The sequence below is a fragment of the Lampetra fluviatilis genome, chromosome 30 (assembly GCF_964198595.1).
Source record: "Lampetra fluviatilis chromosome 30, kcLamFluv1.1, whole genome shotgun sequence".
Taxonomy (NCBI): domain Eukaryota; kingdom Metazoa; phylum Chordata; class Hyperoartia; order Petromyzontiformes; family Petromyzontidae; genus Lampetra; species Lampetra fluviatilis.
In genome coordinates, this window is record NC_136304.1 from 5,291,727 (window position 1) to 5,427,602 (window position 135,876).

Consider the following 135,876-nt stretch of genomic DNA (forward strand, 5'->3'; position numbering starts at 1 on the left):
AAACGCGTATGTCAGTTGGGTTCTTTGTTTTCTTTTAGAACACGCGACCGTTAAGCCGTTAAATTACCCCGCCCGCCCAGGCACATTATCCATGGCGATCACCCCACACACACCCCACCCCTGACAATATAAATGCCCCCCCCCCAACACACACAGCTCTTTTCCGACCCCCCCCCCATGCATCACGCCTGACACTCGACACCACGCCTCGCCACGTGTCTCCAGCCCCTCCCATGCAATGATGATTCGATGACTCGCGTCCCTGGCTCAAATCTCTTTTTGCCGCACCTCCGATTAGCACGGCTGGCTACGTACGCTGCGAAATAAGTTCAACGTACATAATAATATAACCACAATCAACAGATTCTGTACCCGCCCAGCCACCACTACCGTGTCCAATCACCAGCCCAACCGTCACCACCACCACTTCATCCAACCAGCCCAACCACCTCTTCCAGCCATCATCCCAACCACCAGCTCAACCGCTAACATTTCTCTAACCACTAACACAAACACCACCAGCAGCAACACCTCCCATCAACACCTGAACCATTGCTGCTAACCACGTCCCGAACATCAGACACCCTAATCACTGCCAACCCTTCACCGTTATTGTCCCCAACCACCTCCAACTACACTAATTCCAACGATTACTCCCAATTCATTCACCACGACCCAACACCACACACACCACCACCATCCTTAATCCGTAACCAAAACAATGATGCCCCGTCTAGCCTTAACAAACTATTGGGGGAAGTGCTGCTAACGAGCACATATGAAGACCGACACGGCACAAGAGGGGATGAGTGGCTAGCACCACGCCTGACCGCCTTTATCTCCCCCGTGGCGATATTTACACGACCTCACCAGGTACTCATTTAAGGCTTATTCGACCTATGAAAGGCCCAGCACGGGTTCAGACAATCGTCACTAATATTGGCCGAACTTTGGGCCGCCGGATTTTCGCGCAGCGTGCTGACCACTACACCATCAATCCCCATAAACCATTAGCCACCGCCACCAATCAAGATTATCACAAAACACCACCAACTTCAAACAACCCCACTGCCAGCTACAACTACCAACGACAAGCTCCCTCCCCACCTACATCCACCACTCATCCCCCAAACCACAACTTTCGACCACAACTTTCAACCACCACCTGTCCTTAAATTCCCTCTGTATCTCACTGGGGACCCGGGCACGTGGCACTCCCGGGAGAGGCCTTGGCCATCTGCCACATACGCCCCCCCCTCCTATCTCTTTCTCTTTCCCTCTGTGTCCCTCTGTCTCTGTATTTCTCATCGTCTCTAACCTAATTGCCACTGTCTTTCTCTCCCTCTCTTATCTCACCTCATTTTCCTTATCTCCTTCTTAGATGTCTTTGTGTCTGTCTGTCTGTTCTTACAAATATATCGTCCTCCATTCGATGTCTTTCTTTTTCTGTAGATCTCTTCGTCTCTGTATATTTTCAGAGCGTTATCTCTGCGTTTCTCTGTATATATCTCTTATGTCACATGTCTCTCTTCGCGTCTCTCTTTGTCTTTTTGTTTCTTTCTCTATCTTCTCTCCCTTGTTTCTGTGTCGGTCTGTGTGTGTTTCTTCTTGTGCCCCTGTGTCTGCGTGTGTCTTGCTCTCTGAATATATGTCGCTCTCCGTAGCTATAACCTCTCAATAACATCGGTAACATACAAAGGTAGTGCTTACTTTGACATTATGAGCACCGCAATAGACATCAGCGTCGTTTTCGGACACAGTTACACAGCAAACGGAATGGAAAGGGGGTACAAAGGGGGGGGGGGGCACTAATATGGTGGAAGGGGGGCTTAAACAAAACTGGGCTTGGGCAGGATGATGGCTGGTGGTCGAGACTAAGGACGAAACGGAAGCCAAAGGATGGAACGTACCCGAGGCATGACCACCGTGGAGATGGAACGATTAAATCAGGACCTATATTGATTGTCGCATCGCAAGACAGTGAGAGATGGCGACAGCTTGGAGAGACATTCATCCAGCAGTGGGTAGGTGTTGAAAATGCCCTTATTCGACCCTTTTTAAGGGGGTGGAATCACCTGCATGTACTCGACCTCCACTGGTGATATTGACCCTCATCGGAAGGACGTTTGTGACAACAGCTGTCATTGGTTCTGCCATTCCACGAGCCGTTGTCGCGCATTGTCGGGTTCTGCTTAATGAATGACAGTGACTTGACCTTGCCAATGTGGCACCCTGACCTCTGCGCGTCCAGACGCCTTCTCGTGGCCTCCTGCTATCGCACACAGTAACCTCTGCTCGCGCACAATACACGGCTGCCCCACACACTCATTCACCCACACACTCATCCACACACTCATCCATCCACCCGCTCATCCATCCACCCGCTCATCCACCCACTCATCCATCCACCCGCTCATCCACCCACTCATCCACCCACTCATCCATCCACCCGCTCACCCACCCATACACTCACCCACCCGCTCACCCACTAACTCATCTGCCCTCCCACCGCCCCTTGTATGCGTGGACGTTCTCCTCTGGTACTCCGGTATCCTCCAGGATGCACTCGCCCAACCGCTCACCCATTGACCCGCTCACCCACTCACCCGCTCACCCGCTCACCCACTCACCCGCTCACCCACTCACCTGCTCACCTGCTCACCCACCTACCCCTCGCCCAAGACAAAGATCTCCCTATAGCCTCAACAAACTGTTGGGGCAAGTGCTGTTAACGAGCACCTATGAAAGCCGGAATGGTACACGAGGGGGTGGGTGGCCAGCACCACGCCCGATCGCCTTTGTCTCCCTAGTGGCGATGTTTACACACCGCACCAGGTACTTATTTGTGGCCGAGTCGACCAAGGGGAAGCCCATGACCGGTTCAAATGATCGTCACTGGTGTTGGCCGTGAGCGGGAATCGAACTCCGGTCGTCGGGTTTGTAGCGCAGCACGCTAACCCCCCCCCCCCCACTCCCCCACCTACACAACAACCGCCTTTTGCTACTAAGCGGCGGTGATATCACCATGGCGCTTGTGCCAGGCTAGGTGCACCACCTACACACCCACTCGCACACGCACCTACTCACCCACCAGCCTACCGCAGCTTCACGTGACACCTCCTTGTATGCGTGGCCTCCGGTTTCCACTCCTTGTGTGCAAGACGCTGCTTCCAGTTGCAAATGGAATTTTCACACATCCCAGTTTATGACCCTCCCGAAAAATGATTGAGACCAGGTGACGTTGACGTCGATAAGTAGATTAAATTATCATTACAGTATTAACATATACTGCAGAGAATGTCACCATACAGCAATGCATACAGACCGCATCAAAGTAGAATTTTATCAAAAGGTACATTTATTGTATTGCAAGCAAATTCTGACAAAAAAATTAATAAACCTTCATCTAACGCAGATTCAAACAGTATCAACAACTTGGAGCATTACATACAAGAGCATAAACATGATCAAGTTCACGCTTTTCAGTTCATATCAAAGCCTGAGATGTGTTTTTTCAAAGGAAGATGATGATGATAACGAATCGCATCGACTGAAACATAGCTTTAGAAATCAGCGTTAGAAGAAACGAATACACGATAGATAGAACGAACAAACGGAAAGAACGAACGAAATAATACAGAACCCATGTCGGAACCGAGCAAGTTATAGACGTCGTCTGGAACTGCGTGAGGCCGTGGGAGTGTCTGCGTCGGCGTCGTGAAGTGGCTCCGGGCGCTGGTAAAACCCGGTCTGGAACTCAGCACAAACCCCCCGCACCACCGAACGATTTCCGCAAAACCTCCCGAACGGCTAAGCTCGGCTCCGAACCAAAGAGCAGCTTCGGGCAGCTTTGGACAATATGCGGCGCTGTTTGCGCATCGCTCGCAAACTTCTGCTGCTGCAGCTGATGCTGCTGCTGTTGCTGCTGTTGCTGCTGCCGAGGTCGCTGTCCCTGGCGATGGTCCTGTCGCTGTCCTTGATGCTGCTGCTGCGCACGCTGCACTTGATGGTGCTGCTGCTGCGCACGCTGCACTTGATGCTGCTGCTGCTGCGCACGCTGCACTTGATGGTGCTGCTAGTGCTGCTGCTGACCACGCTATACTTGATGGTGCTGCGGACGCTGCTGTCCTTGGTGCTGAAAGTCGCCGTGCAGGGCGGCCAAATGCTTAAGCAGCGAGTCGCGTTTGCTGAAAGTTCTGCCGCATCGCGGGCACTCCAGGGCGAGCCCTCGCCGCCGGTTCTCCTTCACCTCGACCTCGTCGTTGCCGAGACGCGGTCTGTGCCACCGGCGGTGAGAGGCCAAGTTTGCCGAGCAGCTGAAGCTCTTGTCGCATTCGGGGCACGTGTAGAGCACACGGACGATGCGCGAGCACCCGTGCCGAGCGAGCGCCGATGGGTCCTCGTACGACAGCCCGCACAGCTGGCACACGAAGCTTCCCACCGAGGCCGTGGGCTCGACTCGGCACCAGGGTGGTTCCGTGGTGATCACGAGACCCAACACGGGTGAGGACAGCGCGTCCTCCACCAATTTGGGCTTCTTCGTCTTCTGATTATTGGGCGCGCTGTCGCCCTGGCACTTGTTCACCGGCCTCATCCTCTTATTCTCGAATTTCTTCGCAGAGATCTCCTTCAATGCCGGCACAGGCGGCAGGGTAAGAGAGCTGATCTGTGACGTCGAGTCGAGGTCGCCAGCCGATATGTTCCGCTGGCCACCACCGCCACCACCATCGTCGTCGTCATAATCGTCTTCTCCGGCCACGTTGCTCCGTGGAAGAGGTACGGCGGGGGAGAGATCCACCACGGACAAAAAGGGGGTACATGCAGGAATGTCCCCACGCGCACGGTATGCGTGGACTGCTCTTGCTGCTGTTCCTGTTATTTCTAATTCTGCTGCTGTTGCTGCTTCTAATGCTGTTACTTCTGACGCTCTTGCTACTGCTGCTGCCTCCGCTCGAGGAGTTTCTCCTTGCTCTGAATGATGGAACCCGCACAATTCCCATCTGTGCGCCGGCGCCACCGCGCGCTCTTTTCGCCGCTTCACCAAGAAGCCGCGAGGCATCGCAGCTGCCTCCTCTTGCCAAGTTGCAAACGCGAGCTCTGGGGAGACGGAACGAGGTGCCCAACAACTGCAACGGCCGAACGGAGGAGTGGCGGGGGGCGTGGCAGGCAGGTTGGGGGCGGAGTCATCAAGTCGATCAGACACTATCTCGACTATTCTTTGGGACTTTCGGTAAAGTCACGTAGAGAGGTTAAAAGAAAATTACCAAAAAAAAATATTTTTGTTATTTTATTTTAACCTATCTACGTGACTTTACCGAGAGACCCAAAGAAATATGAATTCCTGCAGTCATGAAAGCTTTAAGTCAAGACTACCTCGTACCTTACCCGATACCCGGCTACCCTTACCCGGCTGGGTACGGGTACCCGTTTGCGACCCTGGTGCGTCCGGGTACGGGTAAGGAATCAAAACCCGTTTGCGACCTCTGCTGCAGCCCCGGAGCCGCATGCGGCTCCTTAAGGATTGCCTCGTGACTCGTTATTTATTCATTGAGCGAATTCGAAAAAAAATGGCTCTTCTTATTATTATTTTGCTTTTGCCGACCCGTGCTCGAGCAAAAACCATTGAACCGACTCGCCAACGAACCACGAGCCCTCCTCTCAACTCGAGGCAGCTATTCAACGGAACACGAGCTCTTTCCCGAGCCTTGAGTCGTCTTGTCGGGTCAGACAGTGCCGGATTATCCTAGTAGCAAAAGTAGCATATGCTACGGGCCCCGCACGTTCAAGGGCCCCGTGCTAAATGCTTTCAAGCTATCAATTTCGATCTTGATTTGAAGCTTCTATGTCAGCAGTTATCCTGCTGTATCTGTTCCACCTGTTGCTTGTGTTGCGATCGAAACGTCGTGATTTATTTTATTTCATACCTACGTGACTTTACCGAAAAAATCAAAGAGTACTATCACTTTCGGTTCAGTGATTCTGCACTTGCTCTATTACGAGAGTAATATACTGCCTTCAACTTTTATTAACGATTGGGTGTTTAAGGTTAGCGATTTGTCGTATTATCTGGCTGTATAGCAAATGAAAAAATACAATTACTTTATACTCTTTGGTTTTTTCGGTAAAGTCACGTAGGTAAAAAATTAAAATAAATTAACTCACGCCGTTTCGGAAGCAACACAAGCCTCCGTCATCAGTGTAACTTCCCTTCGGCGGTTAATTTATTTAAAAATGTTACCTTCGTGACTTTACCGAAAAAAACAAAGAGTATGAATCCTTGCAGTCACGAAAACTTCAAATCTAAAACAATTACTTTACTATGCAAGTAAAACATTATAATATGTACGTGTTTTTTTAGAGCCCCTTTGTAACACGTCACAGGCCCTGCACTAGCTTCATCCGGCACTGGGGTCAGACACCAGTGCTTTCCCTTTGTCAGTGGCGAATCCAGCCCCAATGAGCCACCCATCAACGAGTAGCAGCTCCACTTCTTACCCTCGCCGATTAGCCTGCAGCCATGTCCTAGGTCAGCGGTGGGGAACCTTTTTTTCTGCCAAGGGCCATTTTGGATATTTACAACATCATTCGCGGGCCATACAAAATTATCAACTTCAAAATGAGCCTGTTATATTTGGTCAAACATTTAATTAACTCACTACTATTGTGATGGCTGGAACTGCTTCTCTTTGGCGAGGCGTGTGATGTTAGCCGGTATTGATGATGTTGCTGCTACTCGCAACTGCTTTTCCAGGTTTGCTCCTCGATTTATTGATTTTCGAGTCCCGCCTGCGGTTGCCTTGGCAGGGCCACACCAAATGATTTCGCTGGGACTTATACGGCCCGCGGGCCGGACGTTCTCCACCCCTGTCCTAGGTGAAAGCACGGCAAACCCGCGGCTCCGCAGCCGCATCCCGCTGTTGAAGGACTGTTTCATGACAGTTATTTACGAATGACCGCATGCATTGTGGCTCTTGAAATATCGAGGGGATTGTTACGGAATTAGAAAAAAAAATTTCGTTACTTTGGTTGCCGCCCTCTGTCCTAGATGTCACGTTCGACTGCACTTGGACCCACGATTTACATGACCACCGTGTGAATCGTCGCCCTCACGGTGATTGATTACAGGGGTGCACCGATGCATCGGTTCATCGATGGATTATTGAGATCACTCAGCACGCGTCCAATCACGTGTGCATTACTATTGATTAGCGCGCATCATATCACAATACTTAGACATACGATCGATTCCTGATTCGAATCACGACCCTGAATCGTAATAATTGAATCTTTACAACTCCCATTTGATGGATGGTGACAATGAAGAACAGGTGATGATGATGACGATGATTGAGGGCGGGTGATGATGATGATGATGGGTGGTTGATATTGCTGATGAATATGATGGAGAACTAATGATGATGTTAGACGGGTGCTGATACTATAAACGTGATAATGGAGAACGGGTGACGATAAACCGTTGATGAAGAATGTCCATTGTATTTAGGAAACTCTCACTGACGAGTCCGCTTCAGAAGGGTCTTTCCTCGGCTACTGGATCTGTGCCATTAACACCACCCCCACGTTATGATCACGGTCACCCATCCCAGGTCTCTCTTACAAAGAGGGGGGCCACGAATACCCCCACCCTCCACCCACTGACCAGAGGTCGCAAACGGGTTTTGATTCCTTACCCGTACCCGGCCGCACCAGGGTCGCAAACGGGTACCCGTACCCGGCCGTACCCGTACCCTACCCGTACCCGGCCGGGTACGGGTAGGGTACGGCCGGGTACGGGTAGGGTACAGGTATCGGGTACCTGATTGCGACCTCTGGGATGAAGCCATGTTGCAGGCGTGGGTGGGTTGATTCTAGGAACTTGAATTGTGAGAAGAGACAAGACGTTGGGAAATGAGTGACAAACAGTTACTCACCAGTGACTCACGGTCTAACCGTACCCGGCCGCACCAGGGTCGCAAACGGGTATCCGTACCCGGCCGAGTACGGGTAGCCGGGTATCGGGTAGGGTACGGGTATCGGGTACCCGGTTGCGACCTCTGCCACTGACTGGCCAATTACCTGGCTAAGATCCCGTTTATCGCTAGAGGGCGGTGTTCACCAGAGAGTAGGGACAGGGATGCATAATACAGATTGTTGGGGTGTTTTTTTAGGAACAGGTATGACCGAAAGGATTAATGACCTTCCTAAACCGATTTTTATTCCACCAGGTAAGGCTCACTGAGCTATACAGATCTTTTTCAAAGGCGACCTGGCCACAAATGATAGCTCAACGAAGTGGCTCATCATGTGTAAATGTGTAGCGGCCAAATACTCGAAACGCGTGTTTCTCTGTCTCTCTCCACGGGGAAAGAGAGAACATGCAACTCCAAATATACAGGCGACAGGGTCAGGATCGAACCCACGACCTCCTTCATGCCTCCTGCATGCCTCCTCCATGCCAGGGGAGGGAGTTAACATATTTCCACCGCGGCGCCCATTAATATCGACACGTCCATTGAACCATGAGTTTAAGTGTGTTGTTATCGATTCTAGCAATCTGTATTCCATTTCGTTTTATAGGTACGACCAATATTACGGCGTATGATTCGATTATTTCGGAGTAGGTAGTGTAGGTCTCATGTAAAACATAAATATTGTAACCCTACAACACCCGACAGAGCCAATTAAATCAAATTGTCACGTGGGCAAATGTCAATTGATTTGGATTTTCGGCAAACCGGAGGAATGTTGAAAAGGAAGCACATTTTTGGACAAAATTGTAAAAATGTATGTTCAATTTCATACGTTTAGGGACAATGATCGGAATGAGCGAAACAACGTGGCACGCAGTAGAGACGAGAGGTCGAGACAGAGAGTGCAGGACACAGTACACACGAGACAGCCACTGCAGACATTATTCCACCAACACTCCACAAACCACCACCACCAGCCCCCACCGCCAATTCCGGGCTCAGCTGCAGCGCGTTCGCCACTTGTTCCAGGGAAGGGTTTACACGGTTCGAATGCAGCGGCCGCCCTGGTTATTACTGCGGGCTTAATATTAACCGTGAGAAAAAACCCACATTACAACGCGCCGTCTGCTTTTGGCTTCACAGGGGACGTTACAGATCTCCGTGACATCCTTCGCAAGCGGTAGGCCACCTTGTGCCTGCGTCAACGGGGCAAATTTGCCAAATTTGAAAGAACAACAAAAAATACACAGCGAATGACTCAACGCACACTGATCGCCCCCTACACTGCGAGCAGAAGCAAACTTGGCAAGACCCTCCTAAGCCAGAGCCACGCGACTCGACGAGACAGACTTTGCCTTCGGTTAAAACCAGCGTACGCTGTCACAACAACAACAACAACAGTAAGACGACAACATCTTGGAGGGGAGGCCGGGTGCGTACAAATGCACCGTCGCAGTGGATTCATTATAATTTTATGGTGATGTCATGCCCGGTTCGGAGGGGAGTGGACGGCGATCGCGTCGAGGAAGCGCCGACCCGACCAATGGAGCAGTCGGGGCATTCTGAACGTGGCGAGCGTCACGGCCAATAGTGGAGGCTGGAAACGCCCTGCCGGCCCCATCAGCTGTTCGCTGGGTTGCTGTTGGATGCCCCCCCCCCCCGTGCATTTTTTTGTGCGTTAAATTTGCTGTATACAACGCCGCCGGCAGGCACGCATAGCCTGTAAGACAGCCAGCCAGCCAGCAACAGCACACATCATAGTGGGGTAGCGGCAGGCAGATCGGCAGAACATATACAGATCCGTAGCCTGTACAACAGCACACACACACATAGTCAGCCAGCAACAGCACACATAGCGGATAGCCGTAGCCTGTACAATACACACACACAGTCGGTACAGCGCGCACAAGCTATACAAGAAGAAACACAGCATATAGAATAGACGCAACCTGTACAAAATACAGTACACACACAACAACCATCGCAACATACACACGGTAGATATGAGACGTAACATATACAATACACAGGTCATACCAAATGTAGCTTCAGTTCATTAGACGTTGCAGCATTGATACATGTGTATTACATGCCTACAGGCACACACACACACACAGGTACACGTAACTTGCTGTGCGAGTGTAATATTACATTCACGTGTCAAAGTGTGACTTTGACAAGAGAGACTGGTAGGCTGTGGATATTAATTATTAATGAATGAACAGTCGGTGGTTAAAGGGTTGTGCGTACCCGGAATGTTGGTGTGACTCTACCGCAGCGGTGACAGGTAGGTGGGGAGCTCTAAGAGTGTACCACACAGCCACACACATTACACACAATCAACACAGACACCATCACACATACATCACACACACTCAACACACACACACTCAACACACACACACTCAACACACTCACTCACTCAATACACACTCAGCACACACACACTCAACACAGACACTCATCATCACACATACATCACACACACTCAACACACACTCACTCAACACACACACACTCACCATCACACATTACACACACTCAACACACACACTCAACACACTCACTCAACATACTCACTCAACACACACCACACAGCCATACACAACACACACACTCAACACAGACACTCACCATCACACACAACACACACACTCAACACAGACACTAACCATCACACACACTCAACACACACACTCACCATCACACACACGCAACACACACACTCAACATCACACACTCAATACACACATACTTCACACACATACAACACACACTCAACACAGACAACACACACACTCAACACACTCACTCACTCAACACACACACTCAACACACACACTCACCATCACACACTCACCATCACACACACACACTCACCATCACACACACACTCACCACACACACACTCACCACACACTCACCACACACTCACCACACACACTCAACACACACACTCAACACACATACTCAACACACACACTCAACACAGACACTCACCATCACACACACTCAACACAGACAACAAACACACTCAAAACACACACACTCGACACACACATCACACACACTCAACACACACAGACAACACAAAAAACCACTCAATACACATCATACACTCAATGCACACACACAACAGACACCACACACTCAATGCACACACTCAACACACTCAACACAAAGAACACAAAAATACTCAGTATAGTACACACCACACACTCAACACACTAAACACACATCAAACCCTCAACACACATACTACACTTAACACAGAGAACACAACACACACACGCGAACACACATAACACACTTAACGGCCACACTCAAACACAGATAACACAAACACACTCAATATACATCTCACAATAAAACACACAGACACAACACATATACACACATTCTAGATTTGAAGCTTTCGTGACTGCAAGGATTCATACTCTTAGTTTTTTCGGTAAAGTCACTTAGGTAAAAATTTAAATTTAAATTAATAAAAATAAAATAATAAAAAATCACGACGTTTCGGAGGCAACACAAGTCTCCGTCATCAGGTGGGACCGTCACAGCCAGCTGTGACGGTCCCACCTGATTTTTTTATTTTTATTAATTTTAATTTCATTTTTTACCTACGTGACTTTACCGAAAAAACTAAGAGTACATATACACAAACTCAACACACACACACAACACGTACACACAAATTCGACAAACACACAACACACAGAGGGACGGGCCTGGGACGTCGTGGGAGGTGCAAGACACAGAGACCTCCTCCTCCTCTCACTCCTCCTCCCAGAAATTAAGTTGACAAAGAGAAATCCAGACTCGCAGACGGACACCGAGAAGCACAGAAAGACAAACCACCAAGACCCTGGTCGGATACACACTGACAGACACAGGAGGCACTTAAGACACTGGCAACCAGAAACAGACGCACAGACACACACAAAGGCAAGCGGACACCGACAGAGACCCACACAGATAGATACATTACATATACAGAGACACAAAGACAGACGGACACGCACAGGCACCCATACACAACGATACACGCAGACATACAACGACAGGCAACACGGGCAAACAGGGCAAAAGCGGCACCAGCAACGATGCCAGGAGCCAGAGATCGATCTGCGGTCCCCTCTAAAGCGGACGTGTCTGCAGCTCCACAGCAGGAGCGGGCGGTGATGGAGGAGGAGGAGGTGGTCGTGGTGGTGGAGGAGGTGGTGGCAACTCGTCGACCTGGCCCAGCCGAGGAAGGAATGAGCGCTTCTGGGGACGAGGATGACAACAGTAGGGAGGGAGTGGGTGGCGGGTCCCTCTTCTACGTGAACAGGAGCGGCATCCCTCTGGACAAGAGCACGTGGGAGCGCATGTGGAGCCACGTGGGCCGGGTCCATCCCGGAGGCAAGGAGATGGTTCGGAGCATACGGCAGTGCACAGAGCTACCCAAGGTGTGTTGAGGTGGGGGGGGGGTCACCTGGGTGCGTGTAGGGGAGCGGTAGTGTAGCGGTTAGCGCGCTGCACGCTCACGGCCAACAACAGTGACGATTATTTGAACCCGTCTTGGGCCTCGCCTAGGTCGACTCGGCCTCAAATGAGCACCTGGGTGGTGTGTAAATATCGCCTCTGGGGAGACAAAGGCGGCCGGGCGTGGTATTGGCCATCAAACTTTTTGTGTGCTGTGCCGTCCTTCATAGGTGTTCGCTCACAGCACTTTCCCTAAGAGTCTGTTAAATGCTACGTGGGGAACGTTTGGTGAGGGGTGAGTGACACTCAGAGGTCGCAGCTGGAATAGCGAGATTGGTGATGTGTGGATGGGTGGATGGGTGAAGGAGGTGATCAGGTGGGTGGGTGGGTGAGTGAGATGGAGAGGTCGATGATGTGGGTGATTGAGGGGCTTTGTTGGGTGGTCGGTTATGGGGTTGGTGGTGATTGGGTGGGTGGTGGTGGCAGAATTTGTGACGTTGATGGAGTTGGTGGTGCGGATGGAATGGATTTGTTTGTGAGACACAGTGACGGTGTTTTGTTGCGGATAGCGATTAAGGAGGTTTCGATGATGGGACACACATTCAGAGAAGGATCGCAGAGCCTGTCAGTGACATGTTGATTGAGTTGATCTTGTGATGATGGGGTCGGTGTTTGGAGGTGTCAGTGATGGGGCAGTTGGGTCAGTGATGTACTGAGGAGCTTGTAAGTGGTTTGAGGCGTTAATCGAGTTGGCTACTAGGTAAGGCCCACCCACTGGCCACAAATGCTTGCTCAATAAAGTGGCTTATTACGTGAAAATGTATAGCAGCCAAATATGATAAATGCATGTTGAGTCTAAATGTGGAGGGAAAAACCGGAGGACCCGGAGAAAAATTCCACGCAACCACGGGGAGAACATGCAAACTCCAAATATACAACAGGCGTCAGGGTCGGAATTGAACCCACGACGTCGTTCATACCAGGCGAGGTAGTTAACATCTCACCGCCATGGCACGAGGTAATGTGATGGTGCGATCAGCGACATATTGATAGTCTATAGTAATTCCTTTGATGGTTTTTGTCATTTAAATTATGCCGAATTTCCACGTGGTAATGGATCAATCTAATTAAGCTAATTGTGAGAGTGACAGGGCTGATGCAACGTTCATCGTTGATGCTTTGAGTTTTGTAAACCAGGGGCGCGGTCGGTCATCATTGATTTACGAATGCCAGTTGCATGTTGATCATTGTTCAAAGAGGCTCATTACGGGACTCTTGAGTTTCAAAGTCATGGTGGCCAAGTGACTTAGAAGTCAGAGCACTGAACCTTCACCGTGTGAGACCCTGGGTGCAAATCCAAGTTTCATTCACCCGTGATTAATCCGGGCTCTCAAGTGTATCGAGCCGATGGTCCCAGCCTGATCGGCAATGACTGCACAGGAAATACCAGAATCTGAATCTTTATTTAGACTGGAGAAATCCGATGAGCTTCGGAGCTGTTTTTCACAGATGTCCACTATGGGCTGGTCAGAAAGTGGCAATACGCCCCCCACATTGCAATAAATTTGGTTCTGTACTTCATAAAGCGATTAAAGTCCATCTCTTGAGAATTAAATGTATCAGATCGACTGTCGTGCGGCGAGCGTTAATCTGTGTGGAGGAGCAAGGTGGGAAAGTGGTGCCCCATCACGTCTGGCCCTGAGGTCACTCGAGATCTCAGAGGTGGCTCTGTGATGGCTGCTTCTGGGGGCCTTTCGCTCGTAAGTTACAAAGGGTGACGAGGAACTATCCTCGTCGCCCTTTGTGACTTTCGCAGTCATTCGGGGGTGATGTCAAAGTTGATAGCTACAAGTTTTAACGAATCTAATTATTGCCTAGGTATATGAAATGCTTGGGTAATATTATTTGCGTTTTTGGAGTTTTGTTGTGGTCATTATTCAAACGGCCATTTTGGTCATGGCACCTCGTAATTCCACGATTGCAGGTTGTACGTTTCAGACGCTGTAAAGATCGGGGTCAAGTTTTTTTGTATTTGAAAAGGTGAGAGCTTTAGAGGCCAGGAATAGTCTCTTTTGCAAGAGTGACCCGGGGCATTAGCCTGTCCGTAGGGGGCAACGATTGCCACGGTGTACGATCCCAACGGAGTAATTTGTGGGTAATACTCATGCGTGCAACCGTGAAGTGGCCTTGACTGTAACTGTGATAGTTAATTTTGATTAGACCACCGTTCTTGTGACGGGAGACATTCTCTTAAAACACATGGTTGTCGGACGCACGCATACGAACTGACGCTTTCATCCATGCTGGGTCGACGACGATGCATGTAATTTTGTGTCCGTGTCAACTGCATGCCATAAATAAGCCATATTTTCTAAACCTACAATTACCTTTCAAATGTGATGCCCCGTACGTATCATTAGGGTGACTTCGAAATGGTGACTGCAAGATTGCCGGATTGTGTGGGACGTGTCCTGCTGTGTTGTCCCATCTATTATTAAGAAGCAATTGCGCAGAACCGGCCAATTAAGGGTGGCACATTAGTTGGGGATGCTGCTGCTGCTGCCGCCGCCGCATTGGCAATGGTACACAGGCACAGTTAACAACAAGAACAACAAAAGCTCAACATCTTCGTCAATAGCCCTGCAATGCAAAACTTCGGGCAACGGCCCTTCTCGTTTTATGTTCTAAGATTAACAATGAACCACATTGCCTGCAACGTCACCGATTATATGTATGTATACTCTCTGGTTCTTTCGGTGTTGTCACGTAGATAGAAAAAATAACAAAAGAAAACACGACGTTTTGGTGTGCAACACAAGCGTCCGTCTTCAACTTCAACTGAAGACCGACTTTACCGAAAGAACCAGAGAGTGTTGATTCCTGCAGTCACGAAAGCTTCAAATCAAGACCACAGTGCAGGTAGTCCCCGACTTACGATGGTCCGACTTACGATATTTCGATCTTACGATGGCGATATCGATACGACAAAATTGTTAAACATTTTACATTTCACGCGGCAGGCAAACGCAGCAGCGTACGAGGTGCGATGCTGTACGTTGGGACGCTGCCGGGATGTACTGTACGCATATAGTTTATACAGTACGGTACTGTAAATTGCTCTGTTTTGCTAAATTATCACCATTCTTTAGGACTCCTGGGTAGGCTAGGCCATTTTCGACTAACGATATTTTCGACTTACGATGGGGTCGTCGTAACGAATCTCCATCGTAAGTCGGGGACTACCTACATATGTGTTTACTTTCAAGGTAGCGTTATTGACTAATGTATCGTGTGTTTTTATTTATTTCGTTCGGACGGCAGGTAAGCGCAGTGGTAAACGCTCGTGCCTCACAGCAAAACGTCCCGGGGTTCATTTTCCGACTTCCGCGTGCAGTTTGTATGATGCCCCGTCTTCTGCGTGGCTTTCCTCTGAGTCCTCTGGGTCATAGCTAAAAACAAGATCGTTACAATGTTATTGGATATTGGCCAAACATTGCAACGCTGTGAAATTACCTGCAAGTTTCAAGTTGACTTTGTTTAACCAGGTGGTGAGAACGCGTAAGGAGACGAGGGTAAGGAGTCTGAGTTGCAAGCGTGACCTCGGTCACCATAATGACCAAAGCAAAACGCAACGACAACATAGTGTGGCATTCAAGGGAACATAAATCAATTGGGAGTACACACAACAGCAGCAGCAGCAGCAACATCGCCGCCTCCTGTGGGAAAAAAAACCTGGCAGGATCCTCCTGAAAAGGAGCCTTGAGGCTCGGTGAGGCCTTCCTGGCAAAGCGAGCGCAAATCACAACCATGAAGCAAGAGCTCATGATTGAGGGACCCTGCAAATGGCCATGTTTCCAATAACAATGCTAAACTAGAGCAGGGTGTTTGTACTTTGAGCCTTTCCTTCGAACACTACTTGCCAGTGCAATGCCTGAGAGATTGTGAAGCTGTGTGTCTGTGTGTGTGTGTCTGTGTGTGTATGTGTGTTTTCTATTGTACCTGGTGCGGTGTTTAAACATTGCCAGGAGAGAGCTTAAGGCGGGCCGGCGTGGTGCTGGAGACCCACCCCCTCGTGTGCTGTGCCGGCCTTCATAGGTGCTCGCTAACAGCACTTGCCCTAACAGTCTGTTAAGGTTACACGGGAGATCTTTGTCTTTGTCTTTGTTTGCTATAGTGTGGGGAACGGTAGTGTAGCAGGTTAGCGTGCTGTGCTACGAACCCGCCTCCCCTAGGTCGACTCAGCCTCAAATGAGTACCTGGTGCGGTGTGTAAACATCAGCACTGGGGAGACAAAGGCGGCCGGGCGTGGTGCTCGCCACACCTCCCACACACCACGAGCCAATTTCATCGCCCCGTATTAAAATCAGCCCTGGCCTCTCCCCAACTTTTCCGACTCACAATGACCAGCATGCAGAGGTCGCAAACGGGTTTTGATTCCTTACCCGTACCTGTACCCGGCCGCACTAGGGTCGCACCCTACCCGTACCCTACCCGTACCCGGCCGGGTACGGGTAGGGTACGGGTATCGGGTACCCGATTGCGACCTCTGGGATGAAGCCATGTTGCAGGCGCGGGTGGGTTGATTCTAGGAACTTGAATTGTGAGAAGAGACAAGACGTTGGGAAATGAGTGACAAACAGTTACTCACCAGTGACTCACGGCCTACCCGTACCCGTACCCGGCCGCACCAGGGTCGCAAACGGGTACCCGTACCCGTACCCAGCTGGGTACGGGTAGCCGGGTATCGGGTAGGGTACGGGTATCGGGTACCCGGTTGCGACCTCTGCCAGCATGGTGAAGTATGGTCCCACACAAGGCCCCATCACTGACGTGGTGTGGGCGATGCCTCCATGCAGCAGCGGATCGACAGACGGCGGTGCGGCTGAGTGGAGGAGGTTGACTGGAGGCTTTTTTGGATGATCCACTGCTGGATGAGGGCCTCCCCACGCTATGCGGGTCTTGTGGGCTATTCGGACATACTTCACCACACTGGTCAGTGTGCACCAGTGAAGGCTGAGAACATAGACTCACAGTACAGCAGTGGACGTTTCTGCAGTGCCCCTCTGTTGCCCACCGCATGGCACGCACACTGCATCCATGCTGGTACCTCGCAGCGGCGTACGTTGGATGCCACGCTGGGGTTTTCTCGCTTTAATCTTCGCCCAAAATTTCACCTTGTGTGAGACAAAATAGAGCACGCACTCGGATCTCTCGGAGACCTATGGCGACCCTTGCTGTTAGAGATGCCCCCCCCCCCACCCCCGCAAGTTGATATCATACGTGCATTGAATCAAGAATCGAACCACCGATATTATCGATCCATACACGTAGGTAATCGGTTCGCGCGACCACTGCAGTCACTGGAGGTGATACGTCCACCCACCATATTCGAAAGCTGGGTATAAAATAAAAACTATCATCGATTGTTGATATGTGGAATGATATCTGAGCCGGACCTGGGGCCTCCCTCCCCTTCGTCAACGTGGTGAAGTATGGTCAAGCCAGCCCCCACCCCCCGTGGCCAGCCCAGTGTGGGATTTAGTTTGTCGTCCTTCCTCCGCACCTCCGATTGGCACGGCTGGCTATGTACGGTGCGACAGAAGTTCAACGTACAGCACGTACGTACAGCACGTACGTACAGCACGTACGTACAGCACGTACGTAGAGCTACCTCTGAGATCCCTTCAAGCGACCTCTGGTCGGGCTGAGGCGTATTTCACGGTGTGACACACATCGGCGGCGGGCACACTTTATGCCCAGTGCAAATAAAATGTTCAACGTAATCCCTCTCGAGATGAGGTCAGCGCTCAGCCAGACAGCTTGTTTTGTTTTGGGCCCCTAGGGCCAAGACAAATCTGGATTTCCGCGCCTGGCTGAGCTGACCTGCGGAGAGTGACGGCGGTGGTGTTGTGAGGCTCAGGGTTCCCGAGTCCCTTCAAGGCATTCGGACAAACGGGCGAAATAATCACAGCGGTGCACGTACGTCTTTGTGTGTGTGTGTGGGGAGCGGTAGTGTAGAGGTTAGCACGCTGCGCTATGAATCCAGCGACCCCGGTTCGATTCCCGCTCACGACCAACATCGGTGACGATTATCTAAACTGGTCCTGGGCCTCCTCCTGGGTCGACTCAGCCTCAAATGTGTACCTGGTGCGGTGTGTAAACATCGCCACTAGGGAGACAAAGGCGGTCGGGTGAGGTGCTGGCCACCCACCCACCCCCTCGTGTACCGTTCCGGCCTTCATAGGTGCTCGCTAACAGCACTTGCCCCTACAGTCTGTTGAGGCTATACGGGGGATCTTTGCCTTTGTATGTGTGTACGTTTAACTTATTTCGCGCCGTACGCAGCCAACCGTGCTCATCAGAGATGCGGGACCCCTTTCCAATGGAGAGCATGTTGGTACGCTTTTGCCAAAAATGTATAATGCATAGAGGGACGCTAGCCAACAAAATATGAATTGGACTCGTGATATTCATCATCATCACCAGCCTTGATCTATCCACTGCTGGATAAAGGCCTCCCCATGGCATTGCTGTGGTCTCGCAAGACAGTCGAGAAAGTGTCGTCTATTTTTCCTTCTTCCCCCGGCACCTTGCTAATTAAGTGGTCGAAGGTGATTACACTCAGGATGGTCTAGTAACAATGGATAGATAAGTAAGTAAGTAACGGTAACTGATCCGTATTTAAACAATTCGAGTCTTTATTAAACAACTTTGGGGGCAAGAGCAACACACGATCATTTCGGTAACCAAAGACGCTTCTCGATTGCCAACTGACATGGTCTCTCGACTGATAATTGTTTTTTTACCCTTTTATCTGGCAACAAAACTGACACCTTTTTTACAAGGAGTCATGTTTGCATAGACCACAATACCTGCAGTCGGAATGCAAACAAAAAACATAACTCTGATAATGTATGCACTGTCCTTGAAGTTGATTGGTCCACACCCGAGACAGCTTTTCCTAGAGCCTAGTCTCACATGGGTTGGACCAGATGACGCCAAAAGGCGCACAACTCAAAGACAATGCACCATCAGAGTATGAGAGCTCGGGGTAAGCATTTACACCATTGGAACCTCATTTGCCAGTAAAAAATATGATAATTGGTTTTTACCCTTCTATCTGGCAACAAAACTGACACCTTTTTTTACAAGGTCTCTCGACTGTCAACAACCCATCTAGCACCTGCACAGGAGGTACATTCCATCGCTGCGTTTCCGCGGTGAATGTCCCCTCAGTGCATGTTCTGTCGTTTGGTTGCTACTCTGTTGTTCGTCTTGACCATCAGCCATCATCTCATCTCATGACGTGTCCTGCCCAAGCGCACAGTCAATGCGATGTCTCCAAAATGCAGTGTCTGACCCACACTCTCCTCTACCTGTTTGTATGTTGAATTTCTTTCGCCAACCGCGCTAATCGTAGGTGCGGGGGAAGGACAACAAACTAAACCCAAAAATCAGTTCTAAAGAAATGAGTTTTCAATCTAGATTTAAACATGCAGAGCTCCAGTGGCTGCCAAAAAAGATTCTCAGTGTAGTCCCACGCGTAGGCTTTTCCATCCTTCTGCTTTCACGCTAAAAACAATTAAGCGGTGCCAAAAACAGTGGGACCTATGGTGATATAAACTGGAGCACGACAATAAGGAATGACTATAGTAGTAGGTTTTAACCCTTTTAAACTGGTACAAAACTGACACCTTTATTCAAGGAATCATGTTACCCTTTTAAACTGGTACAAAACTAACAACTTTATTCAAGGAATCATGTTTCCTTGAATAAAGGTGTCAGTTTTGTACCAGTTTAAAAGGGTAAAAACCTACTACTATATTTTGCCACTGGTAAAAGAGATCTCATAGTGAAGGAATGACTAGTCTGGGCACTAAGACGCAAGGACGACGTCACTACCCATCCTTGGGCGAGGATAGAGTGGGGGGGGGGTAGCGATTGTGGGGGGGATGCGGTGGGGAGGGTCAGAGTTGAGTTAGGGGCGGGCGCTGTGAATCGATGGGGGGGGGGGGCACGTGTGGATAATGCTTAGGAGCACGACAGACTCAGAATCCAAGGACACAATTATCCTGCAACAACCGTTTGCTAAATTCTGCAGCTGACCGCGCACTAATGCCATCCTCAAGCGCATCTTGCTGCCGCCGCTGCTGCCGCCGCCGCCACCGCCGGTTTAAAATAAAACCGGAAAATGTATTAATGGGAAGAAAAACAACCGGGCATTGTGTGTTTTTTTTAATAAATATATATTCGCAGTCGCTCAGCAGAGGCCCCCGCAGTTGGTAATATAAATTGTCGGCGATCGCAAGTTGGTCTTTGGCCAAGTCCTGTCAGTGGATCGCACGATTGCCAAGTGTCGCGATGTGGCGTGTGTGTGGTGAAGCGTGGTCCGTGTGTGCTAGCCGAGAGCCAGGACGAGCTCCGTGGGGAGGGGGTGGCATGGGTACATGGCGGAGACACCGAGACACCGAGTCTCGGTGTTCTTTTTAAACGTGCGCTTTGTAAATATTTGCTTCATAATTTTTTAATAACGATAACGTCACAAATCGGGCACTTCTTCAGGGGCTGTTCTGCATTGATGACGATGACGATGAATATGACTTTTTTATAATTATAAATAATATTGGAGTTGACGATGACAAATATTTTTTTGCATGACTGTAAGTGATATAATCCTTTGCTGGTAAAGATTGTAATTATTCCATTTGATTCAGGAAGGCCTCAACTCGCCTGAAGACACTTTTCTCAGCAGTGTCCCACTACATTGAGATGATTGTCCAATTCCACGCATATGTGGAGGGGGTGGCCCTCAAGAGGTGTGCAGAGATAGGTTCGTAAACGAACTTGCTGAACTATCGTCTTTTTTGAAAATGTCGAAAATCTCACCATGATCCACCAATCCTTGCCTCCAGAGTGTTGGATTGCAGGTGCGTGCCTGGCTATTTTTTGAAGATATGAGAGGCCGCAAAAAAATAACATAAATTGTAGCTTTGGTGAATCAATTAACGTAAAATGTATGCAATTATACCGTACAAAGATGATACGACAAATATTGCAAGTCTACTCCCGTACTAAACCACATGTCTTGCATTGACAGGCTCCCATCAATAAGAGGGAGTGCTCTTACCAATAACATCTGGTACAACAACAGCATTTGTTTAGAAAAGCTGATCAGACCCAGAATCTAGAGTTCACTTGCTTTAGACCAATGCTGCTGCTGCTTAACATTAGCTAGGGCAGGGGTCGGCAACCTACGGCTCCGGAGCCGCATGCGGCTCTTTACGGGCTGCTTCTTGACGATATGTACGTATGTACAGTATGTACTCAGATGCATTGCGGCTCTTGAAATACTGAATTCTGTACCGAATTGGAAAGAAATGGCTCTTCTTGTTATTTTGGTTGCCGACCCCTGAGCTAGGGGAAGTGTTAATACCGCGCTACAATAAAATTATATTGTTACATGGAGATACTGAATGGAGGTGAATTGATTTCATTACGACTGACCCAGATTGCCAGATGCGTCCCATTCCTCAGCTGGTTAACCCTTTCCCGTTCCGAGACATCTGCAAGTTGCAGGGTGGGGTGTCCCGTTCACCGCTGACTCTTGGAACGCGCAAGCTGTTAGCGTTACATTTTATTTAGAGGCATAGCGCCGCCGTATTTAAAGACATTGTGCTCACCGCAGAGAACTGTAGCGACACGACCGCACTCTATGATAGATGGTGCCAAACTGTGCCACACAACCCTCCTACATGGCCTTTGACTTCCGATTCCGGAAGAAAACCCGATTATGCAAACGTACGTCATCGGAATGGGAAAGGGTTTATAACGCAGCCCATCATCCACTGCTGGATGAAGATCTCCCTAAGCACGGGAAATGAGTTGCGGGCTGGTGTGATACAAGTTGCCCTTCAACACAACCAGAAGAGAAGATGAAACTAAACCAAGATAGTTAACATAAAGCATCAAGGGCAGCAGTGCGGCTTGATTATCAAATATCTGGTTCGTAGCTCCTTTGCAGGAGGCTACCTGGCCACACATGATGGCTCGTCGAAGTGGCTTGTAACACGTGTGGAGAAACATTTTTCTGAATAGCCAAATAAACGAAACGCATGTTTTGAAATGTGCAGACCAAACCCGGAGAAGCCGGAGAAAAAATTCACGCGACCACCACGGGGAGAAAACACAAACTCCAAATATACAACAGGCGTCGTCCGGGTCTGGATCGAACCCACGAGTTCCTGCGTACCAGCCAAAAATAATCATTTAATATTCTAACAATTATAACACATGTTGCTGAATATAATTCGCAGACAGTTACGAGTGCAGCTAAAAGTGTGTGTGTGTGTGTGTGCTTGTCATCTCGGTCAGTCGACCCGTGGCACCTGGGTCTGCCCCGTGACCTCCTGCCAGCGGGCGTTCGACACTTCACGTGGCCTCAAGGTGCACTTGGCCTGGCACAAGCGTCGTGGTGACGTCACCGCCACTTAGTGGCGAATGGCGGTTGTTGTTGGTGTTGTTGTTGTTTAAAAAACAATTCTCGTTGCTGCTGCTGACGTCGCCGCCGCACTGGAGCGTGTGCGTCGTCAATCGCACCGCGGCCCACCGCCTCGCTGCCGCTAATTCAGTAAGCACCACGGACAGCGATCGGCACGCCTCGCGTTCCCAGCGGTCGTCCGCGCCCTTCAAGCGCCGAGTTCGTTAACCCGAGCTCCGTGCGCCGGCTGCAATCAATGCTGATGCTGATGTTATTTCTGGTCAAGGCGACCTTGATTGTGCATCCGTCCGCTCTTATGATAATGGACCTCTTTTTTGTTAACCGAATCCCCGCTCCCGAGATTCCTCGCTCGCATATATAAATGAGAGCACATCACCCCCCACCCAGTCCTCCAATCGCTCCACTGGCTCCCGATCCAATCACCCTTCAACTCCAACATCACCCATCGTGCCTTCACGACTGTCCACCTCTCCCCTCTCACTCCACGCAGCCTCATGTCTCTTCCCTCTCATATTCCTTTCCTCCCTTCAATCCACTCTTCTACATCTCCCCTTTCACATCATTACATTTCCCTCCACATACTCTCCTACTTCTCATCTCACTCTACTCCCTTCCACATGCTCTCTTTTACAGTCAACCTCCTCCACTCAATGTGATGTTGCTCCTCTGCTGCTGTTTCTACAACCTATAACTCCTTCTGGTCCTCTGCACTGTTGACTTCATTGCTGTTCCAGTCTAGGCTTAGTGCCTCCCTGTTCTCCTCTGCCTATGACTGATCAGTTTCCATCTGTCCAAACCCTCCTTTCCATGACCTCCACTTCACCTTCAATTAAAAAGATGTTTTTTTTTACATAAAATATTTCACCCTGAATACATCCTTGAGATGGAGCATCTTATTTGCAAGGATGTCTATTGTGTGACACATACAAAGCGAACACACAATTACATTAAGGATGCCCTCCTCGTCCCCCCACATTCTCATACATCGCACGCTTTCCTGCACGCACAGCAGCTTCAAATGCGATCACGTTAAGCCGCTTTATAAATTCAAATTGTGCGTACAGTTTCACACAGGGTGATACAATTACAGATGACCCACCGAAATAATTTGGACAACTACAGAGAGGGCAACAACAGTGCATGCATTCCAGTATGTGGAACTTCTTTCGCACCGTGCGTAGCCAACCGTAGCTAATCGGAGGTGTGCGTGTGTTCGAGCCTTCTTCATCAATCTCGGGCGCATGCGTGCTCTGTCTTCGCACACTCTCCCTCTGCAAGACGGGCAAGCCGTCGCTCTCGCAGAATTTGGTTTGCCGGTTTCGGATGAAAGCGAGAGTGGGCCCAGCGGCAGGGCGCTCGTTGCAGAGGTTCATGGTTCGGTCCAGCGGTCACGTTGGTCAATACTGCGGCGTATAATAACCGTCTGCTTCACGAGGGATGTTGAAGATCCCCTGACGTTAGTCGCAAGAGTATGCCATTGTGTGCCAGCGTCAGGGTCCATTCAATTAGGATTATACACACAGCAGCAATCATCGCCCCCCCCCCCCCCCCCGACTGGCATACCAATGCCCCAGGTCACTCTTGAAACTTCGACTTATCCTGATCTCTTGACTTCCTACATGGTTAGATAAAAAAAAATTAACTGAAAACTTGAAACGGAAAACGAAGTTCACGTTTAGCGAAGGAGACTCCCCCCTCACTTGATGCAGCAAATCTGGCTGTGACGGTCCCACCTAATGACGGAGACTTGTGTTGCCTCCGAAACGTCGTGATTTTATTGTTTTATTTTTATTAATTTTAATTTAATTTTTTACCTACGTGACTTTACCGAAAGAACTAAGAGTACGAAGGAGACTCGCCCGAGGGAACGCCCAACGCGTAGACGGAGCGGTGAGACGTGCTCACGTGGATCGTGCGGTCACGGCGCCGTGGGGGATGGCGACGGCTTGGGGGGGGAGGTCTTCATCCAGCAGTGGATGAGAACATGGCCTTTGCGGTCTCTTCCACGGTATTAATTTGTGCGTTCGCCCTCTTGCCACGCAGGTGCCCGTGCCTTCCCTGCCAACGCTGCTGCCCGCCGTGGCGATGCTGGACCGCCTTAAAGCCATACAGAAGTACATGATGGACCTCCAGTATCCTATATCGACTTGCATCTCCAGCTAACTGCCCGCTCTATCCTTCAATCCAACACTCCCCGTAAATGATGAGACTAGAGGGAATGCCTTCCTGCTGTCCGTGAGCGCGCCCCGGCGCATTGTTATTGCTTTCGTTTGTCCGAGCGTTGATTATCTCGGTGGCTGATCGTCCATCCTTAAAAAAGAAATCAAGATAATTTTTTACACTCTTTCGTCCGAGGCTCAGTGACTCGGTCCCCACATGACGGAAACCACGTCGGAAAGTAACGCGATTTACTCCCAAGAAGCGAGAAAAGCAAACGACGCCCTCGAGATGGAGCGCTGAAATCCGTGGGACTGTCGGGGATGGTGATAGTAGTTCAGGGCGGCATTCGTTTAGCAGTGGATTGACCATGTCCGATGATGATGCAGCTTCCTTGAAGGCGATTAAGATGACTTTAGAGTTGCTCTTTCTGTGCAAAGAAATACACATATGGGGGAAGTAACGCTTTGCTATGAGAGAACCCGTCTCAATAGCGATTGCATTGTCATTGACTGTTAAATGGGACAAGATGTCTTAATATTCAACAACAACTGAAAACCATTGTCCGTTAATTGAATTGTCCATTGTCCTGCCAGACGTGAGCGGAAGCCGGCATGTGCGGCGGTTATTTCATTTTCTTTCTGATGTCGTTTCCCTGCGAGGTAAAATCTTGTCTAGGATGTGAGAACAAAGAAGCTCGAGACGCCGTTTCAGTTTGCCAAGGAAACCCGCTTAACGTCCGCCGCTCTCAGATACAACCACACGGGAACGCAGTTCTTTGAAATCAGGAAAAATCGACCCATCGCCGGGTAAGTAATCTGTTCCTCCTCCTCGCCCGCTCGCTCGCCGCCAGACCTGGCTAACGATCATCGTCAATGCACTCAGCTCCAGAGGCGTCTCCCCGGCAAGGGTGGTGGACTGCCCCTGTTACTCCCCCCTCTCCATCTCCCCCCTCCCCACCCTACCGCACGATTGTTGTATGCCATGGGCCATTTTTGAGATAAAAAAAAATTAAATCCAGTCATTCACAATCCTTCAGTGGATAAAGTCCTCCACATATCATGTTGGTCATGAGGATTTTTTGTTGTACCTGTGCTTCACAGTGGGAGGGCAGGGAACAGTACGGACAGAAGGACCAATTCTGATATCACTTCCCACTGATGTTCTCCATAGCCAGGGTCAAACTTGGGTGGTCCAAGTTCGTAGCGCGGCGCGGCAACCGATGCGCCAACCCGTCCCGCCCCAAATGTTTTGCGGAGAAAGCTTAAATGATACTTTCTTCGTCGTTGTTTCTCGAAACGAGTGAACTCTATATTACGGCGGAAACAATTTTACGAGATGTGCATCTGGGTTTGCCACCGCTCTAAAGTTCGAGAGCGGTGCTCAGCCGACCAAAGCCAACGCGGCGGCAGCTGTTTTCATTCGCTCGCTGGAATGTTTAAGAAAAGGCGAACTGCATTCTTTACATCAAAAGCAGCCCCAAGTTCTGACCCAACTGGCAAAGCACCCTGTGTAGGCCGAGTGTGAAAATGCTTCACCACTGCCGTCATTGACAAACAAGAAACACCGCCGCCCGCAACCCGCTCTGGATGGGCGCCTGCCGCGAATGGTGGCTCATCCACTCGGCTTGCCTTGATTAACGGGCTCATCGATTGACATGGATTTTTACGTTCGCGTGACGAATTGTGCATCGGACAAATGTATTTATGAGAATTGTTTGCTTATTTACCATCCGGGGACGAGTGGCAGTGTGGTGGGTCAGGACAGTTCGTTATGAACTCGGCGACCTGAACTTGATTCGCAGCCACGGCTAACGTTGGTGGAACGTCGTGCCTAAGAACGTGCGGTACAAGCCGGAATATACAGCAGTGATATCTGAACCGGTCCTAGCTTCCTCACCCTCTCACCTCTCTGCCCCCCAAACCCCACCGTTCTCTTCACCAAACCACACTAAGTATTTGATTAAGTATGGTCAACAAACACGCAAGACTGACATAGCATGGGGAGTTTTTAATTCAGCAGTGGATTGACAAAGGGGCTGTGAATTAATCCAGCCAGGTGCATGTGTGCCCCCCCCCACCTGCTGCCCCCCTCCCCCCGCTGCGTGCAGGCTAATGGACCTGGCACGGGACATGGTGCGGGAGGCGCTGCCCATTAAGTGCTTGGAGGCTGTCATCCTCGCAATGTATCCTGCCTTGGTCGCTCACTCGGGCTACGCGTGCATGCACCGGGGAGCGAGCGCGCGTGTAACCTGTGTGCCAGCATAGGCACGAACGCGTGTACCGACATATACGAGCGGAGTGGTTGCGGCGATTAGCACGCGGTGCTGTGAATCCAGAATCAGAATCTTTATTTGGACTGGAGGAACCTGACAAGCTATGAAGCTCTTTTTCACAGATGTCCAGTAGGAGATGGGTGAGAAACCACCGACAACGACAAAACAATACAAAAACTGATTGGAGTGCAAATCCGTCGACTTGTGTTTGATGTCCAGCTATGGTTAACCATCAGTGGCGAACCATTCCTGGACTCTTCCCCGTCACCATCTGGCACCGACACTTTACCCCACCGCACGCGACCTTGCCCATCACGGATTTTTTTTTTTATTTTGGTTTCTAGAAATGCTGCAAACCCTGAGGATTACAACCCGAATACACACCTCGACCAATGTGTCGGCTCAAAGGGGAATTCAGATCCACGCGAATCCAACGCAGCACCGAGTCGCATTCCATCTGACGCCACCACCATGGTTGAAATTCTGTGCAGGTTTGGGCTTGAGTGTCGCCTTAGACCCCTTGCTGCATGAGTAGCCGAGCCGTCGGCCCCCTGCTCCCAGCATTCCCCCCACCCCCTGCCAGGATTAACCGCAATCCGAGATGCGTGCATCATGGCAGGTGCTGCCAAAATGCGGCGCCCCCCCCCTCCATCCCCATCGCAGGCCCCTTAGCGTCTAAAACTATGGACAACAGGAGGTAGCCGCGTGGCTCGGGGGTCGGGACGCTTAGCTGGCTACATGGAAAGCCGAGGTTTGCATCTGGAATTCAGCTCCCATGCGAATCGGGGTTGTCGTGCGTAGCGAGTTGGTGGTCTCGGTCCATTCACCGGCGCCTACTTGGTCCACTCCGTGTCGCAGACGACGACGAGCAGCCCCAATGCCTCTGATCGTCGCGATCTTGTGCCACATCCTCCAGTCACTGATGTGCATAAATATGTATTTAATTAAATTTAGCTTTTTCACTTAATTTGGAAAATTTCCAGTAAGTATTGTAAATAATTTCGGTTCGACCGCCATACCACGAGCGTTTTCTCTGCAGCAGAGCAGGCTGGTTTGGTGCAGCATCCCTGGTGTAGATGAGACGTCACTGATTGGGAACTCCGAAGTGGCTCTGTGATGTCATCGCGCGCGGGTTGCGCGCTCTCTAAAAAAGGGCCCAAACATCTCAATGCAGGACATTTCAGGTTTTCTTGAAATAAACACATGGGGCATTGTTATTATCATCGCTATCGTCGTGAACCATTGTCGTCATCCCTTGCTGTCCCAGACACGCTGGGGGGAAGCGTCAATGCGAGTGATGAAAAGCCTCTGGCCGAGATTGAGCGTCGCACTCTGCGCGTCGGGCATCGCTCGAATCCCATGGCCCACGGCCAGCGCCAGCATCATCCAGTGCCCCCCCCGTCGTCGGTCTACCGCTCACGTTAATTGTGCATCGTTCTTTTTCTTTTCTCCCTCGCTCCCCGTCGCGTGGACAGAATCTCGGGTCACGTTCCTTGCCAATGTCGAGTGTTTTGCAGAAAAGATGTAATTGGTGAGAGTGCAAGCGTTTCGCAGACGTCATTACGATTTATTTTTCCTTCCCACAAGTCCTACGCATGCCATCTCTGTTCCGGTTTTGCCCATCCTGGGTCTCTTCAGCAGCGTCCGGCTCACTCAACAATTACTGCCGCTCTAGCAGATGTTCTCCCGGTGTTACGGATGACAGCACTCCCGCTAAATGATAAAGCCCTGGTGAAGTTAAAAAATAATATGTTGTAAAAAACAATTGTATTAATATTACCATGTTTATCTTTCTTCGGGATGCTGCCGTGGTTGTAATGGTTATCACACGGGACTTGCAATCCGGAGATCTCCGGTTCCACTCAATCTCCCGGCGTGGCAGTTGAAACAATGGGGGAATTTTTCTTAAATACCCCCCCGCCCACCCCGCCGCTGTCCACCAAGCAGTGAAAATGGGCTCGCCACAGTTAGTCAATCAGCAGGGGCACGTGTGACACGGTGGAGTGTGGGTACTCCCCACCTCTTCCAAAGTATCCGTGCAGCGTGGAGGAGTAGACCAAATACCCTGTTGAGGGGGCTCCCTCTCGTGAAGCACTTTGCGCCAGCAGTGGCGTGAGCAAGCAGTTGCAGGTCTGCACCTTTACCCTGCATTACGATTTAAAATGCATACGTAACGGGGTTTTATTTTTTTAAACAGTTTTTTTTGTTGTTGTGTCACTCCGTACAAAATAGGGAGGCTCTTCCCTCTTATCGGATGGGGCATCCTTCCGCTAAGGATTTCCGTATCGCGGAGGGCCTCTCCCCGCCGCGGCTGACCCCTGCTGCCGGCTTCAAGGTCGACGCGTCTCCGAGCGCGGCCCGTTGACGAGCCGACGTTTAGTCAATTCCCATTGGTGACGAGTAGCGCCCCCGGGCTCCTCACGCCCCCCCCCCATCCTCTCCCTTTATCTCCCCTCCACTCCCCGGGAGCCGCATTGTTAACGGGTGGACACGCGAGCCCAAGACAGCGGCGGGTTCGCTCGCCGCGATCCCTCCGGCTTGAGGGGCGGCCGCTGCGCCGGTTGGCGAGCGGTCGCTAAGCAGCGGCGTGCTCGCCCCCACTGCACTGTTCACGGCGATTAGATCCCAGCGCCAGGTGGATTACCGCATTGCGGGAGCGCCGCATTGCAGCAGTGGTGACGGCTTGTGGGGGAGGAAAGCCTTTCATCCAGCAGTCGATTGGCCATAGCTGATTATTTAAATCCAGGCGTGGGGGCAATGCGATGGCTTTATTCATTAATAGCAACTTGTGCTCGTGCATCATCTTTTGTATTGTTTGTTGTGGATATCGCTTGCCGACTCGCCGCGACTGGACGTGTGCGATAAAGAGCTTCATAGCTCATCGGAATCCTTCCAGGATAAATAATGATTCAGATTCTTTGGCCGATCGTTACTGACCCAGACGGCAGAGCCACCTGTCACAATGGGGAGGGCCCTGCGAAAGCCACATTGTCGGATTTTATGACGGCTCTTCCACCGGTCGGTCTTACGACACCCCTCGGAGAATGCTTCCTTTTACTGAAGAGCTGCAATTATCCACGTCTCTCTGTCAATCAAGTTGGTTTTGATCAACAAATATAAAAAAAAACACGTTCGTCAATAACACTGGCCCTTTTTCACGGCACAACGGTCACAATTGAATTACATGAAAAGAAAAGAAACGTTTATTTGTGTTGTGCTGCCGTTGCTGACAGCAGTTTCCCATTTGCGGACACTGAGAATCAAAAAACACCTCGACAGTTAAATATAAATGTACAATTTAATTTACTCAACTAGTCAAATGACCGAATGTTACTGCTAATCTGCATAGCGGTGTGTTCCACACTGGTGGAGCATCATCACTACCATCATCTCCTCTAATAACCCTTTCACAGCCGTAGTTATTTATATAACAATATGTGCGGCTATCATTACACTTAATGTTACATTGCCATACGATATTTATTGTGCCTTGTTGCACTCTCGTAAGCCATCACACTTCATGCCAAAACGAATAAGGAATTTACAGAGTGCTATTAGGGTTAGGATTTTCCTGTGATCAAATCGAGCTGAATGGGCCATATCTCATCAGATTTAATACGCGAAGCAGTGCTGAGCCGCGATATTTCTCCGTTCTATAATAAGTTGTAAATTCTGCTTCGCTTCGCTTGCATAACGAGGCCTCTGGACAACGGCTAACGGATTCACAAACCGCTGTAAGGTGTCCCCTTCCAAGACGTCTGGCCATCATGGAAGAGTAGGCCAAAAGTGCTCTCAAGAGGTGTTCTCTGGATATCCTGCCAGTGGATGGCCTTCCGACAGAAGTGGTGTGAGCGAGCAATTTCAGGGCTTCTCCTTTATAAACATACGTTTAAATTATTTGGCTGCTATAACTTCCACGTGTTGATAAGCCACTTCTTTGAGCTATCATTTGTGGCCAGGTTGCTTCTGAAAATAATTATTTGGCTGCTATAACTTCCACGTGTTGATAAGCCACTTCTTTGAGCTATCATTTGTGGCCAGGTTGCTTCTGAAAAATAATTATTTGGCTGCTATAACGTCCACGTGTTGATAAGCAACTTCGTTGAGCTATCATTTGTGGCCAGGTTGCTTCTGAAACAGAAGCAAATAACTCGATGGGCTTTACCTGGGTTTGGTTTTATTTGTATATCTTTTTAGTGATTTGCTTATTTTTCCAAACGTTTGCACTCCTGTTGTAGATTTGTATTGTTTGTTGTTGTAACGTTCTGACCTGCCCCTACTGGACATCTGTGACAAAGAGCTTTATAGCTCATCGGATTCCTCCAGTGTGAACAAATATTCTGATTCTAATTAACGTTCACCTATCCGCAGCCCCCACGCCCCTTTGCCTTGACAGCGCTCGTGTCTGCAGGGTCTGCTTATTCAGATTAGAAAAATAGAAATATGCGCGCGTGTGTTTTTGTTCGGGTCGGAAGAAGTTTACGTTAATTTTGGATCGGGTGACGCCTGTCTGCCCGCCCGCTCACCCGTTCGCTCGCCCGCCTGCCCACCCGCTCGCTCGCCCACCCGCCCGCCCGCTCTCATGACGACGTTGCCGCGCATTTGCCGTCTCGGCATCACCGAGAAAAGCTCCCTTGACGGACGCCGCCGCCGCCGCCGCCACCACCACCACGTCCTCCCCCTCCGCCGTTCAGCTACCTGACCAACGGGCTGCCCGGCGTGGAGCGCTTCCCGCTTAGCTTCCGCACGCGTTTCGGCGGCTCGGCGTTCCGCCACGTGGTGCTCGGCGTGTGCGTGGGCGGCCGCTACGGTGCGCTGGGCCTGAGCCGCCGGCCCGAGCTAATGTTCAAGGCGGCGACGCACGCGGGCCTCGCGCCGCTCGTCGCCGACTTCCGGCAGGCGTACTCCGGCTACCGGCACGCCGTCACGCGGCTCAAAGTGGGGCTCTACGTGCCGCACGACCCGCGCAGCTTCCAGCAGGTGGGGGCCCGCTGCCAGAGGCCGACTGGGCGATCGGGAAGACGCGTTGACGTGAACGTTCAGCGAATGTTTGTTCCTCAACATGATAAAGGTTTTTGTTTTTTGGGTTAGAGCGCGTAAATGTAAACGTGGCGTTCACCAGCCACCACCTGACGCAGCCAATTTGTTACGTTTTGTCGCGTAAACAAAACGTGTCAATTAGTTACCACTTGAGCACCGCGGTGATTTGGAGAGGAAACCCACAACATTTACAATTTGTTTACGTGACAAACCTCCCTAATTGGGTGTGTCGGGTGGTGGTGGGGTAAAGACACATTTATATTTCCGCGATCTAATCCCCAAAAACGTTTTTTTTATATATATAATAATATTTGTCGCGAAAGCCCTCCTACATGTTGATCCTCCCCGCCCCGATAATTCGATCATCCTACAGATACGTATTCTAAACGTGTGGTAGGTTTTCACAGCCTGTATGCTGATTTGCAATCTAGTTTTGAGTTAGGCCGCAGTCCCGCGACAATCTGGCCAAAGTTGTGTCGCGAGACCCTCCACCGCCCAACGCAGGAGTGCGACCCCGCGTTAGAGAACGCAATTGGAAGTGGACATCACGCGACTACTTCTGAGATACCTTAAGGTATTTTTATTTTAGCATCGTTATAAAAGGGTGGAGGAGTTGGGGGGCTGGGGGGAGGGCTAGGCGGGGGGGCGGAGGGGGTTGCGTCTACGCACGGACGCTGCTAAAGCGATGTCGTGGTCGTGCGCAGGTGGAGTGGAGGCACCTGGTCGTGGACGTCAGTCGCCTGAGCAGCGAGGAGCTCCGCAGGGACCTGGACAAGCACGCGCGCGACATGAAGGTGCCGCGTGACGCTCCGGGCCTCGCTATAAATAATTACGAAAAAGAATAAAGCAATTTGTAACGCGCACAAATTTAGTGAAACGGACAACACGCCGTTGTTTGATCGTGAAGTTGGGAGGTAAGAATGATAGCCAACATGGTGATGTTGGCTATCAACAACAGGGCAACTCCTATGACTAATTGGGCATGGGACGCAAGCGTAGGATTGATCACCCTGTCGCTGGCCGCCTTTGGGGAGGGTGTATAGTGTGAAAGGCCGAAACACCCTAGGAACCAAAGGTTCACTACTGACGATGCGCTCCCCAAATTTCACCAGGCTCACTGTTCATGAACTCTTGGAAGTGCTTGCACAAAGGATAGTAACATCTCATCCTGTGTTCTTGGAATCACTCGTTCATTCGTTTGTCTTCATTGGGCCGTTCAGGTGCTGAAGGGCGTAACGCTGCCCGTGTCGCCCGGCAAGGAGCGGAGGAAGAGCGTCGCGTCCACCTCGTCCACCTCGTCCCCGCACAGGGCACCCTGTGGCAGCCCGCAGCGCCGGGCGAGCAGGGTGGAGAAACTGTGAGCATCCCCGCCCCCCCCCTCGTCGCCTGCCCGCCCGCTCATCACCACACTCGCCTGCTCGCTCACTCATACACTCACTCACTCACTTTCTCGCTCACTCATCCACCTAATCACTCTCCCACTCATCCACTCAATCACTCTCCCACTCACCCACCCGATCGCTCGCTCACCAGCTCAGCCGTTTATCCGCTCACCGGCTCACTCTTGTCATTTGTTTATCTGTCCATCTGCTCACCCACTATTCCGATCATCCACTCACTCGCTCATCCACATGCTTACCCATGCACTCGTTTACCTACTTATCTGCTCACTTACTCACTCCCCTACTTGCTCCTTCACTCGCTCACCCATTCAGTTTCTCACTCGGTCACCAATTAGCTCACTCACCTGCTCAACGCACTCACCTGTCTGCCTACCCCCCCCTGTCCTCACTTACCTGCTAACGCACTAACTCGCTCACTTTCTACCTCACTCATCCACATAGTTTCTCATCTAATCTCGTGCCCACTCGCTTGTTTCCTGACTTGCTGCTTACTCCCTAACATTCCCATCTCATCTCTCACTTTCCGCATATACTGTTGGGGCAAGCACTTATGAAGGCCGGTACGGCACATGAGGGGGTATGTTGGCCAGCACTACGCCCGACTGTCATGGTCTCCCCAGTGGCAATGTTTTTACACACCGCACCAGGTTCTCATTTGAGGCTGAGTCTACCTAGGGAAGGCCCAAGGACCAGTTCAGATAATCATCACTGGTGTTGGCCGTCAGCTGGAATCAGGTCGCCGGGTACATAGCACAGCGCCCTAACCGATGCACTAACCCCCATCCGCCCACTGTCTCACTCACAGATCCACCTACTTACTCTATCCACTCCTGCTCACTCAGTGGGGCACTTAACAACGCAAAACGAGTGACTTGACGGACCTGGGACCCAGAGCCGGTTTCACTCGCCACCAAATTTGTCGACGGCCATGAATCGAACCGAGATGGCCAGCTTCATAGCGCAACCAGCGCTAACTGCTGCGCTGCCATTCCAATTATCGCCAACGTTTAATGGACTCATTGGCAACATTTAAAATCCGTTTTCTCCTTTGCTTTATCTCCCCCAGGCCCCTGGCAGCTGAGAAGAAGCCCGAGCCGAACTTCCTGATGGAGGAAGGCTACAAGATTCGCGTGTGAATCGCGTGCGGGCGAGGACGGCTTGCAGGATTGCAGGATTGCACTTTACGATATATTTCTTCCCAAAAAGTGCTTTCTCGAGACCATAGGAGTATTTGCGAGCCGCGTGTGCGATTACGCTTACTACCTTATTTTATCCGGGCCAACATCTCGCTTTCACGGGCCAAGTGTTTTTTAAAGGCAGTGGATGTTGGTGTTCGACGCGTTTTTTTTTTGTTTTTAAACAAGGTGCTTATTTTATCCGACAGATGCTTCACGTCGTTCGGGCGCAACGATCAACATTTTAGGCAAGGAAAAACGTTTTAAACTCCTCAAATGCGTGCCTGAGCGCCAACACTCTGACAAACGCCGGTAGCGGTGTTGGAACGGACAAGGGTGGCTTTGCTCGGTCCTAAAATGTCAAACTTTTATCAGCGATCAATCAACGTGGCGTTCCGGGGTTTTTTCTTTTTAGAATTTTTTTACTTTCGTAACAGAAAAAAATCAGTGTCGCGCAAAGGCACTGACTGACGGATGGAAATTGTGTTTAGAGTGGCACCGCCAGTGAGGGCACAGGGTAACAAAATTTTAATTAACGCCAGATGAATTCGAGCACCGTCGGGTGGCCCGTGGTAGTGCCAGGCTCAGTGCTGTTGGGCCACGGTCGACGTCAGTCACTCATCCCGACAGGTGAGGTGGTAGCTATGAGCAGCAAGTGGCTCGCAGTTTGGAAGGTTGCGAGTTCGATTCCCAGTCGGGGGGTTGACTCAAGCACCCCTTTTTTTTAAAAAATCATGGTTGGTAGAACGAGTGCCGCTACGTGGCAATCGAGGGCAGTTATCCTAAGGATGGACTCGACCCCTGCCGTAGCAATGTGGAATTTACTGCACCGACTCGCGGCCATGAACAGAAGAGGAGCATCATCCCATGCCCGTACGAGCGTGGGAAACCATCGCAACTTTTGAATACAAATTTTTGCGACGTGGGATTACCTTTTTGAAAGTGGTAATTAAATTATCGTGGAATGCACAACCACTGGAAACGTCTTAAATCACGAGCAGAGATGCCAGAGAAACGTTGCCTCCAACAATCGGCGCGCGGCGCCACGGAGCGGACATGCGGCCGGGGGATTTCGGCGCAGAAGAGCCGATGGTGATTTTGACGCATTGTTCTAAAAACGTCAGGCTAGGGCAGAAGACGTCGCTAGAAGGGGGAGTCGGTCTGGCCGCCGGTTCAGATTAAGGGGATGGAGCGCCCGCCAAGTGAGGAAACATTCGCTGCAGAGATGGGAGCGATTAAAAAGGTCGTGTGCAGGTGCAAGGTGGATTGTTACTGTCTCAGTCCCATGATGTAACAATCATCTTGGAGAGGCCTTCATCCAGCTGCAGATTGGTCGTGGGGAATGATGACAAGGATGATGGAGCACTACGTTTTCAAGGGACAAATCATAATAGTGTAATCCTTGCGATGGATTTGTACCATGCCTCCCTCCTGCACACCACTTTCCACCGCTTCCCGCTGAGAGGGCCACATCTTTGAGATCGAATGGGACACCGAGGGCTCAATGTTATCCGAGGGAGGCCCGCGACCCGAAGCTCGTATCGTCTTGGGGAGCTTCTCCTTTGTATGTTCAGTTCTCTCCCCTCACTGTTTTACCAAACCATTGTATGCCCACTGGCAAACGCCTCATTATTCACCTTGGTTCCTTCAGTTGCGGTTGTTAAACGAGTGGTAAAGCTAAATCAAAATTAAAACAAACGACTCCATTTTGATTTCGGTTCACAACTGGTCATGATACTCACATTGCTGCTTTGGCTTTTGATGACCCCCCACCCCCATTCCCAGTAGGATGTATCATGGTGCTAGGGTTACTACATTTCAGCCATTATAAAGCGATCTTTTTAGATTTTTGGGGCGGGCCCCTCCAAGAACTGAGGCCCAGGCCTGCAGGCCCTGGAGCCTTTCGCGTCCCCCGCGTGAATTTGCGCTCTGCCTGAGCGGAGATTTTTTTTTTTGTTGAACCCTGGATGACGATCTTGCCGAGCGGTGCGCCGAACCACCTTTGGGAATTTTGCCGAACGGTGCGCCGGGAGCAGTCGACTCGAGGCGACGCGAGACTGGACAAGTGTGTGTTGGCACATTGACCCCAGACGGCCGCACCTGGGCTCGGACGCAGCAACTTAACGAGAAAGGTCAAAGCTTCACCCGCTTAGGTCCCGTCACTCGGCGGTGCTTGAACGGTGGGCGGGCGCGCGCTTCGGTGTGGACGGCACGTCCAAGGAGTCCAATGACGCCATTGGCCGGAGCAGACTGCCACGAGCAACTTGCAGAGATGGGCAGCATTGAAATTACATGTAATCTAGATAAACAATGTCATTACATTTGTAATCTATAATTGCATTTAAAGCATGCTCCTCGAAGCAATCGGTAATTTGTATCAAAATGTACATGCAATTGAAATAAATGTAATTACATTTGTAACTGGTATCTAAATTACACACCTCAAGAGTAATCGGTAATTTGTATTTTGCCCATCTCTGCACTGGCGAATCGAACAAATATGAGCACTCGTCATAACTCCTGAGAGAGCTGTGTTCAGCTAGAACTGAGCTGCCCCTTAGCTGTGTGTCTTTCATTCTCTTAACAAAATAAAACTCGTAAAATAAAAAAATTATTTAACAATTCACTTTAAGTACTGCGGTGTCAAGACCAAAGGAACATTTCAAAACCCACGATGCACGGCTCCTCGTTGCCGTCTGGAATTTTTTATCGACCGTTCCTTTGACGAATAAATTTGTGAAATGTTTTTTCGTGAGGGAAAAAGTTTACACTTTGTTTTTTTATAATGTTTCTTGATTATTCTCTTGGTTGTTTCCTTTTCCAATAAAAATGAAAGCGACGGTAAACGAGATTTCAAGAGTGCTGGCTGCTTTACCTCAAAACGTATTTTCAGGTTGTGCCATCGGTGACGTGCCCAAGGTAAAGGAATTTACATTCGGAGCTCAGGATGGTCGAGGGTGGTGTCACCACCCTGTGTTGGAACTGCTTTTGAGGTCACTTCAGTAAACATCTTGACCCATAATAAGAGGGCACACCTTTTATATGACCTGTACAGTGTTATTCGATCTTGATTTGAAGTTTTCGTGACTGCAGGAATCCATACTCTCTGGTTCTTTCGGTAAAGTCACGTTTGTAGAAAATAAATAATAAATCTGTGATTTTTTTTTTTTCACGTAGGTAGAAAATAAATATTAAATCAGTGATATATTATACATTTTTCTACCTACGTGACTTTACCAAAAGAACCAAAGAGTAAAGTATTATTCGTTTGTCAAACTAAAAATGTGTTAATTTTCTAGAGTTTGAAGGAGCCAAATCAAGTGAACACAATTTACGATCATTTTTTCGTACAGTCATTGGTGACCAGGATGAGGCCATCGCCTCGCTGCACTTGAGCACGGTGTTTAATGACGGGCAGTCGGAAATCACGATTCCAACCCCGGATCTCGGCAGATGCCAGCGTTGGCAGTGACGCACAAGCACAAATAGCAAACAAAACAACACTTTGGGCGCCACGATGCTGAGATATTTACTACCTCGCCTGGTCCTGGGTTCAATCCAGACCCTGACGCCGATATACTGGGAGTTTGTGTGTTCTCCCCATGTGGTCGTGTGGATTTTTCTCCGGGTCCTCCGGCTTTTCCCTCCACATTTAGAAACAACGTGCGTTTAGTGTATTTGGCTGCTAACATTTCCCACCCGATAACCCACTTTCGTTATGCTGTTATTTACGGCCAGGTCGCTTGCGAAAAAGAGCTATTTAGTTCGGTGAGCGTTACCTGGTCAACAACACTTCCCAAGAGAGCAACACATATATAACAGGTGACGTTTCGGGCAATCGCCCTTCTTTATGGCAGAGGGATCGCGGCGCTCAGCCACCTCTAAAGCCGTGTCGTAGAGAAGACATCAGCTCAGGGGGTTGCGGAAATCGGTCCGATGTGGTCCCAATATTTCATTTGTCTCGTACGGTCGCACCGAGGCTATGGATCGCGGCTCCGCTTACCTAATCACATCATTGCGCTCACGGCCTCGAACATTTTTCGATTTAAAGCTTTCGTGACTGCAGGGATTCATCTTCTTGGTTCTTTCGGTAAAGTCACGTAGAAGGGAAATAATAAAATAATAAAAATAAAACATCATAAAATAATTCTCATGACGTTTCGGCCACAACGCAAGCAGCCGTCCTCATGTGAAGAACAGGGCTGTCGGAAAGACAGCGTCTGAATGGGCACCACCATGCTTGGCAGCGTATATTTAAGTTGGGTCGAACATTTAAACCGCGTTTTAGATGCGTTGTTCTTTTACACTTTTGTTGAAAACAGATCTCAAGGTGGTTGTCAAGGGGCCCCCCAAACTCGTACCTTTGGCCACGGGGGGGGTGGGGAGCAAGGCACCTCCCCTGCCCCCACGCGAGTCACACGACTCCGCGTTGTGTTTATCTGACGGCGCGATCGAGAACCTCCGAACTGACGGCACTGATGACTCGGCGCTTCGTGCCGTAGCGATCCGCGTCTGGCCCCGTGCCACCCCCTCCCACCCGACTTACCGCTAATGGGATGCGTCTGCTGAGCGAGCGCCAAAGTGGTGAGCCTCAACAATGGGGCGCGTGCGTGCGGCATCAATGAGACATGCAGGAGACGGGGGGGGGATATTAATCGTGGCGGCACCCCCATTCCCCCTCGGGGCTGCAGGCAGACAGACAGCCGCGCTTTCCAAGAATCGCTCTTCTGGGCCACAAAGCGGCTCATTTATTGCGTGGCGTCGGATGCTGGCATTTTCTGCCCCCGCGTTTTAAACAAAAAAAGAAGCAAATTGAAGTGCAACTTCGTTCGGCGTTTCCACATTTTTATTTTTTGTCAAGTCCATCGGCGTGTTGGGTTTCGAGACCGATAATATCGGGATGCATTTGTACGTATGGTCTGTTGAACTTCTTTCGCGCACCGTAAGTTGCCAACCGTGTTGATCGGAGGTGCGGGATTTGTATAATGGCTCTTAAGTATCCTTCCTAAAAATATATATTTGTGTTGGATTTGGCCACAACTTAGAGCTCGAGATGGCGGTAAGTACAGAGCTGCAGGATTCTCCACGAGGGTCGCCGGGCGACTGCAGTATAACGTGACTCGATGCCACAGCCGTCGCGAGAAGTATACTGAATGTGGTGTGCCGGGTGCAGGAACATGTTGCGGGTCTCCGACCAGGATATTATCCCTGGTTGAAATGAAACCCATCGGCTTTTATTCCAAAAAAATTTGGAGCAGGCAAAAAACAAATTGGGCGTGAAAAGCAAATCTCTCAACAATGCATGGGATTGCGATCGATAGAGGTCGCAGTGTAGTGGGGTAAAGTGTGGGTACTCTCACTTCTTACAAGACGTCTGGCCAGTGTGGAAGCGTAGGCCAATATCGCCTCGAGAGGGGGCTCTGTTGAGTCGAGAGCTCCCTCTCTTGAGCTCCCTCGAGTGGAGTGGCGTGAGCAAGGCAGTTGCGGATCTGCGCTTTCACCGTTACGCACCGCACGTTTATTGCCCACGTTAAACACGCGGTGTGTCACAGTGGACAATTAACGCATCAGGTGCAACCAAATGCCACGTGTTGCCACCTCGGCTATCAATTAATTAGGGCGCTCCGGTGGTGTCCTTGGGACACAAGCCACGACTGTTAAAGATCGGATTACACTCTCCTGAATTATTTAGTGGCGTGCGTGTGTGGGTGTGCGCGTGTCGGCATGCTGCTGGCCACCCACCCCCTCGTGTGCCCTGCCGGGCTTCATAGGTGCTCGCTAACGGCACTTGTCCCAACAGTTTGTCCAGGCCATAAGGGGAGGGGGTCTTTGTATTTGTGTGTGTGGGGGTAGTGGTAGTGTAGCGGTTAGCGCACTGCGATACGAACCTGGCCCACCTTAGTTCAATTCCCTGCGACGGCTGAAGCGTGAACCGATCCTGTCGCCACGGCATCCACCCTCGGTCGACTCAGCCTCTCAAATAAGAACCCGGTGCAAGGTGTAAACATCAGCCAGCGTTAGAAGAGACAAAGGCGGCTGGGCGTTTTTTGCTGTCAACAGCGCGTTCTCGTGCGTCATCCCGGCTTCGATAGGTGACAGCTCATAACACGTGCCCTCCCTCCCTCCGGATCGGTCTGTAAGGCCATACGGGGGGATCTTTGTCTCTGTGTGCCGAGGAGTGCCTGTATCGTTCGTTACCTTGGCTGCCCGGCAGGGCAGATACTTGAGGAGTGCCCTTACCGTGGGGTATGATAGAGACCCGAGCGCAATTGTTCGTCCTATAATTACACCCGCTGACGTGGATTTCAGACGCAGAGCAGGTAAGGTGAAGAGTATATCGGTATTTATTTATTCCTTATGCGGGTATCTTCACTCTTAACTATGTGCAGACTCAGTATAGGTACAGACAACCACGTGTAGCACTCGATAGCCATTCAGTAGAGCACTGGGTGACCATTCATTCTAGATTTGAAGCTTTCGTGACTGCAAGAATTCATACTCTTAGGTTTTTTCGGTAAAGTCACCATTCATTGTGTGAATGATAGAGGGCAACTGTCGAACTGTTGTGGGTTCTCGCGGTTGTGTGCTGTGTTTTCGGTCTTGTACCGCGTGTTATTCAGCGTGATGATGTCCGACGTTTCGCAACCACGCGCTGGGAACTTCCGAATAACGGAATATTCAAATCGCGCAATGGGGAAACTCCGAGCACATGCGGCGTAACGTCGGACATCCTGTCGAACCACACACGTGTGTTTGTGTGAACAGGACCCGATGGATCAAGGACTGAGCGGGGAGGCAGACGAAACGGAAAGTGACCAGGTCGGTGTCTGCGACCTGCAGCGTGTTGAGTGGGAGCGGTGGCGCAGCGGTTAGCGCACTGCGCGATGCGCACTGTATGTATGTGTGTTGAACTTCTTTCGCACCGTACGTAGCCAACCACGCTCATCGGAGGCGCGGATGTGTGGTTGTAAGCCTTTGTGTTCCATGCTGAGATGAATTTCGTTACCGTGACATTGACCGCGTGTTGTAACGGGATGTGTGTCGTGTTTGAAATTAGAACTGATGATGGTTGGTCTTCATAAGTGCTCGCTAACAGCACTTGCCCCAACAGTCTGTTAATGCTATACGGGGGATCTCTGTCTTTGTATATGCATGCTTATATATGTGGATTAATGTGTCTTCATATTTGTATACATGCGGAGTGGAGGAGCGATGGCGCAGTGGTTAGCGTACTGCACTCCAAACCAACGCCATCCAAGTTCGAATCCCGGCCACGGCTAACATCAGTAGCAAGGTGGTGTCAGATCTCGGGTCCTGCGCCTCCCTATCAGCTTCAAACGATTACCCGGTGCGATGTGTAAACACCACGTGGGGAGACAGAGGTTGCCGGGCGCGGTACCAACACCAAAACCGCTCGTGGGTCGTTCAGACCTTTAATTGGTGTTCGTTCACAATACCTCGACACTGGGGGGAGGGGGGAGGGGGAACGGGTGGGCGATCTTTGTCTCTGAACAAGAACACACCCAGGTGTGTGACCAGGTATGTGATAAGGAGTTTGTTGAGCTGTGGAACCAGGTGTGTGTGTGTGTGTGGTGAGGTGCATGACCGGTCCCTGGGCCTCCCCTAGGTCGACTCAGCCTCAAATGAGTACCTGGTGCGGTGTGTAAACATCGCCACTAGGGAGACGAAGGCGGCCGGGCGTGGTGTTGGCCGCCCACCCCCTTGTGTGCCGTGCCGGCCTTTATAGGTGCTCGTTAACGGCACTTGCCCCTACAGTCTGTTAAGGCTATACGGGGGATCTTTGTCTTTGGTGAGGTGCATGACCAGTTGTTCCACCGCAATGTGCAACCCACCCGCCCAGGTGCGCGAGCAGACACGTGACCAGCCGCCCGACCACGTGCGCGAAAAGAAGTCTACAGGTACGCGGACACGTGGCGCGATCACCACACAACTGCCTCTGCGGTCGGATGGTAGAGACGAGTGACGGAATGGCAGCGGGAGTTGGGGGAAACATCTAGTGCGGAGCTAGGAGTGATGAGATCGTGGAGGGCTTCACCCAGCAGTGGATAGATCATGTCTGATGTTGACGCTCAAGTATGATGATTGATTATTATACGTTTCGTTTGTAACGGAGGTGACACGTGACGTAAGGTGACCAAATAAATATGCAATGTTTCCTTCACATATAACCCGTCTCTGCACGTGAAGAATAAACGTGTTTCTTACGCAATACATCGGCCGCACGGCCTCCCGTTCTGGGAGTGCATCCTTTCAGCAGCATTTATTCAAGACGGGCAAAACTCTGGACCCGGTTTCAACGCGCAGTGTCTCATCAGCAGCGTCAGGCTTGCTTGAAGCAACGGGGGTGAACTGCTAATCTTACATGCAAATGAACCTCCCTTTACGATATGGGTCCTATTTTAACGCAAAACTCTTTCATACATAATCACACGGTTATAAAATGCATGATACAATACAAGGTGGTGTATATTATGCTTGTTTATCTTGACATAGTAAAAAAAACGGTGACAAAATAGAACGATTAGATGCATGTACGTTGGACTTCTTTCGCACCGTACGTAGCCAACCAATCCGTGCAAGCCCCTGTTATTATTAGCTGACAGGGGCGTGCAAGGATTGAGGAATGAGTGACCGCGATCGAGGGTGCCACACTTCGGAATCACGAAGCGTTAGGGATGGGGGGGTGCAGGGGCGAGGGGAGGGGAAGAGGAGGCGAATGGGCAATCGGGAATAGGTGAGGCTTTATTTTGTATTTGATACTCGCCACAACGACGCCAATTATGATGACGATTTTGTTCTTAATACTCACCAGAACAACGCGAGTGATGATGCTGACGACGACGATGTTGTTCTTAATACTCTCCAGAACGCGAATGATGATGATTTGTTCTTCATATTCACCACAAAAACGCGAACGATGACAACGATTTACACCATTGGAACCTCATTTGCCAGTAAAAAATATGATAATTGTTTTTTTACCCTTCTATCTGGCAACAAAACTGACACCTTTCTTTACAAGGAGTCATGTTTACATAGACCACAATACCTGCAGTCATAATCGCGTCATCTGGTCCAACCCATGTGAGACTAGGCTCTAAGGAAAGCTGTCTCGGGTGTGGACCAATCAACTTCAAGGACAGTGCACATTATCAGAGTTGTGTTTTTTGTTTGCATTATGACTGCAGGTATTGTGGTCTATGTAAACATGACTCCTTGTAAAAAAGGTGTCAGTTTTGTTGCCAGATAGAAGGGTAAAAAAACAATTATCGATGACAACGATGTTGAGCTTGCGATGAAAGGCGGTGCGCTGGTGCAGAGGCCGGGCCGGCGGCGGTGCGCGAGTACCGGCGGGCGTGCGGCCGCCTCGGCGTCGTGCCCTGCTCGCCCCTGCTCCGGGCCCTCACCTCCTCCACCGTGTCCATGAACCACCGTGGCCTCGGGCCCCAGGAGGCGAGGGCCCTCTCCTGCGCGCTGGTGGTGAGAGTTTTCCTGGCCACGCAATCCCCACAGGTGTGGCCAACGCCGATGCTGCTGGATAATATTGGTGTGGAGCAGTGTTCTTCATCGCAAGGCCTCAGGCCCACTGGCTGCCCCTGGTGGCCTTTAGTGCGGCCCTTGACAATACACAATTGTGAAAACACCCTCCCATCATCGTGCTGTCAAACCCTCAATTGTTTCAAATGTGTGGCGGCCCTCACGCTGATGATATCTTATCGGCGAAAGTGGCCCACCCTCTGAAAATCAGTGAAGAACACTGGTCTGGAGAATGCGAAAGCGAATAGGCAGGTAGACTAAAACTGCAGGACAACCCGTTGCTTTGCAATGGAAAAATACAGACAGCTGTCATTTTTATTTTCTGTGAGTCTGTAGGTCGTTGTGTGAGTCTGTGGGTCTCTGCGAATCTATGGGTCCAGATGATGTATGTATGCATGTTGAACTTCTTTCACATCGTACGTAGCCAACCGTGCTAATGATGAGATGCTGTGAGGGCAGGTCTTGAAGGTTGTGAGTCTATCGTACAGCAGGGATCTGGCGGAGGGTATAAAGCATAGGGAGTGAGCTCTAGCGATGTTGACATCCAAATGGTTCTGGCCATGATGACTTTTTGATCTTGGAGATGCTGATATTCGGCTCCACCTGTGCGCGTGTGTGGCAGGCAGACCAACAGGTGCGTCACCTGCAGCTCAGAGACAACTTCCTGACGGGGGAGGCAGCGAGACACCTGGCCGACATGCTCACCAAGAACTGCTGCATCGAAGTCTTGGTGAGGAGCGTACAGCCCCTTTGTCGATCTACTGCTGAATGAGGGCCTCCCCACGGCTATGAATCTGTCTGTCTGTGTCACCTGCAGGACCTGGCAGACAATCGTCTGGAGGCTGCGGGTGCAGAAGCCATGGCTCAGATGCTGGGAGACACCACCAGCCTGCGGGTCATCAACCTGTCCGGTCCGAAACACCAACTCACCTCCACCCCTCCACCTCTCCACCTCTCCACCTCTCCACCCCTCCACCCCTCCACCTCTCCACCCCTCCACCCATCCACCCCTCGACACCTCCACCTATCCACACCTCCACCCCTCCACCCATCCACCCATCCACCCCTCCATCCCTCCACCTCTCCACCTCTCCACCCCTCTATCCCTCCACCCCTCCATACCCCCAAACCTCCACCCCTCCACAACTCCACCCCTCCATGTTCCACCCGCACACCTCCCCCCTCCACTCTGCTCCTCCCCCCTCCTCCACCCACCTTTCACTGAAAAAAATGTTGACTGGTGTCTGGAGTAGAGAGTGTGTGCAGAGAAGTAGAGCGAGATGAGAGGGCAGAGGTAGGAGAGTGTGTGGAGGGGAGTAGAGTGAGATGAGAGGGGAGAGGTAGGAGAGTGTGTGGAGGGGAGTAGAGTGAGATGAGAGGGCAGAGGTAGGGCAGTGCGTGGAGGGGAGTAGAGACGAGATGAGTCGATCACGGGATCAGATTATTACCATCAATGTTTTTCCTCTTTTTTAATCCTTTATATTAAGTTCGCTTGCTTGCTTGCGTGCGTGCTTGCTTGCTTACGACCGTGCAAATCTTTCGGTCGTTTTTTAACCCACTTCCCGTGATCCAATCGAGCTGACATTTTCCACACAGACTCGTTGTGCGAGACAATTAAAAACTTTGTTTTTACGGGTTAATTTTTTCTCCTTCAGGAAACCACTTTAAGGACAACGACGCGAAGTGTCTTGCCGACGCGATGGCCGTGAGTATGCCGAGCACACCCAGGGCATGCGAGCCGCGTTTTCTAACGCGCCTCTAGCATCGCGCTCCGCGGGAAGAGAATCACTTGGTTTCGCCGACGGCAGTTGAACGTTCGTGTGTAAGTGTTTAGCGTGAGATGTAGAGCCACGTAGAGCTTGAGGCTGAGCCCTCCCTGTGAGTTAATCCAATCGACCTAAAACGACAGTTGAGATTATTTGCGCCGTAACCATAGACTTCGCTACATTTGCACCAAATGTCAGCCGTTCTAGAACATCGTGAGAATTTGCACCAGTCCCGCGGTCATGGCCTTCTATGCAGTGTTACATCGGGTGGACAGAAACATCTACATATCCTTGTGTTTTAGATATCATCGCTTATAGTGGTAAGAGGTATAGGCAATGGCGGAGCCAGGATTTTCAGGTAGGGGGGCAACCCCTCCTGCAATGAAAAATGCTAGGAGTTGTTAGTAAGTAAGGACTTGTCCCTTGCTTTTCATTCGACGCGTGTGCGGCGATGGCGCAGCCATCGATCGAGGGTCGAATTCGAACCGTGCGTGATCGGCATCGCGCTCACTGAAGGTGTTTGCCTTTAGGAAAGTCGTGTACTGTATACGCAACTGCGCACAATTCTGTGAGTCACTTATAACTGCTTTGACGTTACTTATTGCCAATTATGGACTCAAGATTATTGTCTTGTCATCTCATAGAGTTCCTGGCACGTGATAATATGCTACACAATGGCAGTGGGGGTCGCAAAGTGCCGATTTATTACTAATAAACCCCAATGATCCGATCGAAATTAGGGATTTCAATCGGATCATTGGGGGGGGCACGTGCCACCCCCCCCCCCACTGGCTCCGTTAGTGGGTATAGGTACTTCTCACCTATCCTCTACAACACGGACATTGTTCCATACTCAAACCTACACCATACATCTGTTAAAAAGGGGTGACTGCGAAAAGATAGTTATTCTCACAATCCCTGATAAGGCCGTATCCCTGATTATCACAATTTATTTTGGACCATTTTATCTTTTCAGTCTTCTTCTTTTTGATGCCAATTTGAATTTGCAATGCTGTGTGTGTGAGTGTGCTTGTATATCGACACCAGTGACGATTATTTGAACCGGTCTTGGGCTTCCCCTAGGTCGGCTCAGCCTCAAATGAGTACCTGGTGCAGTGTGTAAACATCGCTACTAGGGAGACAAAGGCGACCGAGCGTGGTGCTGGCCACCCACTGCCTCGTGTGCCGTGCCGGCCTTCATAGGTGCTAGTCGCTTAACAGCACTTGCTCCTACACTCTGTTAAGGCTATACAGGGGCTCTTTGTCTCTGTATGTTGAGGTTATTAAGCCACTCGGCACCCTATGTGGAGGCTTGGTGGATGTCGCGGTGATACTGCTCGTGATTCGGCGGTGCAGGGGGACAGTGTGGCATTACGTGCTGGACATCTGTGAAAAAGAGCTTCATAGCTTATCGGATTCCTCCAGCATAAATACAAATGATCGATTCTGATCATGTGATCCACGATCTGGATCTGGTGACCGCAGCAGCCACATTGTGGACCGTCCTTCATTTGATGCAGGAGGTGACGCACGGTTGCCATGGCCGATTCTTCTGCAGCAGTTTTACGGCTGACCATTGTTTCCTGTGTGTGGCGTGCCTTTGGCTTTTGTCTAACGCGGTCCACTTCAAACACTTGTAACTGGCCGTGTTCCAAGTCCGGTGACACTGGATCTGCACGCGGTGCTGACTGACGCCGTGCTCCTCACATTCCTTCCCCTTCAGTCCAATCACAGCGTCAAGGAGCTGGACCTAAGCCACAACGAGTTCAGTGAGATGGGAGGAGAACACCTGGGCCAGTTGTTGGGTAAGTGTCTCTTACAGCCAAGTTAGCTGGCAAAGGGCCTTTGAAAAGATGATGATGATGATGATTGAATTGCAGATTTATTGTGTACGTATTTTGAACTTCATTCGCATTATAAGTAGCCAACAGTGCTCATCGGAGGTGCTGATGATGATGATGCACCATTTCCCCTGGGAAGCCACGTGGGCTGCACGTGCCCATCTGGTAGAGAAAGTGCAGATGATGAATCCACTGCCGGCGCATCCTAGACAATGAGGTCCCGTTTGGCTCTATGGGCCTCTGTAAATTTGTGCATTTCTATGCCACAATTGGCATCTATGCCACTCTATGGGTCTCTCTGTGTAAGTATATTTGTGAGTCTGTAGATCGCGATGTGAGTCGATGGGACTCTGCTGAAGAAGGAAGCCGCTGCCAGCGTATTTCAGTTTATCGATAAATCCACCTCAAGTTGAAAGTTTATTTTGCTTAACCAGGATAGTCTCCGGATTAACATCAATGACAAAAATACATTGAATAAAGTACTGCAATGAAGCAAATAGAAATCAAAGGAGACCAGCATACGCCCCCCCCCCCCCCATATGTACTCTAAACATGCTCCTCAGCGTTTGCCTTCACTTGATGCCATTTTTTCGTGCAGCGCACAACGAGACCCTGGAGGAGTTGGAGCTCAGCTGGAATCACCTGCGGCTCAAGGGCGCGGTGGCTCTGTGTGCCGGCCTGCGCGTGAGGCCCTCCAGCAGCGCTGTCCCCCGTGCAACGCCCCCCGCCCCCCCCCCTCTCGACACACTTATTAAACGTGCTCTGCGCCGACCACCGTAGTGTTGAGTTAGACAACTGCACGCGTTCTTGGCAGCGACGTAGTAACTGCATTAGCAGCTCAGGGGGTTGGTGCGGCGATCGGTCAAGTGGGGCCCAAAATATTTCATTGGTCTCGCACGTTCGTACCCAGGCTCTCGCCTAATCGCATCTTTACGCTCACGGTCTCGAACATTTAATGCTGTCGGGGCCCTCCGTCTTCGCAAGATGCAGCCGCTACGGCTCCGTAGTACCCCTTTGCAATATTACGTTACCGCTCTAATTAAATTAAAATAATACGTGGTACGTAAATGAAAGCACTTTCCTAAAAAAAATATTAAAATCGCGTTAAAAAATTATTTTTAAATCACGTTAAAAAACTTTTTATTTAAATCGCGTTTAAAAATTTTTATTTTGTCTCATGGTGGTTGTCAAGGGGGCCCCAACTCGTAGCTTTGCCCACCAGGGAGGGGGAGGGGGGCGAGCAAACCCCCCTGCCCCCACGCTGGTCACGCTACCACGTGTCGTGTTTATCTAACGGGCCAATCGAGAACCTGCGCCTGGAAGCTACAGCGGCACTGCGCGATGACTCGGTGCCACATTCCATAACGATCTGAGGCTGGCCCCGTTCCACCCACCACCCCTCGCTAGTGGGATGCGTCTGCTGAGCGGGTGCCAAAGTGGTGAGCCTCAACAATGGGGCGTCTGCCCCCACCTCCGTTTCGCTACTGATCCTCGGTGCACTGGGCCTGCATCGATGTGCTGCCAATATGGGGCACGACCAGTCCTTCCGACCATATCTGACCGCCAAAATTTCCGTTCCTTTTCCAACCAAATCTGACCACAGATCGTCGCGTGTTTCGTGAGGATCGCAGTTCTCGATCCATTGGACATCTGTGAAAAGAGCTTCACAGATCAATGGATTTTTCCAGGATAAATAAAGATTCTGATTTCGAGGCATGTTATGGGATTGCTCTTCAACAGCGATAACAACACTGGCGGTGCTGCTGAGGCAGTGATACATTTGGCCACGTTTAATTCAGGGGACACTTTAATCAGTTTGCTGTGTCAGGTGGAGGAGGGGTTAACGACACACATTTTATTCACACGACGATCTAACCCAAAATAAATCAATTATGAATCGTAACATTTTTTGGTCTGTGAAAAGCCTACGCGTATTTTTTTTTTAAAACTTTAGTTGAAAAAGTGTTTAAAAAAAAACGTGGCTCCATCAAGTCTTCTTGCAGGGGCCACGCGCCTCCTCGATTGGTTCAACGCAGCCCCCTCTACCCCTCTCCTCTGCTCAGCGCCTGCCCAGGTGAACTGCGTGCTCATGCGCCTCCATGTGTCTTTGTGTAGGGGAGTAGTGGGTGACGTCACGTCACGCTCGCCTCGGAGAGAGTGGCGTCGCAGAGCGTGCCGCCGTCAGGCGGACCTTGGGGGACGGTGACGTCATGCCCCCGGGGGAGGGGGGGGGGTATTTAAAGGGCGACCCGGGATGTAACCGGGGTTCGTAGGGGGTAGGAGTGGGGACTCGGGGTAGGTGATCCTCACACGAGGCTAGGGGAGGCTACTCCGCCCGACAGACCGAGGTTGGGGTAGTCCCGGCCCGGGGCAGGGAGGAGAGCCGAGTTAGCCGGAGTTGTAGGGATCACAGTCCCCTGTCCCCTGGGGAGTTATAGGCTAGGGGGTGGTTTTGTTTCGGCGTAAGCCCTCAATAAACTCGGCGTGAGCCCCTAACGGAACCTGCCTCGGAGGCGTACATTGCGCCGCAACGTTTGTGAACGACCTCGGGAATGAGGGCGGCCCTCGCCGTGGCCTTTGCTGGGGGCCATGCGTCTCAATTGTCTCGACGCGGCTCCCTCTACCCCCCTCCTCCCCCTTGCGCTCGGTGCCCGCCCAGGTGAACTACGCGCTCACCCACCTCCACCTGTCCGTGAACGGTCTGGGGAACGAGGGCGCCCTCGCCATGGCCGAGGCTCTCAAGTTCAACGGGGCCCTGCTTCATCTCGACCTGCGCAACAACCGCATCGGCAACACCGGCATGGAGGCCCTGGCACGTGGCCTGCTCGCCAACGACAGCCTCCGGGTGCTGCAGGTAGTAGGCCAGCAGTGGAAAATCCCTGGCAGGGGAGGAGGGGGTTTCCCAACAAGGGGGCGGTGGGTTCTCGTAAAAAAATATATTTTGTTTTGTGTGGTCCGGCCATCACGGTTCGTTTGTTACTCCGAGTTTAGCAATTGAGTAATTTGTAAATAACAATTTGCAGCCCTTTGTCAGTTCACTGCAAGATGAAGTTCCCTTGGACCGAACCTCATCACACCGGTCATGGTGGGCTGGTGAAGGGGGAGGTTCAGTTCGTGAAAGAGCTTCCTAGCACGTAGCGAAACGGCCGGACATTGTGCCGAACAACGCGCGGCACAACCCAAAAACACAACGAAGAGCTGTCAATAACGACGGCGATGATGATGATGATGCAACCCATGATAGCTCAGAAGATTCCATAAATTGATCAGGTTTTGGCTGGGTTCAGCTTGAGCGTGTTTTTGCATGCGTGTCTCTCAGCTCTGCTTCAACATCTTCACTGTGGAGGGAGCCCTCGTCCTGATCAAAGCAGTCAAGGTCAACGAGCACTCTGCGCTGGAGAGGTTTGACATGTCTGTGAGTACCATCACTTATTATTAAAAATAATATCATCGCTACACCACCACCCCTCCACCCTTTCACGCCTCCACCCCTCTGAATGCGATCGCTTCTCAAGATGCCATCACAGAATCAGTGGGACCGTTTATATTTTATGGAGAGGCAGCGTCGGTTGAATGCGCAAAGAATATGTGGAAGGTCTCGAGGTTGGACTTGAACGGTGGCAGGGATACGACAGCACAGACGACTGAGTGACGGGAATTCCAGACGACGGTAGCAAGCAGAGAAGAGTGAGCTAATCTTGTGGATTTTCCGCACGAGGTCAGGGTCGCCATATTCTTGGGTCTTTCGGTAAAGTCACGTAGATAGGTTCAAAGAAAATAACAAAAAAAATAACAAAAAACTACGACGTTTCGATCGCAACACAAGCGGTTGTCTTCAGGAAAAGGGGGGTTAGCTTCCAAGGCAAACTGTTTATCAGGGTTTGAAATGGGCGTAGCCCAAATGTCAGCAGCCAATGATAATGTAAGTGGTGGGCAGCCAACCCGACGGTGGTTGGTTTTCCACCAATCAAAGGGCTGCCAGGTGAAATTAGCACGTTAAAGAAAGATCAGCACGTTAATGGGAGATCGCAGAGCCCCAAGGGGTCAGACCGAAGTGACTGTGAAAGCGCAAGTTTGAAATGGGCGTAAAGCACAACTAACATCGGAAAGTGGTAGGATAGGAGCATCATAACCAATATTGACTTAATCTGGTTGATAACGTCCTTCCAATGATTGCTCAGTTTGTACCCATCTTCTCGGTTGAAATTGTGTCTGTGTCTATATATCTGGATGGCTTCATGAACGAATCTCTGTTGATAGCCAGTGGGCTTGCAAAGTACCTTCGTCTTAGAGAAATCAATTTCGTGTGAGCCCACCGCATTAAAACAATGATCAGCCACGGCCGAGGTATTGTTCCTACCGTGTTTCAGATCTGCCTTGTGTTCACGAACACGGTCCGAGACATGTCGCTTAGTTTCCCCAATGTAACTACTGCCGCAGACACAGCTGAGTTTGTAGACGCCGGGGTATTGCATGTCAGGGATCACATCCTTCACAGATGGGATCAGATCACGAATTTTATGTACTGTGTTAAATCGAACCTGTATCTTGTGCAGACGGTGCGTGTGAACCAGGCGTTCCTGCACACCGTGTCGGCAATCCGGCGCACGCAGGGCCTCACGGTTCTGCATTCGGGGGTCGGGGGGCCTCTGGCGAGAAAACCCAAACCCCGGACGGACCCCATGAAGCTCATTCAGGCACGACGGGGCGCACACACACGGTTCCCCTCACGTCGCCAGCTTTACATCGTGGTCACCGTCATCGTCAGCAGCCGTGATCGAACAACGGATAATCCCAGCTCTAGATATTATTACTGTAATATAAATCATTGATCAAGGGCTCATCAATTTGAGAGATGAAGCAAAAGGAGATGGAAGTTCACCTGCTGATGCTTATCATCTAAGTGTTAAAATATCGCAACCCTTAATCTATTGCTGGATGAAGTCCTCCCTTAAGTTGTTACCGTCTCACGCGGTATTGTGATTCAACGGCCCATCTGGCTTCTGCGTACGAACTGATTTCATCGCTGTATCTCCTCTCAAGTGCTTTACCTGCCTTGGCTGCTGCTCTGCTCGTCGTCTTTACCACCGATCATCATTCCTTCCATTTGCATGGCTTTCCCCAAGCTTACTTAAGTGAATACGATGTCTCTGATCCATATGTTCTCAGTTCCATGTGCTCCTATTCCGTTGTCTCAGTGTAAATTCAAGCACGCACCTCTCCTTGCTTTGTTGCGCACTTTTCATCTTCTGTTCCATTAGATTTACAGCAGCATTGCAGGCTGCAATGACAGTTACATTGTGGTTGCGATTCGTTACTTAATTGGGAAGGACCACAACGTAATATCGCCGCCTACCACCAGACTAATACCCACGTGCAGCCTGGTACTGCATACACCTTTTGCCACACAGAGACAGCTGCCACTGGGGGGTCCCCCTTGGCTTGACTGCAGCAGGGTATTGGAATGGTTGAAATAAGATGCGACGTTAAGGCGCTTTGGGTACGCCATCTAAATCCTGATAATTGGTTCTTTACCCTTCTATCTGGCAACAAAACTGACACCTTTTTTTTTTGTGTCAGTTTTGTCAGTTTTGTTGCCAGATAGAAGGGTAAAGAACCAATTATCATATTTTTACTGGCAAATGAGGTTCCCATAGTGTACATCTAAATCCTGTTCCGTAATTACAAATTGGGACGATTACTGCTGTAACAGACCCCACGCCCCCCAGGTCTATCCCAAACTCGCAGAGTGAAGTCCGTCCCCTTGCCGCAATGACTTGCAGGATTACCTGGTGGAGCACAAACTGCGGCTCTGGGATTTCTTTCGCTCCGCCGACAAGGAGGGCACCATGAAGATTTCCAGCGACGACTTCCGCAGAGCCGTGCAGGTGTGCGTGAGCGTGCGTGAGCGTGCCCTGCCACTACCTTGGAGAGACGATGCCGAATACCAGAATTTAAGTACAGTATATACAATACAAAGTCGCATATCTGTCACATATAATATATTCAGCGATATAATATATATACTGGACCATATATATAGTCACGTAGAAGGGAAGTAATAAAATAATAAAAATAAAACATAATAAAATAATTATTACGTTTCGGCCACAACGCAAGCAGCCGTCCTCAGGTGAAAACCAGGTCTGTCGAGGCAACAGAGTCTGAATGAAACAGCACCATGCTTGGAGAATTATTTTATTATGTTTTATTTTTATTATTTTATTACTTCCCTTCTACGTGACTTTACCGAAAGAACCAAGAAGATGAATCCCTGCAGTCACGAAAGCTTTAAATCGAAACATATATATAGTGTATAGTACATTCGTTAAAACGAATTGCCTTTCTGGCCATACTTTGGCAGCTCCTGCCACACAGTGCACACCCTAACCCTATTCTGGCCATGTCACACCGCCCACACCCACATCAGTGTTTGTGCGTGGTCTATTATATATATGTATATATTATAAATGTTCACAAAGCTGTCTGTTTTGTGTGCAGCAATGTACAGGTATTCCACCGTGCATAAAACAAGTGTTGTAGTTTTCATAACAAAATACTTGGATGAAACAACCATAAACATCTATTGTTTAAAAAAAAAAGGTGACCACGGGGTTGACCTCTGACCTTGCAGCACCTGAGCATCCCCCTGGACAAGCACCATCTGGACGAGCTCATGCTGAAGCTGGAGAGGGACAAGGATGGCCGCATCGACTACAGGTGAGACCCGCGGCTTCCACCAAACGCGTGGAGAGACACGCGCGTGCCGCTGCAAATGCCCCGACGAAGAATTAACCACCAGTGGTTTTTTGGAGGCCGAATGTGAAATGCCAGATTAAGTCTCCCCCTTCCCCCCCCCACCTTTGTCCTTTCAGAGGCCCGGCGCAGACATGCCCCACCTGCACAACCTCCCCTCCCACTTTACGACCTCAAAAATTCGCATCTTCTCCAACGGCTATTTTTATTGCCATGGTTCCACCGTTTCCTGGGCGAGTTCCAAGCAAAGATTTCTCAATCTCATGGCAAGACTCCATCAAGGGCAGTTGATATACAATGAACATAATAACCCTGTCCTGACTTTTGGGCCACCCCATATATAGCTGTTAAGAAAAGCACAAACATTTTTCAGCATTTATAATGTAAAAATAAATGTTCTATTGCATCCAGCAGTTTAAGCTTAAGTCAACTGGCAGGTTACATGTGGTGGGGTAAAGTGTGGGGGGCTCCCACCTCTTCCATGACGTCGGTACTGTGAGGAAGAGTAGGCATACATTTATAATAACGGGATTCTCTAGAGATCCTATGAGTAGATGCCCTTCCGCCAACAATGGCATGAGCAGGAGCCGCACATTTGCCTGTGAACTTTTACAATTTGAAAAAGCAACTTTTTAGTGCAATCTTTATACACGTGCATCCACTGTTGTGACACCCATGGTCCCCCCCCCCCCCTCCACCACCGGTCCCTTCAGAAGCCTCGTGGACACTCGTAAGAAGCTGGTGCACGACACGCGCACACTCATCCGGAAGGAGGAGCGGCAGCAACGCAGCGAGCGCCAGCGCACCGACCGCGTGCTGCACACATTCCGCACCACCGTGGGCGTCCTTACTCCCGTCGGCTCGGCCTTCATGGGCTCCGACTCGTCCCAGTCGCAGCACGGCCACGCTGACACAGTCTCCCGCCGCTCAACGCCGGATGGAAAATTCTCCCGAGCCACGTCCGGCGTTTCTGCAAAATCGGTCTCCGCCGGGCGGTCGGCCGGGGCGACGAGCAGTGCCATCGTCAACCGCAAGGGAGGTCCAGTAGCGGTGACTGTCAAACAAAAGGTGCCCTCTACCGAGAAGCCAAGCCACCGCGCGATGCTACCGGCACAGCCGGCTGCGGCGGCGCTTAAAACCACCGAAGACAGAGACTGTTCAATCCCACGCTCGGCCCACTTGTCGGTCGGCAGCCAGAAAACCTCGGCTGGGACCGACACGGGCACAGCCGGAACGGCGACGCCGCGGTCGAGGAAGAGCGGCTCGACGTCGGCGCGCTCGGTCACGTTCAGCGACGCGACGGCCGCGAGCGAGCAGCCCGGGTCGCGCTGCTCTCCCTCCTGGCCGCTGCTCGGGCCCACACCGCCGGCCTCCGCCAAAGCGGCAGCTTCTCAGCTGCCAAGGGCCCTCACGCGGTCCCAGACGCCAGGGCGGAACCCACCGTGATGACTGCGGTCGTGGCCGAAGCTTGAGCAGACAACTGCGCGTCATTACGGCGTAGGCGCATTAATCATTCTCGTCCCTCGTGCGTTGCTTTTCTTTGAAAGCTGCCGTGTTGAAAATGGGTGTGCGGCGTGCATTGACAAAAGCTCAAATGTACGTGTATGTATGTTACACTTCTTTCGCGCCGCACGTAGCCAAGCGTGCTAATCAGAGGTGCGGGAATGAAATGGAGTTTGTGAAACCACCTTACTTGACGTTTATTTATAAGTTATGAGCCCGTTGCAGTGGCCAGTAAATGGGCTTACAATGAAATTTTTACTATTTGAAGATTGGAGCGTGTTAACCATCATGTGCGTGTTTTCCCACGTGATAGCAAACTATCATTGATTGAATTGGACAAAGTTTCCAATGCAAGATCCTCCTGAAAAATTATTGAGTCTCAACGAGGCACCAGGCAAGTAAACCATTCGCCTCACTTGATTGGATGAAATTCGCCAAGTTGGGGTCATGACGTTCAAGAACTCTCATTTTCCGTTACAGTGAGTGTAAAAATATTGGGTGCTGGTTTTACGTGAAACAATTGCGTACAATATATAAAATCAACAGTATAGCCTTAATGCATGGATCAACACGTTACAAAACTGTTTAATTGTATTTTGTGATTTTGCCGTGAAAAAAAGAGCCATACATAAGCAAACCTTATTACGTCTTTTATTTAAGCAGCGCAAAACAAAATTAGTTATTTCAAAAAATGTAGGTAAAGCAAAACATTTTCAGTAATTTCACTATTCGGTAATCCAGCTTACAAACACTGAAAATCCTAAATTAATTTACTAGGGTTTGGTGGTTTGTGCAATTAACACATATTTACCGTATATAAACAAACAAAAAGCCTATGACCAAATCACCAGGACTCCAACCAAACTCGTCAGATCTCAAACTAAGCAGGGTTGATCCTGGATAATGCAGAGTGGAGTGCAGCAGAATTAATTGCGGTTTTGTATTTGTACTCTCCCACACACACGCTGCCCGTCTTCTCCAACCCGCACCGACCAACGCGGTGAAATTTTAGTCAAATAGCCTCCACGGAGTGCGCAGGATCTCATCCAGTAGTGCGATTGAAAACAAAAAGGGATGTACGTATACACATACAAAATCGGGCAAAAAGTGCACTTTTCAGTTCGTGTTCAACGTCCCGATTCCACACCGCATCCATGACCACAGCGCAGAGCGACTGCTTGTGACCTCGCCTCCAGGTGACGCCTTTCCCGGGGAGCTCGGTTCACTGGACTCGCACTTGGCCCCGCCACCATACCACACGTCCACCATGCCAGCGTCGATGCCGATCTCTCCGCGAGCGCCGCCTGCGGCTACTCCTTAGTAAAGATGCGGCTTGAGATGTCATCGAGAATCCAGTCAATCCCCATGAGGAGGTTCTCTCCCGTTACCGCACTGCAGCCCAGGATGCACCAGTGGTGGGTCTTTATGGCCTCCAAATCCAGCGCCTAGCAGACAGATAACACTGGTCAACACACTTTTTCTGGCATAAGGTATTCCAACGGTTTTAATGTAATTTTGGGGTGCCGATTCCAAATCTGGCATCAGTTTTTGTCTATCACATGAGGTTTTTGAGATATCAAATATTGCATTTTCAATCAAAACTGCAGAAGAAGAATATTAAATAAATGTGGATATCTACATAAAATGATATTATAAACACACTATCCTAAAAATACTGCACCATATTTTAACACTAAAGCAGTCACTGACTCGCAACAACTTGCAATCATAAGTGACAGTTAATTTCGGGTAAAATCAATAAAAATAGGGTATGCCGATACAATAAAATGAGATGTGATAGAGCAAATCTGAGATCAGATTTGGAATCAGCACCCTGAAATTAGTCTAAAACGGTTGCAAAAGTCCAGGCCAGAAAAAAAATGTATTTTTTTTGTTGACCAGTGTAATCATTGGGACGCGTTAAATTTGTAAACCGCTGCGAATGAGAAAAAACACATTTGTAGAGGCGGTAGAAGTAGGTGGGTGGTTCAGGCGATCGGAGCATTGAGCCACTACTCCTGAGCTCCTCTGTAAGAATTTGGGTTATCACCTGTGGTTCAACTAGATTCGTACGTGTTCTGAGTTGGTGTGCTTATCCCCGTCACCAATTTTATTTTACACAAGAAAACCATGATAGCACAACTGGTATAAAGATGAGAAAAGGACCAAAAAAGCCTTAAAGCCGAGAAAAATTTTTGTAGAAATAAATTAACAGTATAGTCATAAAATACATATGTTAAGATAACTTAATTCTTGGTTCTTTTGGTCAAGTCACGTAGAAGGGAAATAATACAATAATAAAAATAAAACATAATTAAATAAAATTCTCACAACGTTTCGGCCACAGCGCAAGCAGCCGTCCGTCCTCAGGTGAAGAAACAGAGCTGTTGGAAAGACAGCGTCCTGACAGCTGTTACTTCACCTGAGGATGCCTGCTTGCGTTGTGGCTGAAACGTCGTGAGAATATAATTTTATGTTTATTATGTAATTATTTCCCTTTTACATGACTTTACCGAAAGAACCAAGAATATTAATCCTTGAAGTCACGAAAGCTTTAAATCGAAAGATAACTTAACTTAACGTTAAGCACGTTAAGATAACTGAACGTGCTTTAGACACCTTGGAATAATACACAGCAATTTTGCAGAGTCCAAACCAAAGTCAAGATTAATTATCAAGAGACTTAGATTTGGCCTTGGAACTTTATTTCACCTCTTTGATATTGTCCGCCGTAAGGGCACCAGCAAGGTCTTGCTTGTTGGCAAACACGAGCAGCGTCGCCCCCGTCAGTCGCTGCCAACAAAAGTCAAAACCACACAACTGTTAGATGCCTCCCCTGCACACGAGTGTAATCAAGAGGGCGGTAAGTGAGACGGAAATAATTAGGTGTCGAGCGAGCATGTGGGCAAGTGTGTGGAAGTGTGTTCACAAGTGTGTTCACAAGTGTGTTCACGAGTGTGTGGACACGAGTGTGTGGATGAGCTTGTGGGGGAGCTTGTGGGTGAGCTTGTGGGTGAGCTTGTGGGTGAGCTTGTGGGTGAGCTTGTGGGTGAGTGTGGGGTCCAGTGTGTGGACGAGTGTGTGGGTGAGTGTGTGGACGAGCGTGTGGTTGAGTGCGTGGGTGAGTGGATGAACTTGTGGGTGAGCTTGTGTGTGAGTGTGTGGACGAGCGTGTGGGTGAGTGTGTGGACGAGCATGTGAGTGAGCATGCAGATCGACCACCTCCTCCTGCAGCAGCGAGGCGAGCTCCTTCCCACAGTCCTCGAGGCGGCGCCGGTCAGCGCTGTCCACCACCCACACGAGGCCATCCGTGCTCTCAAAGTAGTTCCTCCAGTAGGAGCGTAGTGACTTCTGCCCGCCCACATCCCAGATGTTCAACTTGAACCTGCGAACCCGAGATGTGGGTTTGAGTGAAAGCATCGCTAATTATGATTTTTGGCAGGTATCACAACTTACACAAATATGTCAGTCCACTGCTGGATGACGACATCCCCATGGTTGTGAGGATGAGTTACATATGACCATGCTTTACCATGCTGGTTACTGCGTATTGGTGAAGACAAGAAGCATAGACGTGGTGCAATACAGCAATAGATTGTTTTGCATTGCCCTCCTTCTGACAAAGTATACCCGCAGATGCTCAAAAACCTGTTTTATGCATGGTGGGCGCATAGCCATGCACCATCCAAGCTCAAATCTGCTTAGTTTCCATATGGTCGTTTCGGCGATGAGCTACATCTATTTATAAAACAAATTATGAGCAGACTATCTGCTTCATATACCTGTCTCTACACATATACAGTAAAGTTAATGTTTACACAACCCATTGGCCCAGCATTTTTCTGGAAAGTATATAATTTCAACAGCATTGATTCAGTACAAGCAAACTCTGAACTGCTTTGACATTGTCTGATCAGCAGTTAGGGTTGCTTGAAACAATGCTGGTGAACTGCCAGATGTTATAGACAAGGACTCAGTTTTTATAGACAATGAGACGAATCGTCTGCTTATCTATATTGCTATTAATATCCTGAACGATGCTAATGAAGATTCCATTACAATGCTGGGTTAATTATGTAGGTGGTGAGCTGTATTGATGATGGGTGATCGCTTTGCAGACGAGTAGGTCGTACCCTCGGTGCTCCAGTGTTTTGATGTTGAAGCCCAGAGTCGGGGAGATGGTGTCAATGTCCTCGCCGTTGAACTTTTTCAGAATTGTGGTCTTACCCGCATTGTCCAGACCCCTGCACTGATGTCAAGGATTGTGTCTGTGACAGTGAAAACTCTCAAAGTTGCAAATCAAGTCAGCCATCAAAATCGATGTTTACCCTTGAATCGGGTCAGATTATAAATACAGTCATACCTCGGTATACGACCGCTTTGGAGTACGTCGAATTTGGTAAACGTCGTGTTTTTACGAGCAAAAATGTCTTGGGATACGACGTCTTGCTTGGGATACGACACGCTTGCTATAACTTGTATGGGTCGGGATGAGTCACCACGTACCCGCGTATACCCCGTTCACGACTGAAACAAAGTGCCGCTCCTCAGTATGCCTGTGCAGTAGATCTTGTTCAGTGCACAACCCTTGCTATAACTGTCTGTGAATTTTCACGTGTTTTTTCGTCATTTTAACTCCTCTCAGCAAGGTAAAGTGATGTTAAATTTTATTCTAATTTATTTATGCATTTATTTTAATTTATGTATGCATTTTAGTAATTAGTGTCTAAATTATTTGATACAACCCCATTAATGTATAATATGCCATATAAAATATCATTTCTTATACTCTGGAACGGATTATTTCCTTTCCCTTTATTTCTTATGGGCAAAAATTCGTTTGGTATACGTCATTTTCGGTATAAGTCCTACCTTCTGGAACGAATTAACGACGTATACCGAGGTACCACTGTACTGTCGTACAAATAACACAGAAAAACAAGGCAGCAGTAGAATATTCACAATCACTGACAAGGGAGCGATTACACGCCGAACACGTGTTACAGCCCTCTTGTTAACTCACTGCCGGATGAGAGCTTCCCCACGCTGTGTCGTTCATGGGGGTTGTTGGCCCATAGTTCACGCTGGCCAGTGCAGGTGAAAACGGTGAGAGCAGCATAATCATTGGAAGAGCACCGCTGTACGAGAGATTTTGCTATACCGCACCTCAGTTGCCCTCTGCCGTTCACCGCCTAGCCCCGGGGAGTCACTTGCCGTGTCATTTTCGAACGTGGCAAATTTCCTCCGACGCAGTCACGCACGCACACCGGCTGGCCTACTCTTTGCTTATGAGGTAATGAGATATTTAGACGGCGTGTAGTGTTACCGTGCTTATTAGATGCAGCAGTGTTATTTATCAGGGCGGCCGCGGGATTGCGACTGTTGAACCTCCGAAAACTAAGAGGCGAACGAGCTACCGCTAGGCCACGTCAACGCCCTACTTCTCCACCTACCACCCCCCATCAATCAGCGTGAGCTATGCGGTCAATCGATCGACACGACGTGGGTGAGAGGCCTTCGTCCTGCGGTGTGATTGACAAAGGGCGGCACACGTTACATGCACCTGAATATCGTTCCAGATGAACGCTGGCGAACAGAGTGAAGAAGCAAAGCCTCCCCCGCCCCATTCGAGACCCCAAACATCGCATCCGCCTCCTGGCTTTGACGGTCGTCCCCCCACCAAGACACCGGTGGGACATCAAACCGCATGAGAGAATATCAAGGGGCCGATGAGCGCGACCTCCTTCCTGAATGGGGACATTACACGCGGCCACAGCGCAGTGCAGTGCGATTGTGGCCCATGCAGCCCAAAAAACTACAATGAGGAAATGTAAAGTCATATTCTTGGTTCTTTCGGTAAAGTCACGTAGAAGGAAAATAATAAAATAATAAAAAATCTAACATAATTAAATAAAATTCTCACGATGTTTCAGCCACAACGCAAGCAGCCGTCCTCAGGTGAAGAAACAGAGTTGTCGGAGACAGCATCTTAAAGAACCAAGAATATGAATCCCTGCAGTCACGAAAGCTTTAAATCAAAATGTAAACTCATAGAAACCCAGAGGAGACACAAATATAGACAGACACACCGGGATGCGTATACAGACTGATCGAGACATCGTGACACCCCCCTTGCCAGTAGCAAAATATAATAGGTTTCACCCTTTCTCTTCTTGGTTCTTTCGGTAAAGTCACGTAGAAGGGAAATAATAAAATAATAAAAAATAAAAGAACCAAGAAGATGAATCCCTGCAGTCACGAAAGCTTTAAATCGAAAAATTAACCCTTTCTATCAATAAAACAGGTGTTAAAACACCAAATTGAAGCCTTTTGCAAGGGATCATGTCTGCATTGACTAGCATCTAAAGAAAGCTGTGGACCAATCAGTTTAAAAAAACAATGCACGTACAGTACTACCAGAGCATGTGTCTTTTTATCTGCACGTTAACCACAAGTACCGGTATATGTGGGTAATGCAGACATTATTCCTTGCAAAATGTTTCTGTTTTATTGACAAACAGTAAAACCTATTCTTATACGACCCGACACACAGTTACTGTTAAATGATGCGACAATCCGACTGCAATCTACGCTCTTGCAACGGGGGAGGGATAACAAAAATTACGATTTAAAGCTTTCGTGACTGCAGGGATTCATATTCTTGGTTCTTTCGGTAAAGTCACGTAGAAGGGAAACAATAAAAGAATAAAAATAAAACATAATAAAATAAAATTCTCACGTTTCATTAGGACGCTGTCTTTCCGACAGCCCTGTTCTTCACCTGACGGCTGCTTGCGTTGTGGCCGAAATGTCGTGATAATTTTATCTTGTTTCATTTTTATTATTATTTCCCTTCTATTCTAGATTTGAAGCTTTCGTGACTGCAATGATTCATACTTAGGGTTTTGTCGATAGTCACGTTGGTAAAAAAATTATTAAAATAACTAAATTAAATCACGACGTTTCGGAAGCAACACAAGCCTCCGTCATCAGGTGTAACTGCTCCAGTAAAACTACTGTAGCGTGAAGAAAGCTATGCAAGACACGTGTTTATTATCATTCTACGTGGACTTTACCGAAAGAACCAAGAATAGAAAACTACGCCGTCTCCCGAAGCCCTCACCGTGGCTAGTAAACCTCGATATCGCAACCGAGCGTTGCCGCCGTCATAGCAAGTGTAAGAATAAACAAAAATAACAATAATAACCATCAACAAACATCGTTTATCATCCTTATCAATTCCACATCTTCACTGACGCAGAGAGGATACAGCATGAGCAGGCGGACCTCCCTCTCCTTTTGTTTCATCTTCTTCAGGATCGTCATCAAGCCCATCTTTAACGGGGAAGTTATGCTAACGTGTTAATGTATATGTGTGTGTGTATAAATTGTATTATGATCGCGAAAACTCGAAGTCAAATGGAAACGACAGAAACCGCCGGGATTGGAACTCCACTCTGCGCTATGAATCTTTTACCGTAAAGCCGATTGACGCGTGGGTTCGGGCCACGTGACTGTCGTAAAACTAACGGAAGGGTCGCGAAGCTAGCGTCGATTCCTACCGAATGCGATTCGAGGCACGCCAAGTTATGATTCCGAATCGCCTTTAAAATGGAGGTTAAACTCCAAACCCAACGCAGAATTTAAATGCACTCCTCACTACGAACGACGTAACCCGCGCGTAAATCGGAAACCGGGTCTGATTTTACGTGCGAGATTTGTATTCGCTGCAGACGAGTGTAGAAATCGATTGCGAATATCGATAACCAACTTTTATACAGTTCAGAATCGATCCAGGCCCCGCGCGCTTGGGCGGGAGAGCGCGATGATCGTAAAGGAGTTCCTGAGACGTCGTAAAACTTTGCGCGCGTTCGCTTCCGCGAATGAATCATTTAATCTTAAAGCTTTCGTGACCGCACGAATTCATATTCTTTGGGTCCTTCGGTAAAGTCACGTAGATAGTATAAAATAAATATTTTAGTTAGTATAAGTTAAAATTATTTTATAACTACGTGGCTTTACCGAAAGAAACAAAGAGTATGGATCACTGCAGTCACGAAAACTTCAAATCGAGATTCACGTAGATAGGTTGAAAGAAAATAACAAAAAACGACGACGTTTCGATCACAACGCAAATCGATCGTCATCAGAAGGATAAAAGAGGGGGGGAAAGCTGCTGAAGCAGACTGTTATTAAAGGTTGACCCTTGGACTTACACCCAATTTAAACCTGTGTTGTGATCGAAACATAATTTTTTGTTATTTTTTATTTTCTTTGAACCTAACATTGGTTAAGGTGGCGGCGATATTGATGATTATGCTGAGGGGAAGAATCTTTTATTTAGACTGGAGGGAGAAATCCGATGAGCTGTAAAGCTCTTTTGTGTGTGCAACAGATGCCCTCAATATTGGGCGGGTTAAGCGAGTTACTACAGCAAACCGATAGGAGTGTAAAATAGAGAAAATGGTAGTAAGCAAGTCACTATAGATTTGTAATACGTGAAATCTATACATGGCTTATTAACACATTCCTGCGGAGGGAGCTGGTAGGAACGTTGGGTTGCTCGGTCAATGGCCAGGGTCAACGGCGGCGTGGTGTATTCCGCACATATGCCCGACTGTGAGGGCGGGCACAAGCCGGCGTGAGTAGGTTAAACGTTGAGTTTTATAAGGGCACCACGGGGTGACCAGCCCCTCCCCACCCAGCCCCACCCCCCACCCAGCCCCACCCTCCCCACCCAACCCCTCCCCACCCTCCCACCCCCCACCCAGCCCCTCCCCACCCTCCCCACTCAATTTGTTTAGGCTGAGTAGACCTCGGGGAGGCCTAGGACCGGTTCAGATGAATCGTCACCGGTGTTGGTGGCCCGTGAGCGGGAATCTAACTCGAATCGCCGGGTTCAGAGCGCAGCGCGTCGACCCCCCCGCCCCTCCCCTCCACCCCCCACTCCCCCGCCCCGCCCTACCACTCCCCCCGCCCCTCCACCACCCCCCTTCTCACCACCACCCGGTCTTAGAGGTTTCTCCTCCACATTCTGGCATGGACCCCCACTCCCCTCCCTCGACCCTCCCCCTTCACCACCACCTCCACCCCCCCGGGCTTAGAGGTTTCTCCTCCACATTCTGGCATCGACTTCCACTCCTCTCCTACCCCCCCCTTCTCACCACCCCCCGCCCCTTCACCACCACCCCCCGCCCCTCCACCCGGGCTAGAGGTTTCTCCTCCACATTCTGGCATGGACCCCCACTCCCCTCCCTCGACCCTCCCCCTTCACCACCACCTCCACCCCCCCGGGCTTAGAGGTTTCTCCTCCACATTCTGGCATCGACCCCCACCACGTTGTCGGCGGCGTGATGGGGATGGCGGGCGACTGGGGCAGCCTGGAGCTCGCCCGCTTCTACACCGTCTCCGACAAGGGCCGCTCGCTCTTCGCCGTCACCGCTCACGTATTTACCCACGACAGCTAACCACCACCACCCTCATCCCTACACCGCGCGCATCTTTTACACGTAATTGTTGGTTAGGTTTGTTTTTAGTTCGCCTTTTTGTAATCACAACAGGCGACAACAACAACAACGGCAACAACAGCAACACCAAATCCCCGCGTCCCCTGTGATGTTGTTGGTGGTGGTGGCCCCACGAACCCGGCCACCCGAGTTCCATTCCCGCTCACTGCCACCAATACCGGTCCTGGGCCTCCCCTAGGTCGACTCGGCCTCAAATCAGTTGCCTGCTGCGGTGTGCGGCGTGTGTGTAAATATCGATAGAGATACAAAGGCGGCCGGGCGTGGTGCTGGCCCACCACCCCCTCGTGTGCCGTGCCGGTGCTACTCGCGAACGGCACTTGCCCCTAACAGTCGGACCAGGCTGTACGGGGGACCTTTGTTGTTGTTATGAAGTGCGCTCGTGGCCCGGCTTGGCCACGTAGCACCACGCGTTGTTGTTGTTATTGTCGCTGTGTACAATACAGACATTACGAGTTGTTATTTACTTCTCTACCCCACTGAGTGCTGTGTTAGTTGTTGTGCCCGTCGACTAGAAACCCCGCGTCTTTGTTTTGTATTCGCCTCGACGTCGTCGTGCCGCTCGATTCGCGTGACGTCACGCGCGGCCATCTTGGTGGTCAGATCCCTTGGAGGAGATCACCAAGGTGGCCACCACTTGGTGTTAGTTTAAAAGGAGGGAAATAAAAGACAAACGAAGCAGCTATTGAGTTGGAAATGCCCCACAACCTACTTGCACTACTTGCAGTGTTTCAGTTTAGGCATTTAAAGTTCATGTGACAAAACGCGCGGCCATCTTGGTGGTCAGTTACTCGTAGTCGTAGGATAGATCACCAAGGTGGCCGCCACTTGGTGTTTATTTAAAAGGGGGGAAATAAACGACAAACCAAGCAGATCTTGAGTTGGGAATGCCCCACAACCTACTTGCAGTGTTGCAGTTTCGGCACTCAAAGTTCACGTGACAAAACGTGCGGCCATCTTGGTGGTCAGTGACCCGCAGGAGGAGATCACCAAAGTGGCCACCACTTGGTGTTAGTTTAGGAAGTTAAAAAGAAACGACAAACCAAGCAGATCTTGAGTTGGGAATGCCCTACAGCCTACTTGCACTACTTGCAGTTTCGGCACGCAAAGTTCACGTGACAAAACGCGCAGCCATCTTGGTGGTCAGTTCCCTTGGAGGAGATCACCAAGGTGGCCGCCACTTGGTGTTAGTTTAAAAGGAGGGAAAGAAACGATAAACCAAGCAGATCTTGAGTTGGGAATGCCCCACAACCTACTTGCATTGTTGCAGTTTCGGCATTCAAAGTTCATGTAACAAAACGCGCGGCCATCTTGGTGGTCAGTTACTCGTAGGGTAGGTCACCAAGGTGGCCGCCACTTGGTGTTAGTTTAGGAAGTTAAAAAGAAACAACAAACCAAGCAGATCTTGAGTTGGGAATGCCCTACAACCTACATGCACTACTTGCAGTGTTGCAGTTTCGGCACTCAAAGTTAATGTGACAAAACGCGCGGCCATCTTGGTGGTCAGTTACTCGTAGGGTAGATCACCAAGGTGACTGCCACTTGGTGTTTATTTAAAAGGAGGAAAATAAACGACAAAGCAAGCAGCTCTTGAGTTGGGAATGCCCCACAACCTACTTGCAGTGTTGCAGTTTCGGCACCGCAACCTTCGCGTGACGTCACGTGCGGCCATCTTGGTGGTCAGTTACCCGCAGGGGTAGATCACCAAAGTGGCCGCCACTTGGTGTGAATTTGGGAAGTGATAACGAAACCACAAAGCAAGCAGATCTTGAGTTGGGAATGCCCCACAACCTACTTGCAGTTTTTCAGTTTCGGCACTCAAAGTTCACGTGACAACGCGCGGGCATCTTGGTGGTCAGTGACCTCGGGGGAGATCACTAAATTGGCCGCCACTTGTTAATTTAGAAGTGAAAAGGAAACGACAAACCAAGCAGCTCTTAAATTGGGAATGCCCTGCATCCTACTTGCAGTGTTGCAGTTTTGGCACCTCAAAGTTTGCGTGACAAAACGCGGTGGTCAATGGCCATGGGAGACCAAGATGACCACCACTGTGTTTACAAGAGGAAAAGGCAAAAATACAAACAGCTCCTGGCTCTTTTAAGCTTCGTGAATGAGCAAACAAAAATGCGTCAGTTATTGTAAATTGTGTCTTTATTGCACTGCTCCTGACCTTTTGAAAGGAAGAAATGTCCATGTGAAACTCTCGCAATGGGCAGTGCGCCACCTTAGAGAATTTCCCCGAAAGTTGTTATCACTTCGGTAAACTTCTTTGGCAGCACGAGGAGCAACAACGTTACATTTTTATCTTTTGACTACTGAAAATAGAAAGTTGTCATATCTGCAAATGTTTTCACATTTGAAGCCACCACATTCCATTGCAGAATTTATATTACAGCAATCTTACCCTGATAGTGATGGAGGGATAGATCCACCCAAGGTTATTTTTCTACTTCTAAATCTATTTAATAATATTTCTACAGTGACAATTTCCCCCAATTCCCGGTCTTTATAACCGAAACGTGTTGGAGATATTTCAATTAAGTTGTTTAACGCAACCGGCGACCAGAGTCAAGCCTGGTATCTGTGAACAGGGAGGCAAGCGGGCTTAACCTCCACATGGCTGCTGATCTGAAAGTGTCACAGCAAGTACAGTGTGCAAACACTGCAGCCTTCAGCTGTTGTATAAACTTGTGGTTTGCTCTGTATTATGGTCAAATTCACAGATGTGTTTTAATCCACAGATCGTGTCAAGGTCAAATGCCGAAGATGTCTTTAAGGTGTGTGTGTGCACACGTGTGAGAGAGAACGTGTCAGCTTATCACTTTCCATTCAAAGTTTGCTCAAAGTACTGGACTTGCTGCTCATTTATCACTTAGGTCAACAAGTAGACAGCTGAACTATAAAGGCATATTTTTGCAGTTCTCAAGCAGGCAGAAAAATCGTTCTGGGCAGCTCAAATGGTGGTCTTTTTCTGGGTGAAGCACCCTTGAAGCTCACTTTATACGTGTGCACAACGCATACCATACAGCCATATCATGTGTCACGTCAATGGGAACTAAGAGGTTTATACTTACCTTTCTGGTCTCGTCTCTCTGAAGCCATACACACAAAACATGCAGTTTTGTTATTAAACGTTTGAATCGTCGGTAACTCATAAAACAGTGCACGTCTTTCATTCATGCAGTAATCCACTTGTTTGTATTTCACTGCTTAGCGTTGGTAACCATGTCCATAATATTCATATTCAATATATTCTTAATTTTGACTGTGCTGTCACTGCCATCTGTAACCACTGAATTAACACGCATTCTTTACTTTCTGTTTCCTCTTCGTAACCTTTTATTTTGGCCTCCAACCCATGTCCTGTGCTTTTCCTGCTCCCATTGTTCCATTTCCCTGCGACCCCCCCTGCTCCTCACCCTTGTGTGACCACTTAACGAGCCTCCGCCCTCATAGCTAGAGGTGTGCAAGCGCTACCGGGACATCAAGAGGTTACACAAGGCCCTTTATGCTATTTATAGCACTTTGCAGCTGCGTGCCGACGATTTTCCCCCGTTCCCCAAAAACAGGCTTTTGGGTAAGGGCTGGAATGGCTTCGGGTTCTGTGAGAATGCCTTTTGAGGACCTTGTGCCCAATGAGACAAAAAAGTGATTTCTGTGGTAGAAAGATAATATTGCTTGCTTTGCGATGTGTTTTCTAGTTGTTTAACACATAGGCCTTCGCGACGAATATCCACAATAGAGGGGTTTTTTGGGTTCGATTGCGTAAATATTTACAAAAATATATATTTACGTGATCTAATCCAAAAAAATCCTCTTATGTTTTCTAGTTGTATCGCGTGTTGTCCGGCACGATGGTTGACGTTTAGGACATTGTGCCTAGAAGTATATAGTACAACTGGGAAAATTATTGATTAATAGATTGTCATCCATCGGTTTTCTGTTGTTCATACAATGTGATAATAGACAAACTGTTTTAGAGTTATATTGTGTGTAAAAAAAAAACATATTTTGCTCAAAGTAACATCAACCCTCTGTGCACTCTGTTTATGAAGAAGCACAGCCTGTGTATGGACCACCAGCTTATTTCTGGGACCTGGGGGCATGGGGGGGGAGCATGGATCATTATGATATACAGGGCGCAGACAAGCGCGGTGCCCGCCGTGTCTAACGTTGCACTCCCGCTCCGCTGATCCTGCCGTGCAGGGCGGTTTGACCCACGCCTGATTGAGGAGCGACGCCAGCGCGCAGAGGACCTCTTGCAGTTCTCAGTCACCGTCTCCGCGCTTCACCAGAGCCACGAGATCCGTGTGTTTTTCCAAGTAGGTGGAGTTCACACACGGTTACTAATCTGCGCATTCCAACTTGAATATTGTCATGATCATCAACCATGTTCTTTCCGCTGCTGGGCGAAGGCCTTCCCACGTCGTCCCCATGCTTCGCCACCCTGCAACGCCGCAATGTCTCCCTGTTGCACATGCGCTGCTCTTGTCACTACATCTCTGCAGTGGTAATACTTTGGGGACTGTTCCCAACTTTGGTTGCCATTATGTCACTAGTGTTGTCTCACTGCTATCGTCCCTTCTTGTGATGTCATACCGAAGTTCACTTTTCTTCACAGTCAATATGTTATTTTTGTCAGTGTAATTCCAAGAATGCATCTCTACACTTTATCAACTTCACTTTATATTCACTGCTGCATGAAGGTCCCAAGATTATGCTTGTAATTGCCATTTGTTCTCCAATCCATGTGTTCCTCTTTCCGTACCTTAGGGTAATTTACAGCATGCTCCTCTCCGTGCTCCTTGGTGTACTGTTCGGCTCTATTGTTCCATGTTCTTTGTCAGAATTCGTGTTTCCGACCCATATGTTTCAACAGATGATATGCGTTGAACTAACTCTTCTTCAAGTACCTTTGTATCTTGCATTTCATTCTCAGGTACTTCACTCAACTCTTGCTCGTATCTTTGTCATCGTTGTATACTGGTCTGCCTTCAATAATTTCCAAAGATATACCTATGCTCTTTATTTTCCAAATTTTTTTTTTATATCTTTGAAAAAACAAGATGAGTCTAATCTAGACACTGTCAGTGTTCTGCGTACAGCCAATGATAAGAATAGCATTCCAGAAATGTTTGGGAAAAGCAGAGCATGTTCCATGTGCCATTGGAATCTTTTTGAAGCTTCAGGTCAAATCAATAAGCATGAGTGCCTTGTATAAACAAAGTGAATTGTTATGCCTGATGGTCACCAATATAGATGATAAAAAATATGTTATAAACATCTCTATTCTCGAGTAGACAAGGTAGGGAAGACTAGATTATTTGGGCAGGTGTTGAGAAGAGACGGAGGAAGATAAAATATTAAGGGCCATGGAGACTAAAGATCGATAGGCTCACACAGACTCATACGTTAGACAGGTTATGCACATGCCAGGGCAGAAGGAGAGGGAGACTGAGGGTGAGATGGAAGGATGCATTGATACAAGATTTGAGGACAGTGGATGTGATGAGAGAAGAGGCATGGAATAGAAGCTTGTGTAGAAAAAATATATGAGCAGTTGACCTCATGCGATAATTTGACTTTTGGCTGAGAAAAATATGTAAGCCTATGGATCTTGTAGGAGTATGTTAAGTCTATAGATCTCTATGCAAGTGTAATGAGTGGCTTCGACATGGTAGAAACTTGAAGTTGTTCATGAATAAATCTTCGGTACAGACTTGTTCTCGCGCTCTCTCTCTGCGGATGTCCACCCGCTTGGGTGGCTACACTGCCCCGCGCCACGTGGCGCTCACCCGCTCTCTAACACGCTGCTGGCTGACGGCGTGCTAGGGAGCGGCCGGAGGTCGAGCCGCCAGGTGGCAGGTGGAGACGGCAACAGGGAGCTCCTCTTGATCTTCAAACACCGACCCCTAACGTTGATGTGCCCCCGGCTTATATTCACTCCCCGGAGGCTAAGCCCCGCCTCTGGCCACGCCCCTCCTGGAACCTTCGGGAACGTTCCAGAGGCTTCCCTGGTGGATCCGCCCCATCAACTTTCACCTAGATGTAATGCTCACCTTAGAGACACATAGACTGTATAAAGTAATATACCCCCCACAATAATCCAGGAGATGGCGCTCTCTTATTACATAAGGATGAAGATGATTATATTCTGTGATGCAGCATTGCTTTGCATGGTGTGCCGCACTTGCCTTCCAGGGAGGCGTCGGCCAAACTTGTGCGCCATTGCAGAGGGTGACGACTCGCAACGGCCTGTGGCTGCCCCTGGTGCCACCTCTTGGCCCGGGTCCCAGTCCTGGGACTGACCAGGGCTGGTACTCTGGCCATGGCCTGGAACATGCGTCCAGAGTGACCAGATTATCGGGAAGGACGGCCACAGAGACTCGTGAGAGCCCTCGGCTGCCGCATGATGGAACCGGTGCTCAGACTCCTGGTATGGTCTCTAGGCTACAGCACAATGCCTTAGCATTTCATATCATGTATGTGTCTATGACCAAATCATGTGGAATGCACCTGACCTCATCAAATTACAGAAGCAGGTTTGAGCGTGGATCGTCGATGTTTGGTTAACCACGGTGTTGTATCAGGGTGTTTTTGGCTGTGGGGCCATGTGGTGAGCAGCAGAGGGCAATGTGGCAAAATCCATCCGAGTAATGTATTTTATCCATAAGAGTTTATTTGGGTTAGATTGGTTGCGAAAGCCTCCGTGTTAATGTATTTTAAATGCTCCTACAGATATGTTACCTACCTTCCACCCATACAGAGGGGCTTGGTGAAGTATGGTTAAATAACCCCCATTGAAATTATTTCAGCAGCAATTCTGCATTATCACCTCTTCTGGAGCCGTTCTTTGACACAGGGTCATGCACTGCGAGCTGCAGAGTTCCTATTGGAAATGTTGGCATGACAGATACTTAGGGTGCAAGTGGAATATAGTTTTATCGGAAAAGTAAAATAAATAAAAGGTGAGTTAAGCATGCTTCCGTTTGCTATTTTCTCTTATGTTCACCTGGCATTCGAGAGAGCCATCAATGTCAGGCTTATTGTATTTTGAAGGCAAGAGCTTGCTTCAGGTAATTGCGTTTTATCTGAAATGTGATTGCACTCACGAGAAAACAAGACACTCGATTTCTGCCTCCATTCAGCTAGAAATGATGTCCAATGTTTACAGGTACGTGAACACATATTAATTGAAACGTGAGTTATCCTTGGAATTTGGCAGAATGCTTTTCCTGAGAGTTGATTCTGTATTCCATCTACCATTATATCTCTTGCAAATTAAATTAATGCTTCAATGCCTGTGGAGCAATATATATGTATAAAATACAATTTATTTTGTTTGATGAAAACAAGTAATTTATGCCATCCTACATGGAAACAATAAAACGCACCATTTAATTTTGATTTCGGGCATCAAAACATTGGTCGTTTTGGCGATGCGCAATTTTCATGGTAAATTACAACCAATTGTCTGAAATTGTGTTGTCAGAATTGAGCAAGCCGGGAGCTCCTGCGTGCCTCGACCGTGGGTCACGCAGCCCTCCTACAGGCGCCATGGCCTTCCCAGAAAGCTCACCCCCTGGCGGTGGTAGTGGCGTCAGCAGCGGTACGGGGCCACTGTCCAAGGCGGCGTCATACCTGGACCGCGTGCGCGGCTCACCGTCGCGCAGAGCCGGCTTCGACACCGCCAGCGGAAAGGGCGCCTACCTGCTGCAGGCGGCCGCACAGATCCGGCTGGCGCTGGAGGCGGAGGCAGCTGAGCGCTACGAGGGGGCCTTCAACCACTACCAGAGCAGCGTGGGACTGCTGCTGCGCGGCGTGCAAGGTATGGGCTGGCGACAATCGCCGCTTGCCGTACACACCGATGCTTGTGCCCTTTGTTTTGTACCATCCAGGCATCTGCCATCTGGAAGCTTGAAAAAGGGAAAACGATATACAATTAAGATTAAAATAGCGAAGCGGCCAGATGACTCAATTCTGAGGGCAGAGCTGGCACCGCTGAGACCTGGGTGTCAATCCAGGCAGCTGCCTTTAATTACCAATGGCTGCTCAATATTCGTCACATTTATTTGGCTAATTGCAGCTCTTGAAATACTCTCTTGTTACCATCTTGTTAGGGGCGCCATGGTGGTGAGGAAGTATAAAGTAGGTATTGGGTTCATTCCCGACCCTGCCACCTTCATATTTGATTTTGCATGTTCTCCCTGTGATTGCGTGGATTTTTATTCGGATCCTCCGGTTTTCACTGCTATAAATTTCCACATTAGCAACTTCGGTGAGCTATAATTTTTGGCCCGGTCACTTCTGCATAAGAGCTATGTAGCTATGTGGGCCTTACCTGATAAATAATTTGTTTTTATTTTTAATAGTTTATATCAAACAAACTGGCTTAATGAAAATCAAATTGCAGTTCAGATACATAGATGGGGCATAACAAAATGTACATCAGCATACAAGCTCCCTTAATGGCAAGAAGTAAACATTTATTTATAATTGATATGACCGTTTTGTGGCAAATATTCAATGAGTTAAATTCGCAGTGTATGGGAATTAAGAGCAGCACAGGGTCACAGTAACCCTCATATCTCTCAAGTTCTTTAGAAATTTGTCAAAGCATTATGCACATATTTACATATATAGATATTGTACTCACTGCAGAGAACTCTCGCGAAACGACTGCACACCATGATAGCTGGCGCCAATCTATGCCACGTGCCCTTCCGCATGGCCTTGTGGGAGCTTTGGTACTGATAAAAAAAATATATTTTAGTTTTTCTTCCGGTTCCGTACACGTACGTCATTGGAACTGAATCGAAAGACAAACTGAAGATTTCTATTTATTATTTTTATTTTCTATCTACGTGACTTCACCGAAAGAACCAAGGAACACACAAAAGTAGTTAAAGAGCACCTCCGAGATGACTAGATCAGCATACATACATACATAGAATACATGTACGTAGCTGCGTAACTTTCAATGCAGTAGCAGCAACGCCTCGGAATGTCTCTTCCATCATCTACTTGCAGCGGACCCGGATCCGGTGAGGCGCGAGGCTGTGAGGAGGAAGACGCAGCAATACCTGATGCGAGCGGAGCGTATCTTCACGCAGCACCTGGGGAACGGGCCAGCACACTCCGCAGTATGAGCCGCAAATATACAGGTCTGTCTGCCTTTGTCTCGGTGGCAACTTTGTACGTTCTGTAACCCACGTGTGTGTGTGTGTCGCGCGTGCGTCTTCACCCAGGGATTCAGCAGCCTTGGGCTCAGGCACATGCGGAGTTTGAGTGGCCCACCCGAGGAACTCAAGTACTACAAAGTTCTCAGCATTTTTGACAAGGTGGGGGTGGACTCTTTAACTTTTTTTGATTGGTGTAATTTATAGTAATCAAATGAGTAAGGTTTATTGTAACTCAAGAATGAAGAGCGTTATGAGGATGAGTAATGCACAAGAAATAGGCAGAATACATTCCCTTTTCCAAATTGCAATAATATGTTTTGAGAAGACATGACTTGACCTGGAGAACTGGAAAAAATCATTAAGTGGAGTAATTTTATTTTGTTATATTTGCCAGATACCTATCGATGGGATGTCTGAATTAGAGTTTTTCAAACATCCATCTTACATACTATTGATATATGAAAAGATGTTGTCCATCTTGAGATGTTGAAATAGCTGTTGTCATTCCACTTTTAACTCAAGAACCAAAAGTTTGAATAAGTCCGTGTCTACACAGCAGCTCCGCTGATTATGTGGCTGTGACAGATGGTCCTTGGTACCGATTAGCAAGGTTGGCTTTGTACGGTGTGAAAGAAGTTCAACATACAGCGACTTGATTTTCGTCACTTCGCTCTTTCGGCCGTTTTCAATTATAACCACATTTAAAATTTCATCCACGTGCCTTTCCTCTTTCGTCCAATTTCATCCCAAAACCTTCCATGACGTTCGTGCCACGCGCCATCTTTTTCGTTCAGTCTTTGAATAGAAGTCGTTCAGTGAGCATCTCTTATATTTGTGTTTATTCATATATTATTAATACTGTACTTATTTCTGTGATTATACTGTAAAGAATTCAGTTATTTTGTGATAACAGTATAATACTACAGTGTTTACTTACGCAAGAATACAAATATTTCAAGGTATCATTTTGTTTATTTAGTTTTGTTTATTTATTGTTACGTTTATTTTTCTTTTATTTCTGTTTATTTAGGTTTCACACGTGTGTTATATAGTTACTTTAGTTATTTGCACGTACGTTTTTATATTTACTGCAGTTATTTGCAAGTACGTTTTTCACCGGCCAAAATAAATTCGCAAGCTAAATAAAGTCTCTGCTTTGCCATTTGTCCATTTTTGACATTCGTTCATGCTCTGGTCCCTAACCAGACGAAAGTGGAAGGTATTCCTGTGCATATGTTTATTGTTTTGAAAATGTGTGTTGTGTTCTGTTTAGGTTTTACTTGTTAAAGACCAAAATACTGGAGAGAAATACATCCTAAAGGTGAGTTATCCTTCCTTGGCAGATTTAATTTTTATTCAGAACCAAAATAAAAAAATATATAATCCATTCATAATTGAGGCTGTGGAAACATGCAATACAAAATGAGAAACGTGCAGTTGGGCATCTGTAAAATAAAACAATAACCACACTCCCTCTTCTCGATTTCCGATATAATTTCCTAAAATGTCAACGTGCGCGGATGACCTAGGTGTGGGCGTCCATTTGAAAATGTGTTCGCGCTGTTGATATGCTCGACTGTGTTTTGACTCAAATAAAAATTTGCATTCTGTAATAAGCGCCACGCAATACATATTAACACGTCTTATAAGCAAACCTCTTCACATTTCAGAAAAGAAAAATGTTAACATAAATGTCATTTATTTTCTTTCTATTTCCCGTGGTGCGAGGGCTTGCTGTGACCCACTGGTGTGGTATGATCGTTGTTTTTACATGTTTTCTTTTTTCCATTTGGACATTTATATTCAATCTTTGCTCATCATTGCCATATCACAGAAATAAAGCATTTCCATTTGGGTCTCTAGCAAAAATAAATCCATCTTCTTCAGGGTGTTCTCTGGAAGATTATATCACAAAACTACTTTTGACAACCTTCCAGTTACCTCTTACCGAGAGTCTATTTGAATATTCTGCACTTGATAACTTGCCCTGCTAGAGAGACAGTTGACTTAAGTAAAAACTACGTATGTGCTTGTTTTTGTGTGTGTGCAGTCATTCGTGAATGGGTTGAGTCCATATATTCACTATTTTAGAGAACCCAGTTTAATCATGCACGGCTGAAACCCAGATTCATCTAGGGTTCTAAACAGTACTAGCCTCTCACAGCTGAGCCACCTCAAGATACTGTATATAATTTTTTTTATGATTTTGTCTTTTTCCCTCATTGTATACGGATTTTGCTTTTGGTTGCACATCACAAGACAAAGAATCCATTCTGAAGTCTCGCAGAGAAGTGTGGATATCAAAGAACTACTACCGAGCTCACCTTCAAAATACCTCTAACCCACGCAGTAGCAGGCAGCACTTTCCCACTAGCCCTGCCACAAAAGAGTAAATTGCAGCCAAACCGATATTTAAAATGCTCATAGCAGAACCAAATTGAATGTGATGGTTTTCGTTGTGCAAATGTGGTTCTTAACATCTTACGATAATCAACCGGCCGTGGTCTCTGTGCAGAGCGTGCGCAAGACGAGCGGCGACTCGCCTGGTCGGCGGACGGTGCTGCCCCAGGGTGTCCCCTTCATGGTGCCACTGCTTCGCTACTACATCACCGACGACTCCATATTCTTGCTGCTGCAGCACGTACAAGGCACGCAACGATGATCCAGAGCTGGGGGGCGACAAAAACCATCGAAATCCGGTCGCTTTTTGACACTTGTATTGTATCGCTCATGGCTGCTCTCATGGTTAGCGTTCAAAGGGTATGATGATGTGAGCCCAAGTGAAATGGATTGCCAGTTATTGTTTTCATGCAGAAGTTACTTAAGAATTTACAGATTCATTCAAATTTATATTTGCGTAGCTTTTAATATCTTAATAGCACATACATTGACAGGTAGACATCATTATCCATCTCACGTTAATGCCTCTCTTTATTTCACACCCTTTTCTCATTCTAACAGGCGGGCGCCTGTGGTCACATGTCAAGAAGCAGTTCTCTTCTGAAGTGCCCTTTGAGGGGTTCGTGGGGCAGCGTCCACTCACCTGTAGGGTAACTTGCGGCATGAGGGGCAGCGTGACGAGCCCCAACCTCAAACAGTACGCCGGCGCAACACCCGGGCATTTGAGCAAGTCGACAGGCGTCGCTGACCCTTGCGATAGCGACGATAATGATGACAAAGGCGAAGGTGTCGGCTGCGAAGTGACACGTCGTATGGGGTACACACACCCGGATGAGTCTCAGGCGTGTCTCCCCGACGCTGGCGGGGAGGCACGCCCAGACGTTCCGTCCGCTGGCACGCCGGATTCTCAAGGAAGCGGGCATGTTTGTGGCCTGCTGAGCCACAGCGTAAAGGAATGCCTCTCACACAATAGCATGGCGGCAGGGGACGCCTGCTTAAGTGGCCAAGAAGGGATGACTGACCGATTCCCGCCGTGCCAGGCGCCCATTGGCGGAACCAACGCGTTCAGCGTCACACGCGCCCCCAATGACCGCATACCTACCTCCGACGGCGCAACTGTGCCGCTGCCGACGCCCGCCGCGTGCGGTGCCAGGGCTGCGTCGGACTGCAGCGACTCGCCGTGCCGATCGGCCTCCAGGTCGCCGAGCAAAGCGACGGGTCGTCGCTGCACGCCGGGGCCCAGAGCGTGCAGCCGACTCACTCGTGAAGATTGCGCCGAGAAGCAGAACGGTGCGAGGAGTCCTGTTCGAGCGGCGGACTTGAAGCTAAAGCTGAAGCCCAGCCCGGTGAGGGACCGGTGTGACCACGTGCCTTACACCATCACCGTCAACCCCTTCGAGGTGATTGGCAGACAGGAGTTTGCCGACGATGCCCACTGTAATTCCACAGGCAATTTCAGCGGCTTTGCTTGCAATTACGATCGCGACGGGTCTTACCTGGCCTTAACTCAAAAAGACAGTTCTGAATTGCGGGATGCCTTTGCCAGTTATTCGAGTGCCCTATCCAATGATTTGCCTTTCATTGCCGCTGAAAGGAAGGAGCACCTCTGTAATGGGGTGGCGTTTGAAAGCGATGACTCAAACAGGGCTGGTGAAAGCAGCCACTCTCTGGCAGACCCATTATCAAGCGCACCTGGCTTGGTCAATATCCCCCTAGAGGTGGTCGATATCCTTGCCGTGGACCGGCTGGGACTAGATGAAGCTGGCGATGAGAAATGCGGCTGCAATATAATTGGGGACGTACACAGTGTTGAACTGAACCCAGATTCCGTACAGTTGTCCTTCGGGGCGACGTACCACATACCAAATGGAAACGGAAAGCACTTTTGCGCATCCTCGCAGGATTCCTCGAGCGATGCTTTTGAACAAATTGCAATTTCGGCCGGAAACGAACACTTGCACCTCGTGACCGACAGTCGAACCGACCCCGGAGCTTCCCGCGATTCCACAGAAAATGGATTTGACGAAAGGGATGGAAATGAACGGTCGCAGGATGAGCCAGGACTCGAACCCGAGGCTGCCAAACTCTCCTATCGACGGCGGGAGAAGAGTTCCACCGCCAGCGACACACCTGACGCCGGTGGGGGCAGCAGCAGCAGCAGCAGAGGCGGCCTCCATCGCCGCGATCGCCTCTTTGTGGCGTCGGCGGCGGCTCCCCCGTCTAGCCGGGGGGGCTGCCCAGTGCGCCAGCCACTGGCCGTGCCCGAGGAGCCGGTGAGGGTGTGGGCGGCACAGCTGGTGCAGGCGCTCGACGGGCTTCACAAGCAGGGCCTGGTGTGCGGAGACCTCAACCCTCGCAACATTCTGCTTGAATCAACAGGTGTGGGCCTACCCGATATTTTTGTTATATTTTATTTTTGGTATCCCTGCGGGAAGGCCCATTGCGCTAGCAAAGCTGATCTTAAGGGGGGGGACCCTGGGAGAGTTAGGGGTAAAGGAAGTAGGTTGTTATTGTACTTCCAGAAATATAACCTCTCTTACCGAGTTGAAAGTAATTTTCAGGAGGATCCTGTATTGCGATGTTTTCGCAAATACATTTTGAAGGTCTGCACTGTTGGGTTCAAGAAACCACGTGCAGTCTCGTCGTATTGGTGAATGTATGTGTGAATCTCGCAATATTGTTTGATTTCTTACATTTTTGTTATGTATTTTCTTGCTGGCCAAGATTAATATATTTCTGACCACAGGCATGGGTACTTTATCAGTAAAGTGATATAGTAATTATGTTTATTTTTCCCCTGGATTTATAAACTGCTGGATGAACGACTCCCCGTACCATTGCCATCATTTTATAGTCACGATGACAAAAGGTCATTTAGCTCCGACACGGATGCTGATTTCATCACCTTAGCCGACCTCTCCCCCTCAAGCCCACTTTTCTAACATGCATACGTTCTCTCATCTGTGTGTTTCTCATTCTATCAGTATCATTCCAATCATGCATCTAATTCCAAGTAAGCGTGCATGTATTATTGTAGACAGATACAAATTTTAATTTACACTTGCTGCTTTAATCATTAATGTACAAAAATTACACGTGGTTTAAGAGACGCTATTAAACAAAATTGCAAGCTTAATGATGTAATTATGGAGGCGCGTTTGATTTATGGATTCACTTAATATTTGTTGATGCCTTTATCTTTCTACTTCATGATTGTACATGAATTATGGTTAAAGTGATGTTCTTAAAGTTTGTTTGACCATCATGGTGTGTTTTTTGTTACTTTTAACCCTGCCTTTTCTGTTTTCTTTTTGTCCTTTTACTTCGACTCAAGGCCACATCCGAGTGACGTACTTCAGCCAGTGGAGCGAGGTGGAGAAGGCATTCTCCCAGACAGCCGTGCAGGACATGTACTGTGCACCAGGTAAACTAAACTTACTAAAATTAAACTAAACGATTTTTTTATTTTATCATGTAAGGCCAACTGAGCGAAATACCTTTTTTTCAGAAGCGACCTGGCCACAAATGATAGCTCATTGAAATGACTTATCACGTGGAAATTTAAAGCAGCCAAATACTCTTAAATGCGCGTTTCTAAACGTGGAGAGAAAAAACGGACGACCCGGAGAAAATCCACACGACCACGGGGAGAAAGATATGCAAACTTCAAATATACTGGCGTCAGGGTTGGGATCAAACCCACGATGTATACCAGGCGAGGTAGTTAACATCTCGGCACTGTAGTGCCCCAACTTGACCTCGCTTCTCCCCATCTTGCATCACTTCTTTTGGTCACGATTGAGTATTCCCGTGCCACACTCCGCTTGCACACGTATGCACTTTTGTCTCTTTTCTATGGGATGAAATTGCGTCAGTGCGTGTGTGTCCTTAGATGGCTTCAGATGACCACATTACGAAAAACAACGCCATTAAAGTAAATTGCAGCTTCTATGCTCACGCCAAGCTGACTTAACACAAGTGTTTTTTTCGTCCCCCCCCCCCCCCATTCAGAAATCGTTGCTGCATACCAGGAAACAAAGGTCTCTGATTGGTGGAGCTTTGGTGTTCTTCTCTATGAACTCCTGACTGGAGAGGTAAAGTGGCAACAATTTGCCCAAACAGCTTTGCCAGAATACACTCCTCTGTGTGTGTGGTTTTGCGTTCTTGTCGACTAAGGCGCATGCCGGATTCCTCATTTAATCATCCACACTTGTACGTTGGTTTGAGAGTAAAAAGACAACGGCCTCATTCATCTTATCCCTCTTAGATTTGTAGTGTTTTTTGCAGGACAGTTTTGGAAATGGGATGCAGCTGAAACCATGGGGAAGTACCGGGCGAGTAAGGATTTATCCCCCTCCCCCCCGGTGATTCGATGAATTGCAATTTGTTTTCCAATGTATCACTAACTTGCAAAGAAGACAATTAATAAGTGAGCTCTGGTAAAGTAAAGACAAAAAATTGATTGTCCCGGCTTGTGAAGCACATTTTCAGCTTTCACATAAAGTCAGTTGTTGATTATCCAGTGATATGGTTGGGGGGAGAATTGGTGGTCTGGATAAAACAAAAACATGGATAATTCTAAGCTTCTTCTTGGTTCTTTTGGTAAAGTCACGTAGAAGGGAAATAATAAAATAATAAAAATAAAACTATCAAATAATTCTCACGACGTTTCGGCCACAACGCAAGCAGCCGTCCTCAGGTGAAGACCAGGTCTGTCGGGGAGACGCTGTCTGCAGTCACGAAAGCTTTAAATCGAAAAAATTCCAAGCTTATTTAAAATAGAATATAGAATGTATTGCTTAGCTATGGTGATAACTCAGCCCATCATGCCTCTGGGGTCGAGAAAATAAGTACCACTTTGGGGAAGTCAACAGTGGTTGTCCTGTGGATAGCAGCGTGTAATTTCTGCCACTGGCTCAGTGATTCAAACAGGAGATGAGTACCGCCACCCTCCTTGCTCATCAGAGCAGGGAAACGCTTTGACTTTCACCGTGGAGGTACAGACTTATAGAATGCGTCGTCTGCTTTCATTGCTCCTTACTCAGTTTACATTCCGACGTGAGTGCGGTCTCCTGGGCAATGAGTCGCTGACCCTTAACTAGCGAGAAACACCTCATTCGAGAACCGGTGCTTGTGATGATTATTTTATTTGCAACATGGTTCTTGTTTTCACAACCCGGATAATCCACCCGCAGATAATCCAGAATTACATGTCCACTGAAACAGATGCTGCATATGCGGAGGTCTCTTGCTTTCCAAAAGGGAATTAATTGGAGTGACTTTGGATAATAACAAGTGTTTTGTCTTCTGTTCTGCAGGCCCTATGTCACTGCCATCCAACTGGCATCACTGCCCACACCAAGCTAAGCCTGCCCACTCACTTGTCCGATGAGGCACAGTCTCTTCTCCGGCAGGTAAATGATTGCGTCAGCTGGCCTTGCTGTGCACAATTGTGCACAGCAAGGCCAGCTTTTCATGTCGTCGTGATAAAAATATAATAATGACATTTATTTATCCAGAAAAGTCAACAGACTCTCTTTCAGCATGTTCCTGCATTGAACAATTGCATCTAAAGAAGTATTTTTTTTGTGGTAGAAAATCAATGTGCCCGGAGTAAGATGCGTGCCGCTTATCAGGGGATAACGCTGAACATTCCCAAATGAATACTTTGCTGTCCTGTCGCCTGACCACCTACGAGCCCTTGCCTCCAAACTGCTTAATTGCTCTCATTAGGCCAGCTGGTTGTTTAACCATTGCCACAGCTGGCATTTTTCCACCTGCCCCCACTAGGGTCTATTCCAATAACAGCCATCCTGGTCTGCTGGTTGTATTTTTTTTGTTCAACGTTGAGGCCAACATGGTCCACACCAAAGATGTGTCATGCTGACAACAATGTAGATCACCCTGCAATGTCCTGCAACCGCCACCACCGCCGCTGACCACGGTCTTGGGCTGTGGTCATCTTTGTAAAAGAGCTGTTTAGCTTAATGGGCCTTACCTGTCTTCTTGCCTGTCGTCTTACCTGCTCAAACTCCGGTTTTCCTACAAACTCCGGTCATCTTCGTAGCGACTTTTGACTCCCCATCGAACAAAGACGGTCACTGGATGCGCTTCTGCAGGCATCTAGAACGCTCTTCGTTCCGATATTAGGAAGCCACTGGAGTTATGCACTTTTGAATCTAAATTTCAAACTAATTTGTTTAGAACTGATTTTTGTGTTAGTTTGTTGTCCTTCCCAGTCCACTCCGAATGGCACGCTTGGATACCTATGGTGCGAAAGAAGTTCAACATACAACATATAATGCAACAAAGTTTTGAGTTTGAGATGATGCGACCATGAGAATCTGTTGTCAAACTGGCACCAGAGTTCTGCGGTCACGCACCGAAGTCAAGCAAGCCTGACCCCCACCTCCTGCAGAGTCTGGAACAAGAACATATGAATGAATGTTCTGGCTGGGTTATTTATATTATTTTAGATAACTTTATTTATTCTTTTGTATTTTTGCAGCTGCTGCAGTTCAGCCCCGCCGAGCGGCTGGGTGCGGGACCCAGCGGAGCCGACGAAATCCGATTGCACCACTTTTTCGCCTCCATCGACTGGGATCAACTGCACGGATGACATCAGCACAGACAAGGGAAATCTGCCGATGTTACAACCACGTGGGATTTTATTCGGTTTATAAGAACCGTGAAATTACATGTCAACATGAACACGAGAACAAAATCTACTTATGCGGCAATAAATTAGCTTACGTTCCAAAATAATAAATGTTAATTTTCAGGGTTTCTTTTTTTTTTCCCCACACCCAAGTGTTGGGAAGAGCCATCTTGACCGAGTGACCCTAATTATGAACCAGGGAAGCACCATTTTGCATCATAATTGTATAAAGAGCTTGATCATTTTATAATTTATAAGTTAGAAAATATTTTTATAATTATTTTACATCAGGGTGTTACCATTTACCTTCGATGCAATTTAAAATATTAAGTTTAGTATGCATTTTGCCATGTTAGTATAATTTCAAGTGCATTTTTATAACCGATGCAAGCCAAGTGAATTTGTTTTCTATATTATTTTAGCATTTATACAATCTCTACATAATTGCACGTTTCGGATTGCAATTATGATTAAAATGCCTATCTTTAAAGCCTTTGAGCAAACGTAGATAAATGAAACGAATACAACCACAGTGTAAATCCTGCCTCAACAAGAACAACGCCTTTGCTCCAAGTGCTTCTAAGAGAGGTCAAATAATTGTGTTGACGGTGTAGAGTGGTGTCTGTATTACATAGCCTGCTTGCCGCTTTTCGCTCGGAAAAAGTTGAACTGCAAAGAGACCTTTGATGTATAGCGGCGAGTGTGATTCACAGTCAGAGACTGGCAAATGGATGGTGGGGGATTAATCACTCGGCTGCTTGGGCATGTGCCGGAAGCAACGCCACTTTTAAAGTGAAACGAATGGCGTTTATTCACATTGTTGCTTCGTATCAACCGGTACAAAGTACTGAACAACTTCACCTTCTCTCTGTAATTGACACAATTATGTACGGGCCAAATGTGTTGTGCGTATCATTTTTGGAAAGTCCTGAAATTGATTCTTCCAGAACATTTTAAACCTCGTTTAGTTGCACACCAACACCATTGCCCGCCTTTTACCATTCGGATGGAAATATTGTTTTTCAAGCTGCTCGGTCATAATTTATCAACTTGCTCTGATCGCTCGCATTAGTACCACGTGGAGGTGCCATGGTTTTTTCTTATCATTCAAAGCAACATGTTGCTTTTTTAGAACACTATATGCAAAGGTGGCTTGGCACTTTGTCACTGCAAATTTACCCCCCCCCCCCCTTCCCCTATCTGTTGCTCAGTCACCTTAACTCGCTGGCTAGATTACAATATGCACAAATCTTCGCGTTATTTTGACACTTGACATTCGTGAAGTTTTATTTTGTATCTAGTTGCTGCCAATTCTGATGCGTACATTTATATTGAATGTATTTACCAATAATCACACGCATCTAACATTTAATTGACAAATGTCTTAACATATCGGTTATGGATGATAATCATTGCCATGTGTTTAGGGAAATGCAGGTAGTAGTAGTATTAGCCAGGTTCAATGAAGAAAGTTATTTTCATTACAGTATTTTTTTTGTTCACTACCTTAAAGAAGGCTCATAAGTGCTATAGTCTGCAGAAGCATTGCGCTACGGTCATGTTACTTGTGCTAATGGGTTTAGGCATAACACCAAAATTACTGTGTAAGACATTTATTTTATTTGTAATATTTATCCGTGCATTGTTCACCCCTGTGGAGTCCCAAAGCATTGTCAAGTTTTTCAGACGAAGTTTGTTGTGTTTGCGAGCACACACGGGTGACGGTAACGGTTTAACTTCGTAGAGGAGCTGGGCTTGGTGAAGGCCGTGTTTGCATCTGTGATGTATTTAGCATTGTGCTAAGAGTCACTGCCCTTCAACAGACGCTATTCATGGCATCGTTTTCTTTACTTTAACTCAGCTGTATTCTTTACCATGAGGCTCATTCTTCCTCGAATGAATCAGATCTCCAAAAAGCAGCATAATTTCCTGATACAAATCAGAAATCGTTGAGCAAAATAAGCAGTCAATATACACATATATTGTTAAATGGAAACACTTTTCACGTCTTTTTCAAATTAGATATGTAAACAAATCCAAAACTAAATTGGGATCCCATCCAAATATGTACGCATGTGAATGAAATTCACTTTATGATGAAAACAATCCTGTGTTCCTAAATAAATAAAAATGTAAATACTAAATGTATGGTGGGCATGCCTGCCAAACATTGCCCAGAGGGTGATGTTGAAAACTGAGACCAACACCACCGCCTTACCTGAGTGGTCTGATCATTTCAAGCTGGCTTCCCGTGCCGTGATAATACCTGTGGAGTAATTTTTCATTTTTATCTTTTGAAACCAGTGTTAAAATCGTGCGCCTTTTTTCTCTGCACTAGGATTTCTTGCCAGGGATTTTTAGCATTCTATGCATCAATAACGTAAGTGTACGCTGAAGCGCCGTGCCTCCTTGTAATGTACGTATCGAGGGTGTGATCAATTGTTAATAAAATAATAACTCATGCTATTTTTTAAAATAAGTTTTGCTGACTGGACGGAGAGGGACGGACGCACGCATGGCCATTTCCAAAGAACATGCGGGTTGATGTATTACAAAAATAAAATCTTCGGCTAGGTTATTGCTAGTATCTGCGGCGCGTTCCCAAAGTGTTGGCACACACTTTCAAGAAATGTAGTTGTCTTGACAAAAGTGCCCTTAAGAAAATACTCCAATACGCACATGACAGGAATATGTAGTATTATATCCTTCCAAATTGATGTCACACCATTCACAGCACTCCTGGGTTCTGTACCACTACAGGGTGTTTCAAAAAGATGGACACAATTTCAAAGTGTATTTCACGATGGCAACATGTTACAATTACACAAAGTTACAAACGGTTTAATGAGTTATCAAGTTTTACATTTTATAAATGCCCTGCCCTCCACCTGCTGTACGGACAACATCGAGGCGATAGTTGAATTCGTCCCAAACGCATCTCTTCTCACGTTGTCCTCTGAGGTGCGTGGTCGCCCTGTGCTCTTCCCCTTCCATAAACAGTCTGTTTCCTCAAATTGTCGGTACCAACGAAGAATGATCTGACATTGGCGGATCAATGCCAAAACGCCGTTGAAACGCACGCTGCACCGCAATTACGGATGCAGTCTTGCTGAACTGCAGCTTGCGAATGACTGAGGCTAGGGGCTGTTTGTGCGCTGGGAGAGACATTCTAGCGGTAATCATTTGAAACTCCATGCCCCGCCCTTTCAAGTGGTAAGCGTTTCATTCATGGGCGGTTCGTGGTTGCAGAGATATAGCGATTTCAAATCGGGTCCATCGTTTTGACACACCCTGTATATCGGAATGATTAAAAGAGAATACTTTTGGGGAAGACGTATCGTCCCCAATGATTCCATGAATTTATCACTTCGGGGTAACGATTCCATTTAAGAATCAATAATGTTTGTCTCGTTTTAACCGTCTCTTTCGCACATCTATTGTTTGTACCACCCTACACGTACCAGCATTGTATTTGCTTATAATTTATCAGGAGCGAAATAATCGATTTTAGAATTGTCGAAGTGACTCAAAGGTCAAGAGCGCTGAGATTGCACCACTGAGAGTCTCAAGTTTAAATCACAGGCAGTAGTCACCTGCATACGTGTGTGTATGTTGAACTTCTTTCGCACCGTATGTAGTCAACCGTGCTAATCGAAGGTGATTTAACACTTAGATCTCAAATGTAGCGAGCTCATGGGATACAGGGGGAAGGGTAAAATTAAAAAAAATGTAAATATAAAAATAATACTGAAAGTACTCTTGTTTTTTTTCGGTAAAGTCACGTAGGTAAAACATTTAAATAAATTAAATCACGACGTTTCGGGTGCAACACAAGCGTCCTTCTTCAGGTGCGGACAACTTAGCGAAAGCACACCACTTAAGTGTGTCGACACACTTTTAAGTTTTTTACCTACGTCACTTTACCAAAAAAAACAAAGAGTATGAATCCTTGGAGTCACGAACACTTCAAATCTAGAATTAACACTGAAAGTACGTATCTACTTATCTTGGTGCCGTATTAAGACAAACATTCATTCGCAGACTGTGGTCTTTATGAGGTGGTAGCCCACGTCTGTGTTAATACGGTCACATCGTTTACATTCGTGAGTGGGTGAAAGAGTGGGTAAGCGCATTGCACTCTTGAATCCGGATACCCAGGTTCGATTTCTGAGTGATATTTGAACCATTCCTGGGCTCGCTCTTCACCAATTTGAACTTGACCAGCGTGGGGAAGTATGGTCAAATAACCCCTACGACATGCACGGCGTAGGGAGGCCACCATACAGCAGTGGATTGGATTCGCATGGATATGTCCGTGACTAAATTTCGCGTCGGATAATACGTCGACCAAAGGAGATGGAGCGATGAAATCAGCTCGAGTGCAAATTCTAGGTGGATCATTATTACATCGAAGTTATCGAGAGAAATGGTGGGAGGGGTGGGTGGGGGGCTCTTTGGGGAGAACTTCATCCAGTAATGGATTGATCTTGACTGATGATGAATGTCGCGTCTTGAGCACGACGCAATTCCGAGGGGAGGCTTTAGTGACGTGTGATGCTTGAGACAGCTCTCTGCTATACATATGCATGTCGTGGTGGGGGGGGGGGGTGTCCACAGACTGCCTGCGTGCGGAGAGAGTTTCATCTCTAGATCGCGTGAAGTCGCAGTTGACAGTGCCGGGGTTACATTGCACGGCGCTGGTCTCGCTCCACATTCCTGACAGGTACCAGGTACGGGACGTTGAGAAAATATGCGTGTGAGGGTTTCCTGAATAACAGCGTTAGCGTTGTGTTTTTCTATTCACCATCGAGGCTCGGTCTGCATGGGAGCTGTGGAAATTCAGTCACCGAAACTAGCACACGCGTACATCACGTGTATTAATTATTATTCTGAATACAGGTTACAGATTGGACCGATACACGCGATGCTGCTACCGTAAGTTATTGTCAAAAATTGCGCTATCAGCTGAAAAAAGCAAAACACAACAAATATTAGGAGTTACAAATTATAGCCAACCAACGCTTTGTACATCAACGATTCATCCATCCTCGGAGCAACAACAAAAAACAGCAAACGGCAGTTTCGACCTGAACACAGACAGCATGCGTATGCTGTAGGAGTCGCTGAAAGAAGACGACGATGGTTCTCAACGACACCGGGGCCCTACCCGTGGACCCGGGCCCCACGAATTCCACGGTGGGCCCACCACGCCTCCGGTCGTGGGGTCTCTTCGACCCCAGCTCCGTGGCCGTCGTGGCCGTCATTGCCGCGTACGGCCTCGTGTGCCTGGTGGGCCTCTTCGGCAACTCGATGGTCATCTACGTGATCCTGCGCTACACCAAGATGAAGACGGCCACCAACATCTACATCCTCAACCTGGCCGTGGCCGACGAGCTCTTCATGATGAGCGTGCCCTTCCTCGCCACGTCCACCGCTCTGCAGCACTGGCCCTTCGGGTCCTCGCTGTGTCGCCTGGTCCTCAGCGTGGACGGCATCAACATGTTCACGAGCGTCTTCTGTCTCACGGTGTTGACCTTCGACCGCTACGTGGCCGTGGTGCACCCCATCAAGGCGGCGCGCTACCGGCGACCGAGCGTGGCCAAGGCCATCAACGCGGCCGTGTGGGCCCTCTCCATGGTGGTCATCCTGCCCATCGTCGTGTACGCAGACACGCGGGTGAACGCCGACGGCTCCGTGGTGTGCAACCTGCTGTGGCCTCGCCCGGAGTGGTCGGCCGCGTTCGTGGTCTACACCTTCACGGTGGGCTTCCTGCTGCCCGTGGCCGCCATCTGCCTCTGCTACGCGCTCATCGTGGCCAAGATGCGCTCCGTGGCGCTGCGCGCCGGCTGGCAACAGCGCAAGCGCTCAGAGCGCAAGGTGACGCTCATGGTCACCATGGTGGTGGCCGTGTTCGTCGCCTGCTGGATGCCCTTCTACGTGGTGCAGCTCGTGAACGTGTTCGAAGGCCAGCAGGGCGCCACCGTCAACCAGCTGGCGGTCATCCTGGGCTACGCCAACAGCTGCGCCAACCCGATCCTCTACGGGTTCCTCTCGGACAGCTTCAGGCACTCGTTCCAGCGGGTGCTGTGCGTGCGCTGGGCCGAGCGCTACGGCGCGGAGGACCCGGGAGATTACTACGCCACCGCTGTGCGCAGCAGGGCGCTGGGCAGCGCTGCGACCGCGGTGGCGGTGGCAGTGGCGGTAGGGAACCAGCAGCAGCAGCAGCTCGCTCAGGGCAGCGAGGCGTGCGAGGGGCCGTGCGCGCATAACGGGACCTGCGTCTCGCGCACCACGCTCCTATGACCCGCGCCACCTTCACACACCGGGACTGCGACAGCCGCCACCGCCGCCGCCGCTACTGCTGTGCCTGCGGCTGTAAGGCTCGCTGATGAGGTCTCTCGTGCCGTTGAGGAGTGTTCAATTTAACACGTAGGCTTTCGCGACCAATATTATTCATAATCAACGTTTTTGGGTTTAGATCGCGTTATTTTTAAATGTGTCGTAACCCTCCACCACCCGACACGGCCAATCAGTAAAAAAAGTGTCACGTTGACAAAAGACAAATAGTTCACTGCTTTAGCCCACCGGTGTGTTTAAGCGTGAAACCACAACATTTACAATTTGAGTACGACGTTTCGCTGGTAATTGCATCCAGCATCATCGGGCAATTCGCCAGAATGGAGTGTTCAAATGAGTGATTTTACAGCACTCGGGGCTTGCCCTTTGAGGACCGGGCTCGCTGATGAGTCGTGATGCGTTGTGATGATACTTGTGCGATTATGGGTTGTTCTTCGTAGTCTGTCTCGCTGATGATGAGTTCGAATGCGGCGTTACGTGTTGATGAGTGTACATTTACACAACGGACATCTTGACAAGCCGATATGTTTACTGTTTAAAAAATAGTTTAAAATATTGTAATAAACTAAATGTAAAATGTTTTTAATGCGATAACGTTGAAGAGCACTGAGCTATAAGGAGCAATGTAGCGTTGCGGGCTCTCTTCGTAAGCTGGCAGCAACTCACTGGTGAGCACTAATGAGTTTGGGACCAATGTAAAATGTTAAGCTCTCTAAAAGTCTGTAAGTTGTGAATGGCTCACTGATGACCCCTGATAGGGGTGAGAATATGTACAACACTTATCCCTGCGCTAGTCTTTAAACTGGCAATCGGCTTGCTGATGAGCCCGAATGAGTAATGAAGAGCGTTGAAGCCCTGAACTCATTGGCAGTATACTGCTGGCCATGAGTCACTGATGAACCCAAATATAGGAATTTTAAACTCCGCGAACGTAGCTGCTCTGTGGCTTGCCTAGCACGCTGATGAGCCGCCCCTTCCCCCACCAGCCCGATAACAGTTCCAATGTATACTCTGAGCTCTCCTTGATCTTCGGTCGTCGTTACGAGCTCTGTTGTTTGAGATGAGCGTTGCGGAACACCCTTACAGAGGGGCCGATCCGGGTTTTCAAATAATCGTTGGCGATGTGACGCGTTACCACAAAGACAAAGGTCCCCCGTATAGCCTTTAACAGACTGTTGGGGCAAGTGCTGTTGGCGAGTACCTATGAAGGCCGGTACGGCACACGAGGGGGTGGGTGGCCAACACCACGCCCGGCCGCCTTTGTCTCCCTAGTGACAATGTTTACACACTGTCACCAGGCATTCATTTGAGGCTGAGTCGACTTAGGGGAGGCCCAGGCCCGGTTCAAATAATCGTCACCGGTGTTGGCCGTGAGCGGAAATCGAACTCGGGTCGCCGGGTTCGTAGCGCATTACCACACACACAGGCACACACACCTCGGACACTCACATGAAGTGACGGAGGGCGCTACAATCAGACGCACAATGTTGCTGTTGGCAGTTTCGAAAACATTCCCCTCCAATCGCCGGTCAGTGAGGCTAAGATGCTGGAAATAAGGGGCACGTGTCGTGATGCGTGCCCTGTTCGAAGCGGTACGCCTTGTGTGTGGTCGTTCTGGAGACCCGGAGATCGAAGATCGATGTTCGGTCGCCGCTTGGATTGCATTCGTGGTGAATTCTCACTTATTAAATGAAAATCGCGGGTCGTGCACGGCCCACGAGTCGGAGGTTCCTCGCACCTGTTTTGGGTAGAGGTTTTACAAGGATGCCTTTCACATACAGTATATATATACTGTATGTATACATATAGGAGACAATTGTGAAGTTATATCGCCATCCTCAAAAGAGCGACAGGGCAAACGCTCACCTCCGTTGAAGGCCCTGATGCAGTTTAAATTCCACATTGTCAGGGCGATGGCCCATTTATCCACACGATGGCCGCTGTTTACCTTCTACAAAGTTGTACATATTTTATCCACCCAGGAGGAATGATGGTCTCATTCGACGCCCGACTGCGATTTGAACTCGACTGCGGGTATAAAGCGCGGCGCAACACGTGGCACATGGAGCGGTTTTGACTGCCATGCAACGAATACTCTTATAGCAGAGTGATTGGGAAAGTGCGAGATTTCCGAATGTATTCTTCGTCTCGGGCCCTGATGCCTAAGGCACATTTGGACTCATACATACTAGCTTTATATATTTAAAAAAATAATTTGGTGATGTTATGATTCAGATTTTTATCACTGCAGATGTATTTCTGGCGGCGCTCGAGGCTGGGCAAGGATGGACAAAGGAATAACCTCGACTATTGTTTATTGTTCTCTTATTCCGAGACTTTGTCTCCCTGACTCGCTCGGGCTGTTATAACTTGAGCTGAACACAACAACAAAACAATAAATCCAAATATAATATCAACAGTAGCAGCAGCAAAAAAAATATAACCATTTGAAAATAAGATACAAATTATGGCAGGTGAAGGCAGCACCAATACGCTGAATGTGTTGAGCATACATCATACAGACTTGCCAAGGTTATGCGTAATTGAATTACTGCATCATTCACGGGTACAGTCTATTGGAGAGCTAAAAGGAATGTTTTTAATAGATGAAATAGACCCCAGATTTAGGGAAGGCACCGAGACAGCGATGAAAAACAATCTGACATTAAAATCGGTCGGTCAGGATGCAACACCGTGTGGCCAAGTTAGCATTATCGTGCCGCCCACAGTATTCACAATCATAAATTTAGACACAGCGTCTCTTTCACATGTGCGTGGTTATTTTGGAGGGCACCGACGGCCGACTCGTCCTGAAGGGCACCCCGACGGTCGATTCGGTGAAGGGAATAGTAGCCGTGGTAGTTACTGGCTCCGAGGCTGTTAACTATCGAACGCTAGACCAGCGCCCCCACACTTTACGCCACCACGTGTGAGCTTTCTATCGACTGAGTGTGGTAGGGAGGCACGGATGTTGAAGAAAACAAGTGCAATGTGCTCACCATTACCCTATTTAGTTACAGATAGCCCATTCATTCGCGTATTATTATTCTGGAGTTTCGTGACTCTTTGCCAGCAGAGTCCTGTTTACACCCTAGGGGGCGATAATTTATTTGTATCATCTCAACTGAGTTGCGTGTGGTGCACATTTAAAAATTTCCGACACGCAGTGGCTTTACTTTTGCGAATAACGTCACGGGATATTTTAACGTACACTCTGAATCAGACAGCGTGTACAGCGTATGTATGGTTAATACACCCGCTCTATTAACCAGGGTGGCCCGCTGGATTCGAACCCGTGAACTTCTGCAACAAAACGGCGAAAATCTATTTCTAGGCCACTTAACTGCCTTTTATGGTAATTGCATATACATATTGGCAAATTTTAGATTTTTTTAGATATTCACATATAGGTATGCAAAATAGTTAATGTTAACATGTACATTTGTATATACATACTCGTACGGGATATTCGCGTAAATATAAACGATGTAGGGAATTAATTGGTGGGACATGCGCTAGTATTATGTTTGTTAGATCACATTCGTAACGTGTTATGCTCCATCATGTGGAGTGGCACAAACACCACATCAGACGTAAACAGCTCTTACGTGATAGCTTTTGCGCTTTATATTAAAAATAGCCATCAGTGTCGTTGTGGAAACTATATTAACAAGTTAAATGAGAAGACAATGTCTCATGCACATATATTCCGTCTATATCCATGTTATTAGTTGCTGCCTTGCCCAAGCTTGCACTGGGAATGTATGTGTAATGACACCGTCTTGTTCAGTTACAGTATATGTATACTTATTGTGAATAAATTCCGCCGACTCACTGATAATGTAACGAGTAACCGCGAGTGATTATATACGCAGCTGGGTAACTTCTGTGACTCTCCGCGACGCTCCCCATGTGGTTGGCTGGCCGCGCAGGAGCGGACGCGTAGTATTCACGGAGACAATAAAACATTCCTGCGGAGGGAGCTGGTAGGAACGTTGGGTTGCTCGGTCAATTTTCCAGGGTCAACGGCGGCGTGGTGTATTCCGCAAATATGCCCGACTGTGAGGGCGGGCACAAGCCGGCGTGAGTAGGTTAAACGTTGAGTTTTATAAGGGCACCACGGGGTGACCAGCCCCTCCCCACCCAGCCCCACCCCTCCCACCCCTCACCCAGCCCCACCCAGCCCCTCCCCAGCCTCCCCACCATCCCCACCCAGCCCTTCCCCACCCCACCCAGCCCCATCCTCCCCATCATCCCCACCCAGCCCCTCCCTGCACGACGGACGGACGGACACAATAATCCCCTGTGGGCTGGTGTAACCAGGAGGTACCAGTATTAACCCTAGCCTTCCAAGACTACAAGGTGCTCGATCCAAGGTGATGAAGACGACCCGCTCTAAGACGACGACAGCAGCAGCAGCCCAGAGCCCTGTTCCACGCCGGCTTTTATCCACTCCTCGACCCGGCCACGCCCCTTTTCCCGAACACTCTCTCACCTAATTCTAGATTTGAAGCTTTCGTGACTGCAAGGAATCATACTCTTAGTTTTTTTCGGTAAAGTCACGTAGGTAAAAAATAAAATTAAAATTAATAAAAATAATAATAGAAATAAAATAATAAATCACGACGTTTCGGAGGCAATACAAGTCTCCGTCATCAGGTGGGACCGTCACAGCCAGATTTACTGTATCAAGTGAGGCAAACAATTCCAAGATGCAAGTTCTTAAATACAAGGGGGGGAGGAGCTTATCTGAGTGTGGTAGCCAATGAATGGAACGTATTGGGGGGGGGAGCGGGGTTAAAAGAGAACAGCAGGTGCACATGCTAAGGAACACATGCCAGAAGAGAACGAGACTGTCTGTTCCTGTCTCAATTATTATTTACGACCACTTAGGTCCCGTGCTGTCCTTACGCGACCCTGTCAGTGCCCGTCGCGTCAATAAGTAATCACGGCCACGAGGAGTCGTACTGTCCTTGCATCTGTGTTCGTGCAATTTGTACTTCCAAGCTTGATTTGTATTTATTTGTAGTGACTCGCTTAATTTTTTGTTAACGTAACTTGCTGATCCGGTCTAAATGGGAATCTGAAAAAAAATTAACCCGTAAAAACTATAAATCCTTTATATGCGTGGCGGCTAGAGTCCTCTCGTCCTCTGGCTTGAGATGGCTGCCACCTATGGGTCAGATGATTGCCTGCCACCATTAAGCAATTGGTAATTAAATATTTTAAAAAAATTCCTAAAAAGTGTAAAGTTATGGAAATTCTTTTTTCACGAAAATAAATTGTCACGCACAACGAGTCTGTGTGCAAAATGTCAGCTCGATTGGATCACGGGAAGTGGGTTAAAAAACGACCGAAAGAATTGCACGGTCGTAAGCGCGCAAGCAAGCAAGCAAGTGAACTTAATATAAAGGATTTAAAAAGAGCTTCATAGCTCATCAGATTCTTCCAGTTTAAATAGAGATTTTGAAAATAGAAGTACTTCTTACACAACCGATCAGCCCCCAGGGAGGGCCTTCTGGGAGTGCATAATTTGAGCAGCATTGTTTGAAGACAAGCAACACTTTGGACCCGGATTCAACACGTGGGCGAGATGTTAACTACCTCGCCTGGTATGCAGGAAATTGTGGGTTCAATCCCGACCCTGACGCCTGTATATTTGGAGTTTGCATGATCTCCCGGTGGTCGTGTGGATTTTTCTCCGGGTCCTCCGGTTTTTCCCTCCACATTTAGAATCAACATCACGCGTTTGGAGTATTTGGAAACTATACATTTCCGCGTGGTAAGCCACTTCGTTGGGCTATCATTTGTGGTCAGGTCGCTTCTGAAAAATAGCTATCTGGCTCAGTGAACCCTATCTGGCAAATACAACATTCTTTAGTTATAGTTTAGACACTCAAGAGGCGAATCAGCAGGGTCAGGCTTGCTTGAATCATTGCTGGAAAACTGTCGATCTTACAGGCGAAGACCCTCTTTCTCTTTACGATACGGAGTCCAAGAACGACACTCGATTATAGAGTCATACGTAACTCAAAAAAATAACTCGCGTCGTTGTTGTGAAGAATACGAAACGGATATTTGAAATAGATGTCTGCTTATTTACTCTGCGCGATAAGAACGGATTGAATACCTCGTGTGCTCGCTTCCTAAATGTTTTGCTTTTTTTTATCAATTCATCGTTTCCCTGCAACAAATGTCAACGTTTACGCGGCTAAGGTAGATGTTTGAACAGACGTTGTGTTTCTGGCCCTGCCAGCAGAAGGGGAAAAAAACTGTGACAATAATTAAAATGTACATACATCATCGCGATGTAACTCTTGATGCTAATATTTTAAATAAAAACAGATACATGCAAAGCCATACCCCGTGTTACGACTAATGATTTGACAATCACATTTTAACCAGTGTCAATACATATATACAAAAAAGCATAATACGTGTTAATAACTCCCCCAGGCTTGCCACAACACCATTCAGACACGTGTTGTCGATGGTGATAATCTGTACATCTTCTTGGTTCTTTCGGTAAAGTCACGTAGAATGGAAATAATAAAAGAATAATAATAAAACATAATAAAATAAACGATATTTTAATTAATACAATCATCAAACTACTTGTTTTTTGCATTCATAATATGTAAATATGCCGATGACTTTAATATTACGATCAATGCAAATATGCTATCATTTCAAATACATGTGAAGTTATGATGAATGACACTGGTTACATGTTTTCTTTGAACGTTCAAATCAAATAGTTTTGACGATTTCTCGAACTGTTTGCCAACGGAGACTGACACATTTTCACGCGAAACAACTGGATGAAACTTAACAACAATCAAATTGGCAACGAGATTACAAGGTCAAATCATCGTGAGCCATCATAAAAATGTTTTTAGATTAAAGTGCAGCCCTCATGTGTTATACTGGGAGGAAGCTGCAGAACGTATTTTGGCCTACTCGCCCACGCTGGCCAGACATCTCGCAAGCGATGTGAGTTACCCACGTTTTACCCCACCACACGTATCCCGCCGATCGACAATCTGTGGTGGTAACCCATCTATATTGCTGGGTGGACAGAAGCGCAAGTGGTGGTTGGGGGGGAGGGGGGGGTGAGATCTAAGAATCTTGCACCATTATTTCAACTGCCGCACCGAGACACCGAATCGAATCGGCGACCCTCTGGACTGCAAATTCGGTGCGCTGCTAACGGGGGAAATCCAGACTACAGTTGCACTCCGATATCCACCACCCGCCGTCCTACGCTGCTTGGAGCGGCCCCAACTGTTGCACCAAAAGCCTAAAGAATTACAGAGCCATTAGCAGGCGTTGAAGTTCACGGTGACGCATGGAAACACTCTCTCTCCTCCGTGACAATGACAACGGAGGTAGAGAAGAAAAAAGAAAATCCGCAGCATTTGGACGAAAGGCAAACAAAGGAGGAATTTGCGGCTCGTGTTGTTTTCGATGTTTTATTTTTATTTCCCCCCCCCCGAGTCGAAATTATTCCACGCATTACGCTGCACTCGTCAAATGCAGACAATTGCTTTCAGGGAAAACTCATAACGGTGATCCCCCCCCCAAAAAAAAACCCCATCGTAGGCAGGGTCCCCTCACCCTGAAGTAATCATCATTGTCCTCTAATCAGTGCAATCAGTCCGTCTGTTTTCAGTCATTTCAAATGCATTTCTCGTTTAAATGGTTGAGAGACTGCAAGCAAGCCTCTGTTGCAGTGCTCTTTATTTTAAGGCCCGCGGGTCACTGGCTGCCCCCGGTGGCCTTTAGTGCGGCCCCTGTTGTGGGTCCCCCGACAAGACACGAATGGTGAAAACAACCCCTGGCAGGCGGTGTGGTGGGAACCCTCGCACCGATGATGTCTCATCGGCAAAAGTGCCCCTTACCCCTTCTTGGTTCTTTCGGTAAAGTCACGTAGAATTGAAATAATAAAATAATACAAATAAAACATATTAAATAATTCTCACGACGTTTCGGCCACAACGCAAGTAGCCGTCCTCAGGTGGAGAACAGGTCTGTCGAGGTCTCCGTTCTGATTGACGGCTGCTTGCGTTGTGGCCGAAACGTCGTGATAATTATTTTATTATGTTTTATTTTTATTATTTTATTATTTCAATTCTACGTGACTTTACCGAAAGAACCAAGAAGATGAATCCCTGCAGTCACGAAAGCTTTAAATCTAAATTTAACTGCCCCTACCCCCTCTGAAAATGAGCGAAGAACACTGCTCTATATTCAGGGGAGACCTGCCTTACCGAGCCGTACGAGAGTAAAGGGGCTTTTGCGCAAATATTCAACAGCTGAGCAATGCCAAGAAAAATACAGGCATACAGCTATGGTGCTGTGACGGTTCCACCTGAAGACGGAAGCTTGTGTTGCCTCCGAAACGTCGTGATTTTTATTTTATTTTTATTTTACTTTTATTAATTTAAAATTTTTACCTACGTGACTTTACCGAAAAAAACCTAAGAATAGGCACGTAAGAGTTGCGGCTTGCAGTGTGGTGGGCAAAGTGGTTGGGTGAGTGCGCTGCTGCAACCTGTAATGTGGTGGGTGAGTGCGCGAGTGATTGGGTGAGTGTGTTAATGCGGGCTGCAGTGTGGTGGTGGTTGAACACGGTATGGATGAGACGAAACAGTTTGGGAGACCGAGTCCACGACATGCGGAACCTGTTTCCATCATGTTAGCGATAGCAGTGAAGCGATAAGGTTACTGACTGGCGGCGAGCGAGATGCTGGCGTGAATCAGTGAGCGAATCTACACGCGATGGCATCTCAGGGCACTGTGCAATCAGACGGAGACCTTTGCATCGTGGAGATTTTTGCCACGCGATCATTACACAAGAGCGTGGACCGGTGGCACAGTGGTTGGCGCACTGCGCTATGCACCAAGCAAAGTGAGTTTGATCCCCAGTCACGGCAAACATCAGTGACGAGTGGTAGCGTCACCTACCCACAGTGACCAATGCGTGGAGAGGCCTCCATCCAGCCATGGGTTGACAAGAGGGCTGTAAATATTAATACCGTATTAAGGATTATTATATTTCGATTTAAAGCGTTCGTGACTGCAGGGATTCATCTTCTTGGTTCTTTCGGTAAAGTCACGTGGAATGGAAATAATAAAATAATACAAATAATACAAATAAAACATAATAAAATAATTCTCACGACGTTTCGGCCACAACGCAAACAGCCGTCCTCAGGTGGAGAACAGGTCTGTCGAAAAGACATTATTTCCATTCTACGTGACTTTACCGAAAGAACCAAGAAGAAGGATTATTATTTGAATGGGAAATGAGACAGGAGGTACAAGGCTACAGTATAATGAAGAATTGAAGGCAACAAGACAGTGAGTCAGAGGCAGAAGTCTTCAGGTTGCTATTGAACAAGGGAAGAATATCCGCAGTGCTGGCAGCCAAGAGAAGAAATTCTAGACAAAGGGGAGCAGCAACAGGGAAGGAGAAAGCTCCCATTGAGTAGAGGTCCACTGACACTTTAATAAAACACAATCTGATAGTATGATTTTGAGAAGATACAAACGAGTAAACGTTACCGCCATGCCTCCCGCGTGCAACCATAATTCGCTTAATTGTACCAGATTATGTTGACCTCTCTTGCGCCTTGGTGCATTCGCGTAGAATAATTGCATACAATCACATTAATTAAGCAGCTATTATCTCCAGCAACAGACACACATTAATGCTTGTTTGAGAAATTAGCTTGTGTTTACTTTGTCTGTGCAAATTATGTTGTCAATTGTACCACATCAATCACAATTCTCAAAAGGCTAGGTTTAAAGTTAGGGTAATAATTGTTTTTTTCTTTCAGTAAAATTGTACATTCGTCACGGTTTTTTTTCAGGTTAGTTCCGTGATCAATTACACGCGCCCGTGCTGATGCCGATGCAAACAGTTCAGTTCCGTTCCCAGGATGAGGGGTGTCGACTTCCCTTTCAAATCCATCGGATGAATTGTCACAATTCGGGGCGTCATTCGATTTAAGAGTCAACCCCTTGGGCTGTTTCATTTTCCACCACTTTATTTTCGTCTCGTTTCTTGTAGACCATTTTCGTTTGTGCAACTCCGCGCCTTCGTGCAATCTCGTTCGCGCCGCAAGCCCAAATGTAACGTGAGCACGGCACCTGCATGCACTTTGCGAATATTTTAAGTAAGCGAATTCTCACTCGCAACAAATCCGACGCATGTTATCATGAGCGTCGTTGTGAAGTGACATTGCGTTCCTTTGATGCATTGTTACACACCTACCGAGAACAATTCGTAAACAACAACAACAATGTCTTGCGGGGTGTTCGAAAACATTCTACGCAAACATTCGACGCTAAGTCAAACAGTTATAATAACAATAATATAATAGATACAATAAAATAATAAGCGGCACCTTTAAACACCCGCTGCTGGATGGAGGCCACCCTCTGCCGTGTCGGTCATGAGGGTGATTTGACCATACTTCACCATGCCGGTTCGTGTCGCTGATGAAGGGGAACGTGAGCAAGGCAAAGCGGTAGTTATGGGTTTGTGTTTCGTTTGTTATCCTTCCACTGCACCTCCGATTAGCGCGATTGGCTACGTAGGGTGCAACAGAAGTTCAACATACGTACATACGTACATTCCAATGCATGTTTTCGGAAACACCTCACCCCGCAGGCAATATGCCTGATAATTTTTTATTTAAAGCTTTCGTGACTGCAGGGATTCATATTCTTGGTTCTTTCGGTAAAGTCACGTAGAAGGGAAATAATAAAATAATATAAATATTAAACAATACAAATTATCACGACGTTTCGACTGCAACACAAGTAATCATCATCAGGTGTGAAATCCACAGCAATAAACTTTTCTTGCTGTGGATTTCACACCTGATGATGATTGCTTGTGTTGCAGTCGAAACGTCGTGATCATTTTTATTGTTTTATATTTATATTATTTTATTATTTCCCTTATACGTGACTTTACCGAAAGAACCAAGAATATAATGTGCCTGATACTTTACTTTCAAATGGCATTTACAAATATTGTGCATAGTTCGAATAGAGTGCTGTTAGTTATTTCGGTTATTTACATATTTTATTTGCAGGCCACCATCATAGCACAGTGAACATTTTATTACGGGCATTGTTATTGTGACTAAGTTAATTAGAAATGTCCAACGATTTATAGGCGAGTGCTACATTTTAAGTGCAAAAAGGGCATATTTTAAATAAATACAATTATGCGCTCCCGTTAATTTCGAGCACCTGCCATAGTGCACGTGTGGGAAGGCATTTGTTGCCACTGAAGTGGGATGGATATTTAATTAGCTTTCCCATCACAAATGAAGCTGGCTGACCATTCATTAGCCCAGTGTTACCGATGTAGTTTAACACGTAGGCTTTCGCAACCAATATCATCCATAATACAGGTTTTTTTGGGTTAGATCGCGTAAATATAAATATGTCGTTAAACCCGCCACCACCTGACGCAGCCAATTCGTAAGGCTTGTCACGTGAACAGAACATGCCAATTCGTGACTAGTGTTGTAGAGTAGTGGATGACGTCATGTCACCCTGGGGGGTAGAATGGATGACGGCTTGTCATATATAAGCTGAGACGGGTGGCGTGAGGGGGTCGTCGTGGGAACAGAGAGGTTAGACGTGGGGACCAAGGGTACGGGGAAAGAGCCCTTACCAGAAGAGACGTCTCCGTGTCGATTCTTCCACGCAACACTAGTACAGCACACTCGTGTGTTGGAGAGCAAATCCACAACATTTACAATCTGAGTACGACGTTTCGCCAGTAATTACAACTGGCATCATCAGGCGACAGCCAGATTTGTGGAGAAATCCTCCTGTTTCGTTCCTTAAATAGAGGCGTAGATGTGATGACGTCACTTGTGAGCCCTTAACGTGCGAAGTGGTCTCCAACACACCGGTGTGCTGTACTAGTGACGAATTGGCACGTTCTGTTTACGTGACAAACCTTACTAATTGGCTGTGTCGGGTGGTGGCGGGTTTAACGACACATTAATGCGATCTAACTCCAAAAAAAAATCTGTATTATATTACCGATGCAATTTGAGAATTATAGCTCCTATTCGCAATAATGTAAATATTTAAAAAAACAACACCTGCCTTTATTATCAGAGGGACGCGACTCAAAAACACAGCAGGATACTGGATATTGTGGGCGCTTATAGAAGACGTTCAGAAATCAAAATGATTAAATAAATAGGCAGACGAGAGTAGCATAAGTGATTTTGGTAAAGCTGGGCTTGGTCACGAAGAGGTAACGTACCACCTCGCCCAACAGAAGATGGCTTTCAATTGTTGGGCCCGCGGCTTGTAATCCAGCACTGTGGTGGAGGCAGCGGTGGTTTTTGGTGGATCAACGAATGTTGTGCAAGCTCCCCTTTCCCGTGGGCGTCGAGGAGGTGCCATAACCCTGGCTTGCCAGGAGAGGGCGGTACAGCAAAGTGTGGACAACCTGTTTCATCTGGAGGGCATAGACCCAATTATAATATATATTCTTTGGTTCTTTCGGTAAAGTCACATCTGATGATGATTGCTTGTGTTGCAATCGAAACGTCGTAGTATGCTATTATTTAATTTATTATTTTATCTTTATACGTGACTTTATCGAAAGAACCAAAGAATAATTCCTGCAGTCACGAAAGCTCCAAAATAAAGATATAATATATATTGTAAATAAAAACAACAATTTGCTAAACCTTGGCCACAATATCTGGACTTGTCTTCATATTAATCAATGCATAGATTTATGTTTATATGATTGTGGTTATGGTTGTACTTTATTAATCCCTAATCTCTGCCATTACATACAATGAAACAAGAAATGGTAAAAAAGTAAAAACAGAGCAATGTAATACAATACACTATTAGACATTATTGTAAAAAAAAATCATCCCATGTGTTAGTGAATTTTTAAATATTTTAGGCAGGAAATGAGTTTTCAAATTTAGATTTTTTTTTTTTTCTGGGTGTGGGACCCCCAGACCCCCTGGAAGATTTGGTCCCCCCCCCAATGTTGACTCCATGGCTACGGCCTTGCATAGACCGAGAGAATAGTGTGCCCTCTCAAGTGTCTGTTTTCTCCGGGTGTTCCGGATTCCTCCCAGATGTAAGCACTCCTTACTCGGCTGATACACCTTAATAAATAGAGGATCACAGAGCTTGGGAAATTGTTGGTAGCACCCGCTCACCGCCTGGCTGATGCCTTCCCGCCTGTTTGTGGCTCCCCCTTGCGCCACCTTGAGAGTGAGCGATGACTGCGCGGCAGTACATTGCAAGTTTAAATCGTTCTTGTTATAATGACACATGGTTCAGAAACGTGGCACATATTTCCGACTAGTCCTCACTCCAACAAGGGACCTTCAACCGATAATTTCAACCTGGGACAAGACTTCAAGCTGAAACGTGAAACACTCAACCGGAGAAGCAGAACTACATGAAGGGGAATGCTGTTTCGCTGCCAAACAAAAAGGGAATAAACTGTCGCGCATTTTCATCGGCGGGCAATTACAGTGATCGCCTGTCATTACGCCTTTTAACACTACCATTACAGATAGTGCTTTCAGGGAAATGTGTGTGTGTGTGCATCAGAGACGCCGCCACTGCATCTGCCCAGCACTTGACTTTGTGCACAATTCAAGTGTACTTAACACTGCAGGCCAATATCGGAAAAGAACCTACAATTTGCCGTCTTAATTTGAGCAATTATTCTAAATACAGTACGCGGTAACTTTTCACAAACACTTGCATAATAATGTTTGGTTTCATGGACATTTTATTAAGTTTTTTTTAGAAAACATATTTTACAGACTTCTTGGTTCTTTCGGTAAAGTCACTTAGAAGGGAAATAATAAAATAATAAAAATACAACATAGTAAAAATACAAAATATTATTATTTTTATTGTGTTTAAAGTTAATTATTTTATTATTTCTCTTCTACGTGACTTTACCGAAAGAACCAAGAAGATGAATCCCTGCAGTCACGAAAGTTTTAAATCGAAATATATTACAGTCGTCAAACATATTATTCTGCTTGCACCTGGTGAAAACCCATCAACCTGGGTAAAGAAAATTCGGGCGGAGTTGGCGTTGCACGTGGCCTGCAATCTAGCACTGTGGAAGCAGCGAGGGTTAATGGATCGCACATTCATGTTGTGAAACTTTCTTCCCATGGGCGTGGAGGAGCTGCCATACCCTTGCTTACCAGGAAGAAGGTAAATACAGCAAATGTAGACTTCACATGTTCCATATGTATGGGATCAAGTGCTGCCCTCTGACACGCGTGAGTTTTATCTGGGTGCGCCGGTTTCTTCCTACGTCTAAACACTCGCTAATGAGCCGATAACATCTTAATATATAGAGGACCCCAGAAACTGGACAATTGTAGGCGCCAGCTCACTGCTTGGCTGCTGCCTTCCCGATTGTCTGCGGTTCCCCGCACCTCTGAGTCGTTCTCTTTCGTTGAGAGTTTGCGAATACTGCGCGGCCTCGTTACAAGTGGAAATTATTATTGATGTCGGCGAATAACCAGGGAAAGCACAAACAAGCATGGAAATTGAGCCTGTCAGACAGACAGATGGAGCGAGTGTCGGTGTGAATGGGAAACGCAAAGGAACCAAGGGAAATAATGAGTTCATGGACAAGCCACGCAATGAAATGATGAATGCGCTTGAGTGGAGAGAAAACACGTAAATAACACATTTCCATTGGCGACCTTTCTTTTAAATACGGGAGCGCAGGCAATCCAGTGCAGTTGGCGATCTTACTGCTGGATTCAATAAATCCTTCAGTGTTCTAGAGAAAAATCCGTGTCCTTTCTGTAGGAAAGTTTAGGGTGAAAGTACAGCCCTGCATTGCCTTGCCCACACCACTTGTATTACTGGAGGACATCCTCCCAAACAAGGCATTCCAGACAGCCCCTCGAGAACGTTTTGTTGGCCTACTCTTTCACGCTGGTCCGACTGTCGGGAGAGGTGGGTATATCAACACTTTACCCTCACTATACGTGGCCTGTCAATCAACTGACTGTGATGCACCCATTTACACTATACTGCTGGGTGGACAGATGCAGGGGATTTTTAAAAAAACGTGTTCATTGTTTCATACTGCCACTCCAGGAGATTGAACCGGTGCTCTCTAGCTTGCAAGTCCATTTATACCATGGCATCATCCACGCTCTTTCTTTCATTCGTATAAACTAAAATGAATACAACTTTTACAACTCTTGTCCAATCCACTGCTAGATGAAGGCCTCACCAATCCTTTCAGTCATAGAGTTTTTTTTGTTACCATACTTCAGTGTGAGTAGGTGAGGTGGAGGCCCAGGACAAGCTAAAATGTCACTTGTCGCTGATATTAGCCAGTGGCCAGATATCAACCTCAGGATACTGGGTTAATTGTGCGCTGTGCTAACTCCTGCGCAGCCGCTCCACCACAAATTGAATTTCATTGAAATGAAAATGAAAACCGCATGTTAATTGGAAGCAAAATAATCATCAGGTGAATCCACCACAATGTCCTCACGTCAACAATATTTGGTGAAAGGTAATTAAAATTAATTACTGGAACGGCCCTTTAAATTATGCAAATTAAATCTACTGCATAAATTAAATTAGTTGGATGTTCCTCCTGCTTGTTGATCAGATGTGAATAATTGTGGGACACTTGAGATCCAAGTAGTTGTGTGCGTAGCGGTAGCACGACCATGCCTGTAAATGATTCGCCATGGCCAATTTAGCCGAGCGGAGAGAGCAATGACCAATCTGGGGCCCAATTGAGCCATCTTACTAAAAAGCCCATGTAGTTCAGATAATAGGAATGCGGACAAAATACACAGCGAATTTAACGGAATTGAGTCACTCTTAAAACAAATAAATAAATGCAATTTTGTAATGTAACGTCACACATCTGACTGGGTGGGAACTCATGTGTCGGTGGATATGTCAAAAGGTCGGATATATGAACATCTTTAGAAAATGTTACAGGATGACAATACTGTATAGCGTGCATTGCTTTAAGCGTGGGGAAAATAAAAAAAATTTTGAACTTTATACGTAAGCGAATGTGCGCGAGATTAAGAATGCGTTTCTATGTTGTGAAAAGGTCGAATTTGTAAACGTCAAGAGAAATTGACGGTTTGACACGGCGCACACAAAACTGCACTGCGTGCTGGCAGTGGACTTGGTGGATATGCGACTGTCAGATATACAAAGTCGAACTGCATTTTATTAGATTTAAACGGCTTGATACTCTTAGTTTTTTTCCGGTAAAGTCACGTAGGTAAAAAATTAACCCGTAAAAACAACGTTTTTCACTATAAATCCTTTATATGCGTGTTCAATGGGCCACAACCCAGCCCACATTGGTCTTTGAAACGGGCGGCTAGAGTCCTCTCGTCCTCTGGCTTGAGATGGCTGCCACCTATGGGTCAGATGATTGCCTGCCACCATTAAGCAATTGGTAATTAAATAAAAAAAAAATGTTACCTAAAAAGTGGAAAATTTTGGAAAACATTTTTCACGAAAAGAAATTGTCACGCACAACGAGTCTGTGTGCAAAATGTCAGCTCGATTGGATCACGGGAAGTGGGTTAAAAAACGACCGAAAGATTTGCACGGTCGTAAGCGCGCAAGCAAGCAAGCAAGTGAACTTAATATAAAGGATTTAAAAAATCAAATAAAAATGAATAAAAGTAATAATAGGAATACAACACTGAAGGATTTATTGATTAAAATAACCTTCTTTCGCACCGTACATAGCCAATCGTGCTAATCGGAGGTGCAGGAAACTTATCCCGAGCTCCCTTCAAGTGACTATTTTTTAAATCTTCTGCTATGAAGAGGGGCATTGCTGAAACATCGCATGTTAGATATTTGCTGTTTAGGCCACAGTAATATTCATGATTGTGTTGAGTTGTGTTGTTAATTGTGCTTGTGCACCACTACCAACGCAGCATCACCAAGTATGTATTTTATTTTTTCCGAGGTGTACTTTCATACACGTCTTGCTGCAGACAAGTGTTTGTTGCATGCTGTCCAGCTGAAATATTGTTTAATTTTCAGAGATTGAATATATGCAAAGTAAGTGATAAACCGTATTTATTATTGGAAAAAACCCAACACATTGGTCAATGACACTACCTTAAAAGTATATAAAAAAACATTTTGGCAGGCAATTGCCTATTACATATTATTGTTTTTTAAGGCAATATTATTGACAAATGTGTTGCGTTATTGTTATATGTGCTTGTGCACCAATACCAATGCAGTACCACCAAATATTTTGTATAATTCGAACAAAGATAATATATAATTTGTCATATGCAAGATTGTGGATTTTTTTGCAGTTACCAATGGCCACCATCAACTCACTCTACTTGAAATCCCGGTCGAATTGCGAGTGACTAAAACCCACGATTTATACCCAGGATGGCAATGCTTCTGGCTCATTGTCTCTAAGCCTTGAGCTGCCTGGCACACATGCTAAGAAACCTCCATTTCATGCTTTACAGATGATAGCTCAATGTAAGTGGGAGAATGCGCACCGCCATCTCGCTCTTTATAATCCTCCCTGACCGCACGCGGAATGGAACAAAACAAAAAACTGTGAATGGACCGAGTGGGGATGTTAATGGCATGACAGGCGATCGCGAAGAAAAATAAATTAACTCTCGGTCTGGGGAAACGGAAAGCCATTTGTCTATCGGACATTTTACGTACGAAATGATGAATGTATTTTCTTCAGGACAAGCCGAGATGAGGCGCAAAATCCCATTATGAGCACCATCACGTGGGCAGGAAGGGTCGTGTATCTCGTGTATATTTAGGATGAAAGACACGATGAATAATACCACATTCAAATTGGTGGTGAATTAATTATTTTTGGTGGGTTTTTTTACTTGCAAGGCGCCTTTCACAAATATCTCAAAGCGCCAAATTTCATGTTTTTTTGTGAGGGGAAAAATACATAACAGTTCAGGAAAACATTGAACCGCTGAGCCAACGTGGGGCGAACTTTGGTTCAATGGTTTCAAACGTAACGCAACGTTGCATGTTTATACTGGGAGGCAAATTCAATTCGCAAAAATGCTGAGGAAGGTGTGATTTTTTGTGTGTAAATGTTATTTCATACCGTTTCCATGGTGTGGTTGCATTTAGACGCTACATCAATACACATTGTACTGCATTTATATATTTTAGGTGAACTCTGTTTTACTTTCCACACTGTAAGGTAATGTGAATGTTTTAATGTATTAAACAGGCCTTTATGTTTATATATTTAGATTGCTGCTCATGCTAAGTTCTATATATATACGTGTGTCAGTGGCTTCCCATTCAAATGAGTGTAATACCAGCGACAATCTCCTGTTCACAGCACGAAGGCAGTGGTGGAGATCCCACGTGCCTTTAGCAAGGGCGAGTCCACGTGTCATAGGGGGAAGCAAGGTTGACTTCCTCCATAAATCGGCACCTCTTTTATCAATCACCCTGAGCAGTGGGGGTGGAAATTCACCGCTCTGTTGTGTTTTATATGCTGTATTTAAATTGCTGTGTCAAACATCATAACCGTGATCAATAACAACTTATCATCATACATAATAAATAGTCGTTCACAAATGTATCACGTTTTACCTCCATTAAGTTTTCGTGTCACTCAGAATTATCATGATGGTCGTAATAATTTTCATCAGCATCGATACAAAAAAAATGTAGAATTACGAATTAATTATCATTTTTCAAATATTATTAGTTCTTTCGGTACAGTCACGTAGATATAAAATAAAATAGAATATAATAAAATAAAATTATTTTTTTTATAAAAAATAAGAGCAGAAAACTCACGACGTTTCGATCGCAATACAAGCGGTCGTCATCAGGCGGAGAGAAAAGAGGGCAAGCCTCCAAATGCAACTGCTTAGGAGGGTTTCCAAAGTGAGTGGGCGGGGGACCAGAGTTGGGGGGAGGAGAGCTTCTGCAGCGTGAACAGCATGGGCGGGGCAGCCAGTCAGACAATGGGGGGTAGAGATAGGGGGAGAGAGAGGGGGGGTAGAGATAGGGGGAGAGAGAGGGGGGTAGAGATAGGGGAGAGAGTGGGGGGTAGAGATAGGGGGAGAGAGAGGGGGGTATAGATAGGGGAGAGAGAGGGGGGTAGAGATAAGGGGAGAGAGAGGGGGGTAAAGATAGGGGAGAGAGAGGGGGGGTAGAGATAGGGGGAGTGAGAGGGGGGGTAGAGATAGGGGAGAGAGTGGGGGGTAGAGATAGGGGGAGAGAGAGGGGGGTAGAGATAGGGGGAGAGAGAGGGGGTAGAGATAGGGGAGAGATAGGGGGGTAGAGATAGGGGGAGAGAGAGGGGGGTAGAGATATGGGGAGAGAGAGGGGGTAGAGATAGGGGGAGAGAGAGGGGGGTAGAGATAGGGGGAGAGAGAGGGGGGTAGAGATAGGGGGAGAGAGAGGGGGTAGAGATAGGGGGAGAGAGAGGGGGGTAGAGATAGGGGGAGAGAGTGGGGGGGGATAGAGATAGGGGGGAGAGAGAGGGGGGGTATAGATAGGGGAGAGAGTGGGGGTAGAGGAGACAATGGGGGAGTTGGGAGGAGGACTGTGCGTACCCAGCATGGGCAGGGAGACATTGGGGGGGAGGAAGAGGGTAGAGATAGGGGGAGAGAGTGGGAGGGGTAGAGATAGGGGGAGGGGGGTAGAAATAGAGGTGTAGCTGTAGGCGAGGGAGCAGTCCAAGTGTGTTAGACAATGGGGGGAGGAAGAGGGTAGAGATAGGGGGAGAGAGAGGGGGGGGGGGTAGAGATGGGGGGGGGGGGCATTGCACCTCGCTACACACATCGACACTGCTGACGGCAGAGGTTGACAACACGACGAATCAAGTCATGACCCAAAATGGTTGATGACATCTTTCCAATGATTGCTGAGTTTAAAACCGTCGTCTCGGTTTAAATTGTGTATGTGTCGGTATATATGGATGGCTTCGTGAACGAATCTTTGTTGATAGCCAGTCGGCTTGCAAAGTACCATCGTCTTAGAGAAATCGATTTCATGTGAGCAAGCCGCATTAAAGTAATGATCAGCCACGGCAGAAGTATTGGTCCTGGCGTGTTTCAGATCTGCCTTGTGTTCACGAACACGGTCCGAGACATGTCGCTTAGTTTCCCCGATGTAACTGCTGCTGCAGACACAGCTTAGTTTGTAGACGCCGGGGTACTGCATGTCAGGAATCTTGTCCTTCACAGATGGGATCAGGTCACGAATTCTATGCACTGTGTTAAATCGGACCTGGATCTTGTGTTTGTTCAAGATTTTGCAAATATTTTTTATTATCCCTGCGCTGTAAGGCAATGTGATGGTTTTGATCTTCAGATGGCTCCTTCCTCGCGGTTGGGGTGATGGCTTTGCTGATTGTGAAGTCCGAATATCCATTCGCCCTGAGAGCTTGGTGGACGTGTTTGAGTTAACTGGTTAGGTGTTCATGGTCGGAGATACATTGAGCTCTATGGTGTAGCGTTTTGATGAGGGAATTCTCATTGTTCAAATTATCTGCTGCTGCGTTGGCAGTGGTGCGCAAAGCCCAGATGACAATAAAACTCAGAATCAAGAGATACATTTATCTCTTACCCCTCCAACCCAGCTTAAATATACGCTGCCAAGCCTGGTGGTGTTTCATTCAGACGCTGTCTTTCCGACAGCCCTGTTCTTCACCTGATGACGTCTGCTTGCGTTGTGGCCGAAACGTCGTGAGAATTATTTTATTATGTTTTATTTTTATTATTTTATTATTTTCCTTCTACGTGACTTTACCGAAAGAACCAAGAAGATCTGTAAAGCTATTTTTACGAGACGTCCAGTTCGCTTAACACGTTCGTCAATAATAGTATAGCCTTAACAATATATAATAAGAGATGTTTCGGACAAAGGCCCTTCTTTATAGAACGTAAATGATCGATGTGCAATCACGCTGCCTTGTTATTGATAAACATGTTGTTGTTATTGTTTTTTGTATTAGGGGCCTCCATAAATGACGTCACGCGATTTTGGACGATTTTTGACCCCCCCCCCCTCGTCACACGTCAGACCCCCCCCCCTCAAATATGACGTCACAAAGCTCTGCCCCCCCCCAAAAATAAAACATGCTTCAAATCGCTTTAAACTATTGTCATTGTAGTGCGTATTTAATGTGGCGCTGCACTCTGATGTTGTAGGACAAAACATTTATTAAAAAGTCTATTTAATTAAGTAGAACGTGCTATATTTATTTAAAGTTTTGCATTTTTATGTGACGTCACATTTCTCAAACCTCCCCCCCCCCCTTGTCACACATCGTCACAAATGTCTGACCCCCCCCCCCCCCCCCATGTGCATGACGTCATTTAAGGATGGCCCCTTAACCCTCATGAATTCACTGCCATCAAGCCATGTTTGTTTGTTGTAGTACGGAGTTAGACTGATTGCCTTAATCTAAGTTGTCTTGTGGTTGTTGTTGTTTGACTTGCATCCCACTGGGATTTTTGCACACAGCGTTGGTGTGTAACGGTGCTTTCTCTGCAATATTTTGCTGTCTTTTCTTGGATTTTCTGTTTGCACTTAGTCACATATTCACTTTAAGATGTTTTTTTGTTCATGTTTTTGTTTTTTGTTTGTTGCGGTTGCACCCGATTCAAGAGCCGAATGGCTCACAGGGCTAGATACCTAATAAATGAACTTGAACTTGAAGCGCAGAGCCGGAACCAATATCTGAGAGCCGGTACTTTTCCTACCACATCGCTCTGTCGTTTCCACGGGGAGGGTGTGGACACAGCGCGGCGATCTTGACGACACGTGTTGTCGCGGCCTGGCACGTTTCGCTGCGAGAGAAGAATCATCACCCGCAGCTCATTCATAGTTCTAACAACTATCGCAGCAACGACTCCGCACAAAACATGAAGCTGTTGACGCACAACATGCTCACCTCGCACGTCAAGGGCGTCACCAAGGGATTTCCTCTCAAGATTACGGTGAGGCGTCTGGTCCCGTAATCTTGGGCCTTGCCAACTTGCCCGTGACTCTATCGGTATTTGTGCGTCGCTAAAACTCACGATCATTTTGACGACTAACTAAATGTAGCTCAATGTACGGATAACATGGTGAGATATCTCTGTTGAGCTGGCATTGACTCGGCGATGGGGGCGCGGGGAGCTTGCTTGAACCATATAAGAATAGGTTTTACCCTTTCTGCCAATAAAACTGTTGTGTTAAGATGTTAAAACGCCAAACTGAAACCTTTTGCAAGCAATCATGTCTGCATTAGCCACACAAACTTGTGGTGGACATGCAAATAAACATGCTCTGGTAGTATATGCATTGTCTTAACACCTGTTTTTATTGCCATATAAAGGGTAAAAGTCCCATGATGTTTTAACCATGCTTCACCTATCCGGTCGGTGCGGGTTGAAGGCTGAAGTCATTGCTGTATGTACTGTATTGTAACGCATTGATAACCGTATGCATGTGTATACTTGTGCCGTCTTATAGTGCTCTATACCGGCATAAGCGGAGTTTGACTTCTATATTTGGGGGGGGGCAGGGGTCCGCTTTGTCCCTCAAATGAGGAACCGCGGGTGTATTTACGTTTTTTTTATCTTAATTGTAAACTATTGAAAATGTTTACGGATATCGATCACTCGGAATGTATCCAGTCTTGAAAGCAAAGCGGCGTTAGTCCGTGGACCAAGGTAGGCATTGGTGCCAGATAAGTTAGAGAATCATCTTTTAGTGGGTATTTCGGTAAAGCCACGTAGATAATAAAAAAATATTTATTATCATTTTAATAATATATATATATATTTTTATCATTTTCTATCTACGTGGCTTTACCGAAATACCCAAATAATATTAATTCCTGTAGTCACGAAGCTTTAAGTCAAGATTTGTACCAATTTATTTACACAGCTCATGCGAGTGAATTACTTGATAACCCACTCCGTACGAATGTGTATCCTATCATTCACTATTATTGGCCACAAAGAAATTTGAATCGCTAGATGTATGCCACCTCAGGTGGTACTGACAAGTGATACTGTATCTGGTTTTAATCTCATGGACTACGTTGAGACTGCCCAGTGTTTGGATGGGCGACCATCTGCACAGCGCGTTCTTATAGGTAGGGGGCTACTTAGTGCAGCAGGGGGCAGTTATGCAGAGTTCACCGTTGTACTGTACTCCTGTGCCCACACGTGTATGCCCCCGCCCTCACCAACCTGCACTGCCCAGCTAAGTATGGTTAAGCTATCCCTATCACCTACATGGTGTGGGGGGGGGTCCCTCATCCAGCGGTGGATTGAACGATGTATGAACATGTATGAGTTGTGATTTAAAATCTAACAGTGCATTGCTATTGTTGCAGCTAATTAAATACACTGTTTTGTCATCATTCTGAAGGCTTTGCAAATACTGTTGAAGCCCCACCTTTTTCTATCACCTTGCTTGATGGGCCATCATCAGCCATTATCAATCTACTGCTGGATAAAGCCGCCTGTGTCTCTCGCGGTCCTGCGTTTTGGAATGAGGCAAACTGTGTAAAACTCAGTTAAACACGTTGGCTTTCGCGACCAATATTATCCATAATAGAGGTTTTCGGGTTAGATCACGTAAATGTAATTGTGTCGTTTTGGATTTACTATCCTAACACACCGATTTGCTATACCCGTAACGAATTGGCATGTTCCGTTTACGTGACAGACCTTATTAATTTGCTGTGGTAAACTTTGTGCTGTGTCCCTTATCATCCCTGCCCCTCTTCTGCTCTTCCTAGGCCACGGAAGTGAAGGTCATGAATGTCGACTTCAACCCGGAGTTTGTGGCGCGCATGATCCCCAAGTTGGAGTGGCCCGCGCTCTGCCAGGCTGCTGACAGTGTGCGTGGATGTTCATTACTTTCAGATTTTCTTTCGCTTTCGTATTTTTTAGCTTTGTTTCATTTTGCAGGTTTATATCTGTAAATGTCATTGCGACCACAGTTCATGGTCGTGCAATCGTGCCAATAACAATCGTCATTACGGTGTGTGTTGTTTGCAGTTGTGCCTCCGCTAGCTTACGTTGTTGCACTTTCGTTGTTGGTTTTATCCCTGTTCTCTCTTGGCTTTTTATCATGTTTCTTATTTGCTGTGGCTCTTCTGATGTGGTCATTTCAGCAAAACACATCACATGCTTTTGATGCTCGCATCATTCATTCAAAGCGCTTTCTCGTGCTATTATGTGGAATGTAGCCGCTCCGTGTGTAGCTGTGCGATGTGTTTTTTCAGGTTGCGCCGCGTGTCGCTTAGCATAATGTCTTGACGACAAATAGACGTTGAATGAATTATGGGTTGAATTGAATTCTTACGCTCAAGATGATGTATGCGTTTGACCGTCCTTGTAAGAATTAATACCAAGGGGCACTGAATTGGCTCTGCTGAGATCCTGGGTTTAAATCCGGGTCCATCACTTATTAACAAGGCTTACAACTGTCGTATGACACATAACTGCAAGAGAAAGCATCGTGTTAAATATCTTTCATTTATTTCAATGAACACTCTTTCCTGGGCAAAAGATTGTGCCTTTCGGGTGGATAAAGAGGTTGATAGTAATGACATCAGAAGTAGTTAATTGATCTCTTTTAGTGCCGTTATCTTATCCACTGTTAGCCGTGGGTTTAAAATGTATATCTTTGTCTCGTTTCACGATAGTGATAGTGCAGTTGAACTATAATTGGGGTTGGGGAAGTGTAGAAAAAACTAAACCTTTCACATCTAAATGCTAATATTTTGTCTGGATTCTACACGCATCGCCTGGACAAAGGAATGATCAAATTGTGACCACGAATCGCTGAGATGAAAAAAATTCTGGAGTAGATACATTTTTGCATCTCAAATTAATAAGCCTCCCGGTTTGTGTTATGTGGTGGCCAGCTGAGGACCATGCTGTAAAGGACATTGCATTGTACTGTGCTTCATTGGTTCCACGTTTTTATTCCCTGCCTTCCATCAACCCTCACTGACTAGCTTGGTGAAGTATGGCCAAACCGCCACGCTCCTCGTGGTATGCTGAGGCCCTCATGCAGCAGTGGAATGATAGCACTGTACGTGGACATGCACATCAAACACATTCCTGCGGAGGGAGCTGGTAGGAACGTTGGGTTGCTCGGTCAATGGCCAGGGTCAACGGCGGCGTGGTGTATTCCGCAAATATGCCCGACTGTGAGGGCGGGCACAAGCCGGCGTGAGTAGGTTAAACGTTGAGCTTTATAAGGGCACCACGGGGTGACCAGCCCCTCCCCACCCAGCCCCTCCCATCCCTCCCCACCCAGCCCCACCCTCCCCACCCAGCCCCTCACCACCCTCCCCACCCAGCCCCTCCCTCCCCACCCAGCCCCTTCCTGCACGACGGACGGACGGACACAATAATCCCCTGTGGGCTGGTGTAACCAGGAGGTTCCTACCAGTATAACGATCTTGTGTATGTGTGTGCTTCCTATGCAGATCGGCCACCTGAATAACCTGCCCCTGGAGCTGGATCCCAACTACCAGGGCAATGAGGACTTCCTGAAGAAAGTTCATCACGTGCTAATGGAGGTGGGGCCCTCGATCCAGCTGCCACTGACAAAGAATCCCCCTTGTAGCCTCAGCAGACCGTTGGCGCTAGTGCTGTTAGCAAGCCCCTATTATGGCTGGCACGATGCGCAGTGAAGGGGTTGTATGGTTAGAACCATGCACCCTGGCCGCCTTTGTCTCTTCCCAGTATTCTACTTTCGTATGGCGGATGTAAATGCAGAGCAACAACTCCAATTTCGCATTCAGGTGGTCAAGCCAGATAACCGCGTCAGGAGCAGCGCAGAGTGTATCGCTGTGACGTCTCCTTCATATTCCCAGTATTGATGTTTGCACAATGCACCGTGCACTCATTTAAGGCTAAGTCAACCTGTACCCGAGAGGGCTGATGCTGAAACGGATCGGATGTGCCAGTGAAAAATTAACCCGTAAAAACAAAGTTTTTCACTATAAATCCTTTATATGCCTGGCATCGGTTTTTATTATTCATTTCTGTTTTTCTTGAGTAAGAGTTTTATTTTTATCACATTGGTATTTTAAATTAAATATTAAAAAAAAAAATTCATAAAAAGTGGAAAATTTTGGAAAAAAATTTTCACGAAAATAAATTGTCACGCACAACGAGTCTGTGTGCAAAATGTCAGCTCGATTGGATCACGGGAAGTGGGTTAAAAAACGACCGAAAGATTTGCACGGTCGTAAGCGCTCAAGCATGCAAGCAAGTGAACTTAATACAAAGGATTTAAAAAGGGCATGAGTGACGGCGGATAGCTGGTTGTGTGGGTTTGATTTGAGTGGCGGCGGATAGCTGGTTGTGTGGGTTTGATTTGAGTGGCGGCGGATAGCTGGTTGTGTGGGTTTGATTTGAGTGACGGCGGATAGCTGGTTGTGTGGGTTTGATTTGAGTGGCGGCGGATAGCTGGTTGTGTGGGTTTGATTTGAGTGGCGGCGGATAGCTGGTTGTGTGGGTTTGATTTGAGTGACGGCGGATAGCTGGTTGTGTGGGTTTGATTTGAGTGACGGCGGATAGCTGGTTGTGTGGGTTTGATTTGAGTGACGGCGGATAGCTGGTTGTGTGGGTTTGATTTGAGTGACGGCGGATAGCTGGTTGTGTGGGTTTGATTTGAGTGACGGCGGATAGCTGGTTGTGTGGGTTTGATTTGAGTGACGGCGGATAGCTGGTTGTGTGGGTTTGATTTGAGTGACGGCGGATAGCTGGTTGTGTGGGTTTGATTTGAGTGGCGGCGGATAGCTGGTTGTGTGGGTTTGATTTGAGTGACGGCGGATAGCTGGTTGTGTGGGTTTGATTTGAGTGACGGCGGATAGCTGGTTGTGTGGGTTTGATTTGAGTGGCGGCGGATAGCTGGTTGTGTGGGTTTGATTTGAGTGGCGGCGGATAGCTGGTTGTGTGGGTTTGATTTGAGTGACGGCGGATAGCTGGTTGTGTGGGTTTGATTTGAGTGGCGGCGGATAGCTGGTTGTGTGGGTTTGATTTGAGTGGCGGCGGATAGCTGGTTGTGTGGGTTTGATTTGAGTGGCGGCGGATAGCTGGTTGTGTGGGTTTGATTTGAGTGGCGGCGGATAGCTGGTTGTGTGGGTTTGATTTGAGTGACGGCGGATAGCTGGTTGTGTGGGTTTGATTTGAGTGACGGCGGATAGCTGGTTGTGTGGGTTTGACTCTCGGCTGTGCCCACAGGTGGAAGTGGTGGAGGGCAGCCTGCAGTGCCCGGAGTCAGGGCGCCAGTTTCCGATCACCAAGGGCATCCCCAACATGCTGCTCAACGAGGAAGAAGTTTGATCTCCTCTTTCATACAAACCTGCACATCCCTCCCCCGCCCCCAAGTACCCACAGCTCCCTTACGTCTGCCTCTAATGCGTCATCACATTGTGAAAACAGGGCCCCTTGTATACATGCTGGGTGTTGTTAACTCATCGACCACGTGTATAGTTTTTGGTAATAAAATGCTGAGGAATAAAAGTCACTGCCACTTGATTAAGATCTACACTTGTTACGTTCCCGTGACCATTTAGTTCCGAGTAAGGCAGCCTTTCCAGGACAAGCCAGCTTCAACTGGGTTGTGTCGTCCACTTGTAGTGGTCCGTGGGGCTCGCTTTGCGAAGGGAGATGCACGTTTCACTTGGGCCTCCCTCGGAAACGGTCGTGATGACGCAGGGTCAGGGCGGAAGAGAGATGTGTGGCCAACAGCAGGCTCTTGCTTTGGTCACTTTGAGGGTCTTTCATTTGTTTAAAAATACAATAACAGGAAAGCATAACCAACCCAACCATACGTTAAACGGCGTTCAAGAAAACTACAATCACTTGTGTATGTATGTTGAACTTGTTTCGCACCGTACGTAGCCAGCCGTACTAATCGGAGGTGCGGTTAATCGGAGATGCCGTGGAGGGAGCGGGAGGGGTCTGGGGATTATGGAGCAGGGTGTGTTGAGCCCACAGAGCCACACAACTCTTAAAGCGTTAGGACGAGAAACGAGCAGTGCTGGGCCTTACCAAGAGGCCCAGCACGGCTTGTGGTTGTGGGTACGTCCAATTTGGGTTACCTTGCCAAGTTCTCAAGTGTTATGGGTACCCACTGGAAAAACAAAGTGGCATTTCTCCATGTTCTATTTACAGGCAGACTACAAATTCTGGTAAATATTGTGAATGAAAAGTAGCATGCTACTTACACATGAGACCCAACACTTGAATTGCAGGACTTTTATAAGCAGCTGTAAACATGGCTCTCATGCTGCATGCATGGCAGAGGCCGAGGTGGCCAATGACAGTAACCAACGTCCTAAAGTGTGTGACCAATTTCGTTTTTGTTATTCACTTTGTTATTAACTTGATAAAGTTGTGCTACATTCACTCTACGCTAAAGTGAGAGTAGTATTGTGAAACCGGCTGGATTTTCCAAGTGCTTCTCTCGTGCTTGCACGGTTGGTTCATGTACTCTTGTGTCATGAAAACTTCTACAAACATTGTTTTGGACTCCAACAGATCGATCCTCTGTAATTATAATTTAACGTTTATGTACTGTTAAAGATTTGTAATAAAATAACCATGTATGGTATTGGAGTATTGTGGGTTACATTACTTGTTTGAATTCAAAGCTACACAAACTACACTGCAGTAAATTCAAGTCATTTAGTGGGAAATGTCACTGTGGCCATTGACTAAAATTGCGAAAAAATGCACCTAATCCCATCAGTTCCCAGGAGCTAAGCAGGGTTGAGACTGGGTCGTGTTTGGATGGGTGACTACCATAGAGAGTGGGTTATCGGCAGCTGCTGGGCTACATGGTGAGCAGCTCAGAGCGGTGTAGTATACTCCACTGTTGTACTCTACTGTGTACTCTCGCATGTGCTACCAACCTGCACTGACCAGCATGGTGACCTGTAGTCATATTCGCCCCCCACCCACAATACGCACGGTGAAGGGAGATTCATCCAGCAGTGGATTGTCAGAGCCAGTACTTGTCCACTTTGCGGTCACTGTCCTGCAGCGTCGACAGATGGCACTGTAACGCAAACGAATGGCACGCAAGCGTAATGCTGGCACGCGCCGCCTGGATAGTGGCCGTGGGTAGAGCGGGGCTGTGTGTTGATGTGGACGTTGCACTTGGAGCAGACACTTTGCTCTCGCAGTGCATCTGTTGCAGAAGAAAAGCCTATTTTTGTCCGCTTTCACGTGAAATTGCCAAAAAAAATTCTAATCCAGATTGAAAACATTTCTTGAGAACTGATTTTTTTGTGTTTAGTTTGTTGGCCTTCACCCCCCCCAACACCTCCGATTAGCAAGTTTAGCTACGTAAGGTGCGAAAGAAGTTCAACATCCGTACATACAAGTACGGCAGCACATAGTGCTGCTCGCTGGATTTAACAGGATTTTATACTGGTAGGAACCTCCTGGTTACACCAGCCCACAGGGGATTATTGTGTCCGTCCGTCATGCAGGGAGGGGCTGGGTGGAGAGGGGAGGGTGGGGCTGGGTGGGGAGGGTGGGGCTGGGTGGGGAGGGTGGGGCTGGGTGGGGGGTGGGGCTGGGTGGGGAGGGGCTGGTCACCCCGTGGTGCCCTTATAAAACTCAACGTTTAACCTACTCACGCCGGCTTGTGCCCGCCCTCACAGTCGGGCATATTTGCGGAATACACCACGCCGCCGTTGACCCTGGCCATTGACCGAGCAACCCAACGTTCCGACCAGCTCCCTCCGCAGGAATGTGTTGCAGTTTTGCAACCTGCAATCTGCAGCTTATTGGATGAGTTAGATTTTAAGATTTTTTTAAGGACAATGTATCTTTTTCAGAGTTTTTCGGAGGCCCTCATCCTTCAGTGGATTGACAAAGGACTGCACATATACATGCAAAATGCTTTCTTCCAAAAATTAAAGAGTGGTCTCGTATTGCAGAGCGATGGCAGATAACTTACGGTGGGGCAAAGTGTGGGTACTCCCACTGTGTACAGCATGCCTGGCGAGAATTCAAAGAGGAGGATAAATAACAAACAAGTCAAAGATCGCTTGTGTAGCCTGCATACACTGTTGGGGCAATTGCTGTTAGCGAACACCTATGAAGGGCGAAATGGCACGTGCGGTGTGTGGTCAACACCATGCCCAACTGCTTTTGTCCCCCCGCGGCTGATGTTTAAACATTGCTGAATCAATCTAGGAGAAACCCAGGACTGGCTTAGATAATCACCAGTGAGGTTAGCGGTGGCTGGGAATGGAACTGGTTGCTGGGCTTACAGTGAGTGCGTTAACCGCTACACAAGCACTTATGCACACGTTACACGCACACACACACACAAACCCCTATCGGCAAATAGAAGTCGCGCTGGTGTTCCCCCTCTTGCGTGACTTTGCCACTTCCACACGTGGGGTATCGCTTCGCTTGGCCCGCGGCGGCAGAAAGCCGGTGCCGGTTGGCCAAAGGGGCGGAAGGATTAGGGCAAAGCAGGATTGACTTTTAAGGTGCTTCACAACGCAGGGTGACAGATGAGAGGGGCGACCGGGAGCACTGAAGATTTATTAAGCGAGAGCCTACTCCCAATCACTTGGCTTAAGGCTGTGAGTAAATGATCCAGCATGCCAGCGCATTTTAATTGAATCGCTGCGCTGCACAGACTTTAGTGAAGACCCAATTTCACGTGAGGTTGATTAAGCATATATTTCTTAGTTTTTTTTCCATCTATGACGTGGGGCTGACCAGGTAAACGAGTGCAACCCACAAGAATAATAAAAAAGGGGAGGTTGCGGAGAAGAGGGGGGGAGGTGGGGGAGGGGTGCTGCGTGTAATCAGCGCTGGTTTGGGGTTGGGAGCAGCACAGGTAGGAAGGGAGCAGCAGTTGCATAGCAGTAGCAAGCCTGGGCACTACGAACACTGGCACAGTGCTTCACATGAGAAGGTAGGAGGATTACCAATGTGGAAAAGGCGTTCTAAATCCATCAGTCATTGCTGTTTGTAGCTCATAAAATTCAACCGTTGTAAAAAAAACAGGAATAATATTTCCCCAGATTAAATTTTCCCTACCGTCCGTTAATTTCACAAATCTGTCGGGGGGGGGGGGAAGGGGGGGGGAAGCATGTCTGCCCTGCAGTGGAATTGGGTGGGCCTGTACGCTTACGGCACGCTGCTGCTGCTCACCAGCGTCTCCGCCGTGGCCTCCAACGCCGCCTACCTGGTGCTCGTCGCCGCCTTCAAGCCGCTGCGCGCCCAGAGCTCCGCGTTCTCCGTCAACCTCGCCACGTGCGATCTACTCATGGGGCTCCTCTGGGCACCGGTCGCGGCCGTCGGCAGCCTACAGGCCGCGTCCGACTGGCAGCGGCCCTCCATCAACGCGAGCGCCGCGACGTCGGAGTCGAACGGCACCCTGTGCCAAGTCCAGGCGTTCACCTTCCAGCTGCTGCAGGTGGCGTGCGTGCTCTCGCTGACGCTGATCAGCGCGGCGCGCTTCGTCGAGATCCGCTTCTCGCTGCAGTCGGCCGGGCGGGGGCTGTCGGGCGGTCGCGGCGCACGTGCGGTGGCCGGCGTGTGGGCGTACGCGCTGCTCACGGCGTGCCTGCCCTTCGCCGGCGTGGGTAGCTACGGCCTGGTGGCGGGCGGCGCGCAGGGCTCGTGCGGGCCCGTGTTTGGCGTGGCGCGCCCGGCGCTGCAGTGCGCACTGGTGCTGGGCGCCGGCGCGGTGCTGCCCATTCTGGCGCTGTGCGGCATGTACACCTACATTGTGCACGCGGCACGCCGGCAGGCCAAGAAGGGCACCTTCATCTGCAACGACGAGCACTGCTACTACGTGCCGGCCAACCGCTACATCAAGTGCACCATCCCACTGATCACCGCTGTCGGTGAGTGCTCGCGGGTTTGTTCGGCCGCTAGGCTTTGGGGGAAAGAAAAAAATATAGAGTCGAGGAAAATGCGAGGCGGCGTTTTTATTGAGTGCTCTGATGTGTTTTCGGTTGTACTGCACCTCCGATTTGCACGGTTGGCTACGTGCGAAACAAGTTCAACATACACATGAGTGGCGATGTTTACATATCGCACCAGGTATTCATTTGAGGCCAAGTCAACCAAGGTGAGGCCCGGGGCCATTTCAGATAATTGTCACTGGCATTGGCCATGAACAGGAATCGAACTCGGGTCGCCGAGTTTGTAGCACAGTGCACTACAAACTACGTACGTTCGTAAATAATCTCCCGGCACGTGGAGCGAAACGTCGGACATCATGCCGAATGGCGCGCTGCTCAAACCTGACCAACCCCTCGGAGAGCCGCGAAAACCCACGTGCTCGTGTTTTGATTTGTTTAGCTGCAGAGGCGCCGTGGTAAGGCGGCGGGTGTCCTTTTCATACGTGTTTATGCTTCTCTAATTAAAAGCTGCCAAAATAATCCAGCTCATTGAAATTAAAATTTGCTCAGTCGCGCTGATTAAACAGTTGCCAAACCCTGCCTCGGCCACCTTTGTTCAGCCTTGACCCGGCCGCTTTGTCGATTTCAAAAGCGCGCGGCGATGCAGCACAAAGGGTTCCGGTGCCGCCGTGCTTGTGCTCTTTATTAAAAGGGACACACCGTGCATTCTGTCCGCCCGTGTGTTCTCTGCGTCGATTGCGCCGCGTCGTTTTGCGAGACCCTGCGCCGCCGTGTGAATTAGCGATGCATTTCGGATGTGGGGGGGGGGGGGGTCCTGCGATCTCCCATTGCCGGGCACTGGAGCGCGTGAAACAACAACAACAACAACAGCAGCAGCTGCAGCACCTGTTGCCAAACCAGCCCCCTCCCCGCCCCACAATATTTATACGTGTCTGCACCTGCTACATTGTGTCACGCTGCATACATTCGCGTATAAAGCCAAGCGTGCAATCGCATATATGTACACGATTTGTATTTGCTTACGTATTAGATGAACGCACACAAATACTCACTTTATTTTTTACACAATGTGTCTCCATAGAGCCATATAGGAGAAGTGGCGCCACATAGGTTAGCTCACTGCCCTCTGAGCTCGGTGACCTGAGTTTGATACCCGGCCATGACTAGGTCACTAGTGCTATCAGAACCGGTTGTGGATCCCTTCTTCACCAACCCGCACTGACCAGTGTAGTGAAGTATGGCCAATAGCCTTCCGTGACCATTGCAGCATGGGGAGTCCTTCATCCAGCAGTGAATTAACAAACTACTGTCGCCAATTATTTTGACTATAACAATTTTTATTCTTGGTTCTTTCGGTAAAGTCACGTAGAAGGGAAATAATAAAATAATATTAATATAACACAATAAAAATTCTCACGACGTTTCGCCTGCAACACAAGCAATCATCATCAGGTGTGAAATCCACAGAAAGAAATTTTAAAAAAAAAAATCAAAATTTATAACTATTTTTTTAACTTCTTTTACCTGGTAAGGCCCAGAGAGCTTGATTGCTCTTTTTCAAAAGCGACCTGGCCCCAAATCATCGCTCAATGAGGTGGCTTACACCATTGGAACCTCCTTTGCCAGTAGCAAAATATGATCATTGGGTTTTTTACCCTTTTATCTGGCAACAAAACTAACACCTTTTTTACAAGGAGTCATGTTTTCATTGACCACAATACCTGCGGTCGGAATGCAAACAAAAAACACAACTCTGATAATGTATGCACTGTCCTTGAAATTGATTGGTCCACACCCGAGACAGCTTTTCTTAGAGCCTAGTCTCACATGGTGTTGGACCAGATGACGCCAAAAGGCTTATCTTATGGAAATTCATAGCAGCCAAATGTTCTAAACGCATGTTCATTCTAAATGTGGAAGGACAAACCGGAGGACCCGGGGAAAAATCCACGCAAGCACAGAGAGAACATGCAAACTCCAAATATACAGCAGGCATCAGGGTTGGGATCGAACCCACGACCTCCTGTATACCATGCGAGGTAGTTAACATCTCACAACCGTGGCATCCTTATAATTATTTGAACCATATACACTATTTTACGAATATACACACACATAGTCCATTGTCTTTAAACCAGGTGAGACCCCATTATTTGTCGTTATTGTTTGAAAGGGAGACCTGGATAATGATACACAAAGACAGGTCATTTTGCAGAAACAGATCAGATATGTGTCGCTGGGACAGCAACTGAAGGTGGACCGATATTAATTTCATGGAATAACTGGAACATCGAGAGATAATCACAGCGAGTATGAAAAGTGGCAAATGTTTTTTCTCCTGCTGCGTCAGTGCTGACCATCGCAAGAACATTACATCCCTGCGGTTCCTCCGTCACGTGACTCCACATCGCGCGACCCATGCCTGCACACACACCGCACTGCGCATCCCCGCACACTGCGTTCCCAATGGTAGCTCTCGCTCCCTCTTTCCCTGCCACCCTAATTCAACACCTCCAATTAGCACTGTTCGCTACGTATGGTGCGAAAGAAGTTCAACATGCATGCTTACATCATACGTTTTACGGAGGATATACCATTTTGGGCCCTGCCACTCTATACGTGCGCATGAAGATTCGATTCGGCTCATTCATTCGCATTTCAATAGCTGCCACGGTGTGGCTGATGAGCTGTGTGGGTTACCGGCGACCGTCACCACTGGCTTTTGCTACGGCAATGTCTGTGGCCCTTTTGTCATCGTCATTGTTGTTGCCTCTTAGTCTCATCCATGTTTCTTGTTTACTGCGGCTCTCATGACGTCGCCTTCTCAGTGCCTGCATCCATCACATCGGCACTTACCGCAGCTTTCTCACCCTCTCATCTAGGGACCGCAACAGCTTCAGGGTTCCATCTCCGGCATGCGCGCTTTTACGCGCCGTATCGCGCGTCGTTTGGCATGATGGGCGCCGATTCGCACCACTTGCCGTGGGAGCTTAGGAACAAATCAGTTCCGGGAGAAATCTTCAGTTCCCAATTCAGTTGGTTTATTGTGCCGAGTGAGACGAGGCGCAACACCAAAACACAACCGCGAGAAATGGCATTTTCCCACGTGTCAGATTATGCTTGACGATGTTTGGCCTCCTTGTTTTAAAACTTGGTTGCTGTGTTTTGGTCCATGCGTTCCACATTTGGTCCAGATGGATTGGGGCATCTCCGGAGCATATCAAGTATTTTAAATGCACTCGAATGCCTTTATGTATTAAACATGAAATGCACGAGAATTCCATTATGTAATACATAATAGTTAATAAATGCACTTGAATTCCTTCATGTGTTATACATTAAATGCACCAGAATTCCTTTATATATATGAAAGGGAAATTTGTGAATGTGTGTCTCTTCGAAATGTTTAGCATACTTCCCAACATTCAACAAACTTGAAATTTGGCATGTGGGTAGCTTCCAGACTGTACACAAAGCAAAAAGTATAAAAATAGACTTTTGTATTTGGGCGGGGGGGGGGGCGCAATAATGGTTATATAGCGGTGACGTCACATCTGTGATGTCACCCGAATGCGGCAGCGTCACGAAGTGTGCCTGGTGACGTCACGCACCCCCCCCCCCCTCCGCATAGGCCGTCTATTAATCCAAGACAAGAATCCAAGTCCCGGGCGAAGCCGGGTAGTAAAGCTAGTGTAGTAGATCATGTATGCTAGTATTCAGTTATGTACGGTAGTATGTTTATTTTGTGTGCTCACCTGCATAGTGACTTTAGAATTTTTGTGACTGGGTTCAACATCAAACTGCTTCGAGCTTCATCAAATAATGAACTCGGCAATATAACCACGACGTGACCTGACCCCAAAAAGAAAAATCACATTTTTTTGGTGATGCTATGTTGACAGTAGTGCACAAGCACAATTAACAAACAAAAAGACTCAACACAATCATCCATAACACTGGTATACTATTTTATAATAATATAATAAATGTGCTACGAAATGCTACTGCGCACTTGTGATAGCCTAGACCAGGGGTCGGCAACCTACGGCTCCGGAGCCGCATGCGGCTCTTTACGGGCTGCTTCTTGACGATATGTACGTATGTACAGTATGTACTCAGATGCATTGCGGCTCTTGAAATACTGAATTTTGTACCGAATTGGAAAGAAATGGCTCTTCTTGTTATTTTGGTTGCCGACCCCTGGCCTAGATTATAAGAGTTGCACGTTTATACATTTATTTACTATGCAGCCAGATAAGCCATTGCCCAAAATGTCTCTTATTATATATTTGTTTTATTTTAAGGCCACAGAGTTATTGATGAATGTGTTGAAGGTTTTTTTTGAGAAAATAAATATGATCGTGGTATTAGGTACGAGAACCTGGCGCTGCAGTGGCGAGATGTTAACTGTGTCGCCTGGCATGCAGGAGGTTGTGGGTTCGATCCCAATCCTGACACCTGTATATTTAGTGTTTGCCGTGTCTTTCCCCGTGGTTGTGTGTATTTTGCTCCGAGTCCTCCGGTTTTTCCCTCTACATTTAGAATCAACATGTGTTTAGAGTATTTGGCTGCTACAAATTTCCACGTGGTAAGCCACTTCATTGACCGATCATTTGTAGCCGGGTCGCTTTTGACAAAGCTCTGGCAGTTTGGGTCAGCGGGCCTTACCCTGGTAAAATAAAAAATAGTTCATGGTTGAGTTTTAACTTGTAGCAACCATGCTTCCATTGGCGGTAGTGACGATGCTGGTCTGCTGGAGTCCCTACGTCGCCGTGGGTTTCTACTCGGCACTGGAAGGCCTCCCCGTGCCGCCCATCGTACAGGCCATGGCCACCTGGTTGCTCGTCTTCACGTCTGTGCTCAATCCCTGGACCAACTCTCTCCGACAAAAGTAAGAGTCAATAACGGTCACGGCCACTGTCCGTGGGATCACGAGTCATGGGGTAAAAGGAAAAAATAAATAGGGGGCAAGAGTTTGCCCCCCCCCCAAGCTGTTTCTGGAATTATTAGACATTCTGCGTCCATCTCGGCTTAGTGTAATGAAAACCATACGGTGGCAAACCGTACTAATTTCTCCGAAAAGGGGTGAATTCCAGTCGCAAACAATACAATACATTTGCTACGTGCGTAGCCTCTGAATGCTGCCGTAACTCAATGCGCTTCACAAAGCTTTGCTTAAAACTAAACTAAGTAAAAAAAAATATTGCGTTGAGAATTGAACGCTACGTCGATATTGTATATCGGTGTTTCTCAAAAAATGTTGGCCCGTGGACCACCGAGCTCCCCACACCCCGAGTGACAAAACGCATTCAATGATCTCTAAATACCAGTAATGCAAATTGATTCGTAAATATTTTTTTTTGAGGTGGCATTTCGTTTTTAATTTTATGGGAGTTTAATAAGGGTGGTTTATGTAACTCTCTTTTTTTAATTAAATATGATAACTAAAATATGAATTAATGTCCATAACAAAAGGTATAAACATCGTCATTATCTCCGGATCAACCCGCATTTGTATCACAGCCTGTGGCCCACCTGGAGGACCGTCTTGGACCACTGGTGGAACCTTGGGACCACACTTCGAGAACCGCTGCTCTGTATTAATACAATTAAATAAACTTAAGCAGAATATTTATTGACACAACCAACTACATAAAACCCTTAAGATTAAGTTGCGACAAAATTATCAAAACCACCTTCACAGTAAAATCAACAAACGCGCAACATCACTTTTGTCTGGTGTCCTCACCGCACAGGAAATTCCAAAACGCCCTGCGCTCGGGCTGGGAGCGAACAAGGCGGTTCCTGACGGGCGGCCCCGGACCGGGACCCGGACCGGGGGGCACAGGGGACAGGGACCGGGCCTCCTCCGGGAAAGACCCTCAGCTCAGGGTCCCCGGCGATGGGGAAGAGGCAGTCAGCACTGCGACCTCCCACGACCTCTCATCCTTACCCGCGTGACGACATCCAACCCGGCGACTATGAATGCTTATATGGTGGTTGTTCCGTGGAGGTGATTGCTCCCCTCCACAGCAATGCGGAATTTCCATAACTGGCTAAGGGCCGTTGAGGTACCGTGATTGGCACTGCCCCTGGCACAGAATGAAATAGGACCCCCTCCTGTCTGCCCTTCCCCCCTCTGCGTAGCCTGGCGGCTGGGCCACTCTGACACGTGTGCACAGGTGCAGTTGCACCGCCTGTACACTCGATAGCGAAGTCAATGCCTAGAACGATGACTTTTCACTTATACGCACAGTTGCTTAAATTTATGGGTGCGAAAAAGCGTGGTAGTGATGATATTGACACGAGTGGCCTCACTTCCTGTAATGAGTTGCATTTCCAAGGCTTTTAGCGGAGTGGATATTCGAAACTATCTGATTTAACCATACAAAATTTCGTATCTCAATGTATCAGAAAATCGGGAACACATTCCTCAACATTGTTATACATTTTTGGGTTAAAACAAATGAAATGTCTGCGTTATTATAAGTAAATCTCACTTGTGTGTGTTTAACGGTGTATATGGATAACAAACTTGGATACTAAGGAAACAAGAAGAATATATATTCTGCTATTTGTGGAAAAGACATAGCATAGGAAATGAAGATCATTCAAACTTTGTCTTTCAAGGCACCGTCCTTAAAACTCAGGGTCCTGGATACACACTAATAAAACTTTTAATTCCATTCAATTAATGTAATATTTTGGTTAATCTAAGTCATTAGAGTACATTATAAATAACATAAAGAAAGTTTATGACGTTTGAAGTGTATTTCGTTTAACCAGTTGACAACTCAAGAGATACGGATCGTGTCATTTGCAAGAGTGACCCTGGGGCATTTGTCTGCTAGCAGGGGACGATGATTGCTATTTATCATCCCAAATGAGTCATATGCAGTGTCTTGTATTTTTTTATTTGGCCCTAACGCCAGCGCACAATGGCTTACTCCTGCAAATGACGTCAGGAAATCTTTACCGTTCAGTGTGTAGCAGACGGTGCGCGCTATTTTAGATTGAGAGCCGCTGCAATAACCGGAGCGATCGCCGGGACGAACTGTGAACCTGCACAACACGCAGCGGATGCACTACCGCTGGGAAACGTCACGGCCCCCAGATGGAATGAACGAGGATAGAAACAAATTGAGGAACGCAGACTGCTAGGATTTGGTCACGTTGGGATATGATGCAACCAAACGGGGAATCCGGCAAAAGCAATGGTGCCACGTGTGGAATAGAACAGAGGCACAGGGCGACCAAGACAAATATTGACTGATAGAGTGAGAGGGAGAGGATTGACACGGATACATCAGCCACAGGTGGAATATGATGATGATTGTCAACAGTTGACTGCTGCTGCTGCTACTGCTTCCAGTTCAAGATTGTGGATACAACCGCCTCTTTAACTACCACGTGATAACGTAGAATCAACATTTGGAGTCACATTAATGCCCGTGCTCTTAGTAACGGCTCTGGTTCGAGTGAGCCGGCTCACAGTCGTACTTAGCTTAAGCCGGCTCTGAGCACGGTCCCAGCCACGCTCAGGATTTTCCACGAGCTGATCCAGAGCCAAGCTGCTGCGGCTGTTGCTGCTTGCTCACGCGTCTTTGGAAGCTACTTAGTGGGTCAAATATGAGCTGGGCTCTAACTGAGACTATGGCCCCTAAGTTTCCTCCACTCCAGAGGTGGAGAAGATTACTTTGCCGCGTCGAAACATAGGTTCGTACGCATGCACGTTGAACTTCTTTCGCACCGTACGTAGCCAACCGTGATACTCAGATGCGGGTTATGACGAAAAGCATATGCACAATGGTTTCACTGAGTGTTAAGGTTATGTTTTAGGAGTACCCTGCATTGGGATGTTTGGCCAATTCCATAGCATCGAGTTATATTTAGTTATTATTGTATTCATGTTACTTATTCGTGTAACATGTTTATCGTTTGAGCAGTAAAATAACAGTATATTCCCCTTTGAGTTTACATGTGCATACATCATGTAATCATATACATACATAAATGTATGAGCGTATATTACACTATATATTGTTCGTGATATTAACGCATGTACTGTTATCGAGTGCCAATTAATGATAACATGGCATCATACAAGAGGGTGAGTCTGACCACCTTTGTGACCCCAGTGCTGATGTTTGTACACTCCACAACAAGGTACCCTTTCAGATATCACTTGGTCCTGTTATCCATGGGCAGGAATTAAACCCTGGAAGAAACCAATAAAGAGGCGAATGAGAGTAGCTTGAAGTTTTTTGTAAAAAACTTCACTTCACAATTTAAACCACCAACACCATTGGTCCTTAACAAGAACGTTTTGAAATTTGAAAAATATCTCCCATCCCATCACCTTTAGCAGACTGTTGGGGCAAGGGCTGTTAGGGAGTAGCACCATATGAAGGCCGGCACGGCACACGAAGGGGTGGGTGACCAGCAACCACGCCCGGCCGCCTTTGTCTCCCCAGTACTGATGTTGTTTACACACCGCCTATCAGGTACTCACAATTATACACACACACACGCATAAAGCACAACGCAATTCATGCACTGATTGTTCACACATGGATGCATATTAGCCCCACAAACTTTAAATGAGACAAGACACAATTCAATTGATTAACAAAAAAATCACTCAGAACGATCCTCATTTGTCCCGTGTTACAACAGACACAAAAGAATGTGTGAGTAACAGGTTAACGTTTCACGGCTATGTCTCTTCAGAGAAGAAGACAAGATATTGACTGACTTTGGGTTGGAGATTGAATATTTCGGTCGCAGCTATCTGCTCCAAATAAGGGCCGTTACCTGAAATGTAAGCCTGTTATGTAAGTTTCTGCTGAAACGAGCGCGTTATTAATACATGTCATGCATTTGTGTTTTTGCTTGTGTACCACTGATGATGACGCAATTTCTCAATGTTTTGTTTACTGTCAATAAAGTGGTTTTCATATGTCAACAGTTTGTTGAGAAATCTTATAGCCCAAAAACACACAGACATACGTAATCACCTAAATGAGTCATTAACCTACAGTGTGTGCCATATGACTTGACATTTTACATAATACGCAATACGGGCTCATGGTTACGCAAGAAGGTCAATGGCCTGTCACTGTCCCAATGTCCAACTCCAATGTGCAGACCACTAATAAGGTCAACCGATTTAAATGGCAGTCATGCATGTGCTGTGCAAGCTAATTTACTGCGGGCAGGTGGACCTGTAGGTTTGACATGGTAATGTCAGGACTTGTCATGGAAACCGCTAAAAGCACAGTGTGCGTCAAACCTCAATATCCTGCATCTCTCTCTTACCCATCCACCGTCCACCCATCCAAACAATAATAACGAAGATGAAATACATTGTCAATGCTTAACAGACGGTCTGTTTCTCCGTCTAGTAGAATTAATGAATTGAGCTTCTCCGTCAGGTTTGCTGCGTTTCGACAAAGGTGGTCGAGATGGTGGAAACATGTTCCCTTTTCCAAGATATGGACAAACTTTGCGTGGCCAGTTGAAGGTTCTCATCACTTTTGTTTTCTTTGTCTTTCCACTCAACTTTATCCTGATTGTATGCTATTGGTTTCTTCCCTTGAGACAAAGTATCCGTTCGGAACTGTCCCAGAGCAGTGCAACCTTCACGTTCGAAGTAAGTCTGAAAGCGGATATCATAGAACTACTTCTGAGTTCCCTTTAATTGTCAGCCCGTGGTTCACACAGGCGCACTCTGGGCCGGTCACATTTGCTAGGTTACGCGTGCTCCATGGCCGTGTTGTGATGGAAGCTTTACTGCCACCACGCCTCCAAATTGGGAACAATCGAAGGCAGAATGGCGACAGGAAGACAAAGGCGGATGTGGTAAAATGGCATTGAGAAGTGGAAGCAGCTCAACACGGGGAACATCCCGCCCGACCACTCGTGCGGAGAGGAAGTGCCGGCACACGTTAGCAGGCGACCTCGGCACCCAGAGATGACACCGATGGATGGATGGAGGAATCCACTGCTGGTTGTGTGTGACACGAGCATGTGCTCTGCTGTTGATCATATCGAAGTTCGTATTGCACTGACAGTGGCATGGAGCACGACTATTGGACAAACTCGGAGATGATTATTTTGCAGGTGGGTAATGCCCGCTGCAACACACACTGGGCTGTTTAAAGTCATAAAGATTTGAAAAGTATAATCACGTACAGCCCCTTGCTTAAAAGTGTCCCCACGCCACCTCGATCCTGTGGGGTTCTTTGGCTCTCACCCCTCCCCTTCTCCAATCCGCACTGTCTTGGTGAGGTGTGATGTTAGCCGTGGCCGGGAATCGAATGCAGCCGGGTTTGCAGCGCAGTACTCTAACCCCTGCACACGATTTCAAAAAGTATCCTACTTTACTAGAGCCGTCCCTAGGTTACGGCGAATCGGGGCGATCGTCCCGTGCCCCGCGCTTTGGGGGGGTGGGGGGCACGCTTCCTCGTCACGGCGTCAGATGTCATACTTCTGGTTTAGTTTGAATGCATAGGGGGGTGGGGGACACACAGTGGAATTTTCCCCTGGCCCCGCACCCCCACTACAGATCGCCCTGCTACTTGCTGTACTTTCTCCACGCCATCATCGTGTTAGTGAGCATTTCACACGTAATCCCTGGAGGAATCGCCAACCCTGCCTTGCAGCGCGGAGAAAAACGAAGATCGTTGTGTCATTACACATTCCCTTTTCAGCCCAATTAGCAAAACGTTCAATGATATTTACATAGGCCAACTCTTAATGGGACCCATACTCTTAATGGGATGTTCCTTAATGAGGACCTCGTTTGCCAATGCCATTTAAAACACCCAGGTGTGCAGAGATCTACGTCAAAGCTGTAGAGGCCAGATGGCAATGTGCCTTGCTCACAGGCACAATATAGCTCAGGAAGAGCATCTTCACAAGAACAACATCAGCAGCAGCCATCATAATCAGAATATTTAGACTGCGGGAGGAATCCGATAAGTTATGAAGCTCTTTGTTGTTTTTTTTTTTACAAATATCCAGTATGGGCGGGTTAGCAAGTTACAACAGCAGACAATACCCGATATGAGTGCCAATTTGAGAGAATGGTAAGCAAGTCACCAAATATAAATAAATAATATCTACGTTAATACATTAATTATATGAATGCTTGGACAAAGCAGCAAAAACAACAAAAGAATCCCAGACCACAGTAAAATAGCACCACACAGTCGTAGTCCGTCAATAAAATGGCACACTAACATCGAACTGTCGATACACAGGGATCAAAGTTACAAATCACACTTGATAGAAGAGCCATGATCTATCCACTGCTGGGTGAAGGCCTTTCCGTGGCGTCGTCATATATGGTAGCCTTGTGATCCAACAATCCATCTAGCACAGGGGTCAACAAACTTGCGGCTCCAAAGCCCGGCTCTTTAAACGACTGCTTCGTGACCATTATACTGGTAGGAACCACATGGTTCCACCAGCCCACAGGGGATTATTGTGTCCGTCCGTCCGTCGTGCAGGGAGGGGCTGGGTGGGGAGGGAGGGGCTGGGTGGGGAGGGTGGGGAGGGGCTGGGTGGGGAGAGTGGGGCTGGGTGGGGAGGGGCTGGTCACCCCGTGGTGCCCTTATAAAACTCAACGTTTAACCTACTCACGCCGGCTTGTGCCCGCCCTCACAGTCGGGCATATTTGGCCATTGACCGAGCAACCCAACGTTCCTACCAGCTCCCTCCGCAGGAATGTGTTTTGTTAAGGACCACCACCGTCTCCTATTCACCACCACAGTACATTGCGGCTCTTGAAAGATGTTTTTTTTACCGAAGTCGAACAAAAATTAGACTCCTCTTGTGATTTTGGTTGGCCTAGCACGTGGACATAATCCGATGATGGCATGGGCTCCATCTCTGCGATGGTCGTCATCTCGAGTGCGCGTGTTCTTTGGCTTCCAATCCGTCGTTCGTCTCGACCAGCGGCTATCGTCCCTCCTGGAGACGTGTCCTGCCCAAGCACGTTTGCATTTTTCTTTTCAATGCTATAATTATAGAAAAATGCAAACGAAAAATCATCGGACACGGCCAACATTCAGTGGCGAGCCATTTTATTGAGGGACTACCCAGAGGTGTGGACTCGAGTCATGTGACTTGGACTCGAGTCAGACTCGAGTCATGAATTTGATGACTTGCGACTCGACTTGGACTTGCATAACAATGACTTTGTCCCACCTATGAGATGTGGACTCGAGTCATGTGACTTGGACTCGAGTCAGACTCGAGTCATGAATTTGATGACTTGCGACTCGACTTGGACTTGCATAACAATGACTTTGTCCCACCTCTGGGACTACCACACCAAGACAACGCCACACAGCAGTGTGGCATTGTCTTGGTGTGGTCTGGGACTGTTGTTGTTGTGTTTGCTGACTTGCCCAAGCTAAATTTTACTTATATAATTAGTTATGCATTATTTAATTTTGGTGACTTGCTTACCATTTTTTTTATTTTGCACTTCTATCGTTTTTTTTAAATCCTTTATATAAAGTTCGCTTGCTTGCGTGCATGCTTGCTTGCGTGCTTGCTTGCTTGCTTAGGACCGTGCAAATATTTCGGTCGTTTTTTAACCCACTTCCCGTGATCCAATCGAGCTGACATTTTCCACACAGACTCGTTGTGCCAGACAATTATTGTTCGTGAAAAAAAATTCCCAAAATTTTACACTTTTTAGGCAAAAAAAAATATTTTACATATATTCAAATAGAACTCATTCACAGTATAAGAGCCCAGAGCGTAACCCCTCCACAGGCTGTGGCGGAGTAGCGCAGTTCGTAGCGCCCTCGCTTCCCATGCCAAAGGTCGCGGGATCGATCCCCGCGTCCTCCACAGGCGAATATATTTTAAATCCTTTATATTAAGTTCGCTTGCTTAGGACCGTGCAAATCTTTCGCTCGTGTTTTAACCCACTTCCCGTGATCCAATCGAGCTAACATTTTCCACACAGACTCGTTGTGTGTGACGATTAATTTTCGTGAAGAAAAAAAATCCAAAATTTTACACTGTTTAGGGAAAACAAATTAAATATTTAATTACCAATTGCTTAATGGTGGCAGACAATCATCTGACCCATAGGTGGCAGCCATCTCAAGCCAGAGGACGAGAGGACTCTAGCCGCCACGCATATAAAGGATTTATAGTGAAAAACTTTGTTTTTACGGGTTTACTTGTTGTTTGCTATAGTAACTTTCTGACCCACCCCTACTGGACATCTGTGAAAATGAGCTTCGTAACTCATCGGATTCCTCCCTACATATTCTCATTCAGATAAAGGTCCTGGGTGGAATCTTTCATCAAAGGGCTGAAAACTAAATATTATCTGAGAGCCCTTCTTTTACAAGAGGC

General features: G+C 47.7%; 6 protein-coding genes across 7 annotated transcripts; 5 read left to right on the plus strand and 1 right to left on the minus strand.

Moving 5' to 3' along the window:
* Window positions 1–9,490: 9,490 nt before the first annotated feature.
* Window positions 9,491–37,830, plus strand: VASH1 (vasohibin 1). 2 transcript variants are annotated; one of them, XM_078870388.1, is made up of 9 exons: window positions 9,491–10,257; window positions 12,132–12,421; window positions 24,979–25,067; window positions 25,845–25,901; window positions 27,203–27,277; window positions 32,062–32,347; window positions 33,112–33,201; window positions 33,628–33,764; window positions 34,877–37,830. In XM_078870388.1, the coding sequence occupies exons 1-9, from the start codon at window positions 10,188–10,190 to the stop codon at window positions 34,944–34,946; spliced, it is 1,164 nt and encodes a 387-aa protein (XP_078726514.1). In that variant the 5' UTR covers window positions 9,491–10,187; the 3' UTR covers window positions 34,947–37,830. The 2 variants fall into 2 exon arrangements, with proteins under 2 accessions (XP_078726514.1, XP_078726515.1); XM_078870389.1 differs by lacking the exon at window positions 9,491–10,257 and adding an exon at window positions 11,781–11,918.
* Window positions 37,831–42,825: 4,995 nt separating this feature from the next.
* On the plus strand, window positions 42,826–56,352 carry LOC144943354 (uncharacterized). The gene is made up of 12 exons (XM_078870729.1): window positions 42,826–42,904; window positions 44,326–44,486; window positions 45,166–45,273; window positions 45,361–45,454; window positions 47,923–48,114; window positions 48,749–48,834; window positions 50,810–51,004; window positions 51,470–51,565; window positions 52,707–52,847; window positions 53,934–54,038; window positions 54,785–54,870; window positions 55,620–56,352. The coding sequence occupies exons 1-12, from the start codon at window positions 42,826–42,828 to the stop codon at window positions 56,350–56,352; spliced, it is 2,076 nt and encodes a 691-aa protein (XP_078726855.1).
* Window positions 56,353–57,046: 694 nt separating this feature from the next.
* On the minus strand, window positions 57,047–63,883 carry ARL2 (ARF like GTPase 2). Its single transcript, XM_078870391.1, has 5 exons — window positions 63,680–63,883; window positions 60,543–60,653; window positions 59,632–59,794; window positions 59,122–59,202; window positions 57,047–57,854 (listed from the first exon to the last, which is right to left on the minus strand). The coding sequence occupies exons 1-5, from the start codon at window positions 63,742–63,744 to the stop codon at window positions 57,720–57,722; spliced, it is 555 nt and encodes a 184-aa protein (XP_078726517.1). The 5' UTR covers window positions 63,745–63,883; the 3' UTR covers window positions 57,047–57,719.
* Window positions 63,884–65,733: 1,850 nt separating this feature from the next.
* Window positions 65,734–86,635, plus strand: LOC144943162 (ribosomal protein S6 kinase delta-1-like). Its single transcript, XM_078870392.1, has 13 exons — window positions 65,734–65,855; window positions 68,675–68,710; window positions 72,135–72,369; window positions 73,426–73,761; window positions 74,964–75,076; window positions 75,182–75,274; window positions 76,389–76,436; window positions 77,631–77,763; window positions 78,077–79,894; window positions 80,850–80,939; window positions 81,527–81,609; window positions 82,834–82,929; window positions 84,024–86,635. Exons 1-13 carry the CDS (start codon window positions 65,763–65,765, stop codon window positions 84,132–84,134), a joined length of 3,285 nt encoding a protein of 1,094 aa, XP_078726518.1. The 5' UTR covers window positions 65,734–65,762; the 3' UTR covers window positions 84,135–86,635.
* A 2,639-nt stretch (window positions 86,636–89,274) lies between these two features.
* On the plus strand, window positions 89,275–90,476 carry LOC144943164 (somatostatin receptor type 1-like). Its single transcript, XM_078870394.1, has one exon. The coding sequence runs from the start codon at window positions 89,313–89,315 to the stop codon at window positions 90,474–90,476; it is 1,164 nt and encodes a 387-aa protein (XP_078726520.1). The 5' UTR covers window positions 89,275–89,312.
* Window positions 90,477–112,356: 21,880 nt separating this feature from the next.
* On the plus strand, window positions 112,357–119,198 carry TRMT112 (tRNA methyltransferase activator subunit 11-2). Its single transcript, XM_078870395.1, has 4 exons — window positions 112,357–112,564; window positions 114,361–114,462; window positions 116,065–116,157; window positions 117,830–119,198. The coding sequence occupies exons 1-4, from the start codon at window positions 112,490–112,492 to the stop codon at window positions 117,929–117,931; spliced, it is 372 nt and encodes a 123-aa protein (XP_078726521.1). The 5' UTR covers window positions 112,357–112,489; the 3' UTR covers window positions 117,932–119,198.
* Window positions 119,199–135,876: the final 16,678 nt, after the last annotated feature.

Coding starts and splice junctions, on each gene's coding strand:
- TRMT112 (XM_078870395.1), top strand. CDS start 112,490: ATGAAGCTGTTGACGCACAACATGCTCACCTCGCACGTCAAGGGCGTC. Junction 112,565..114,360: donor GATTTCCTCTCAAGATTACG/GTGAGGCGTCTG, acceptor TGCTCTTCCTAG/GCCACGGAAGTGAAGGTCAT. Junction 116,158..117,829: donor TTCATCACGTGCTAATGGAG/GTGGGGCCCTCG, acceptor CTGTGCCCACAG/GTGGAAGTGGTGGAGGGCAG.
- VASH1 (XM_078870388.1), top strand. CDS start 10,188: ATGAACAGTCGGTGGTTAAAGGGTTGTGCGTACCCGGAATGTTGGTGT. Junction 12,422..24,978: donor AGTGCACAGAGCTACCCAAG/GTGTGTTGAGGT, acceptor CTTGCCACGCAG/GTGCCCGTGCCTTCCCTGCC. Junction 32,348..33,111: donor ACCCGCGCAGCTTCCAGCAG/GTGGGGGCCCGC, acceptor GGTCGTGCGCAG/GTGGAGTGGAGGCACCTGGT.
- LOC144943164 (XM_078870394.1), top strand. CDS start 89,313: ATGGTTCTCAACGACACCGGGGCCCTACCCGTGGACCCGGGCCCCACG.
- LOC144943162 (XM_078870392.1), top strand. CDS start 65,763: ATGGGGATGGCGGGCGACTGGGGCAGCCTGGAGCTCGCCCGCTTCTAC. Junction 72,370..73,425: donor AACCGGTGCTCAGACTCCTG/GTATGGTCTCTA, acceptor TTGTGTTGTCAG/AATTGAGCAAGCCGGGAGCT. Junction 81,610..82,833: donor ATGAACTCCTGACTGGAGAG/GTAAAGTGGCAA, acceptor TCTGTTCTGCAG/GCCCTATGTCACTGCCATCC.
- ARL2 (XM_078870391.1), bottom strand. CDS start 63,744: ATGGGCTTGATGACGATCCTGAAGAAGATGAAACAAAAGGAGAGGGAG. Junction 59,795..60,542: donor AAAACACTGGAGCACCGAGG/GTACGACCTACT, acceptor TCGGGTTCGCAG/GTTCAAGTTGAACATCTGGG. Junction 59,203..59,631: donor CCTCGCTGCTGCAGGAGGAG/GTGGTCGATCTG, acceptor TTTTGTTGGCAG/CGACTGACGGGGGCGACGCT.
- LOC144943354 (XM_078870729.1), top strand. CDS start 42,826: ATGTGCAACCCACCCGCCCAGGTGCGCGAGCAGACACGTGACCAGCCG. Junction 51,566..52,706: donor TGGAGAGGTTTGACATGTCT/GTGAGTACCATC, acceptor TATCTTGTGCAG/ACGGTGCGTGTGAACCAGGC. Junction 54,871..55,619: donor GATGGCCGCATCGACTACAG/GTGAGACCCGCG, acceptor CGGTCCCTTCAG/AAGCCTCGTGGACACTCGTA.